The 134288-nt window shown below is 40.0% G+C and overlaps 1 protein-coding gene across 1 annotated transcript; it reads left to right on the top strand.

Annotated features, from left to right (window-relative positions):
- Positions 1-22388: 22388 nt before the first annotated feature.
- Otc (ornithine transcarbamylase) lies at positions 22389-82504 on the top strand. Its single transcript, XM_070039236.1, has 10 exons — positions 22389-22593; positions 33579-33717; positions 36534-36615; positions 47695-47782; positions 62159-62312; positions 66341-66463; positions 73366-73419; positions 73504-73653; positions 75769-75906; positions 82339-82504. Exons 1-10 carry the CDS (start codon positions 22517-22519, stop codon positions 82396-82398), a joined length of 1065 nt encoding a protein of 354 aa, XP_069895337.1. The 5' UTR covers positions 22389-22516; the 3' UTR covers positions 82399-82504.
- The last annotated feature ends 51784 nt before the right edge of the window (positions 82505-134288 follow it).

Genomic DNA, 134288 nt, shown 5'->3' with positions numbered 1-134288 from the left:
AAGCTAGATCCTCAGATCTCAGCCTCCTGGGTTGCTAGGATTACAGGTGTGAGCTACCAGTACTGGTCTTCTATGTTTTTCTTAAATGAAAGACTACTTACTCCAAGAGCAATTATGCTCAGGGATTCCTGCTCAAGAGCAGCCTGGGAAATAGTGATTGGAAACTTGAAGATGGTCATAAGTGTGGCCTTTCACTTATTTCCCAGTGTTTCTCCAACTCCTATCAGGGCTTTCTCTCCTGGGCAAGTATGGCTCTTCCAAGCAGTTGACTGCATCCTCAGTTTATTCCCATGCTCGCGTTTGTAGAAGCCACACTTGAGCTGCTGAGGAAGATTTAGGATATGCTTGGCTCACCTGTTTACTTGTGCCTGTGTAGGGGAAGGTGTTTGCTGTTACTGAGCTGGATGAAGAAAAGAGGAGAACAGGGAATTACTTTTTTTTTTTTGGTTGGTTGTGGAGGCTGAACTCTGGGCCTGGGTGCTGTCCCTCAGCTCTTCAGCTCAAGGCTAGCACTCTACCACTTGAGCCACAGCGCCACTTCCGGCTTTTTTCTTTTTGCTTATGTGGTACTGAGGAATCGAACCCAGGGCCTCATGCATGCAAGGCAAGCACTCTACCACTGAGCCACCTTCCCAGCCCCGGGAATTACTTTTTGGGGTTTTTTTTTGTTGTTGTTTTTGTTTTTTGTCAGTCATGGGCTTGAACTCAGGGCCTGGGCACTGTCCCTGAGCTCTCCCACTTAACGCTAGAGCTCTATCACTTTGAGCCATAGCTCCACTTCTGGTTTTCTGGCCCTAAGACCAGAGGTTTCCTACCCTAAAGGGACAAGACACATTCTGGGAACTGGTGGTTCATGCCTCTAATCCTGGATAGTTATGAGGCTGAGATCTGACGATCGTGATTTGAAGCCAGCCTGGGCATGAAAGTGCATGAGACACTTATCTGCAATTAATCACCAGAAAACTGGAAGTGGAGATGTGGCTCAAAGTGGTAGAGTGCTAACCTTGAGCAAAAGACCTTAAGGACAGCTTCCAGACCTTGACTTCAAACCCCATGACCCACAAAAAGCTAAAGTAAAAACAAGTTGAAGGATGGCTCAGTGGTCGAGAGCTTGCCTAGTAAGAGCAAAGCCAATTTCAAACTGTAGCAGTTCAAAAAAAAAAGATAGATATGAAACCCTGTCTTTTAAAATAATTCTAGCTGTAAGAGAATGACATTTGCCTAGTAAGGAAAAGTTAAAATAAGTTTGGAAGAAAAATATTTTAGAGGCACTTACTTCCTCTCAATTCTGAATAAATTGGCTACCCATTGATGATTGTACAAATTTTAAGCAGGAAGTAGTGTATCAGTATCCCTTCATTGCTGTACCAAATACCTTAGTGAGACCTTTAACCTACAGAAACATCTTAAATATATGTTCAGGAATTTTCAGTCTCAAAATATATTTGCAAATTATGCCTTATTATCCTTATCATTACCTCCTTATCACCAGCTCTTATCCCCAGTACCAAGCTGAACACGGTGATGAACACCTGTAATCCCAGCACTCGGGAAACTGAGGCAGAATGATGATGAATTCAAAGCCACTCAGAGCTACAGAAGGAGTGTGAGATCACTGGATTATATAGAAAAACCCTTCCTCAAACATACCTGCCTTAGGCTGGGAAGGTGGCTCAGTGGTAGAGTGCTTGCCTTGCATGCCAAAAAGATACAAAAAAGTAACTACAAATTCTATTATTTGTTTTGCCTCATCAAGACAGATTGCTGTGAATTCCCCACACATCCTAATTTAGAGAACAGGCATGGGATAGCAAGGTTGTGAATTCAAGCCTTGCCACTTATTAGTTTAATAATTTGGCAAACTGTTCACTTCCTGTCTCTTGTTTTTGTTTTATTGCTACATTTTTTGTGGTACAGGAGTTTGAACTAAAGGGCTCCTGGTGCTCTGGCCACTGGAGCCAGTCTTCTAGGCCTGCTTGTTTGCTGGTTCTGTGCTGCTATTGGGGCTCCAACTTGGGACCTTATACTATCACTCAGCTGTTTTGTTCAACTTCACCTCCAGTCTTGATGATTATTTTGGAGATGGAGTCTAGTAAACTTTTCTGCCTGGGATGGCCTCAAACCTCAGTCTTCCAGATCTCAACCTCCTGTAGCTAAGATTACAGACACAAACCACCAGTCACTGGCTCAATTCTTCATCTATTTTTTTGGGGGGTCCGGTCGTGGGCCTGAACTCTGGGCCTAGGAACTGTCCCTCAGCGATTCAGCTCAAGGCTAGCACTCTACCACTTGAGCCACAGCGCCACTTCCGGCTTTTTTCTTTTTGCTTATGTGGTGCTGAGGAACAAATCCAGGGCCTCAGGCATGCAAGGCAAGCGCTCTACCACTGAGCCACCTTCCCAGCCCCTCGATTCTTCATCTATTTCATCAGGACAGTAACTTATAATTTGCAGGATTGTTTTTTAATTAAGTAACAAGATGCAAAGAAAACCTTTTGAACCTGGCTTTTCAGTAAAGCTCTTTGCATATTACTTACTTTGCCTCATAGTTTGAATTCTCATTATTTGTGTTTCATTGGTCTTACAAGTTTCAGTACTTTGTACACACTTTAACTCTAGCCCTGCAGTTAGACTTGCTACATCTAGATGGAGCCAGATTAATAGCTTTTTCACGCTGCATTGGTCCAAACATGGTGCAGCCGTTTCTCTTTGTCAGAGAAGAAAATAGGATGACAGAGATCTAGAAGAATGTATATGCATTTTATTTTGTTCAAAGCACTATAGGAACTGGGCAGGGGTGAAAGAGGATTTAATGAATGTCAGACACTTAAAATGAATGGTTCAATTATTTAGCGATTGTATGTCTGCAAACACAAGCTCTATTATACATGATCTGTTAATCATTGTGACAGAGAGTCATGCTTAAAAACTTTTGAAATGTGTTTTGAGCCTTTTTTTATTTTTTATTTTTTGTCGATCATGAGGCTTGAATTCAGGCATTGTCCCTGAGCATTTTTACTCTATTACTTTGAGCCATAGCACCATTTCCCATTTTCTGGTGGTTAACTGGAGATAAGAGTGTCCAGGACTTTCCTTCTAGGAGCTGGCTTTGAACTGTGATCCTCAGATCTCAGCCTCCTGAGTAGCTAGGATTATAAGCATGAACTGGTGCCTGGCTTGAGCCATTTTTATTTGTACCTTTCTTAGGTGACTTTTTCCTAACAGGGTTGCCTGGATTCATTCAGTTTGTTTACTACCATTCCTTGAAATGTTCACCTTTCACTTAACTATGAGCCTCTGTTCTTTTTTGGCCTCCTTTTTTTTTTTTTTTGGTCAGTCATGGGGCTTGAACTCTGGGCTTGGGAGCTATCCCTGTGCTCTTCAGCTGAAGGCAAGCACTCTACCGCTTGATCCACAGCACCACTTCCGGTTTTCTAGGATTACAGGCGTGAGCCACCGGTGCCCAGCTTAGCCTCCTTTTAGAATGCTAAATCCATTATTTTTTATTGTTGTTGTTGTTGTTTTGCATAAAAGTAACCAGAAAGGGAATATAACTGAAGTCCTGTCAGTCAAATTTTCAACTCACAGATGATTCCTTCTCATTGGGCTGAATTGAGACATGTTCATTTGCAGTGGAACTAATTTTGAAAGAGGTTGGGACAAACATAAGGCATAGTGCAAAGACATGAGAATGGAGCTGGAGCTACTGTTCCTTGGCCCAAAGATGGGGGAAAGAGAGAGAGAGAGAGAGAGAGAGAGAGAGAGAGAGAGAGAGAGAGAGAGAGAGAGAGAGAGAGAGAGAGAGAGAGAGAGAGAGAGAGAGAGAGAGAGAGAGAGAGTATAAAGCAGACTACCTTGGAGGAACAGTGAATTATCCTCCATATAGAGAAATAACAATGAGAATAAATATTCTAACTTCACTCTATGGTATTCTCTCATTCTATTGCTGGGATTCCATTGGCCAAACCCAACTAGAAGCTGTAAGACATGACACAGCTCATTGACATAGCCCAGGCAAATTAGCTTTCATAGGTCAGTATCTAGCACTGGGGCTATTGGCTAGTCCATTGACTGTGGGAAAGCTGAGGAGAATCAGGAAAAAGAGGAAGGCCAAAGATGAAAAATGGCTGCCCTGCAGGAGACATCTTCTAAGACATTACTCACTGCTGGATACAGCAATATTTTCCCACAATTGTCACCTCATTGTCCTTTTTGGCTCTTGGTCACATTCTCAAGAGGAAAGTCTTGAGTGAAAGCATCTGATTGTTTACCTGTCCACACTGCCATGTGGAGGGGTACAGAGAAGCAGTGTTTTGGGGCTTTTACTTTCCTGGTGGGAACTGGAATGGTTGCTGTCTTCTTTCAAAACTCACACAATTGAAGATTTCTAGATATTAAGAAATAGTTCAGAAATAAGACTATGTCCCTTCTTTAAAATAAAAGTCTCAACTGGGCAAGGGTGTCTTACTATTATAATCCTAGCTATTCAGGAGGCTAAGATCTGAGGATTAAAGTTTAAAACCAGCCCAGGCAGGAAAGTCTGTGAGACTCTTTATCTCCAATTAACTACTCAGAAATAGCCAGAAGTGGTGCTCTGGCTCTAGTAGTAGAATGCTAACCTAGAGGGGGAAAAATGTCAAGGACCGTTCCCAGGCCCTGAGTTCAAGCCCCAGGATCAGAAAACAACAAGAACAACAAAAACCATACACACAAATCTCCACTAACAAATAAGCCTCCTAAATCTTTATTAATCTACAGCATTATGATTAGCAAATCAGAGTAGAGATACCTTATTTATTTTATTTCTAGTTCTCTGACTTCTCATTTCCTTTTTCCTCCATATCCTGATCTCAAGAAAGCTCTTTATTTTTCTAGATTTTTATTGGGGGGGTCCGGTCGTGGGGCCTGGGTGCTGTCCCTCAGCTCTTCAGCTCAAGGCTAGTGCTCTACCACTTGAGCCACAGCGCCACTTCCGGCTTTTTTCTTTTTTCTTATGTGGTGCTGAGGAATCGAACCCAGGGCCTCATGCATGCAAAGCAAGCGCTCTACCACTGAGCCACCTTCCCAGCCCTTAACATACATTTTTTTAAGATGACATTGAGAGTTTTCAGTTATTGTTAGGAAACTGGAGGAGAAAGGAAGGAAACAGGCCTGACTGTATACTGAGATAGAGCAGCGAGGACACAGCCTTCCTGGTGGGCTTGGAGCCTGTGTGTAGGAGCTGGGATAGGAGCTGGGTTTTTATGAGGTCTGAGCACAAGGAGGTTAATGAAAAAGCCACTAGGTTAAGGGATGTGGGGGCTTTTCAGTTGGGCCCACAATGGAATGTTTACAATCAGGTTTAGATAGATTGCCCGGCTGGAGTCAGGCAGTCTGCACTTATCTTTGGTGGGTTGCCTGGTATCTGTATGCACCTGGGAAAACAGGGTGGGCCTAGAGGCAAGTCCTTCAGTTGCTTCTTATATACTAAATATTTATATAATATTTATGGCCTTAAAAATAATGTATCATTTTTAAGAGACAGAGGAATAAAGAAGAGAGACATAAGAGACTTCTCCCTACTGTGGACCTTCTGGTGTGCATTCACAGGGACATCAATATTCTCACCCTCTGAGAAGTCCATTCACAATTTTCTTAAAACCTCAATACTACCAGGCACCGGTGCCTCATGCCTGTAATCCTAGCTACTCAAGAGGCTGAGATCTTGGCTGGGAAGGTGGCTCAGTGGTAGAGTGCTTGCCTTGCATGTATGAGGCCCTGGGTTCGATTCCTCAGCACCACATAAGCAGCAAAAAAAAGCTGGAAGTGGTGCTATGGCTCAAGTGGTAGAGCGCTAGCCTTGAGCTGAAGAGCTGAAGGACAGTGCCAATAAAAAAATAAATAAAAATAAAAGAGGCTGAGATCTGAGGATCGCAGTTCAAAGCCAGCCTAGACAGGAACGTCCATGAGACTCATCTGTAATTATCCACCAGAAAATCAGAAGTGACACTGTGGCTCAAGTGGTAGAGTGTTCGCCTTGAGCTGAAGAGCTCGAGGACAGTACCCAGGCCCAGAGTTCAAGCCCCACAACTGACAACAATAACAACAAAAACACAACAAAAAAACCCTCCATGCCTTCAATCCTTAATTTCTTTTTCTGTGTTCCTAATTATCTACCAAAACCATTAACTGCACTGCTAATGAATCAGTATAGAACAGTGCTGTATATCTTCTCTATTTTCAGAAAAAAATTCATTTACTTGCCGGGCACCAGTGACTCATGCCTGTAATTCTAGCTGCTCAGGAGGCTGAGATCTGAGGATCATGGTTTAAGGCCAACCCAGGCAGGAAAGTCCATGACACTCTTATCTACAATTAATCACCAGAAAACGAAGTGGCACTGTATCTCAAGTGGTAGAGTGCTTTCCTTGGGCTGAATAGCTCAGGGACAGGACTCAGGCCCAAAGTTCAAGTCCCACGACTGACCCCAAAAAATGCATTTACCATATTCACTCCTAGATTAGGAACAGCAGCTCATTCTACAATATCCTGAATTGGTAGAACCAGATCAAAGTTACATTGTTTTCATCCTTAAACCAAGCATATTTATATGCTATTGCATACATATTTCTTTGAATTTATCCACTATGAACTAGGAATCCAGAAGTGTTCTGGCTTTCTTGAGCTTTTGACTTTGTTAGTTCCACCTCCTTCTCAAGATGATGGGAAATCTGACACTCTCAGGAATTGATGGGAGAGGAAAGATGAAGAGATCGAGCTTCACTTGCAAGGTAGCTCCCCCAGGTAAAAAGAGCATCTTTTTACATTTTCTTTTTAAACTTTACTTCTATGTGTGTATATGCATATGTGCTTCATACATACACATCTTGAGTGGGCAAGTAAGGACTGAAATAAATCTTATTGATGCCTGGAAGTAAGCAACCATCTAAAAGAGCATCTTCAATCTGGGGAAGAAGTTTCATCAGACAAGGAAAAAGAGATTTCTTATGTTGGCAAGGGAGGTTCAATGAGAATTAAGGGTTCAGCTTTCATAGGATCCTCTAAATCCTCTCATATATTTCCATGTCAATTTTCTAGCTTTCAATCTAACCCAGATAATGCCTCAATATGCACCTCAGAAACCTGTCAGGGCTGTGGATACTACTGATATTGTAATTCATCAGCACACAGGATCAAGCCAAAGGCTGAATTTATCTTTAACCATCTCAGATCTGCTGAGGCAAATGACTTTTTTTTTTTTACACAATTGAGCTATTTATAATCAGAAGCAGCTACCTCATCAACTGTCATTGAATGAACTCCTTATCCCCTTCATACTATATTCTCTTTGGATGCTGAATGGGCATTCAGATGTTCATAGGTGATTAATAAGCTGGTTTGCTGCTGTGTTTTTAAGGGGGACTTTGCCTGTCAGTCAAAGTTCCTAGGGAAGAAAAGACTTAGTGGGAAACCTTCAGAGAATTCATAGAATGAGAAGACCATCTCAAGAGGAATTCCTAGGCAAAGATGAGAAACTAGGGAGGGGAAACAGCAGGACATTGGGTTAGAATTCTTTTTGCCAGTCCTGGGGCTTGAACCTGGACACTGTCCCTGAGCTTCTTTTGCTCAAGGCTAGCTAGCACTCTACCACTTGACCCACAGCACCACTCTGGCCTTTTCTGTTTATGTGGTACTGAGGAATTGAACTCAGGGCTTCTAAGCAAGCACTCTACCTACATTCCCAGCCCTTGGGTTAGAATATTGCTGCTATCTTCGCTTAATCCACAGCCCCTACTGACCTAGTCACCAAGTCAAGACCATGCTAGCCACAAGACATAGTCAGCACTACACGTGAATAACAGCACTGTGAATCTCATTGGCTCTTTTACTTTAGAAATTCAAGATTCAAAATTCCAGGTGGGTGCATCTGCAGAATCAGGTGCTGATAACCTGGTTTAATGGGTAGTGGAGAGACAGAGTAAGACATTACATTAAGTCGTGATGGGCTGGGTGTACTGGTCCACACCTGTAATTCCAGCTACTTAGGAAGAAGGGATCAGGAGGATTGCAGTTCCATGGCCAGCTAGGGAAAAATGTTAATAAGATCACACCTCAATCAATAAGCTAGGCATGGTAGAGTTAGCAATACCCTTGTAAAAGGTGAAAGATTTATAGAATCTGAAGAGAAACCAGAGTATAGCAAAACCCTTGTTACACAGGAAGCTATAGTAGCATGATGGCAATATGAGGCTGATCACCTACTTTCCCTAAAAAAATAACTAAAACAGAGTCTGGGGACATTGCGGAAGTGGTACAATGCTTACCTAAGAGCAGTAAACCCTGAGTTGAAACCCTAGTACTGCCAACACACACACACACACACACACACACACACACACACACACACACACACACACACACACCCTGAACTGAGTGCTGGGTAACATAAACTAACTCTCTCTCTCTCTTTTTTCTCTCTCTCTCTCTCTTTGTTTGGTCGTTGGGCTTGAACTCTGGGCCTGGGTACTCTCCCTGAGCTCTTCAGCTCAAGGCTAGTGCTCTACCACTTTGAGCCACAGCACCACTTCTGGTTTTCTGGTGGTTTATTGGAGATAAGAGTCTCAAAGACTTTCCTTTCCCGGGCTGGCTTTGAACCACAATCCTCAGATCTCAGCCTTCTGAATAGCTAGGATTACAGGCATGAGCCACCAGCATCAGGCTATAAACTCTTTTTTAATCAATAGTAAAGCACTTTCATTAGGAGTCCAGAAGCTATTTTCTATTTCTCTTAACACTTTTTTTTTTGACCTGTTTTGGAGAAAGTCACTGTATCTCTCTATTCTTCCGGGGGAAAAAGCTGGTTTAAGATATTCAGAGTCCAGGGCTGGGAAGGTGGCTCAGTGGTAGAGCGCTTGCCTTGTGTGCTTGAGGTCCTGGGTTCGATTCCTCAGTACCACATAAGCAAAAAGAAAGAAGCTGGAAGTGGCACTGTGGCTCAAGTGGTAGAGTGCTAGCCTTCAGCTGAAAAGCTGAGGGACAGCGCCCAGACCCAGAGTTCAGGCCCCATGACCGACCCCCCCCCCAAAAAAAATTAAAACAAAAGGTATTCAAAGTCCATCTATGTTTAACACTTTATGATTCCAGACCTCTCATGAATCTGGTAAGGAAGAAACTATGCTCTCAATAAGGGTTTAATAAATATATAGTCTGAAGTCTTTTACCTAATGAGTTGTTTCAATTGATAGTTTTGATCCAGTTTCTCATTGAAAATGAAGCTTCTCCCTATTTCAGATTCTACATATTTATTGAATTTCTCTATTTCATATTTGTTGTTGATTTTAATACTTCTTTTGATAACTCCTCTACCCACTCAAAATACACATAAAAATTCAAGTAAATCTTAGGGAGAACAATGACAAAGAAAACAGCTATTCCAGGAAGTCTTAGGGTCTTATCAAGATTGATGTTTTACTTTAAATCTCTTATCTATCTAATTATTTTACCACTTTGATTAAATGAAGCTAAAATTGGTATTGATGAAAAGAGAAAGCACAATCAAAGAAGCAGATAAGCAAATAATTGGATGCAAATAACTTTTAATTATACTCACTTAATAAAGTTAAGGAACAGTGTCAGGTGCCAACATTACTTTGTCAACTCCAAGGGCAGTGAAAGAATGAAAAAAAAAAAGAAGAAACTGGGGCTGGGAAGGTGGCTCAGTGGTAGAGCGCTTGCCTTGCATGAGGCCCTGGGTTCGATTCCTCAGCACCACATAAGCAAAAAGAAAAAAGCCAGAAGTGGCGCTGTGGCTCAAATGGTAGAGCACTAGCCTTGAGCTGAAGAGCTGAGGGACAGCACCCAGGCTCAGAGTTCAGGCCCCACGACCGGACCCAAAAAAAAAAAAAGAAGAAGAAGAAGAAGAAGAAGAAGAAGAAACTAGCATAGAAAATGTTGAAAAATGTAGTCAGTTTCAAAACTGTGCAATACTTTTATATGAATTTGGTTCCCAGATGGCTTTAAATCCTTGGCAGAGAATCTTTCATGCCTTCCAATAAAAACCAAATTATTCACATCCCTCCTTGTGCCATACTAAAATCCCTGGGTTTCTTCAAACTCAGAGAACAAAGTAGGCTTTCAGGTATGGCAGTTACCTCTGGCAAGTTAACTATGCTGTTCTACTTGAAATGAACTAGGAAAACTAGCAAATCTTTCACAGTAAGTTAATACAATTGTCTCTTCTAAACTAAACAATGTGCTTACCCTGTGCCCCCTTCTTAGGAAGAGGTTACCTGGTTAGGAAGAGGTTACTCTTCTGAATATCCTGCTGCTTTGATGCATGATGCATAGGAACAAATACATGACTTCAATATCTTGACACTTTATCATTATATAAATATAATGCCCCCTCTGTATGGTATTTTCATAATAAAAATTAAAAATAAATAAATATATATAATGCCTATTCACTAGAAATTGTATTTTTTAAATCATATATGACATAGTATGTGCTGCCATAGGCCAGTGTTTACTATTGCTCCATTTATACCTGATTTCATTAGTGAGTTTTTGGCCTAGTGAGATTCTCAAATAATAATTTAAATTTAGATCACAGGAAGAAGTAATCAAAATATCTGTGGTTATATCAGCACTCTATTTTGTCAAGTCCATGGGGGGGAAATGCACCTTTGTTTCTAATGATATCACTGAGGCCTTTCTCAAACTCGTTTGCTGCAATGCATGTGTGGTTCACATTTCTTTCTTTTTATGCTGTTAACATTTCTCTTGCATATATTTTTTGCCAGTCTTGGGGCTTGAACTCAGGACCTGGGCACTGTCCTTCAGCTTCTTTTTTTTCTTTTTTTTTTGGTTGGTTGTGGAGGCTGAACTCTGGGCCTGGGTGCTGTCCCTCAGCTCTTCAGCTCAAGGCTAGGGCTCTACCACTTGAGCCACAGCGCCACTTCCGGCTATTTTCTGCTTATGTGGTGTTGAGGAATCAAACCCAGGAGCTCATGCTTGCAAGGCTAGCACTCTACCATTTGAGCCATACCACCACTTCCAGCTTTTTCTGTTTATATGGTACTGAGGAATCAAACCCAGGGCTTCATGCATGCTAGGCAAACACTCTACCACTAAGCCACATTCCCAGCCCCTGCACATATTGTTAGTTGACAGGAATTCCTCAGTTTACCATTACTTACTGGATTATTTTCATGTCTTTTGATGCTTTGAATAAGCAAGCTATAAATAACTGTAAATTTTCACTCGACAAAAAGGAGTAATGGCCACAATATAAAAGAGATTTGAAGATCCATTTTCATTATACTTCTTTACACTGGAAGGCAATAATCCCTCCTGGAATTTTATAGCGTACTTTGTTGTTGAAGCACTTAACAATCATTAATTACCTTATCTAATTTCTATTGAAAACAGGATTGGTTGACTAGCCAGACAGGGTCACAGAAGGCCAGTAAAAGATTAGATAGTTGCAATGTTAGGCAGTTGATGTACCTGTGGAGAACAAAGTTCTTAGTTTTCACAGCATTGTTGGGAAATAGAGAAAGAAAGGATACATAATGAGGAAATATTAATTTTTTTCCTTTTTGATTAGCTTAGAGAACAGCAGTGTGATAGGAAATGGAATTTTCAATATAATTTGTAAGAGTAGATGAAAAACAGCCCACAGCACCTCAATACTTTTTTTTTTTTTTTTGTCATGGGGCTTGAACTCTGGGCCTGGGCGCTGTCCCTCAGCTCTTCAGCTTAAGGTGAGTGAGTGCTCTACCACTTGAGCTATAGCGCCATTTCCAGTTTTCTAGTGGTTTTATTGGAGATAGGAGTCTCACAGTCTTTCCTGCCTGGGCTGGCTTTGAATTGCGATCCTCAGATCTCAGCCTCCTGAGTAGCTAAGATTACAGGTGTGAGCCACCAGTGCCTGGCTTCAATACTTTTTTTTTTTTTTTGCCAGTCTTGGGGCCTGAACTGTGGGCTTGAGCGCTATCCCTCAGCTCTTCAGCTCAAGACTAGCGCTCTACCACTTGAGCCACAGCGCCACTTCTGGCTTTTTCTGCTTATGTGGTGCTGAGGAATCAAACTCAGGGCCTTATGCATGCAAGGCAAGCACTCTACCACTGAGCTACCTTCCCAGCCCCTTCATTACTTTTTTTTTTGGGGTCCAGTCGTGAGGACTGAACTGTGGGCCTGGGTGTTGTCCCTCAGCTCTTCAGCTCAAGGCTAGCACTCTACCACTTGAGCCACAGCACCACTTCCGGCTTTTTTTTTCTGCTTATATGGTGCTGAGGAATTGAACCCAGGGCCTCAGGCATGCAAGGCAAGCTCTCTACCACTGAGCCACCTTCCCAGCCCCCCCTTTTTTTAATAGGCCACAGAAACATTGTTAGTGGAACAATTTTAAGAGAATAGCTTAAGGTGAGGATAGAACCTTTGCTTAGCAGATGTGGCCTAATAAAATAAGAGCAGGTCAAGAGAACATCTAAGCAGAGTTTGGAGGGAAGTTTCAACAATAAAGATGATTCCAGGGGAATGTGGCTCAGTGGTAGTGTGCTTGCCTTGAGCTGAAGAGCTGACAGACAGCACCCAGGCCCAGAGTTCAGGCCCACTACTGACAAAAAAAAAAAAAAAAAAAAAAAAAAGATGATTCCAGTTTACACCAAGAGCTAGAAAGTATTTTCTTAAATTTTTTTTTGATAGTTTGGGCTCAGGGCCTCGTACTTATTAGGTAAGCTGTCTAATGATAAACATTGACTCCAGTCCTTAGTGGTAGCTACTTTTCGCCACATTTTTTTGTTGCTAGTCCTGAGGCTTGAATCAGGGCCTGGGTGCTGTCTCTGAGCCTCAAGGCAAGCACTCTACCACTTGAGCCACAGCGCCACTCCCAGCTTTTTCTGGGTAGTTTATTGGAAATAAGAGTCCCATGGACTTTCCTGCCCATGCTGGCTTTGAGCCACAATTCTCAGATCTCAACCTTCTGAGTCGCTAGGATTACAGGCCTGAGCCACCAGTGCCTGGCTTTTCTCCACATTTTTATTAGCATCAACAAATTGTACAGGTAGAGAACAATGGCTTTTGAGGACATGTGTCCTGGACTCCAAGGGAAGAATGCTGTCATGGAAATTATTGCTAGGATGGATAACATCTATAGACTAAACTCTTTTCAGCAAGAAGCAATGCCAAGGATCTTGCAGAGCCTTGATCACTGAGGCTCTGGAAGTGTCTGGTAGTTTCAGGTGAACAAGGGATCATTGTTGGGACACAAATAAACTTTGAACCTCCATGATTTCCCTGTTTGCTTTAATGCCAGATAGCCTTTGGTCTGCTAATAATCTCCCTTTTGTACAATTTCACCTCTGCATTTCCAAGGGGGAGGGATTGGAATCAGCCTATTGGAGACAAGAGGGCCCTAGGATTCAGCTTGAGAACTTAACCAATAAAAGGGTACCCTGGAAAGAGAACTCGTCCTTTGCATGTTATCTGCCTCTGATATAAGATTCCATCCTTCACTATATTTATTTATCCTTTTCCAATCATGTACATTGTTCTGTGCATTTTCTAATCTTGTCTGCTGTGCAAAAAAGAAGTTTACCTGATCACAAAATAAAACAACTAAGTATGAAAACTTGTGATTCTTTGTTTCTATCAGTGCTCTGGAAAATTCTAAGCTTTACTTAAAATCAAAAACTGCCAGAGTAAATGATTAACAAGAGATTGACTTCAATGCCAATTTGGTCTGTTTGACAAGATACTTAAATTTAATGATTAGCATTTCATAATCTGTTCAGAATTTTTACCTTGGGAGTGATGGAGCTGACTACTTTTTCAAATGTCTCAAGAAAGGGTAGGGAAGGGAGTTGAAATAATCTTTGCTGATTTCACAATTTCCCTTTTGGTCTGCCTGTTTGAACAAATACTTAGTAATGACATAGAAAGAAAACATCCCTAAATCAATATTTTCAGTCAAACTCTAAATAGATTTGCCATCTGTTAATTGAAAACTAATTATTAGATCTGTAAATTGGAAGCTCCTTGGGTGACATATATACACATGGAGAGAAAAATATAGCTAGTTCATAAGTTATTTCTTCAACTATTATAATTTGAATTTATTTCTTATTGCCAGTTCCCACGCAGTTCTAAACTACAAAACAATACATTTTTCTTTCTTTCTTTTTGTCAGTTTTTTTGTGCTTGCCTTGCATGCATGAAGCCCTGGGTTTGATTTCCTCAGCATCACATAAACAGAAAAATCCAGAAGTGGCTCTGAGCCTCAAGTAGTAGAGTGGACTAGCCTTGAGCAAAAGAAGCTCAGGGGAGTGTCACTGTGGCTCAAGTGGTAGAGCGCTAGCCCTGAGCTGAAGAGCTGAGGGACAGCATCCAGGCCCAGAGTTCAGGCCCCACGACTGGACCCCCCCCCCCCCCGCTAAAAAAAGAATCTCATGAACTTTCTTGCCTGGCCTGGCTTTTAACCATGATCCTCAGATCTTAGCATCCTGGGTAGCTAGGATTACAGGCATGGGTCACTGGTACTCAGCTATAGAGTTAAGTCACATATCTAATGAAAGATGAAGAATATCTCTGTGTGTGTGTGTGTGTGTGTGTGTGTGTGTGTGTGTGTGTGTGTGTGTGTGTGTGTGTGTGTGTGTATGTATGTGTGAATAAAAACCAAGGAAGGGGCTGGGAAGGTGGCTCAGTGGTAGAGCGCTTGCCTTGCATGCATGGAGCCCTGGGTTTGATTCCTTAGCACCACATAAGCAAAAAGAAAAAAAGCCAGAAGTGGTGCTGTGGCTCAAGTGGTAGAGCGCTAGCCTTGAGCTGAAGAGCTGAGGGATAGCGTCCAGGCCCAGAGTTCAGGCCCCATGACTGGACCCAAAAAAAACAAAACAAAAACAAAAACAAGGAAAGGAAAGTAAGTAAGAAAAGATAACAATTCAATTTTTAAAAGTAAGAAATAGCTTTAATGCATATTTCACCAGAGAAGACATATGAATGGCAAATAATCACAGCATAATTAGCCTTTAGAGAAAGGCAAATTAAAACCACAGTTTACACTGTATACCTATTAGGGATTGTGACAATGAAAAATACTGAAAATACCAAAAGCTGGCAAGGATGTAGAGCAATGAAACCTCTCACATATTAATGCTAGGCCTGCACTATGATATAGTCATTCAGGTAAACAGTATGATGGGGCCTTCAGAACTCAATCTATAAATACTAGATGATCTAGCCATTCTACTTTTAGATACCCTAGGTATATAAATCTTATGACTTTGCAAAAGTCTATGTAGAGATATTTGTAGAAGCCTCCTTTACAAGCTTCCAAAACAGGAGATAACCCAAATGTCCTTTGATACAGGAATGAGAACATAAACTGTTACATAGCTGCACAATTTTTAAAACTGGAGCTAACTAGTCGTACACACAATATGAGTATTTTTTTTTTACTTTTTAAAATTGTTATTCTAAGCCAGGTGCCGGTGGCTCACGCCTATAATCCTAGCTACTTAGGAGGCTGAGATCTAAGGATCATGGTTCAAAGCCAGCCCAGCAGGAAAGTCCATGAGACTCTTATCTCCAATAAACCACTAGAAAACTGCAATTGGCACTGAGGCTCAAGCAGTAGAGCACTCATCTTGAGCTGAAGAGCTGAGGGATGGTGCCCAGGCCCAGAGTTCAAGCCCCAGGACCAACAAAAAAAAATTGTCACCCCTTCCCTCTCTCTCCCAATTTTTCTCTTCCATCCCCACCCATAAGTTGTATAGCTCATTTTCTTTTTAAACAAATGATTTCTTTTATTGTAAAGATGCTGTAAGGAGGGGTTACAGTTACATGAGTAAGGTAATGAGTACATTTCTTGTCAAGAATTGTTACTCTCTCCTTTGTTGTTCTTCCACTATCCCTTCCCTCCCCCACCTCCCTCACTCCCTCCTCTGCCAAAGTTGTAAAGTTCATTTCCAATATAATGTCTTGTAAGTATCATTGCTGCAATGGGTAATCCTGTGTCCTTGTTTCAGCATTTTGTTATTCCCCTTCCTTTTCTCAAATTGGACAAATGTATGTACAAGGTGCAAGGTACCAAAATTAAGTACAGTGACAACAGGGGATATAGCATAGGGGAAAGAACATACAAAGGAAACAAAACAATCACATAGTACATTGAAAACAACAGCAGGAAGTAGTGCTGTGGCTCAAGTCGCAGAGTGCTTGCCTTGAGCTGAAGAGCTAAGGGACAGTGACCAGACCCAGAGTTCAAGTCCCATGACTGACAAAAACAAACAAACAAACAAACAAACAAATAAATACAACAACAAAGAAGAACCACTTGTGTCCATATCTTGGGGTTCGTTTCGCTTATCATCATCTTATATGGTCATATGTACTAACTTTTGAGCTTTTCTGCTCATCTGATAAAATTATCCTAGATGTATACTAATTATTGCAAATGAAGGAAACTATGGGGAAAAAAACAATGAGAAAAAGAATGAACTGTGCATAGTGCATTTTCAGCATAGTGTGTAGTGAGTACTACTGCTGCATTTGTTCAATTATGGGCGAATCTTTTCTTTTCTTTTTTTTTTTTTTTTTTTTGCCAGTTCTGGGGCTTGAACTCACGGCCGGGCTCTGTCTCTGAGATTCTTTTGCTCAAGTCTAGCACCCAAACCTATGGGTAAAACTTTTTTTGGTCAGTTTTGGGGCTTGAACTTTGGGCCTAGGTGCTGCCCCTGAGCTCTTCAGTTCAAAGCTAGCACTCTACCACTTGAGCCACAGCGCCACTTCTGGCTTTCTTGTGGATTATTGGAGATAAGAGTCTCATGGCCTTTCCTGCTCAGGCTGGCTTTGAACCTAGCTCCTCAGATCTCAGCCTCCTGAGTAGCTGGGGTCCCATGGGAAAGTCTTTAAAAAATTTTTTTTTTAATTTATGTATTCATTTTTATTGTGAAAATACCGTATAGAGGGCTTATAATTACATGGGCAAGATAATTATATTTCTTATCAAGCATTGTTGCCTCCTCCTTTGTTTCCCCTTCCCATCCCTTCCCATCCCTCAACCCCCCCCCCCAAATTTTTTATTTATTTTTATTTATTTATTTATTTGGGTCCGGTCGTGGGGCCTGAACTCTGGGCCTGGGCGCTGTCCCTCAGCTCTTCAGCTCAAGGCTAGCACTCTACCACTTGAGCCACAGGGCCACTTCCGGCTTTTCTTTTCTTTTTGCTTATGTGGTGCTGAGGAATCGAACCCAGGGCCTCATGCATGCAAGGCAAGCGCTCTACCACTGAGCCACCTTCCCAGCCCATTTATTTATTTTTGTTGGTCGTGGAGCTTGAACTCTGGGCTTGGGGGCTATCTCTCAGCTCTTCAGCTCAAGGGGAACACTCTACTGCTTGAGCCACAGCACCACTTCCAGTTTTCTAGTGGTTTATTCAAGATAAGAGTCTCATGGAATTTCCTGCCTGGGCTGGCTTTGAACCACGATCCTCAGATCTTAGCCTCCTGAGTAGCTAGGATTACAAGCATTAGCCACCAGCCCTCGGCTCTTTTTTTTTTTTTTTTTTGCCAATAATGGTGCTTGAAGTCAGGGCCAAGGCTCTGTCCCTGAGCGTCTTTTGTTCACTGATAGCACTCTACCATTTGAGCCACAGTGTCACTTCCAGTTTTTCTGTGTATGTGGTACTGAGGAACCAAACCCAGGGCTTCATGCATGCTAGACAAGCACTCTACCACTAAGCTACATACCCAGCCCCCATGGGTAAATCTTACAAAAACAATACGTTACAGGAGTTTTAGGCTCCAGGCCCAAACTATGGCATCGTAAGTCCGGTCTGGCCACTCACCCAGCACACCAAATAAAGAGACCAGTAATAGTGAAGGAAAGGTGGAAAAAGGAGGCTTATTATGTGGGCATGGGCATACTTGGGGGCGGGGGCATCTTCCCTGTATTAATATTTGCTATTATTTAAAAAATATTTTTTCTCAGTTGTGGGGTTTGAACTCTGGGCCTGGGCATGGTCTCTTAGCTCTTCAGCTCAAAGCTAGTGCTCTACCACTTGAGCCACTGTCCCGACCCACAGGACTTCAACGAGGGCAGTAAACCTAAGCGAGAAGGAATGAAGGGACAAGAGACACGAAGGACAGCAAGACAAGGATTCTGATCAAGCTGCCAAATTTTAGTTTTTACACAAGGGTATTTATATGCTTGGACTTAGGGCGGGGTGAAAAGGTGGTCTTTAGTAGCTGCAGGGTGTTTACTTTAGGGTGTGGTGAAAAGGTGGGATTCTGTAAACTCAGCCTCAGGTTGTTCCAGTGAGATAGTTAAGCCTATTATGTTTGAGAGACTTAACTTTTGGCTCCCAACAAGCCACAGCACCATTTCTGGCTTTTTCTGCTTATGTGGTGCTGAGGACTCGGGCCCAGGGCCTCATGCATCCAAGGCAAGCACTCTACCACTGAGCCACCTTCCCAGACCCAATATTTGCTTTTTATTTAAATAGAGGAATCAATGGGGACCAGGTTTTTAGACCCCAGGCAACCCCCCCCCCCCCGGAGTTCTAGCTACTACCTCATATGCCAAATTAAGAGACAAGATGAAGGGCAGAGAAAGGAGATTTGTTACATAGCATCCATGCAAAGACAGCACTTTGGTTTGTCTTCTGTACCTTCAGGGATATAGACATTTGCCTTAGTTTTAATAAAGAGAGGTAGGGGTAAGTGAAAAGGAATATGCAAAACAGTCCTGTGAACAGTATCTTGGTTTGAATCTCTGGAGGAATTATCACTCTCCCCATGTGAGCAGAGCAGAAACAAGCTGCCTAGTGGGTGATCGTCTGGCTTGTTCACTTTTTGTCATAAGATGATTATTGGAGCCAGGAGCTGGTGGCTCTTGCCTATAATCCTAGCTACTCAGGAGAGAGATCTGAAGATCACAGTTCAAAGCCAACCCCAGGCAGGAAAGTCCATGAGATTCTTATCTCCAACAAATCACTAGAAAATAGAAGTGCCACTGTGGCTCAAGCGGTAGAGCGCTTGCCTTGAGTTGAAGAGCGCAGGGACAGTGCCCAAGCCCAGAGTTCAAGCCCCAGGACTGACCAAAAAAAAAAAAAGATGATTATTGGTTAATCAGGACTTTCTAGGAGCCCAAGGTGATTATAAGGTGACTGTCTGAGGTAATGGCCCAGAGCACTGTAGATAATGGGAGTAGGGTTGGGTGCCCATTGTTTATTTTTAGTTGGTTTCTAGTTCCAGATAAAGCCAGTCAAGGGGCTTGAACTCCGGGCCTGGGCACTGTCCCTAAGCTTCTTTTGCTCAAGGCTAGCACTCTACCACTTTGAGCAACAGCACCACTTCTGGCATTTTCTGCTGATATGGTACTAAGGAATCAAACCCAGGACTTCATGCATGCTAGGCAAGCACTCTACCACTAAGCTACATTTCCAGCTGCAGATAAGGCTTTTTTTTTTTTTTTTTTTACAGTCCTGGTGCCTGATCTCTGGGCCTGGGCGCTGTCCCTCAGCTCATCAGCTCAAGGCTAGCACTCTACCACTTGAGCCACATCACCACTTCTGTTTTTCTGGTGGTTTATTGGAGATAAGTGTCTCTCAGACTTTCCTTCCTGGACTGGCTTTGAACTGCGATCCTTGGATCTCAGCCTTCTGCGTAGCTAGGATTACAGGTGTGAGCCACCAGTGCTCGCTTCTCTCTCTCTTTTTGTTGGTCACGAGCCTAAGTGCTGTCCCTGAGCTCTTTTGCTCAAAGGTAGAGTTCTACCTCTTTGAGCCACAGCTCCTCTTCCAGGGGCTTGAACACAGTGCCACTTCTGGCCTTTTCTGATTATGTGGTATGGAGGAATCTAACCCATGGCTTGGACATGCTAAGCAAGCACTCTACCACTTAGCCACCTTCCAAGCCCCCCCGGCATTTTTCTTTTTTCTTTTTTTTTGGGTCCGGTCGTGGGGCCTGAACTCTGGGCCTGGGCGCTGTCCCTCAGCTCTTCAGCTCAAGGCTAGTGCTCTACCTCTTGAGCCACAGCGCCACTTCCGGCTTATTTTTTTGCTTATGTGGTGCTGAGGAATCGAACCCAGGGCCTCATGCATGCAAGACAAGCACTCTACCACTAAGCCACCTTCCCAGGCCCCCAGGCATTTTTCTTAAGAGTTGTTTGTTCACAATTTACTGAAGGTAAAGGGATAAAGATAGGAGCTCTACTTAACTTGGGCTAGCCCTTTTCTTCCTCAAATTCCTTACATTCCTTTTTCTTCCTTGACCTTCAGAGAAATGTTGTTGTCAAAACAACTGGCCCAGTTTAGATTCCTCAAAGATGCTTTACTGTCTACAAAGCAACCATGTACTTGGCTTATTCACACTACCTTCTCTGTGCTTTCACAGACAGATGCTACTGCTTGGAATATTCTTTCTAGATCAGAGATTTGGCAGAAGTTTGGAAGCTTCAGTCTTCCCCTCCCTATATCCCACTTTATTCTCCATAAACAGAAGGGAACAGTGATCGATCTCCCAGCTAATATTAATTATGATATCAAAACCATCTCTATTTCTGAAATGATTTTGAACTCAGGTCCTCATGCTTGCAAGGCTGGCACTATATCATGGAGATCTGCCTCTAGCTTGTTCCTTTTTCTTTTTTCTTTTTTCAGTCCTGGGGCTTGAACTCAGGACCTGGACACTGTCCCTGACCTTCTTTTGCACTCTTCTAGCACTCTACCACTTGAGCCACAGAGCCACTTCTGGATTTTTCTGTTTATGTGGTACTGAGGACTCGAACCCAGGGCTTCATGCATGCTAGACAAGCACTCTACCACTGAGCCACATTCCCAGCTCTAGCTCTGTTTTTTCTTTTATGGTTATTTTTAAAACAGGGTTGTGCTTTCCTGCTTTAGGCTTCCTGTATTTGCTGAGATGACTACATCTAGCTTCCCTCTGCAGAGATGGAGTCTGCAGGACTTTTCTGCTCAGACTGGCTTGGAATTGTGACCCTCTAGATCTCAGCCTCTCACATACATAGCTTGAGATAATGGGCACAATTGCATCCAGCTGTTGGTTGAAAAGGAGGTCTGGTGAAATTTTCTTCCTAAGTTGGTCTTAAACTACAAGCATCTCCATCTCAGGCTTTCAAATAGCTAGGATTATGAGTATGAGCCACCCAGAACCCAGCTCATAGTTGTTTTCTAAGTAACATATGTTTACATTCTAAAATCTAGCAAATGCTTTCCTGAGTTTGCTAATTCATATGAGTCTACCAGAAGAGGCAACTCCTTCCTCTTTTCTTCCTTTTCCTCCCTACCACCCTCCTCCAACCCTCCCCATCTCCCACCCTTCCTGATTTCTCAATGATGCAGAACAGCTTTATCGAGACCTCTCTTACAGGCTTGTTTTATGGACATTTATTTACAGATTTTATCTTTCTTATTGAAATGTAGGCCCAGCAAAGATGAGATCATTTCCTTCTCTGAAATTCCAGTCTAGCTCAGTGTCAGACACAAAATAGACTTTGAAAACATTCAATTTATAGCTGTGGATAAGGGAGTGAATGTGAAGCAGCAGATGGCCCCTCCATGTTCTGGAGAGGCTGCTGGGAAGGAGCATAGAGCATCCCTTCCATATATTGCTACCAATGATGAGCTCCTGCTAGAATCAGTAGGCAAATTTAAGTGAAGCTTACTATGTGCAAGGCACAAGGAGAGCCCCTGGACTGAGCTCTTTTTTTTTTTTTTAATTCTTCTACCAGGGGCTGGGAAGGTGTCTCAGTGGTAGAGTGCTTGCCTGGCATGCCTGAGGCCCTGGGTTTGATTCCTCAGCACCACATAAGGAAAAACACCAGAAGTGGCGGGCGCTGTGGCTCAAGTGGTAGAGCGCTAGCCTTGAGCTGAGGAGCTGAGGGACAGCGCCCAGGCCTAGAGTTCAGGCCCCACGAGTGGACCCCCCAAAAAAATTCTTCTACCACTCTCTAGCTTCATGTCACCAAAAAAAAAAAAGCTCCCAGACCAACCTCTGTCTATTTGCTTTTGTGAAAAAGCTGGAAATGAGAGGTAGGGAAGTGCAATCAGTGGGAATACTCATGACTGTCACATCTACATCTGGGGTTTTGCACTGCCAAGTCACATTTTCTGAATGAGTTATTTCTATGTACTTTCACAGCAGTCAGCACTGCAGTGCCTTGCATACATTATATGCTCAATGGGAACTTGTCAACTGATTTTATACAAGCATGTGACAGCACAAATACATTATGAAAAATGAGGAGGCTAGATGCAAAAAAGAAAAGAACAACAAACACCAAAAAAACCCACAACAGTGGAGTTAGACTTAAAGTTCAAAAGCCCCAGTGCCCGGCCCTGCTAAATCTCTAATCAGGTCAGCCTGATAAGGTAGTTGAAGGATGATAAGACCTTTGCTCCTTCTCTGTAATCAAAAGCATTCTTAGCTTTTAAGGGGCCTCACTGGCTGATTTGCGGTGGAGTTTTCAAGAACAAAAGGCTCATCCTTTTCACTAGTAAGAAAAAAAAAAAAGACGATGCTGTCTAATTTGAGGATCCTGTTGAACAATGCAGCTCCTAGACATGGTCACCATTTCATGGTTCGAAATTTTCGGTAAGTGGTAATGATTTGTTTCTGATTTAGGAAGCATGATGATAAATGAATTTACTTTCTGTAGAGGAGTGTAAGCCCCCAAGAACTTTGTTCTGCAGACTATAGTGTCACGATCACCTCTTATATGAGAAAACTGTCGGTAATTCCAGGTGAGCTTTCATTTCTCAGTCCTTCTGTAATCAGATTTTACCGTGTGCACTGTGGTGGGAGAAGGTAACTAACCATGGCAGGTACAACAGACTAAATGTTCTTGACATCTTCCATTTATGTACATTTGAAACAAGTAACTTGCTGTAGGAAATTAGAGGTAGTAATTTACACAGGGCCTTCAGATTGTATTTGAGCTTGCTAGAAAACAACCTAGGGTGTCAGAATGAATCAATTCCTTAAAAAAAGACTCCAAATAGCAAATAAATATTTACAAAGCTGCTAAAAAAAAGAGCTTTTAATGTAATGAGTATAACAATTCTTTGGATAAATATGAAATGCAAATTGGAAATTAATTTCTGAAATTGTTGATGGCCTATGCAAAGGAGTCTGTCTAAAATGGCTTCAATATAAAAGTTAACTTCCTACTCTGAGGTTGAAATTGGCATGGAGTATGTCAGTGGGGAAGAGGACCAGAGGGGATGGGTGAGCTGGATAAGTGAAGTATTTAGGTGCAGACATTATCACCTGAAAACTTCAAGAGTAGTTACATGTTAAAACTTAAACTAACTTCAGTCCCATTCCCCAACATCCTAAAGGAAGATTCTAGTCTGAAAATGTCTTCCACTATTAGAATATGGATATGTGACTGTAACCCTGGGCTTCTTTTCTCTGGATCATCTGAAGCCCTAGGTTCTCTTAAATCCACCATTAATACCACTTCTTTGGTGAATGTACGCTTCTCAGAAGCCAAATAACATTGTAAATGATATTTTAATTATGCTCATAGTATTAGCCTAGAGTGAGACTTCTGAGCCATGGAATAATGCAGTAATAGGTTCTCTATTGTGTGGATAAGGGAAATCAAGCCCATGGAGTTTATAGGGCTTACCAATTTGGACCCTATAATCTAAGAATCTAGAGAAAAAAAATCAGGTTTTGAAGTCTGAAGAAGTAGATTATAGGCCTGGTATTACTACTAACTGGCCATATGACTTTGAACAAGTCACTAAACTTTTCTGCAATGTTGCTTTACTTGTAAAGTGGGAAAACAGATAATATTTGCTCTACCTACATTACCGGCTGGTTCAAAATTCACCCAACATTTTTTGAGCACTTATTTTGTGCCAGCCCCTACACAAGATGTTGGAGATTTAATAGTAAATAAGTTAAACGAATGCTTCATTCCAGCCACAGGAAGCCACAGTCTAGTGATAATGAATGAGATAATGTGATTAAAACCTGTAAAGTAACAGAATAAGGTTCATTGTTGATCTTATTTCATTCCACCAAGTTTCTACAGCTAAAAGGATGATTCCTTTGGGTGTGGGTGGCTCACGCCTGTAATCCTAGCTATTCTGGAGGTGAGATCTGAGGAGCATAGTTCAAAGCCAGCCTGGTCAGGAAAGTCTATGTGATCTTATCTCTAATTAACCACCAGAAAACTGGAATTGGCACTGTGGTTCAAGTGGTAGAGCACTCACCTTGTCCTGAAGAGCTTAGGGACAGTGCCCAGGCCCAGAGTTCAAGACCCACAACTGATCAAAAAAAAAAAAAGATGATACCATACTTTTTTTTGGGGGGGGGGGGGTTCTGGTCATGGAGCCTGAACTCTGGGCTTGGGCACTGTCCCTCAGCTCTTCAGCTCAAGGCTAGTGCTCTACCACTTGAGCCACAACACCACTTCCGGCTCATTTCTTTTTGCTTATGTGATGCTGAGGAATCAAACCCAGGGCCTCATGCATGCAAGGCAAGCGCTCTACCACTGAGCCACCTTCCCAGCCCTCTCGTTGATTTTTTTTTAATATTTTTTTTATGGGTCCGGTTGTGGGGCCTGAACTCTGGGCCTGGGCACTGTCCCTCAGCTCTTCAGCTCAAGGCTAGCGCTCTACCACTTGAGCCACAGCGCCACTTCGGGCTTTTTTTTTCTTTTTTGCTTATGTGGTGCTGAGGAATCGAACCCAGGGCCTTATGCATGCAAGGCAAGCACTCTACCACTGAGCCACCTTCCCAGCCCCTATTCCATACTTTTTTAGCAGAAAATTTGCTGAGTTGAAAAAGCTTGAAAGAATACTAACTAATCAGAGATTCAAATTTACAAAATTCTTAGAAAGTTACAGTGATGTGTGATTTTTTTTCAATTTTTGCATGTTAAAATTTGCAAGATGGGGCTGGGAAGGTGGCTCAGTGGTAGAGTGCTTGCCTTGCATGCATGAGGCCCTGGGTTTGATTCCTCAGCACCATATAAGCAGAAAAAGCCAGAAATGGTGTTGTGGCTCAAGCAGTAGAGTACTACTAGCCTCAAGCTGAAGAGCTCAGGGACAGCGTCCAGGCCCAGAGTTTAGCCCCAAGACTGACAAAAAAAAAAATTGCAAGTAACACCTCTTCCAAACAGTTAGTGTATTAATATTTTCTGGTCTATATAGATAAAGAAATATAGCCAGACGATTTCTAAAACTCCTGATTAGCTATTTCTCACAGTGAATGGAGATTGAAGCAAAATACAGTAAATTAGCGCAGACATATGCTTACTATTTGAAAATATGAAAGCCTGTAGTCACTCCTATAATAAGAAATTCAATAGTGTGTCTCTATAGAGGAATAAAGGAACATCTTCTTTGTGGACTTGATGGAATTGAAAAGGGCCTTGTTGATTAGTAAAACACACCTTTGACTGTATTTCTGAAGGTGTTTCCAGACATTAACTAAGGGGGAAGACCTCTCTGAATATGAATTCGGAGCAGCACCATATGCTGGAGATAGAATAGAATCATTCCCCCCACCCCTCTCTCTCTTTCTAACCCTCTTTATTCCTACCCCTCCTGGTTCCCCTGGTGTACTTAAAACCTGGGAAATTGTGAGCCAAGACAAGCATTTCTTCCCTTAAGTTGTTTACGTCAGGGTTTTGTCAGTGACACAAAAGTAACTAACACATTGAAATACTTTTGTCATGATGTTCTCAGGTAGTATGTGTATTTTTCTTTCCTGCTGTGTTATTTAAACACATAACCTGCCAGGTAGGCAAACTCAAAATTGCTGATCTTTAATACCACTTCAAAGACAAGGAAAAATATCCTGTCAATTTGGTGTTGCATTTTTATTCTGATTTTCAGCCTTCCCCTATGATTTCTTTTCCTTGTTTTCATCTTTTGAGGAGCATGGAAGGTCCTCATACAACATACTATGTGAGTTTACCAATAGAAAATAAAATGAAATAAATAGGGCTTGGCAGTACCCCCAAACTGAGATTGCACAGTTTGCTAGGCATGCACTCTACCACTGAGCCACCTTCCCAGCCCGAGATTGCACAGTTTGGAACTGAGCAGTCATGTTGCAATGGACATGATGAAATAACAGCTAAAGTGAGACTGAAGTCATCCATATAAGATTCCAGGATCAATCATTTTTAGTCAATTAATTTTTTTTTCTTTTATTCTTTTTCTTTTTAACAAAATCAATAGGATCAGACACCACGACTGGTGCAAACACCCAATTTTTAGACATTCTATCTCACAAACAGGGCTCTGGAGCCCATCTGTTTGGATAATAGTGTCTTATGATTTGTTGTCTATTAGGGAAACCACTTAGAGCTTTTAAAGAAGCCACTAAAAAATCATTTTCTTTATCAGCGAAGACCAATTTGTAAGTGCAGTTCAATTTCATCTCACAAATAGGAATTTCTTCAGAGAGTATTGAGCTAAGCCACCCAATTCTATGGAGGTTATGGATTGGAGCCAGAGGTGACTGGTTTTCCGGTGTTTCATTCCAGACTTCTATAAGGACTCATAGCTCATTATTTTTCCTTCTATCTTCGTTCCCCATAAGTCCATCCACACACATGGATACACAGATGAAGTGATTACAGGCCATCCATGCTTTTGCATAGAAGAAAGAAAACCGTGCTTTTTAAAACTTGTATTTTAATAATTTATTATTATTAAGGTGTTAACCAGAGGGGCTACTATTTCTTAAGCCAAGTTATGAGAGCATTTATTTTTTTGGACAATGTTACCCCTTCCTTTACTTTCCCCCAGTTTCCCCCTCCCATTCCTGCCCACAAGTTATATAGGTCGTTTTCCATGTAATGTATACATGAAATACATAGCTTGATTGCCTTTGTTCATCCTTTCTCCCTCCCTTTCTGCACCCTACCCTAATGGTACCTTTTTATTAGTCACATTTTATGTCAAAACTTAAAATGAATGCCTTTTAAAAGCATACATCGTTAACAATTTTAGAAAACCGTACTAGGCTTAGGACCAAGACTGGAATATGGACATGATGTTTCCTTTGGCTAACCCAAAATGTGTGTGTGTGTGTGTGTGTGTGTGTGTGTGTGTGTGTGTGTGTGTGTGTGTGTGTGTGTGTGTGTGCTTTAAAAGTAATTTAATGATTAACCAGAAAGAAGCCACAGATTTTCAGTCTCAGGCTTTTAAGAATAGGTCTGTACAAATTTAGCTTTCATCTGAATTCTTTAGTTTTCAGAAGAGTGGTTTCATAATTTTAGAATATTGGCAATCTAAAATATCTTAGGAAAAAATCACTCTTTCTCAGTACTAATTTATACTAAACATGGGCATGTGGCAATAGCAAGGAGGGTTACAAGAAAAAAATTTGAGATGTTATTACAGCCTGGTGGTGGTGGCTCATGCCTGTCATACTAACTAGTGATGAGGTTGAGACCTAGAGGAACACAGTTTCAAGCCAACCTGGGCAGAAAAGTCCATGACTCTATCTCTAAAATAACCAGCAATAACCTGGATTGGAAGTTTGGCTCAAGTGGTACAATAACAGCTGTGAGCTAGCAAAATACATGAGAGCCCAAGGCCCTAAGTTCAAGCCACAGTACTGTCCTGCTAATAAATAATAAAGCAAATGGAAAATACTTATGAGTTTTTCAAATAAATGAAATCAGTTAAAAGTTTTTGTGAAAATAGAGCTCTCCCTTGCATGTTTTCTAATATACCTATCTGAGAAGGAAAGCCAAGGGATGGGATTAAAGTTGCCATTGAAAATTCAGAAATCTCGTGTTTCTGAACTTCCTGAGTGCTATGAAACACAAAAACCATGGTGAATCACTGATTTCATTTACTTTTTCAATTTTTCAGATGGGAAATTGAGGCCAGTAATGGCTAATGACTTTGGCAAAGTCACAGCTTTTTCCTGTAACTGGGCTAAACTAGAATTGTAGTTCAGCTACTTAAATCATCAGATCTTTTCATTGTGCTATTTTGATTGCTTTAATCCCTCCAAATTGATCAGGTTGGCCAATCTACCCTTGTCCAATATCCATTTTAGGTATATTGAAAATGTCAATAAAGAAAAAAGTAGGAAAATGTGCCCTCTCACATTAATACAAGGCTAAAAAAACCCCATCAAAGTCTAAGTCATAAGGCCCATTGGGCCTCCTATGTACCTCCAGAAGCTAAAGTCTTTATATCAAATTCTCCACAGGAATCAGAATATCATTTAAAGCTGAATTATTTTCCTACTCCAGCAAAGTCAGTTTCTGATCACATTTTACTTGAATCAAGCCCTTTCTCACCCAACAAAATACAATTATACCAGAGAACACATCCAAATTTTCTCTGTCCCCCAATTTACCAGTTTTGGAAACAAAGACCCTAGCAATGGAAAACTTCATTCTGCAAATAGTTCATATACTTTTCTTTCTTTCTTTATTTTTTGTCAGTCATAGGGCTTGAACTCAAGACTAGAGCTTTACCACCTGAGTCACAGCACCACTTCTGGTTTTCTGGTGGTTTATTGGAGATAAGAGTCTCATGAGGAACTGGCACTGTAGCTCAAGTAGTAGAGAGCTCCTCTGGAGCTGAAGAGCTCAGGGACAGTGCCCAGGCTCAGAGCTCAAGCCCCATTACTGACAAAAAAAAGTCTCACGGACTTTCCTGCCAGGCTGGCTTTGAACCATGATCTTCAAATCTGAGCCTCCTGAGTAGCTAGGATTACAGGCGTGAACCACTGGCATGCAGTACACTCTTATTTTCTAACTGCGAATATATTTGGGTAAGGCTAAGACAAGTATCTATTATTGCCTTGGCTTAGTTTCTTAGCATTTAGTTGATTTGGGGTTAAGAAACTTCTGTAGTTCTGTTTTTGTTTTTAGGAATACAATTATTGTAAGGAACAAATCCTACCTTTTTCAAAGACTCTAATCAGACTGCAAATGACAGTTTTAATCTTTATTCTATTTTATTGATTGACACAATATTTGGATATATGAGGTAGGGCATGACATTTTCATTCATGCATATATTGGTAGTGATCAACTCAGGGTAATTAGCATATCCATCACCTTGACATTCTTGATGGAAAATCTATAGGTGATTCCCCTTGTGTCCCCAATATTATATCCTCTCTATTATGTGTGAACTCAAGAATGATAATGTGGTTTGCAAGGTGAGTTGTTTACTTCTGGTTTATTTCTTGTATGCAAGAACACAAATACTTTGTGGGAAGGATAAAGTAGTGACTTAAGCTGGGGTCTAGTGCTCATAAGCCAGAGAGAGCCATCTGCCTCCTATTGATGCATGCTTTATAACCTGCTGCTATACCTGGCTGATTTGAGTATGGGTTTATCACCCAAAAGCAAAACAGTGCTTGTTGAAAATAGGAAAATATAAAGAAGCTTGTGTCAGAGGCATTTTAGCATGGTCCAGTTGTGGGTCTCTTTTACTTCTCTCATTTTTATGTAGCTTAGAAAAGAGATGTGGCAGCTTCATTTTGTAGCCAAGGGGAGGTCTAGGAGAAGCTAATAAACAGGATAGAAATTTAAACTAGGACCATTGTGTTTGCTTTCCTTCCAGTGATAAATTTCCTTAATTAGTTCTCGATATCTATGACAATCAACTCTCCCCCCACCCCCAGTTAACATTTCCTGCTCCACCTCCTGGACAGAAATCAGAAAGGTGGTGGCTGCTCTAATTATTTTTTTTTGCGGTATAAACAGCATGATCCCCATCATCAAGAGAAGTTTATTTAAAAAATATTTTCTAGTTAATTACTCCAGCCCTCGTATACTTGTATGTCATCATGTATGGTATCTCTCTCAACATGTTTTGTTTCCAAGAATTCTGGGGACTAATTTGTCCAAGAGACTAATGGATTATTATTCCTATAATTCAGATTCATTCCTCATTGTTCTATAGTATCCCGATTTCCCAACGAGACACCCCAACACTTGGTCAATTAGGCTAGGGGATTTTATTGCTGCCCTTTACTATACCAAGACAGTGAAGAATACAATAAAGTCCAATAGAGCAGGGTATTTAAAGGCAAGATCCATGGGGGATTGGGGTACCACTCTCAGGTAGCCAGTGGTAATGTCCAAAGAAGCAAGTTACAGAAGCACAACTAGCAGTTAGTGATTACAAAATGGCGATTATAATTCCAGTCATTCCAATAACCAAGGCCCATAAGTCACAAGACAAAGTCCTTATCCCAAATCTTCCCATCAAAGAAACAAGTTAGTGAAATAGCAATTACAGTCTCTATATGCAAAGTAGTAATTACTCAAGCAAAAACCACATTCCAAATTTCACAAAATCAAACCACTTTCCAGGTTTTGTGTGTGTGTGTGTGGGGGGGCTCTTTCACTGTTATTTACTGATTTCCAGTAACCTGGTGTTTAACTCACCAATTTACTTCAAGCCTTTATCTTTGGAACTTTTCCTTTTAATGACTATCCTGGAGTTGTTCTCTACAGAGAAATCCCGCCTTTCAAGTTTGGCTCTGTTCTTACTTTGCAAATTTCAGTAAATGCCAGGCCTCAGTTTGTTCTATTCCTAGGGTCTGTACTTATGTTTCTCAGGTTACCTGGGACTTGTTTGTCCCAATTAAATTTCATTTTTTTTGGTCTAATTAATACTCTATTTAACTTGGTTCTAACAGTTCTGCAGTCACATACTGGTCTCACTTGATCGTTTTGCTGCTCTTCTAGGTTTTATTACTGGAGATATAATAGAGCCAGGGTCATTGTACTGTTATTTCCTGAATACATATTGAAGTAAGGAGGTCAGGTCTGGTAGGGGCCATATTGGCCGCATGGTTGATGATGATAGGGTGTGGCACCTTGTCTTCATTTTGGGGAAGGAAAACACCCCCCCAGGTGATGGGCGTGCCCGGAACCCTGGAGGTAGGGGTGGGCACTTGGCTGATAGGTTACTGAATCTATCAGTCCAGTGCCTGGGACTGGGAATTTCCTGCGGATCTGCCCCTGCTCGGACCCTATTTAGGCCCAGACTAGACCAGCCGCCATTTCCCCAAGCCACGTGTGTGTCCGTGTTCATCTACGGCCTCCTGTCTTCTGGCTCATCTCCGGACATCATGGCGTCCCAAGTCAGCTCTCCATCGGAGCTGAATTGGCTTTGTTGGTATTGTTTATGTTCTTTCCTTCTCTCTAGCCTGTTTCTTAGCTGTAGTTATGTGTATTTGGGGGCCACAAGCTTTTATAACAACTGGCTGCTTGCAGCCTGCTAACTGTATAATAAAGACTCCAATATTTCATATTCCAAAATATGGCTTCTGGGATGATTCACCTTACAATATTACTCATTCTTTCCAGTAGAGCAAATGCTTTACCTGAGTAGTTGGGACCTACGAAGGTTTCAGATTTAGCAAAGTAAATCAATTTAGTTTATTATTATAAAATGATGTACAGAGGAATTACAATCACATGAGTCGGGTAGTGAGTGCATTTCCTTCCATACAATGTCTTCTGTTCTCTCACTCTATCTGAGCTCCACCATCCTGTCTCCCCCCACAAATTGTATATAGTTCACTTTTGGGGGGGGGGAGATTTTAGATGCTGAGAACTAGAGTTCCCTAGCTCTGGGCAAGCACTCTACCACTGAACCACCTTCCCAGGCCTTGTACAGTTCACTTTTATCAGCGTCCAGTGAGCTCCAGTGCTGCACGTTTTCACCCTTTTTCCCTTGATTTCTGTACCCTCCCCCTAATTCTCCCAAGTCCATGACTCTTAAGCCTTGGGCTCAGTCTGGAGACTAAGCTTTTGTGGATGTCTCAACTCAAGTCTAAGCTTGAGTTCTAGTCAAAAGATAGGTCTTAGGGCTGGGAAGTGGCTTAGTGGTAGAGTGCTTGCTTAGCATGCAGGAAGCCCTGGATTTGATTCCTCAGCACCACATAAACAGGAAAAAGCTGGAATTGGCCTTGTGGCTCAAGTGTTAGAGGACTAGCCTTGAGCAAAAGAAGGTCAGGGACAGTGCCAGGCCCTGAGTTAAAGTCCCAGAGCTGGCAAAAAAAAAAAAGTCTTAAAATTAGTTCATGAATTCTTTTTCCTGTTGCAGATGGATGGATGTAAGCTCAGTGGCTGTAGTTGTGATTTCCAAATTCTTTGAAATGTAGTAAGTGGGTATTTGCAGCAAGTATTCGTCTTTTAAAGTAATTGTTGTGTTGTCAAAAGTTTATCTTCTACAATGGTACATTGCCTAGATTTTATTCCAGAAGAAAAATTCTTTTCTAAGTTATCCAATATGTAAATTGATAGAGATTACTTGAACTCAGGGCCTGGGCACTGTCGCTGAGCTTCTTTTGCTCAAGGCTGGCACTCTACCACTTGAGCCACAGTGCCACTTTCTGCTTTCTTTGTTTATGTGGTACTGAAGAATCGAACTCAGGGCTTCATGCATGCTAGTCAAGCACTGTACCACTAAGCCACATTCCCAGCCTCAAGTGTTTACTTTTCAACCATACCATTACTTGTATATTCCAAGGGTTACTCAATGTCATGAATTAATATTATTATCAGAAGCAAATACATCCCAAATTCTCATGTAAATTCAATTTTCCTACCTAAAATGTCATGTATACATTACCAAATGGGTGACTGCTATGAGTAAGATAGAGAAAATTTAAGTCTACGTAAAGAACTGCTGTAAGACATTCTCTATGATGATGGAATTTGTCAAAGGACCCCAAGTGTTTGAATTTCAAACACACTGATGTTAGATAGCTAGAAATGTTAGATAGCTAGAACAGAAGAAGACTATGTCTTGGCTCTTAACAACTCCCTTTCCTCTGGCCTCATCTTAAGGACTCCAAGGCAAGGAAACAGGAAATAGCTCATGGCTCCTTTATTTCCCATATAAGTAGCCAGCTTGAATTAAGTATGAGCTGGGAGAGTAAATGAGTCAACTTACAGTAAATATTCTTTTTAAAAAAAGAATCATTGTTTTTATTTCACATGATTTTACTGTGACTGTAAAATGAGCAGTCTTTTTAAATTTTTCTGCAAGTTGGAGAAGCTATAGGGTTCATTGTATTTTCAACAAGGAACAACAAAAGTCTTCAAGAACAGGTTTGAAGGAGAATAGAGGAAAAATTAAATGATTTTTCTGTTGTGCATTACATGTTCCACTTCTATAGTCTAGTGATTTCAATAATAGTTGCTGGAATTTATCAAAGTTATACGCCATACACTGTCTACCTCATGTGTTTTAAATATTTCATCTTTACAATGATGCTATGATTATTCATTTTCTTGGTGAGAAATTTAGATGCAGAGAGAAAGAAGTAAAGTAACTTGTCTGAAGGTTTTATGGCAACTAAGTGACAAAGCCATTCATAGGGCTACTTCAAGTGAATCAGAATTCAATTTAATTGCACAAATTGTATCTCAAACATTTCAAAATTCTGGCTATGTAAAAGGTAAATCATAACCCAGTCTGTTTCAATGTATAAACAACATAGAGACATCTGAGCCTGCTAGTGATTTGCTGTTTTCTTTCAAGAATATTGCAAAAAACCAGCATACAGTATTTGTTTCCTTATATTCCCATTTCTCTTTCATTCCCGTTTTGTAGGTGTGGGAAGGCACTACAAAATGAAGTCCAATTGAAGGGTCGTGATCTCCTCACTCTAAAGGACTTCACAGGAGAAGAAATTAAATATCTGCTATGGCTATCTGCCGATCTGAAATTTAGGATAAAACAGAAAGGAGAAGTATGTTACATTTTGTCTTTACCTTCTATTACTACCTGTCAGCCTTTTCCAGAGGCAGTATTTCCCAAGAAAAAGGAAATATATTAAAATTCCTACACAGTAGCTATGTAATGAAACCTCACAGTCAAGATAATTGATTATCGTTGAATGGACAGGCATATAAAAAAGCATAAAAATCAGTCACTGTGACAAGTCATTGCACTTCCTTCATGTGGAATGCTAAAATTCATTATTAACGAGATCAAAACCGAAGGAATCATTTGTCTGGAAAGATTTTCTTTTTATATACCCCTTTGTATATTTTCTATCAAGACAAAAAATAAGGATGATAAATTTTTTCCCAGTAAATTTTAGTTCTGGGTGCATATCAGATATAGGATCATTAGAATAATACAACAATTCACAGTGATATGGTGCTTAAAAAAACATTCAGATTAGCAAAGGAACAATAAAATGGTTGCCAATGAGGGGAAGAAATGTGATATGGTGCTTAGCTGTAAGCATTATTCTGCATTTTGAGCAATTTATGCTTGAAACAGGCTTAATTAATGCAGCAGCTTCATTTAGACCACTTAATTGTGAAAGCAGTTTTATCTTCCAAGTGTGATCAAATACTTTTCAAAGAGTGGATTCCAGTTTGAGAATATTTGACACAGCCTTGATTTCCTTATCTAGTTGGCTAGGTTCTCCAAGTTCCAAAGAACAGATGGACAGACACTGTAATCCTATTGAACAACTAAAATGAGAAAGAAGTCTCCCTAGATTACATTCTATAAGGTTAGCTGGCAGGAGAACAGAACACCTTCCATCAAGAAGTCCACCAAGGGGCTGGGAAGGTGGTCAGTGGTAGAGTACTTGCCTTGCATACATGAGGCCCTGGATTTGATTCCTTAGCACCTTGGAATTAGCGCTGTGGCTCAAGTGTGAGAGGGCTAGCCTTGAGGAACAGACACTCAGGGAATTCAGGGAGAATGCCCAGGCCCAGAATTCAGGCCCCATGACCAACCAAAAAAAAAAAAAAGTCCACCAAGAGAAAGGAGGAAGAGCCTCACCCACCCAGACTCACATGGTTTTTATATCATTTCCAGAAACAAAGCCTTTGTACTTTTTCCCATGAGAATGTACAAAGAATGTGAAGCTGTAGTACTGAGGCTTTATCATTGACTTAAGTAGGAATCTTGTCCCATGTCAACAGACAAGCATGCTTCTAGCTGAGAAAACACCTGAGCCACAGAACTTCAAACCATTGAAAATTGAATTAAGGACTTCAGTGCAGTTCAATGAGATAATGGTTCTAGTGTGAGCTATTCTGCTTTAGAATAGAATAAGTGCCCAGATTGACCCTGGAATAATTAATATTACTTACTAATTACATGTCAATAAGTTGTGAGAATTACTTTACCATTTCCATATTTATATTGAGCATGAAAAAAAATCTTTTTGGCAATTAATGGGGCTTGAACTCAGGAACTTGTGATTGCTAAGCAGGTACTCTCCCATTTGAGCCATGCCCCTATCCGTTTTTGCTTCTAGTTATTTTTCAAGTATGATCTTGTGTGTTTTTACTGGCCTGGACAAGATTTTCTTATTTATACCTTCTGCAAGGCTGGTATGACAGATGCACATCATTGTGTACACCATTTTTTGTTGAGCTGGAGGTCTCACTAATTTTTTGTCTGGACTGGCCTCAAACTGCAGTAGTCCTGATATCCTCCTTACAAGATACCAGGATTAAATTTACTTTCTTTGGCAGAACTGGCATTTGAACTTAAGTCCTCATACTTCCTATGCAGATGCTGATCCTCCAGCCCTTTGTGTTCTGGTTATTTTTGAGATAGGATCTCAGTTTCTTCCTGAATGAATGCCTGGACCATGATCCTTCTTTTCACTGTCAACTGAGATGACAGTGTCACACCATACCCAGCTTCTTCAATTGAAATAGCATCTTGTAGACTTCCTGTGCTAGCCTTCAAGGGTGGTCCTCTTGAGCCTCCCAAGTAGCTAGAATTATACGCATGAGCCACCAGTACCCAGATTTAAATTAACTTTAAAAATAATATTGTAGGGCTGGGAAGTTGGCTCAGTGGTAGAGCGCTTGCCTTGCATGCCTGAGGCCCTGGGTTTGATTCCTCAGCACCACATAAGCAAAAAGCAAAAAGCCGGAAGTGGCGCTGTGGCTCAGGTGGTAGAGCGCTAGCCTTGAGCTGAAGAGCTGAGGGACAGTGCCCAGGCCCAGAGTTCAGGCCCCACAACCGGACCCATAAAAAAAATATTAAAAAAAATCAACGAGAGGGCTGGGAAGGTGGCTCAGTGGTAGAGCGCTTGCCTTGCATGCATGAGGCCCTGGGTTCGATTCCTCAGCATCACATAAGCAAAAAGAAATGAGCCGGAAGTGGTAGAGTGCTAGCTTTGAGCTGAAGAGCTGAGAGACAGCGCTCAGGCCCAGAGTTCAGGCCCCACGACTGGACCCCCCCAAAAAATATTGTAAGCCCTTAATTCAGAAACAGTGAAGCCAGTCCCGGGGCTTTAACTCAGGGTCTGGGCACTATCTCTGAGTTTCTTTTGCTCAAAGCTAGCACTGTACCACTTGAGCTACATCACCACTTCTGGCTTTTTCTGTTAATTAGTACTGAGGAATCAAACCCAGGACTTCATGCATCTAAGGCAATCACTCTATCACTAAGCCATATTCCCAGCCCCAGAAGCAGTGATTTATTAGTGTACATTTTCTATAAAGAATGTTTTTTGAAACAGATGTTGCTATTGGATATATAGTATATTTTTCATTTTAACTTAGTTTTGTGCTTAATTTTCAGTATTTGCCTTTGTTGCAAGGAAAGTCCTTAGGCATGATTTTTGAGAAAAGAAGTACTCGAACAAGACTATCCACAGAAACAGGTGAGTAGTTTGAAGAAAGCAATAAGAAGTAAAAGAGGGGGAATTGTGAGAAAAACTTTTCTATCAAAGTATGTTGCTGAGTTCAGGCCCCACAACTGACAAAAACAAAAATAAAAAACAAAAACAAAAAACCAAAACAAAGTGTTGCCTAGCCGGGTGCCAGCTCATACTTTTTTTCTTTCTTTTTTTTTTTTTTTTTGTTGGTCGGTTGTGGGGCTTGAACTCTTGGCCTGTGTGCTGTCCCTGCACTCTTCAGCTCAAGGTGAGCGCTCTACTGCTTGAACCACAGCACTACTTCCGGTTTTCTAGTGGTTTATTGGAGATGAGAGTCTCCTGGATGTTCCTGCCCAGGCTGGCTTTGAACCTCCATCCTCAGATCTCAGCCTCCTGAGTACCTAGGATTACAGGTGTGAGCCACGGGCACGTGGCCCAGCTCTTGGCTTGTAATCCTAGCTATTCAGGAGGCTGAGATCTCAGGCTCACAGTTCAAATCCAGCCTGGGCAGAAAAGCCCCCATGAGACTCTTAGCTCCAATTAACTACTCAAACTGAAGTGGTTCAGTGACTCAAGTGGTAGAGCATTAACCTCATGCACAAAAGCTCAGGGACAGCACCCAGGACCTGAGTTTTAGCCTGGCTGGTCCTAAAAATATAGGTGAGTCCACTGTCAGACTCACTCGAAGCAGGGTGAGGATTTAGAAGTTTACAGTGGTGGGGAGATTGTTGAACAACCACAGAGTAAATACTTTCACTGGAAGCAGTAGTGTAAGCTCTTTACAATTCTCATAAAAGCTACACACAAGGGGTAGGGCACTAGTGACTCAGATCTATACTCCTAGCTGCTCAGTAGGCTGAGTTCTGAGGATTGCAGTTCAAAGCCAGCTGGTACAGGAAAGTTCATGAAAACTCTTGTCTCCAGTTAGCCACCAAAAAGCCAATAGTGGCACAGTGGCTCAAGTGGTAGAGTGCAAAAGCTCAGGGACAGCATCCACGCCCAAGGAATTCAAACCCTACAACCAGTGCAAAATGAAAAAAAAAGCTATAAGCAAGATGATTAGCTTTATCTATGGAAATCCCCTGAAGACTTGAATAGAAGCCCCACATAGCTCTTCATGATAGAAGCAAACTATAAGTGAACACAAAATCTCAGGCCTCTAACTCTTGTAAGAAATTTGTCATGGTACTGTGGCTTAAGTGGTAGAGTGCTGGCCTTGAGCTGAAGAGCTCAGGGACAGTGCACAGGCCAAGAGTTCAAGTTCGTGACTGACAAAAAAAATTATTTATTTATTGCTAGGAGCTGGTGACTCATGCCTGTAATCCTAGGTACTCCAGAGGCTGAGATCTGAGGATCTAGGTTCAAAGCCAGCTAGGGGAGGAAAGTCTGAGACTCTTACCTCCAATAAACTACCAGAAAACTGGAAAGTGGTGCTGTGGCTCAAGTGGGAGCATGTGCACCTTGAATTGAAGAGCTCAGCGACAAGTGGCCAGGCCCAGAGTTCAAGCCCCATGATCAACCAAAAAAAAAGTGTGTCTTGTATAACCCATGAACTTTTTCTTGTGCTTCCCAATTCTGCTGGAGAGTGGAAACTTAATATTTGACACACCAGAGACAATTCTAAGTTGTTTTAGAGTTCACTTTGTCAGGGTTAGGTCTCCTTTTTCTGATAGTCATGGTTAAAATCTTGGAGAATATCTGACTGTATAGCTATCTAAAGGTCAGATATATAGTCCTTGAATATTATTAGGACATCATCATCAAATGTCCACTTTGGATTCTGCTTGGATTTCTGTATTTCCATTGGATCTTAAAATTTTTTTTATTTTGATCACAAGACCTGAGACATCTCGTGGTTTAGTTTTCCCTCAACCTTTTCATAGCTCTCCATTCCACATTGGGTACAGAAATACTGCAAAGCCATTTTTACTGTGCCTTCAAGTGGAATGACAAGGAACTCTAGAACATTTGTTCCTTTCTAGAACTCTGTCTTAAGTGGTAAGAAATTGATGCTCTCCATTCTAGGATTCCTCAGAGGAACGCCATGAGGTTTTTCTCATGCTCCCCACCCTTTGGAAGTTGGTCTAGAACACACAACAGGTTTATTTATTTTTTATTTTTGGTCAGTTGTGGGGCCTGAACTCTGGGCCTGGGCGCTGTCCCTCAGCTCTTTAAAGGCTAGCACTCTACCACTTGAGCCACAGCGCCATTTCCAGGTTTTTCTGCTTATGTGGTGCTGAGGAATCGAACCCAGGGCCTCATGCATGCAAGGCAAGCACTTTACCACTGAGCCACCTTTCCAGCCCAACACAAAGCTCCTTCAGTTTTATTTCTTTGGTTTCTTCCCTCCCGCTCTCCTTGCTTCCCTTCTATCTAGATCATAGTATTAGAATGCAGGTGATTAAAACAGGAGAAAAAATGGACTCATATGTTCTTCCAAACCTATTGTCTAGAATACTAGACAGCTGAAACTCAAATTTTCTTACTTTTCTCAAGCTATTATCACTGAAATGAGTTTCAAAAAGTCTATTTTGACACTTATAAGCCACAAATTGCTTTTCTTCTTTCTCTCTGTTTCTGCTCTATCAGATCCCCCTTGAATCAATAATATAACTTCCCCAAAGGACAAATCATACAAACCTGTGAAGGAAGTACCACAAACAAAAATATATTGGGTTATTCAAATTGTCCTGCCTTCCAACTCTCAATTTTCTAGGTCTTAGAAGCAAACAAGTACTGTATTGCAAGCAATTATTGCCCTGTAATAATCAATAGTGAAATTGATCAAGTAGATAGCAAAAATGAAGTTTAGGGAATTAAACAAATTACTGATTTCACTCAATTGACACAAATGGCGCTGAGATTCAGATTTCAAGTTCACTATTCATATTAATGCATTCCCTTTACTCCTTGAAAGAAGGAGGCAGGAACAGTGGAAATAGTGTTGCCTAATCATAAACGTCTTAGGAAGAGGACAAATAAGTACATTTGCTCTTTGAAGATGGCTTATATAAGTGATCATTTTTGTCATCTGACCTACAGAAAAATAAAAAATAAAGCATTCAGAAGTCCTTAAATTTTGCTCCTTTGCAACACTGCATGTATATGAGCTGGGTTATATATATATATATATATATATATATATATATATATATATATATATATATATATATATACCTGTGCCAAATGCTCTTCATTAATTTTTTTTTTTGGGTCCAGTTGTGGGGCCTGAACTCTGGGCTTGGGCGCTGTCCCTCAGCTCTTCAGCTCAAGGCTAGCGCTCTACCACTTGAGCCACAGTGCCACTTCCGGCTTTTTTCTTTTTGCTTATGTGGTACTGAGGAATTGAACCCAGGGCCTCAGGCATGCAAGGCAAGCGCTCTACCACTGAGCCACCTTCCCAGCCCCGCTCTTCATTAATTTTACGCATTTTCTCCCTTAAAGCTCATGAACACTGAGAAAAAGATCTAAGTAGATTCAAGAAATGGCCCACAAACACATAGCTAGTATATGGCAGTCTCAGGATTGCAATCTATTAAGTGTATTCTTAATACTTAATTTAAAGCATGTAATGGTCACATTTTATTTGAGTGAAATTGCTTCTACTCATGGTATTAAGCATTTTGTCAAATGATGATTTTTCTCTAAGTGTTCTGAAACCTGCACAAAATTGCAAACCATAACAAGTCATGAAGAAAGGAATCTTTGGCTCTTTAAATCTTACAGTTCGCAGAGTATTTGCTATTATCCTGTATGAGCACCTGTGGATCTAATGGCATAAGGCATGCTAATAAAGTCAGTAGCTGGAGAATTAGAGCAAGAAGCTGCCTTAAATGCTTACAGAAGGTCCACCCTCATCAGAATCATGGCAGAACATTTCTTTGTATATATGTGAATCTTAATAGTTGTTCTTTGGTATAATTTCACCAGAGGTATAATCTTCATTGTTTAGAATTAAAATAGTGTAATCAACTGTCTTTCTGTCCCAGAATAATACCAACCCCTGAGATAAGAGTGATCTCTTTTAAGATTCTATCCACAGATTGAGATTCAGAGTTCTAGCACTATTTCTCATGATCACAGGAAATAATGCAAAATGCAAATTCTCCACCCATATACATTGTTTATGTAACATCTTTATTTAGATTTTCCGTGCTTACTAGCAATGGAACTTGAGGCCTCTCACCTGAGCTATATCCCATTCTTTTTGTTTTGTTTTGTTTCTAAGTTTGTTTTTGAGATAGAGTCCTATCTTTTACTTGAGCTGACCTTGCACTGATTCTTCTTTCTAACCTCCTGAGTAGCTGTAAATACAGAAATCATGCCCAGCTATAACACATTTAGTCATGTGTAACACAGTTTCAGAAAACTGCACAAATCACTAAATGTATATTAGCTCAATGAATTCTCATATTAACCATTGCATTTTTAATTAACACCCAGATAGTGAAAAGAATGTTAGCAGCACCTAGAAGCCCTCTTCAACCTTGTTTTCTTTTTTATCTTTTTTTTTTTTTGGTCGGTCATGGGACTTGAACTCTGCTTGGGTGCTGTCCCTCAAGGTGAGCACTCTACCACTTGAGCCACAGTGCCACAAATGGTTTTTCTAGTGGTTTATTGGAGATAAGAGTCTCATGGACTTTCGTGCCAGGGCTGGCTTTGAACTGTGATCCTTAGATCTTAGCCTCCTGAGTAGCTAGGATTACAGGCATGAGCCATCTGTGCCTGGCTTCTAACCTTGTTTTCTCCTTCCAGTTGCTACTTGCTACTTCTCTCATCCAAGGGTAACCATTATCTGGGCTTCTAACACAAGATTGCTTTCCAAACTTCATATAAATAGAATCATTCAGCATGTGCTATTTTGTGGCTGGCTTCTTTTGCTCAGCATTATATTTCTAAGAGGTATTCATGTCACTGTGCGTAGGTCATTAATTCCTCATCCATGCTTTGTATGTCTTCCTGCAAAACCATGCAATTTTTCTGTGTCTACTAGTGAATATATTCTTTTTTTGTGTGTGTGATTATATTCTTTTATTGCAAGTTAATTGAACTGATAGATGGGTACATTTGTTAATCTCAGTAAATGCAGTAGCCGATAGGAAATTACACAGGGCATTCCAAGAGAGGATTCTCTTCATTATTTAACAGTGGTATTTCAAGGTGAAATTACAGTGAGTACTTTAGCAGGTGTTTCAAATTCATTATCTTTACAAAAATGTCAATATAAAAATTGTGATTGTATTTTGCAACTACGAAAGCCAAATACAGGGATGTTAATGACTATCTTACTTCTACCAGCAAGAGCCCTCAGATGTCTCACATTTAAAGTGAATGAATCATTTGAACCCTTTTTTCCAAAGCCAGAAGGAATCTGTGAGAAAAGGAAAAAACAAAATGGTATTTGCTTTTATTGCCTCAAACAGAAGTGGAGAAGTTAACATAAATCTATCAGTCAAAAGTAAATGGTGTGGGATGGGAATGTGGCTTAGTGGTAGAGTGCTTGCCTAGCCTAAATGAAGCCCTGGGTTCAATTCCTAAATACCACATAAACAGAATAAAAAGCCAGAAGTGGCGCTGTGGCTGATGTGATAGAGTGCTAGCCTTGAGCAAAAGAAGCTCAGAGACAGTGCCCAGGCCCTGAGTAGTTCAAGCCCCAGGATTGTCAAACAAACAAACAAACAAACAGATTACTCCTGAGGAAGGATGGAAAGTGGAGACCTGTCATTCTGTCTTCTCTTCAGCCATGGCAGCTCTTGATGGTTTTACAGAACCTCCAAACCCCCACAAAGCATCTTATTACTCAAGACTTGGGCTTGAACTTAGGGCCTGGATGTTATCCTGAACTTTTTCACTCAAGGCTTGTGCTCTACCACTTAAGCCACAGCTTTGCTTCTAGCTTTTTTTTGTTGTTTAGTTGAAGATGAGAGTCTCAGGGACTTTGCGTACTTGGACTCACTTCAAAGCATGATCCTCTGATTTCAGCCCCCTGAGTAGCTAGGATTTACAGGAATGTACCACCAGTGCCCGGCTTGAACTATGCTTTTGAACTGGGGTGTGATGCTTCTTTTTTGAGTAGCAATTTCTTCTCAGAAGCAATATCCTCCATTTACTTTTTTTTGTTGTTGTCAGTTGTGGGGTCTGAACTCTGGGCCTGGGCACTGTCCCTCAGCTCTTCAGCTCAAGGCTAGTGCTCTACCACTTGAGCCACAGCGCCACTTCTGGCTTTTTTTCTGCTTATGTGGTGCTGAGGAATCGAACCCAGGGCCTCATGCATGCAAGGCAATCACTCTACCACTGAGCTACCTTCCCATCGCCCATTTACTTATTTTTGTGAGTTGCTGAAGTCTCTGACTCCTACATGTAAATGTTTTTTGTGACTCTTCCTACCTCCATTTCATCCTAGTTCAATGTCAATCTATAGCACATGGAAGGAATGAAAGTGATTGAAAAACTAGCAGATGAGCAAAATAAGGGAGTCAAGTGATGTCAACAGATCAGAACAGGCTTTAATCAGTACTGCAGAGGGATTCCAAGTACCACTGAGGAGCATGGGGGTTTTAGGGTTTAACTATAGTCTGAGTTTTGGATTTGTAGTGTCCTTGTAGTTGTAGCAAAAGGTCTTACTTTGGGTTTGTGATGTCCTTGCAGTTGAGGCAGTGGGTCCTATACCTTTAGGTAAGGCTAGGGCTGAGGTCTTGATGAGTATAGCTCAAAGATAGGGATTCTGATTCTCGAGAGATTCCTGAGAGGAGTTTGCCAGGGAGGGTAATAGTGGGCATTAGGAGCAATATCACGTTATGAGAACAAAGCAGATTCACATCAGTAAGTGTAATGGACAAATCCTGAGTTAAGATAGCAAAAAGACTGGTCCTCAAAGTACCAATGAGATTTGGATCATACCTGCCTGGAACTCCTATATTCTGTTTGTGATCTTTCTCCATACGCTCAACTCTGAAATGATACTCATCCTTGTACTAGGCACATGGGAGGTCACAATAAATTCTATTATGGGCATATATCAGTTGTACATATTGAAGGATTTTATTATGACACCTTTATACATGCTTAGAATATAATTTGATCACATCAACTTGCCCGTTTTTGTCCCTTGTCCCCCTTTTCCATCCCCCTTTTTGTACTTCCACCCCTCTAGTATTACCCCTCTGATTTTCAGGAAATATATGGCATTTGTGTTTGAAAGACTTGTCTTATTTCACTTGACTTGATGATGATCTCCAGTTCCTTTCATTTTCCAGCAAGTGACATAATTTATTCTTACGTTTTGGTGCTGATATTAGGGGTTTGACTTTAGGATTTGTACTTGCTATGTAGATGCTCTACCACATGCACCACATACCCCAGCACTTTTAGCTTTAGGTATTTTAGGTATTTTGATTTTATACCCAGGCTGGCCTGGACCATGTTCCTCCTATGTACATCTTCTTGAATAGCTGGGATGACAGGAATATATCACCGACAGTTTGATGGGTTCTTCGAAAATTTTTACCCAGCTGGCCTTAAACCAGGATCCTCCTAGTTTCCTCTAAGTAACTAAGACCACCAGGGTGCATCATCCCACCCTGCCTACTTTCATTCTCCTTAATGACTTAGTAAAATTCTGTTGTGTATACATGGGACATTTCCTTTTTCTATTTGTCCCTTGATTATCTGGAGACATTAGAAGTGAAAGAGCACTTGGCTTAGTAGGCAAGACAGACAATTTGTAGTCCTCCCATTTTCTTTTTTTTCTTTCTTTTGGTCTTGGGACTTGAATTTAGGGCCTGGGCGCTGTCCCTGAGGAATTTTTCTCAAGGCTAGCACTCTACCACTTTGAGCCACAGTTCCACTGCAATTGGCGATGAGTTGCTTGGGCTTTCCTAACCAGGCTGGCTTCAAACCTCAATCAGATCTCAGCCTGTTGAGTAGCTACAATTAAGGGTGTGAGTCACTGGCCCCCAGCAATACTCCCATTTTCATCCTCTTCAATTAGCTAGGGTTACAGGTATGAGCCATGAGCATCCAGTTTATAAAATTTTGGTAATATCTACTTTGCCATTTGTCATAATGAGAGATTCAATGAAAGAAGTGACAGCACATGATTTAGCATTGTGAATAGTCATTGCAAGATTTAAGACTTTATGGCCTAAGTCTAGAAAGCTTTTGCTTTGGGTAAATTAAGGGAACCCTTTTAAGTATGAAACAGGTAGAATATAATTGTTTAAATACAATAATATAAATGAAGACTCCTTTCACTTTGTGAATTTTTTGCAAATAAACAAAAGTAGATTATCAAAAGAAATATACCAATTTCTCTTGTTAGTCTAATAATTGTTACTATATTGCCTTCTTTAATTGTCTTTTTGTTGATGATTTTTTTTTTTTTTGTCATTTGTGGGGGTTGAACACTGGGCCTGGGTGCTGTTCCTCAGCTGCTCAGCTCCTCAGCTAAAAGGCTACCGCTATACCATCTGAGCCACAGCGCCACTTCCAGTTTTCTGAGTCTCATGGACTTTCCTGCCTGGGCTGGCTTTGAACCACGATCCTCATATCTCAGCCTCCTGTGTATAGCTAGGATTGCAGGCATGAGCCACCAGCGCCCGAGTTGCTGAAGTAGTATTAAGTGAATTAAAACTGACATTTACAGCTTAAAAATGAAGATTATGGGGCTGGGAAGGTGGCTTAGTGGTAGAGCGCTTGCCTTGCATGCAGGAGGCCCTGGGTTCAATTTCTCAGCACCACATAGGCAGAAAAAACCGGAAGTGGCGCTCTGGTTCAGGTAGTATAGTACTAGCCTTGAGCTGAAGAGCTGAGGGACAGTGCCCAGGCCCAGAATTCAGGCACCATGACCTGCAAAAAAAGAAAAAGAAAAAAAGCTAAGCTTAGGTGACTCATGCCTGTAATCCTATCTACTCAGGAGGTGAGATCTGAGGATCATGGTTCAGAGACAGCCAGGGCAGGAACATCTGTGAGACTCTTATCTCCAATAAACCACTAGAAAACAGGACATGGCTCTATGGCTAAGCAGTTGAGCTGAAGAGCGTGGGGGACAGTACCCAAGCCCCACGACTGACAAAAAAAAGATTGTTTCAATATAGTTATGTTTTCACATTAACCAAAATTAATATCATTTAATACCAACACATTGAAATTACTTTATTCAAATGGTTTAAGGCATCACTGAAGAATTTGAGACCTTGAGTCAAATTCTCACTTGTGGGTCTAAAATTCCTCACTATCCAATTCACCCAGCAATTAATGATTTCCTTCTTACAGAGGAAATCCCTTAAACAGATGGGATTAGCTAATTGTGACAGTTAGATGTTTCCCCAAAGATAAATTAAGCACATTACAATATGGAGGCAAAAGTAATCTTTGCAAAATACCCCACACATGTCTCTATCTTGTAATTATGCTTATTTGCTTTTAATTACATGCTGGAGAAAGTCTGCCCATTGCATCTGTGCCATATGAGATAGTATAGTTCTGTCTGGAGGTCACAGTCTCCCATAATTTTGCACTAGCCCATTATGACACAACTCCTTTCTGTGTGGACAGAGTTTTAACTCTGGCTCTGAGTAGTGAGGTTTGGTCTAAATCTCTCACAATACAACAATAATAGTTTTAAAATATTAAGGGTAATATGCTAGTGTAGTTAGCTTTGTGCTTGTTGGAAGATCCAGAAAACAGTTGACAATAATAGAGTAATCCTTGCCGGGCGCTGGTGGCTCATGCCTGTAATCCTAGCTACTCTGGAGGCTGAGATTTGAGGATCGCGGTTCAAAGCTAGCCCGGGCAGGAGAGACTCCTATCTCCAATAAATCACCAGAAAACCGGAAGTGGCACTGTGGCTCAAGTGGTAGAGCGCTCGCCTTGAGCTGAAGAGCTGAGGGACAGTGCCCAGGCCCAGAGTTCAAGCCCCATGACCGACAAAAAAAAAAAAGAGTAATCCTTTATCTTTAGTGACTCATCAGTGCTTATTTTATTTTTAAGTTTTTAAAAAGGTATAGGGCTGGGAAGGTGGCTCAGTGGTAGAGAGCTTGCCTTACATGCATGAGGCTCTGGGTTCAATTCCTCAGCACCACATAAGCAGAAAAACCCAGAAGTGGTGCTGTGGCTCCAGTGGTAGAGTGCTAGCTTTGAGCTGAAGAGCTGAGGGACAGCACTCAGGCCCAGAGTTCTGGCCCTATGACAGAAAAAAGTATAATTTATATGTAGTAAATTGGACAGTTAAGCTTATAGTACTATCAGTGTTGACAAGCATATGCCTGTGGAACCCAGAAGCTCAATGAAGATAGAAGACATTTCTATTGTGTCAGAAAATTCTCCGTTCTTTGCTAGTCAATCACCGTCTCTAGAAGCAATCACTATTTTAATTTCTGACACTCTAGGTTAGTTTAGCCTAGACTAGAACTTAATATAAATGGAATTATGTAGTATTTACTCTTTTGGCTCTAGCTTTCATTCAGCACAATATTCATTGCAGCTCATTCCTTTTAATTATTGAATTCGATTCCTTTACAATCCATAATATCTCATATAGCTACAATGTATTTTTTTAAAGCTCCTATATGGACATTTTTCTATATCTTGGAGAATCAAAATGAGGCTCCAGGGGCTGGGAAGGTGGCTCAGTGGTAGAGCTCTTGCCTTGCATGCATGAGGCCCTGGGTTCGATTCCTCAGCACTACATAAGCAAAAAAAAAAAAAAAGCCGGAAGTGGCACTGTTGCTCAAGTGGTGGAGTGCTAGCCTTGAGCTGAAGAGCTGAGGGACAGCGCCCAGGCCCAGAGTTCAGGCCCCATGACCTGACCCAAAAATGAGGCTCCAAATGGGAGGAGTGGCCCATTATTCTCAGGTGGAGGAATGGGCATATATCTGAAGGAAAGTTAAGTCTTGGTGAACAAAATTTTATCTACGTCCCTTCTTTATTTTATTTTATTTTTTTTTTGGTCTGGATATTTCCTATCAGAAGTTGCAGAGCTTTAAAGACCATAACTTTTCATTTGTGATGGGGCAATTTCCTCCTAATGTTGTTTCACAATTGAGTTCTTTTTTTCCAAAACGCTTTCTGTTTATTTTATTGTAGGCTTTGCACTGCTGGGAGGCCACCCTTGTTTCCTTACCACTCAAGACATTCATTTGGGTGTGAATGAAAGTCTCAAGGACACTGCCCGGTTTGTGAGCTTTTCTTCTATTCAGAGCTTATTTAAAACTATGGTGGTTTCAGAAAGAAAAGATATGTCTTTTTGAATACTGGCTTTTACTCTCATATTCCTCTTCTCCCTTTCTTGTCCCTCTTGCTCTATTTACCTGATGTTTGAGATGTTTCCCCTTATCCTCTGGCCAATTTCCATGGTTGGGATAAAAATTCTAACATCTTAAATTTAATAAAACTCAAAAATTATCAAGGAAATGGAAATAGGGAAATTGATATGTTCAGTTGTCAGTATCAGAGTAGGTGATACTATGAATGGCTAACGTTTATAATATTGTGAGTATTGTTCTAATTCATTTGTCGCTGCCCCTGAGCTTATTTTGCTCAAGTTTAGTGCTCAACCACTTGAGCCATACATCCACTTCTGGCTCATTTTTGGTAATTTAGTGAAGGCAGGGGTTTCAGACTTTCCTGCCTGGGTTGGCTTTGACGCCAAGTTCAAAATCCCATTACATTAAAAAAAATTTTGCACTTCAGAGAGATGAATAATTTTTTTTTCTATTAAAGCAACTACCCGTGTGTGTGTGTGTGTGTGTGTGTGTGTGTGTGTGTGTGTGTGTGTGTGCGCGTGCGCGTGCGTGCGCGTGCGCGCACATGCACATAAAAGAATTTACCACTGGGAGCAGATGGCTTACACCTATAATTCTAGCTACTCAGGAGGCGAGATTTGAGGTTCACAGTTCAAAGCCAGCATGGACAGGAATGTCTGTGAGACTCTTACCCATGTAACCACTAGAAAACTGGAAGTGGGGCCGGGGCTCAAGTGGTAGAGTGCTCGCCCGGGTTCTAGTCCCATGACCAAAAAAAATTTTTTTTTACTTTATTTGACTTGCTAAATTTCTAATGACTCATTTTCAAATCTTTTAGTTATGTTATTTTTTCATGAGACAATGACGATATTAAAGTGTTGCTATCTTTTGCATGCTGGGACAAAAATAATACATGGTCATGAATGAGTTTTTTTTTTTAATGGTATTATGGTTTTAAGTCAGGACTTCACCCTTACCATCACTCAACACTTAAAGTCAGGTTTCCAGCCCCCTGTTTTATACTGGTTAATTTCTGGATAGGAACTCCCTGCCTAGCTACTTGCCTGAGTTGTAATCCATTTATTTCAGCTTCCCATTGTTGCTGAGGCCCAAGCCATATCTGTGGATATGGAATCTTGAGTTTTCTATCCAAACTGGACTGGAACCATGATCCTCCCAATCTCAGCCTTCCACATAGGTTAAGATGACAGGCCCTTACCACTGCACCAAAGTATGGGTTGACAAAGGGTCATAAAAATGTTTCTTCTGGTGACATCTTCAAACCACAATCCTTCAATCTCAGCCTTCCAAGTAAATTGGATGACAGATGTCAGCCACTGGTGGCTGGCATTAAATGAGTTTTCTTCTAAATATGCTATCACCGACTGGGGTTATATTTGTCTAATGTCTTACTCTTTCCAAAAAGCAGAAACATAATTACTTCCCAAATCTATTTAGAAGCTCAGAGCTCGGTGACTCACACCTGTAATCTTAGCTACTCAGAGGCTGAGATCTGAGGATTGTGCTTTGAAGCCACCCTGGGCAGGAAATTCAATGCGACTCTTAAATCCAACTAATCACAGAAAAAGCCAGAAGGAACACTTTGGCTTAGTGGTAGAACTGTAACCTTGAGCAAAAGAACCTCAGGGGCAGTGCCCAAGCCCAGAGTTCAAGCTCTAGGATCAGGGGTGGGGAAGGAATAAAGCCAGAGGTACATTAAGGTGAAAAAATTTCAGTAAGGGTTGTCAGTAAACACCATATGAACCATGGTTAAAAAAAAATATTGAAGAGGGGGCTGGGAAAGTGGCTCAGTGGTAGAGTGTTTGCCTTGCATGCATAAGGCCCTTGGTTCGATTCCTCAGTACCACATAAGCAGAAAAAGCCAGAAGTGTCACTGTGGCTCAAGTGGTAGAGCACTAGCCTAGAGCTGAAGAGCTCAGGGACAGTGCCCAGGCTCAGAGTTCTGACCCCATGACTTGCAAAACAAAAAAAAATGAAGAGTTGAAAAGTCAGCTGAATATCCACGAAAGTATGGATTGGCAGCCAAGAAGAGGGGTTTCACACAGAGATCACTGGAGTCGATAGAATTCCAAAAACATGAGACAATAGCAATAGTTAAACATGGGCTATAAATGGGACAATGAGTATAAACATGCTCTTTTTTTACACCTGCTCTCTACACAGTTCCTACTGTGGGTCCTTAATAAGAGTAGCTCTACATAGATCCTGAGAAAAACAATTCATTTACAAGTATCAACATGATTATGACCTTTGGAGCCCATATAATTATTTCATTGGCTATTTGGCTACATAGACACATAAGATGGAACTGTATAATTCTGATCATTTCACTATGTCTAAAATATCTGAGGGGCTGGGAAGGTGGCTCAGTGGTAGAGTGCTTGCCTTGATGCATGAGGCCCTGGGTTCAATTCCTCAGCACCACATAAGCAGAAAAAAAAGCTGGAAGTGGCACTGTGGCTCAAGTGGTAGAGCGCTAGCCTTGAGCTGACGAGCTGAAGGAAAACACCCAGGCCCAGAGTTCAGGCCCCACAACCGGACCGAAAAAAAAAGTCCGAATAATAATAGTAATTATCTTTTTCTAATTTTCACTATCAACCTCTGTGGTATTCTCTAAATGTTTTTTTTTTGTGTGTTTTTTTTTTTTTTTGGTCCTGCAGCTTGAACTAAGGCTCTGTTCCTGAGCCTCTTTGTACTCAAGGCTAGCTCGCTACCTCTTGAGCCATAGTACCACTTCTGTCATTTTCTATTTATGTGATACTGAGGAATTGAACCCAAGGTTTCATGTATGCTAGGCAAACACTACCTCTGAGCTCCATTTCCAGCCCTCTCCCCGTTTTTGAGATGAGGAGATGATATTTCAGAGAAGTAATGGAGCTTAGAAATTAAAAGGGATTTATGTCATGCTGTTTTGTTTAAGGCCATGAGGTTTTGATCACTCATTGGTACTTCTATTCAGTCCATAAGAGAGAATATGAAATAAATCATGGAAAGTATTGGGTTGTGTAATCAGAGGTTCTCAAGACCGTCCTGAGGCTTGATGATTCACTAACTAGTAGGCCTCCCACACAGTCATACTCATGGTTATGAATCATTGCAGCAAAAAGTTACCAAGTGCAATCAGCAAAGGAAAAGATACACATTATATAGTGGGGTTCTGGTGGTTCACACCTATAATCCTATCTACTCAGGAGGCTGAGATCTGAGGATCACCATATTAAGCCAGAACAGGCAGAAAAGTCACTGTGAGACTCTTATCTTCATTAACCACCAGAAAACCAGAAGTGGCACTGTGGCTCAAATGGTGTAAAGTTCTAGCCTTGAGCACAAAGAGGCTCAGGGACAGTGCCCAGGCCCTGAGTTCAAGCCCCACAACTGACAAGAAAGATGCACATGATAAATAAACTCCAGGTTAAACTAGGTATGATCTCAATCTTATAGTGAAGCTGTACAAGAGATACTTTATTCCCTTAATAATAATGATTTGTGACCACATATGTGAAATGTTGCCAACAGATGAAGCTCTTTAGAGACTTAGCACCCAGGGTTTTTACTGGAGGGAGACCGTTCACTTTGGTGTCCTTCCAACCTTAGCTTGGAAATTAGGTTAGGAACTCAGTAAAATACATAAGTCTCTGTCCCACACTCAGAAATTGAGTTTCAGGTCTGGGAATATGGCTTGGTAGTTGTTGCCTAGCATGCATGAAGCCCCAGATTTGATTCCTCAGTACCATGTACACAGAAAAAGCCAGAAGTGGGCGTGGCTCAAGCAGTAGAGCACTACCCTTGAGCTCAAAGAGTCTCAAGAACAATGCCTAGGGCCTGAGTGAGTTTAAGCCCCAGAACTGGCAAAAAAAAATTGAATTTCAGACTCTGTGGAAATATATATAAACAAATACACTAGGTGTTTCTGACATGCAATTGTTACGTACCCAGATTCCAGACCCCCAAAGGAAAACAAGTGTTTGCCTATATGCTATATTGTTTGTTAAAATCATTTTAGGTGTGGAGAACCATTCTTAACAGTGCTTGGATTAGTGGAAAGTCATACAAGACCAGCCTTTCAAGCAGATTTTTTTAAGGGATAGCAGTCAGGCAGGCCTGCTGTGATAATGCTTTACAAAAAAACATAGAAATTAGGATACTTGACATCCAATCCTATATCTGCCACATCCCTACTCTGTGACCTTCATTGGTAAATATATCTCTGTATCTTTGTCTCCTTTAGAATAAAGCAGTTCTAATTTATAACCCCAAATGCTCGGTAATGCTTTAGATGAAAAGTGATAGTCCTTCAACAGAGGTGCGTCCCAAATGTCAAATATGTGCATATAGATTTAGAGTAATTTGGATCAGGGTAGAGATGGAAAAATAGTTATTCTGGGGATTCAAACACTTAGCTTGGGAATTATGTTAGGGAATTGTTAAAATGTGTAACTCTGGACCTTATACTTAGAGAAATTGAGTTTCAGACAGTTTGTGGGAATCTACATTTTTAAAAGTGTGTTAGATGTTTTTAGACAAGAGTATGACTAGCTTTGTCATACTTCAAGAGATCTGAATTTGGGATGTAATGTAAGAAACCTGGGCCATTGTACTATGAACCTTGGCTAGTGAAGTTGTCGTGGATCAGTGGGAATGAGAGGTGGTTTCATGATAATTGATTGTGAAGCGGGAATAGCTAATGAAGTAAAAATGATTCCAAATTTATTATTCTGAAAGTGTGTGTGTGTGTGTGTGTGTGTGTGTGTGTGTGTGTGTGTGTGTGTGTGTAAGCAAGAAAGTAAAAGAATTTTTTCTGCTTTGGGGAGAAAGAATAGACTAGAAAGAATATTGTACTGAAGGCTAACCGTCTGTGCATATATATATATACAAGCTTTTGGAGAGAAGGATCATGGGTGACATTTATAGCTGGAGAAGTGTGTGTAAGCTTAGTACTAAAAATATGAGTTTCAATTTCATCATGGGAGGATTGCTGAAATTTGTACCTTGAGGGCAGAGGCAATTAGAGTAAAAAGAGAATAAAGATAATATAATATTAGGAGAATCTGGGATAGGGAGGTGAGCGTGTCAGAAAAGGGGTAGAGTTGCTACTGTAGAAATTTCACTTTGTTCTGTGTACCCCACTGCTACTTAATCTGCCAAAATATCTGATGAATGAGATATGGTGAAACTCAGAAATTCAATAAACCTTAATTGAGGAAGACAAGAGAAATCCACTGCCTTTCACAGAAGCAATTGAATGGGAGAAGAAGTGAATCTTAATGACATCTACCTTGCAATATACAGAGAACAAACCTTAGCAATTGCCTCCTTAAGTTTTTTGTAGAAGCTTAACTTTTTTTTTTTTAAAGATGCAAAAGGATTGTGTGCGGTTTAAATGACAGTGCTTGGCCTTTCAAATCAAGAAGATAGTGCACACCTGACACTGATTGATGGCATTGATTCTCCAGTCTCCCTGTCTGGCTGCTTTGGGGACCTGGTAGAATAAAGTGCCTGCATGTGGGTGAAAGAATTCAGTGAATGCAGCAAGAAAAAAAAGAGGGAAGAGAAAAACCAAGCCTGTGACAGTCTCTTGAAAACTGTTAGACGCAATTTCCAAAATGTCACTTATTTTTCAAATGATTTAATTATTCATCTACTTAAAATAGCTGGTGAATATCTAGTTTTCCTTCCAGATACTTTTTTAGCAGTGAGAATAAAATGCTGACCAAGTAAAAGAAGATCCTTATTAGAATGGAAAGGCATTCTAGACTGAGTAAAATTTTACCAAACAAATAAAGCAAATAGAGGGGCAGTTTGAATAAGTATGAGGATGAAGCTAATGCAGGATGTTCTGTCAGTGGAGTGGATGCTACCTTACTTAGCTTGGGTGGACAAGGAAGGACTGACTGAGAAGGTGAAAGTTTAGTTGAGAACTCAGTGAAAAGACAGCCTCACATGCAATGCACTTTTGATTCCCTTCTGAACCACTAGTGCGGAGATCAGATCATGTTCAAAGCCAATACAGGCAGAAAAGTCTGAGAGACTCCATTTCCAAAATCACCAGCAAAAGAGGCTGGTGGTGTGGCTCAAGCTGTTGAAAACCTGCTAGTAGCAAGACATCTAAGCAATCTTGGGGCCTTGATTTGATGCCTGGTACTAGCAAAATAGCCTCCCCCGCTGTGTCTGTCTCTCTGCGTCTCTTTCTCTGTCTCTGTGTCTTTCTGTGTCTCTGTGTGTCTGTCTCCCTGGGGCCTGGACACTGTTTCATAGGTTTTTCACTCTGGGCTAGAGCTCTACCACTTCACTTATGGCTCTACTTTTGGCTTTTTTTTTTTTTTTTAATGGAATTCTTTTTTTTTTTTTTTTGTCGGTCGTGGGGCTTGAACTCTGGGCCTGGGCGCTGTCCCTCAGCTCTTCAGCTCAAGGCTAGCACTCTACCACTTGTGCCACAGTGCCACTTCTGGCTTTTTTCTTTTTGCACTTTAGCACTCTACCACTCTACTTTTGGCTTTTTATGGCTCTACTTTTGGCTTTTTTCGTGGTTAAGTAGAGGTAAGAGTCTCATGTACTTTTCTGCTGGCTTTGAATTACAATCCTCAGATCTCAGCCTCCTGAGTAGCTAAGATTACAGGCATGAGCCACTGGCACCCGGCCTATGCAAAGATTTATTATAACTAAATGTTCCAAATCAAAATCACAAAGGAAACCTGCAGCTCAGAATTAACAGTGCTTCGCTAGCATGTACAAAGCTTCACTCTCCATTCTCAGTACTACAAAAGTATCATAAAGGGATATGGAATAAAGTCTCAGAATCCAGGCACAAGTTTCCAAGTCTATTTACAAGAGTCATAAAGGATGCACTAACTTTCTTAGGAAATCAGTCCTCAAGGCTTTTATTTGAGATGGATCACACAAACATCCTCAGACTAACACAAACCCAAATTTCAGACTCCCAGAAAGATGAGGTTCGACAGAAATCAGTTTTTTTGGGGGGTGGTCTGGTCGTGGGACCTGAACTCTGGGCCTGGGCACTGTCCCTCAGCTCTTCAGCTCAAGGCTAGCACTCTACCACTTGTGCCACAGTGCCACTTCTGGCTTTTTTCTTTTTGCTTTTGTGGTGCTGAGGAATCGAACCCAGGGCCTCAGGCATGCAAGGCAAGCGCTCTACCACTGAGCCACCTTCCCAGCCCCCAAAAATCACTTCTGAGAATGGTGGAAACCCTACTAAAGTCTTAAGTTCCAGAGATGTCAGGCAACAGCCACCCTTGTAAACAGACTTTCCAAGGATAGCATATAGGACTGCTATATTAACTGTTCGGCATAACCAAGCTTTCATCTCACTACTGGATTTTTGCTAATTTTCTTGTATCTACCTGTATTCTAACTGGTAAGGGACTATATCCTATACTGGTAGGATACTTGTTTCCTCAATTCAATTCCATGTGGATTCCTGAAGGCCCAGGTTCCTATCAAATAGAATCAACTCCACTGCTCACTTCTGCCTCTTGAGGAGTCTCTCCTAGAAGCTGTTTCCACTCTTAACAGAAAATACACACACACACACACACACACACACACACACACACACACACACACACACACACACACACACACACACACACACACACACACACACACACACACACACACACACACACACACTCTCAAATACATTTACTTCAAATTTGAGAGATCAAATTTGCAGATTTTTGTCATTTCCCTAGTGCTCTACTGGGGTTAAAAGTTGGATATTCTATTTTTTTCTTTGCTCTGGGCTCATACTTTTAAATGTCACACCAGAAGTGACACCTTAGTGTGACTCAGATCACTGATTCTTTGGAAGTGTAAAATCAGACAGAACTCAGCAACAGCAGTGAGACATTATCTCTCCAGTTTCAAGGCTTTGTGTTTGTTCCATAATGATAGCTGTTCATGCCTAATGCTCTGAGTGCACTATTGAAAGGTGAATAATAGCTTCACAGTCATTTTCAATTTAGTACAGTACTTAGTCATATGGTTTCTGGAACCATGTACATGAAAGGTTCTATTTAAAACCAAACACTGAAATATTATTCTACTCCAATTACTTTTCCTTATACATGTAATTTACTTATGGTCATAATGGATAAAGTTTTTCTCCTAATATAAAACTAAGGAAGAAAAATCAGCATGAACCACTGTATTAGCTTCCTAGAGCTGCCATTATAAGTTATCACAACTTCATGCTTAAAACAATAGAAATTTATTCTCTTAAAATTCTGGAAGATAGGAACTCCGGATCCATGTGTGAGCTACATCATGATTCACTTCTTGGATTATAGCTGCATCATTCCAAAATCTGCCTTCATCACCTAGGTTGTTTTTCTTATCTAGGTATTTTCTATTTGCTTAATTATGTCACTGTCTCTGAGATTCTTTTTCTTTCTTCTTTATTTGCCAGTTCTGAGGCTTGAACTCAGCACCTGGGCACTCTTCCTGAGCTTCTTTTTGCTCAAGGCTAGTGTTCTACCACTTGAGCCACAGTGCCACTTCTGGCGTTTGCTGTTTATGTAGTACTGAGAAATCGAATCCCAGAGCTTCATGCATGCTAGGTAAGCACTCTACCCTAAGCCACATTCCCAGCCCCTGAGATTTTTTTTTTTGTTGGTCGTGGGTCTTGAACTCTGGGCCTGGGTGCTGTCCCTGTGCTCTTCAGCTCAAGGTGAGCACTCTACCACTTGAGCTACTGCGCCACTCTAGTTTCCTAGTGGTTTTATTGGAGATAAGAATCTCATGGACTTTCCTGCCCAGGCTGGTTTTGAATTGCGATCCTCAGATCTGTCTCCTGAGTAGCTAGGATTGCAGGTGTGAGCCACCAGTGCCCAGTGAGATTTTTTTTCTCAAGGCTAGAGCTCTACCACTTGAGCCACTGGGCCATGTCTGGCCTTTTCTGAGTAGTTTACTGGAGTCTTAGAGACTTTCCTCCCCAGGCTGGCTTCAATCCACAATCCTCAGATCTCAACCTCCTGACTAGCTAGGATTACAGGCTGGGGGCCATCAACTTCTAGCTCCTCTCTTCTTTATAAGAACATCAGTCACTGGATTTGGCACCTACTCTTTTCCAGTATGAGTTCATCTTACCAAATCACATCTTTCAAGACCCTCCTTTCAGATAAGGTCAATTCTGAGTTTTTATTTATACATGAGCATTTTGAGGGGATATCATTCAATGAACTACAATCAAATATATGTCTGACTTTGCAGCAACATGGAAGAGTTTGCAAACTTTATCATTATGATTTCTTTTTTCTTTTTGTCTGTCATGGGGCCTGAATTCCAGGCTTGGGCCTAGCCCCTCATCTTAAATGGAAGAAGTTATGGAGGGATCCATACATTAGAAATAGTCAAGAGATGGTGTGAATCATTGTTATGCTGAAAGGAATACTTTAAAAAGGATGGAATAATGTTGAGTACCAGAAGCTTACACCTGTAATCCTAGCTACTCAAAGAGGCTAAGAGATCACAATTGAAAGGCAGACCATCCAGGAAAGTCTGAGAATTTCTTGTTTCCAATTAACCTCGAAAAAGCTGGAAATGGTGCTGTGGCTTAAAGTGGTAGAATACTAGCCTTGAATACAAAAGCTCTGGAACAGTGCCTAATTCATGAGTTCAAGCCCCAGGACCAGTAAAAATAAGATATTGTTGTTTGTAGAGATATCAGAGGGCTTGAATATTTTTCCTCCTGGAGGGAGATTTAATCAGAAACTCTGAGTTAGAAAGGATTTACTTAGATCCACCATACTTTTCATGCCTCTTCTATACTGTTCATTCAAAGTGGTCATTGAGCCCCAGGTGAAAACATCCAGACTTAGAGCCCTCTTTACAAAATGTCTTTCTTCATTATTTGAGTTTGACTATTCTTATGAGTTCCCACAATTTGAAAGTGCATTTTCAAATTATGTTGAAATTGGTCTTGTTATGACTTTCCTCAATGTTCTTGTATGTTTTTTGAAACTTTGTGAGCTTGTGCATTTTATTATATTTTAAAATTTCAATTTGTCGCAGCTTTTATACTTGTTGCATAAATTGTCCTACATTTTTAGGCAATGTGATCTGTGTTCAAGTTGGGTCATTTTGACCAGAATCCCATTCATCTTTGGTAACTCCTTCACTTTTTCATGCTATGAGATATTCCAGGCTCATCTTGTATATTTCTTTACCAAGTCTAAGATTTAGCCATTGCTCCAAGAAGCCCTATTTTACTTTCAATCAATTTCAAAGCCCTTTCTGAGGAAATTTTCCTGTTTTAACTGTTATACTTTTTTTTTACATATTAACAAAAGTACTCCATTTGATAGAAAATACTAAATGAGAATATATTAATAGAGATAGAACATATATATTAATATTGCTATCATCCAGAAAGTCTTATTAACATTTTACCACATTTTATCTCTTTGGAATTGTCTTTCCATTTAAAGTCCCATGCCAGACTTCCTATTTTACTAAGCAGTTAGAAAAGAGATGATGGGGAAAACTGCTATATAGTATTTAGGTAAATAAATTGAATAAGAATTTCTAGTTGTTAATCATCTTTGAAAAGTACTAATATTGGCTATGAAGCATATAAGGAAAGAGGGTTTGTGAGGAAAACACAATTTCAGTAACGGACTTTATAAACACCATGTTTGTGAAAATTGTTGGCAGATGCTTAAGATTGTTAAGTTGCAGGAATCTACTGGAAGGTAAGCGTATCTCCGTATATTGAATTGAAATAAGGCCCAAAGTAAAGTCTTTTTTGTTTGTTTGTTTTTGGGTCTGGTTGTGGGGCTTGAACTCTGGGCCTGGGCCCTGTCCCTCAGCTCTTCAGCTCAAGGCTAGCACTCTACTACTTGAGCCACAGCGCCACTTCCGGCTTTTTTCTTTTTGCTTATGTGGTGCTGGGGAATCGTACCCAGGGCCTCATGCATGCAAGGCAAGCGCTCTACCACTGAGCCACCATCCCCAAAAGTCTTTATAGAGCCAGACTATTTTAAACTTGTTAACCTTTCATTTGTAGCATGTAGAATAAAAAAGTTTAAGAGTGGGGTCTTGAATTTCTGGAAAGCTGTATAAACCTATATTGTTAATTTTCATATAGCTTGGTCCCAGTTACAGGGTTGTCATTCTTTCCTGTAAAAAGGTTTGTTTTCATTTTTAAAAGATCTTTCTTTAATAGGCAGGAAAAATAAAGAATGGGGGTTTCTCCATGTTCATGGAAACTTTAAACATTAAAAACACATGTCATTGATAAAATAATGTGAATTATCTGAAGTGTCCTTAATATCTCCCCACCACACACACACACACACACTCATAACAGCCCTTATCTCCTTGAATTTCACTTTACCAGTAGATTCTGTGACTGAAAGCTCACCAAGCTTCATTTACTACCACGTTCTGTCATTCTCCCTTTTCCTTTCTAGGTGTTTGAATATCAAAGTGATTTCTTTGTGTGCCTAGTAGTAATAGTCTTTACTCTCTGTCCTTTATTTCCAGCCCAGTTATAAAACTTAGGAATTTATCAATCATTTAGCATAAAACATAAAGCCGTGAACATATCTCTAAAATGGCTGATTCTCAAAGTGTGGTCAGCAAAGCAGCAACATAACAGCCCTTGGGAGCTTGTTAGGAATGCAAACCTCAGACCTGCTGGATTAGAAATAGCAGACAGTGTGTTAGCATGCATTCCCAATGATTCTGGTTCATGTTCAAACTTTCAGGCCTTATCTAAATTTACATAGGAGGGCTGGGGTTGTAACTAGTTTGTAGAGCACTTGTCTGGTATGCATAAGGTTGTGTCTTTGATCCCTAGCACCATTAAAGGAAAGCAATTACAAGCTACTCATGCAACCAATAAATCAAATACATAGTAAGTGCACAAAAGAAGTCAACTTAACCATTTAAACATTGATTACAAGTTTAATCAAGAGCTTTTAAACATTTAATCAGAAGCCCAGCCTTTCAGATTTTCCTGAATGCTCTAAATATTTATTTACCAAGGAAACAATATCACATTGATTACAGAGTTGATTAATATTTTGATAATAAATGGTACATGCTATCAATATCATAGACGCTATTTTTTACCTGTCACTGGGCTCAAACTCTGGTCTTGGGTAGGCACTGTCCTTGATCCTTTTTGTTCAAGGCTAGCACTTTACCACTTAAGCCACAGTACCATTTCCGTGATTAATTGGAGATAAAAAAAACCTCATGAATTTACATGTCTGGATTAGCTTTGAACTGTGATCCTCACATCTCAGTCTCTGAGTAGCTAAGATTACAGGCATGAGCCACCAGCATTTGGCTATTTGATGATGTAGTTTTCACTTTTTTAATAGGAGCCATATTGGTTTCCTATATTGCTCTTACCAATTACTACAAATATCATGATTTTGAACAGTTCAAACAGTTTTGTAAGTCAATATTCAATACCAGTACATAGTGCTGTGTACTTTTTGGAGGCTCCAGAGATTTGATTTCTTGAGCATTCCAGCTTCCAGAGGTTATCTACATCCTTTGGCTTCTGACCCTTTCATTCATCTTCAAACTCAACATCATAGTATCTTTCCTTTCGGACCTCTGCTTCTCTGTTGTAAACTCTTGAGATTATATTGGGCTAGAATATAATCACTCCAGCAGAATCTTTTCATCTCAAAAATTCGTTTTAATTAAAATTCATTTTTGCCAAGTAAATATGAACACTAGTTCTGGATATTGGGACATGGAAATCTTTGAGGATCATTATTCTACCATAGGATCCTATCTTTTTTTTTTTTTTTTTTTGGTAGATTCTGACAGTATCCCTTTTTAAAAAAATATATATATATAATGTTCTTAAAACTGGTTTTGTTTCTAAATTCAAAAACATGCTTTTCTCCTATTCCATCCTGTAATGTTTTCAGAGTGTCTGCTTTGAGTTCAAGGTCTTTGATCCATTTGGAGTTGATTCTGGTGCAGGGTGATATATAAGGATCTAGCTTTAGTTTTCTACATGTAGTTAACCAATTTTGCCAGCACCATTTACTGAAGAGGCTGTCTTTCTTCCATTCTATTGTTTTAGCTTCCTTATCGAAGATTAGATGGCTATAGGTCTGTAGGTTCATTTCTGGGTTTTCAATTCTATTCCATTGGTCCTGAGGTCTGTTCTTATGCCAATACCAAGTTGTTTTGATTACTATGGCTTTATAGTAGAGTTTGAAATTTGGTATTGATATTCCTCCAGCAGTGTTCTTTCCATTGAGGAGTGTTTTTGCTATTCGGGGTCTTTTATTGTTCCATATGAATTTTTGGATTGCCTCTTCTATTTCCTTGAAGAATGAGGGTGGAATTTTGATAGGTATCGTGTTGAATTTGTAGATAGCCTTGGGAAGTATTGCCATTTTCACGATGTTAATCTTGCCAATCCAGGAGCATGGGAGGTTTTGCCATTTTTTAAGTTCTGTGTTGATTTCCTTTTTCAAGATTTTAAAGTTTTCATCATAGAGGTCCTTCACTTCTTTGGTTAAGTTAATTCCTAGGTATTTTATTTTTTGTGGGGCTATTACAAATGGAGTTGCTTTCCTAATTTCAGCCACACTTTTCTCATGGTTGGCATATAGAAAAGCCATTGATTTTGGGGGGTTAATTTTATAACCTGCTACTTTTGAGATATCACCTCACTCCAGTTAGAACAGCAAAAATCAAGAACTCTAACAACAACAGATGCTGGAGGGGATGTGGACAGAAAGGAACCTTACTTCATTGTTGGTGGGAATGTAAACTTGTTCAACCACTTTGGAAAGCAGTATGGAGGTTCCTCAAAAGACTTCACATAGATCTCCCCTATGATCCAGCAATCCCACTTTTGGGCATTTACCCAAATGTTTACAAACAAGACCACACTAAAGCTACCAGCACAACTATGTTTATTGCAGCATTATTTACCATAGCTAAGATATGGAACCAACCCAGATGCCCCTCAGTAGATGAATGGATCAAGAAAATGTGGTATATATACACAATGGAATTCTATGCCTCCATCAGAAAGAATGACATTTCCCCATTTGTTAGGAAATGGAAAGGTTTGGAAAAAATTATATTAAGTGAAGTAAGCCAGGCCCAAAGAAGCATAGGTCCCATGGTTTCCCTTATTTGCAATATCTAGTATAGGTATGAGTCAAGCGGAAAAGGTCAGATAATGTGATGTTAGGAAAATGAACCCTTAAATATGTATTTTAATGTTTTCGTTTCTTTCATGCATGTGTTTCTAACGCATTTATAAGATTATTTTTCTGTAGTGTGTTGTCTGGCATGACAGATGCAGTATTGGCTCGAGTGTATAAGCAATCAGATCTGGACACTCTGGCTAAAGAAGCATCCATTCCAATTATCAATGGACTGTCAGACCTGTATCATCCTATCCAGATCCTGGCTGATTACCTTACACTCCAGGTTAGTATATTTCTTGCTTTACAGAAGAACAAAATTCATAATTCCTAACATTTAATCAGGAACAAATTAGTGAAACCATTTAAATAAATAATGGTATTTAATCATCATTACAATTTATCTCCATCCACCTTTAAAAAATTATAGTATATAAGTGCATACTATATGTGCATCTAAGGGAAACAAGGCACTTTTAAAAAACTAACTTTAGGGCTGGGAAGGTGGCTCAGTGGTAGAGTACTAGCCTCCAATGCATAAGGCCCTGGGTTCGATTCCTCAGCACCACATAAACAGAAAAAGCTGGAAATGGTACTGTGGCCTAAATGATAGAGTGCTAGCCTTGAGCTGAAGAGCTGAGGGACAGCACCCACTTAACCACCAGAAAACCAGAAGTGGCGCTGTGGCTCAAGTGATAGAGTACTCCCCTTGACCTGAAGAGCTGATGGACAGTGCCCAGGCCCAGAATTCAAGCCCCAGAACCAACCCCCCCCAAAAAAAAGTGGATAAAGGAATAAATTAAAAAAAGAGAAAAAGCTAACTTTAAGATGCTTCTGTTCTCAACCCTGTTTCCAAACCACTTGGCACCTCTTATATCTTCTGTTCTTTCAATCACTGCTTTTTTTTTTTTTTTTGGTTTTTTTCGGTCGTGGGGCTTGGACTCTGGGCACTGTCCCTGAACTTTTCTGCTCAAGGTGAGCGCTCTACCACTTGACCCACAGCACCAATTCTCAATTACTGCTTTTTTTGGTGGGGGGGTCCGGTCGTGGGGCCTGAACTCGGGGCCTGGGTGCTGTCCCTCAGCTCTTCAGCTCAAGGCTAGCACTCTACCACTTGAGCCACAGTGCCACTTCTGGCTTTATTTTTTTGCTTATGTGGTGCTGAGGAATCGAACCCAGGGCCTCAAGCATGCATGATGAGAGCTCTACCACTGAGCCACCTTCCTAGCCCTTTTGGTGCCATTTTTAACACAACATATCAACAGGGAATGCTAGAGCATATAGCATAGAAAGAGATGTGTGATCCTACATACATCAAAAGTCTATAGTTGGGAATGAAAACCAGTAGATTTTGTTTTGAATATTCAAAATGACCAATTACTATTTAAGAATTGAAAGAGGGGTCACTTTCTATCATTTCATAAACTGGATTTTTTTTTCAGTTGTATGATTTTATTTTCTCCCTTGAACCATAATAATATGGTATCCAAATTTTGTCTTAACTCGTGGGTCCGTAAATATAGTCTTATCCATCCCACTCACAGGCAAGGCAAACGCTGCTTCTTGAAAGGGTCCCACCATGGACCCTCTGCTCATCCAGCCCAAGTCGCCCTTGCCTGGCTTTATCTTCACTGTACTGGGTGGCTACTTCATTGAATCTCATTCCAGACCTTCCTTAACTTTTCCATGGCTTCCATGAGTTTGCCATGCTTTTCACACAAAATGTGTCTGACCTTTACTGCATTGCCACCACCTTTGGGGCTCTGAGCTTTTTTATCAGCACTGTCACTTCCAGAAGTTGCACCCTCTTTCCCCCCTTTTCCAGAGCCACTTTTTCCTTTAGGCGGCATCTTCTAAACTCGCTGTTGAACTCCCCCATAAACTGGATTTTTAAAAAATAGTGTTAAGCCGGTGTGCTAGTATCTCAGAATATAAGATTTGAGAATCAAGTTTTGAAAACAGCTGGCAGGAATAGCTGAGATTCTCATCTCCAATTAACCAGAAAATGAAGTAGAGGTGTGTCTAAAGTGGTAGAGTGACAGCTTTAAGTAAAAAATCTAATGGAGAACACCCTGGCCCTGAATTCAAGCTCTACTATTAACATACATATAAAAAAAATAGTTCTGGGGCTGGGAAGGTGGATTAGTGGAAAGTTAGTTCTTGCTTCACATGCATGAGGTCCTCAGTTCAATTCCTCACCACCACATAAACAGAAAAATCTGTGTCACTAGCTCAAGTGGTACAGCACTAACCTTGAGCTGAAGAGTTGAGGGGCAGTTACCAGGCCCAGGGTTCCACTCCCATGACTGACCAAAAAAAATAGTGTTAAGGCATGCTGAATATACAGAGTTAAGACTCTCATTTATCGGTGTCTTCCCAACTGATGAACTTGGTAGCTTTGAAAAATTATTTGGCTTGGTGTACCACAGCTAATCTACATGGTTTGGGCACTTGACATGATAATCATGATTTGTGTGCCAGTAGATGATTCTGAGGAGACAGGGCTGAGGAGGCCCATTTTCTTCCCCATTGGAGTATGCTACACACATTTAAATGTGAAATGAACTCAAAATGAAGCTGTTCAGAGATAAGGACAGGATCCATGCAGAAAAGATGAAACAACAGTGTGAGATACAAAGTTCCTTTCTGTGTCTCTACATAGACACCAAACATTTTATTCTTTCTGTCTGGTGCAATGAACTGTTCATAGAGTTCCCTGCAGGATCTTATGAAATGCCTTTATAAAAGAGATACAAATAATAAGATTTCAGTGAATAAATAGCAGCTAATTAAAGGCATATCATATGCTGGATACCTGTGGCTCACACCTATAATACTATGTTATTAGCTGGCTGAGATCTTTGTTCAAAACCATTCTGGGGAGTCTAAGACTCTTATTTCCAATTAACTACCAAAAAAGTTAGATGTGGAGCTGTGGTTCAAGTTGTAGAGCACTAGCCTTGAACAAAAAAACTGAGGGACAGTGCCCTGGCTCTGAGTTCAAGCCCCACGGCTAGCAAGCACCAGATGAACCCAGATTTAAATCCTAGCTTAGTCATCTAGTAATTCTGTGATCTGCAAATTGCATAGCATTGCTTTTTAAAATTTTAAATAAATAGATACAGAAATAAATATGGGTATCCATGTGCCTAGTACACAGTTTTATCAAATCCATTTTGGGATTGTGTAATGTTAGGATTGGAACCCAAGACCTCAAGAGTGCTAAGTGAGCTCTCGTGCCACATGAAATCCTAATAACCATGGTTTGAATTATACCTTGGCTAATTTTGTCACATTTTAACATGATGGATAATTACTTCAGAATTATTTATTGCTTGAAAATAAGATGTTACTAATAGAAGTAAAATTCACTGGCTAATGTCACCTGATCCCATTTACTTCCAACACTACAAAGAAGTTTTCCTGATATTTGCCACTGTAATTCTGAGGCAGGTGCTTATCCTTTATATACCGTATTATTGGGCATATTTCTCAGCCTTTGATAAATGAGAGGATGCTCAGAGACAATGCACTGTTCCAGGTGCATTATATTTCCCATATTTTTTTGTTTTTCTTAGGTGGGGATGACATTAAAGAATGACCTTATTTTTATTTACTTTTTGTCGGTCATTGGGCTTGAACTCTGGACCTGGGTGCTGTTCCTGAGCTCTTTAGCTGAGGGCGAGCACTCTACACATGAGCCACAGTGCCACTTCCATATTTCCCATATTTTATAGCAAAGGAAGAAACCTCTAGAATAGCAGTAAATTTTGTCTCCTTTGTTCTTTGTTATCTAAGGTTAAGGACCATGTGTGAACATTGAAGGTTTTTGTTTGTTGAGTAAATAGAATAGAGATTCAGATTTGAAATGAGTGAAAATCTGAGTCTGCACATAATTATATAATGTATTTGTTTAATTCATTAGGACTTTTTACTATTGTAATTGTATAAGACAATGTTAAATTGTTATTAAATTTAGTAACATGTTATTGAATTGTCCTGAACAATGCAAAAAATAGTACTTTGTTGATTCCAACCACTTATTTTTTGCCGGTCATGGGGCTTGAACTTGGGACATAGGCATTGTCCCTGAGATTCTATTGCCCAAGGAGCACGCTACTGGAACCAGAGTACCACTTCCAGCCTTTTCTGTTTATGTGTTACTGGGGAATCAAATCCAGGGCTTCATTCATGCTAGGCAAGCACTCTACCACCAAGCCACATTACCAGCCCCAAAGAAGACCGTTTTCCGAAAAAAAAAAAAAAAAGTGGATTTCATCCTCAATTTAATCTTCTTTATCTCTTACCTTTTAGGAACACTACGGCTTTCTCAAAGGTCTTACCCTCAGCTGGATAGGGGATGGAAACAACATCCTTCACTCCATCATGATGAGTGCAGCAAAATTTGGGATGCACCTTCACGCAGCTACTCCTAAGGTAGGGGAACTTTCTGCCTTGAAAAAAGCCCCACTTAAATCACATGCAATTACCCAGTGAAAACAAAGCTCAATTCCAGTCAATGGCAATATAGGTGAGGCCCCAAGACTGAGATTATATTACCAGCCCTACAATTCAATAGCTATGTGGCCTCTTAAGAGCCCAATTTCCTTACTCTACAATAAGAACTAGTCTTGGCTGAAGCCTTTCATTCTGTGAGTCGGTTAAAAAAGCTTGTCTGAATCATCCCTTTGAATGTCCTGTTATGAGCCATTATGATGACTGGCATCCTTGTGCATTACCAGTACACAGGCTGAAGAAAGCAGTGAAATCTAGACTACATAAAACTCATCAATGCAAGAGAATGATGGTATCATTTTTTTCTTATACTGTAATTTGGTAGAATGTCAATCCAATAAGAAGTTCATAGTGATGGCATCTATACCAGCTCAGGGTTTCAAACCTCATCTCTAGAAGCACTTTGCTTTTAAAAGGAAAAAATGTATTTTTAAAAGAGATTTGAGCTGGGTGCCAGTGGCTTAGGCCTTTAACCCTAGCTACTCAGGAGGCTGAGATCTTAGGATCCTGGTTCAAAGCCAGCCCAGGCAGGAAAGTCATTGATACTTATCGCAATAAACCACTAGAAAACCAGAAGTGGTACTGTGCCTCAAAGTAGAGTGCTAGCCTTGAGCTGAAGAGTGCAGGGAGAGCTTCCAAGGCCAAGTTTCAGCCCTATGTCCCACAAAAGAGAGGGGTGGGGGGAAGAGATCTGATATTTAGCACTTACAAGCTATTGTTAGTTAAATTTTCAATGATGATTAAAAATCTTTTGTAAATTAGAATTGTCAATGCTTAAATGATTTCTTAGAAAAAGTGGTTTTAGACATTAGCTTTTGCACAGTTTTGAGCACTTATCTGGAAAGTATTTTAAACAACCAATGGATTACTGAACATTCTAATATTAACTCAAGTACATCTTGTGTTTATTTTATTTTGATTTTGTCAGTCATGGGGCTTGAACTCCAGGCCTGGGTGCTGTCCCTGTGCTCTTTAGCTCAAGGCTAGCACTCCAACACTTGAGCCACAGCATCACTTCAAGTACATCTTTTGATTCAGAAAATAAATCCTATTCTTCAAAGTAAGAAAAAAAAGTAAAAATTAACCCCACAACAGACTTAAACACAAACCAGTCCAAAAGAGCCCCATAAAATATCTAAGTACCCCATTACTACTGAATTCTGTTCTCCATTATTTCACACTTGGCTAAGGTTCAAAAGTCTTTTGAAAGGAAAAACAAACACAGTAAAAACCAATTCAATCTAGCATAGTAGTTCATGCCTGTAATCCTAGCTACTCAGGAGGCTGAGTTCTGAGCATCATAGTTTCAAGCCAACTTGAGTAGGAAAGTCCCTGTGAGACCCTTACCTCCAATAAGCTATTCAAAAAAAGTGCCAGAAGTGGTGCTGTGGCTCAAGTGGTAGAGTGCTAGCCTTGAGCACAGAGAGGCTCAGGGACAGTGCCCAGGACCTGAGTTCAAGCCCCAGGACTGGCAAAAAAAAATAGTAAAAAATAAAAGCCATTTCAGAAACAAAGTCTTGGTTTATGACAAAAATAGTTTTGGTATTTGTATTGTATTAAGAGAAAGCTTTTCACAATGAGACATTGTACAAGGACTGGCAAAAAAAATAGTAAAAAATAAAAGATATTTCAGAAACAACGTCTTGGTTTATGACAAAAATAGTTTTGGTATTTGTATTGTATTAAGAGAAAGCTTTTCACAATGAGACATTGTACACCAACGTCTCTGACTGAGCATGTTTACCATTATCTTGATAGATAGCTGTCCCTGTTCGGGCTCTGAGAAGTTAAAGCATCCTAAACTGAATATGAGGGATCTACAAGTCTTTCCCTGCTTCTGCTCCTTCTGCTTTAACTACCAAGAGCATAGATTGCACAATGTGGGTTAATATCTGAATTTCTCCAGTAAGAACACTCAAATCCTTGAATTTATCATACATTTTTCAACCCTTTTCAACCTTTGCTGGTATCTTAGACCAGCTTCCCCACAAGCAGACGCCCTAATGGGAATTTGTGTACAGGTGAATTTTCTTCTGAAGTAACCAATGGGTGACTAGTGAGGAATAGTGAGCGGTTCCATGCTCCATTTACAGTGACTTTTCCCTAGAACTGGGAGATTTCTGGGGACAAGAATTCCTTTTTCAGTGCGAAAATTATGTGTCCTGAGAGATTTGGTGAGATTTAGTCACCCTTGTTTTATATATATATATATATATATATATATATATATATATATATATATATATCAGGTCCAGTCCCACCAAAAGTAGCTTTGGCTACTCACCCCTGAATGAGCTATTGAGTGTAAGTTAGGCCTCAAAGGTGTTCTAACCTAGGAGGAATGGTGAACTTTTATCCTTATGAACCAGTCTCTAGGGAAGGGCAGCAGGAAAAGTGGGTTGTGAAGTTCCCTGTGTCTTTCTACTAGAAAATCAGTCTGGTAGCCAGAGGCAGGCGCCTTCTGAAAAAAAGCTGAAAGTGTTAAGTATCAAAAACACACTGGCCAGGCACTGGTGACATGCACCTGTAATCTTAGCTCCTCAGGAGGCTGAGATCTGAGGATCAAAGTTGAAAGCCAGTCTGGGCAGGAAAGTCCATGAGGCTCTTATTATCTCCAATTATTAACCACAAAAAAGCTAGAAGTAGAGCTGTGGCTCAAAAGGTAGAGCACTAGCCTTGAGCACAGAGAGGCTCCAGGACAGTGCCCAGGCCCTGAATTCAAGCCCCAGGCTTGGCAAAACAAACTAAAAATCCCCACAAATTAGGGAAAGGCAAAGAAGCCATTGAAAGTATCCTCTGAAGGAATCCTGATAGCAATCTGTATCATTGCTTTCTTTTGCCAGGAAAAAATGAAGCAATACAATATGCTTTTCTCTAGAGTTATTCCTGATTCGGTTTTGGCCAATGTATTTTGCTTTTATGGTTTCCTAGGGTAGCAATAACAAATTTTACAAACCAAATTGCTTAAAACAACAGCAATGTACTTTATCATCATTCTGAGAACAAAAATCTGACATCAAGGTGTTGCCACAGCTCCATTCCATTCGTGACTTCCCTTGTGGCTGCATCATTCCAATCTCTACCTTCATTATCTTCCTTCTCTGGCCATGTGTGTCTCTTCATGTCTTCATGTATAAACATTCCTCTCTTTATTTATTTATTTATTTATTTTTATTTTTTGGGTCCAGTCGTGGGGCCTGAACTCTGGGCCTGGGCGCTGTCCCTCAGCTCTTCAGCTCAAGGCTAGCACTCTTACCACTTGAGCCACAGTACCACTTCTGGCTTTTTTTCCTCTTTTGCTTATGTGGTGCTGAGGAATCGAACCCAGGGCCTCATGCATGCAAGGCAAGCTCTCTACCACTGAGCTACCTTCCCAGCCCCTCCTCTCTTTATTTATAAAGACTAACATATTACATTTAGTCCCACCCTAATTCGTTTTAGCTAACTATATCTGCAAAGTAAGGTCACATTCAGAGGTTGTGAGTTGGCATACATTTTTTGTTTTGCTTTGTAGTAGCCACACCCTAGCTCAAGGTTGTGAATTTTTTTTTTAGCACAGTGCTCAACCCAGAGTACCTGCCATAGAAGAACTGGCAGGCATATGCAGAACCACACTGGAAACCCTCTTATTACATTCAATTTTGGTGACATGACTCTTTCAGCAGAGAATTCTCTTTCATCTAGCATGTACTGAAATGAAGGGTCAGATGTGACATCTGCTGATGGTAGCTTTTAGTCACTTAATGAGAAGGATGAACACACTTGCTACAAATGTAATCTGAAGAAAGGCTTGTTTTAAGGCAAACTATGATTGCATTTTGGATTGTACAGATAAAGCATACATTAACAATTGTTCTCTGCTATAAGGTGTTTTTGGAAAAGCTTTATTCTGTTGAAGAAATACATGCTTTAAACATTTTATTGCATGTCAAAGATGTTTTATTAACACCAAAGGGAAAATTTCCAATATTACAGAGTAATTTCAGTATTGTTCTTATGCAGAGACTCATTTAAATGATAAAGAATATAAAACCCAGTTAAGGATAAGAGTAGGAGTTTTTTGAAACCTGTTGGAAAGTCTGATAGTGCAGATGTCAGTCCATCAATTTGTAAGTCTTCAGTTGTAATAGAACTGTTTCCTTTCAAGATAAAGGTAGGAGATTTATTGTAAGTTTATGAAATGCTGAAAGGTTCCAAATCTATAGCCAATCCATTTTCCCATTCTTCAATGAAAAATAACTTACGTGTTTAAAAACTAATTATTTTGCCACGATAGTAAAATTGTTCATAAACTATCGATAATAATGATTTTAACATTGTTTTAATTGAATATTCAGACAGAGTTCAGTTTGTTAGTGACCTCCTTCATCCCGTCTTTAAATTTATGTAAAGACCAGTGAATGAATTAGTATTGAAAGATGAGATATGAGTAAAGAATTCCTCTCTGTAATCTAAGTCATGGCGCAGTGTGTGCAAGGTTGGGTGATTTTTCTAATTTCCAAACATCTTTCTTGGTTCTCTAAGTAATTATTGATTCCTTCTCTAAGAATGATTATACTGAGAGAGTAAAGAACCTGCTCTCTTAAAGGGAACTCTGAAGTTCTAGGGCCGTAGGCTCCTGATGTTCACAACATGAGTTACCAAGTTAGCTAGCCTTTCTTAATTACTTTCTGTAAGCCCCTCTATATAAGACTCCAAAATTCATGGCAATTTGAGCATTGTGAATGTGCTTAAAATGTCTGTAGCCATCATCACCACTATCTTAGTAGTTGGTTTCAAAAAATTTGCAGTGGGAACAAACCTCATGTGCATTTATACATAAGCTTAATTTCAAATGAAGAAACCTGGATATATATTTTGGGTCCGGTCATGGGGTCTGAACTCTGGGCCTGGGCGCTGTCCCTCAGCTCTTCAGCTCAAGGCTAGCACTCTACCACTTGAGCCACTTCTGGCTTTTTTCTTTTTGCTTATGTGGTGGTGAGGAATCGAACCCAGGGCCTCAGGCATGCAAGGCAAGCACTCTATCACTGAGCCACCTTCCCAGCCCAACCTGGATATTCTTGTTGGGAAACAGAATCTTCGGTTTTAGTGTGCACAAGGTGCAAGAACTCTTTCAAAGAGAGTGTGACCTTCAAATCAACATGGAAAGAAAGAGAAGGAAGCAATAGTGAGCAGAGGGAGAAAGGGAACTATTACAGCAATCTATTGAAGCAGTCCTAATACCAGTCTTGGTCAACTTATGGTGTACTCTGGATCTTCTATCACCATTTGGAGCTGTCTGGAATTGAGTCAAATGAATCAAGTTTTTATACCCCTATCCTCATGAATCACTCACTAAATATGGGACCCTGGAAAGGTATGTGACCTTGGGAGAGGTGGCTCTCTGCAGTTGAAGCTGTACCCCAAGGCGGCTGACAGTTGAAGGCCATCATCTAGCACTCCAGCAACTGAGAGGAAATATATCTTTTATTCGTGATTATTCATGAAGTAGAGCTGGTATGCAAATCACAACACTTCCTATGATTCCCCACTGAAAAGTCTTAAAAAATCAACTCATACTAAATGCTAAGAATTCCAGAAAAGGAGAAGGATTGAGGAAGATGAGCATGAAAAGGGTGTTTGACCTGACATGACTTTCATATGAAGGGTTTGAAAGTGAGACTAGCTAAAAAATGAGGTGTCATGTTCTGATGAAAATACCCAGGAGAGGGGCTGGGAAGGTGGCTTAGTGGTAGAGCGCTTGCCTTGAGCTGAAGTGCTGAGGGACAGTGCTCAGGCCCAGAGTTCAGGCCCCACGACCGGACTCCCCAAAAAAGAAAATACCCAGGAGAGGACAAAGGCAGTGGTAGGTGTTCAGGAGTAGAAAACTGTGATGGCAGAAAAGAACAAGATGTGTACAGGGACAGCAGAATTGCCTTCAGCAAGCTATTGAGAATTAGAAGAAACAGATGCCAGGAATGTGGGCAGAGAATCTTGATGCTCTTAATCAGCTTTGACTGAAGAAACAAGTTGCAAACATGGAAGGCTTAGAAGAAAACAATTCTTGCTGTTGTGTACAGATTAGCTTGGGGGGGGGGGGGCTAAAGAGATGCTATCTGTGGGGTTTGGACTGTGGTGCCCTCCAGAATGTCCCTTCACCTAGAGCCGGGACATGGGAGACACTAAGGAAAGAAAATAATCCTAACAATGAATGTCTCCTGTGTGCTCTATGTTACCTCACTTTGCCTTACAAATATATACTTTTTAGGAAAATACAATGTACTTGTGTAAAATTTGGAGCAAGCCCCCTAGAAAAGAATAAAGAAGTGTGTATGTGGGGGTCTGCTAGTATTTAGCTCAAGAGATCACAGAGGGCTTTTCTGAGGAGGCCATGTTTAAATAGCCCTGAAAAATGTTATCCATGTGGAATGGATGAGGAAAAGCATTTCAGATTTAAAAAGAACAGCATGTGGAAAGTCTCAGGCAAAAAACACATTACACTTTACAATTATGTATATAATCCTCTTAAGCTATTAGGGGAATAAAACGAGGGCCTGCCAAGAGCTAGAAAGCACCATATTCTATGTTTGTCTTTATGACTGAAGAGGCCAGGCATAATCAAGGAAAGACGGGAGCAATTAGCTGCCTCTTCAAATTCTGAAAGGCACTGTGACAATCTGAAATTCTAGTTATTAAAAAAAGATTCCATTCAACTGAACATGGTTGGGCTACATCTTTAAAAAAGGGAAGAAGAGATAAACTATTCTTGAATACAGAATAATGCAGTATAAGAAAACATACGGAATTCAATTTCCTCAATAACAGTTAAATTCTTCTTCCTGCAGGGTTATGAGCCGGATCCTAATATAACCAAGCTGGCAGAGCAGTACGCCAAGGAGGTATGTATGTTCCCTGTGTGGAAAGCTAGGCTTGTCTTTCTCTGTCTCATGAAACTGTTTAACCAGCATGCTTCTATATGCTAGAATGGTACCAAACTGTTGATGACAAATGATCCATTGGAAGCAGCGAATGGAGCCAATGTACTAATTACAGACACTTGGATAAGCATGGGACAAGAAGAAGAGAAGAAAAAGCGGCTCGAGGCTTTCCAAGGTTACCAGGTTACAATGAAGGTACAAATTGATACCTCTCTGAAGGTTCATTAATTCCATTTATAATGGCTAGAACCATCTAATCACTTATTCACTTTTAGGAAGGGCAGGCTGTCCTTTCATAGTTTCAAAAGGACTCACTGTGTCTGTCCTCCAGGGATTTCTCTCTTCTCAAAGATATAGCTGTGTCCTTTTGGAAAGACACTTCTTGTGCTAGACAATGGAATCTGAAACCTAGGCTGCAGAGTTTTCCCCCTCTCTCCACTGTAGAGGTATCAGAATGCTTTATTCTATGTATGCTTCAAGATATTAGCTTAGTTTTGTTCTATTTTTTGTTTTTTTGATAAGTGCAGTTTCTTTTACTTCACTGGGATAAATCCTATCAGACTAGTTCTTGCTTCTTCTGTTTCTTAAAGATTCCTCAGTGCAGGTGGTTTTGGCAACTACCTCCAGGACTTTTTTCCAGGGGACTCTCCAGCCCAGGCAGGAAACTCCGTGAGACTCTTTATCTCCAATAAACCAATAGAAAACTGGAAGTGCCACTGTGCTCAAGCAATAAAGCACTTGCCTTGAGCTGCAGAGTGCACAGACAGTGCCCAAGCCCAGAGTTTAAGCTCCATGACAGACAAAAAAAAGTGTGACATGAAGTACTTAAGAAAAAAATATTACAAAATAAACAGGAAAAATTCCAAGTTTAAAAATTTCTGACTTAAAATAATAAAATTTACATTTCCTTCATTACTGATGAAGTTAAGCATCTTTTCATGCTTTCTGGTTATTTCTATTTCTTTTGCTTTGAACTCGGCATCATATTTTCCCATTTTGTTTTTTACCCTTTTTTATTATTGGCTTGAAGTGCTCCTTATACATTATGGATAATTCTTTGTTATATACATTGCAAGTAGTTTCATAGAGATTTTAAATTGCTTATGGTTTATTTCATGCATACTTTGGGTGATTTTCTAGTGCTGAGTGAGTAGGCTTGAGAAACAGTCATTTTACTGATGCATGACAGGTACCAATGTTACTCCTTTTTCATGTCATTTTGCTGGTATTTTAGAAACTATTGTTCTGAACGTGGAACAAGGGTAGAAGTAAAACAAAATTTAAGTTCAAAGGCAGTAATTTTGAGGTAGGCAAGTATAAAGAATTTAGCTTTGAATCTGTAAGTATATAGTGGAAATGGACAGGAAAATGTAACTTACAGGAATTAGATTTGCATTAAGAATGAAATATCCAGGGCATTGTGCTCATAATTCTATTGAATGTATTTCTTTCATTCCTCTGTGCTTTTTTTCAAAATTGTTTTTATTTGTGACACAGTATGCTTCAAGTGCCAAAAATGATCACTTGGAGAGAAGTTTAGATAATACTATTGTATTAAAGCAATTTTAAAATGTGTTTTGAGGTATGATTGGTTACTTGCTTTCAACCACATGTTACAGGATTGTAGTGTACTATCTAACTAGGCAGAATATCAGAAAACTGAGCTAGTAGTTTAATTTGAAATGATGGTTTCCTTATGTTAAAAAGTAACTGGTTAGTGACTCATGCCTATAATCCTAGCTACTCAAGGAACCTGATATCTGACAATCATCCTTTAAAGCCTGCCTGGACAGAAAAATCTAGGAGATTCATCTCAAATTAACCAGAAAAAAAACCATAACTACAGGTGTGGTTCAAGCACTAGTGAGAACTAGCTCATTTTCTGCCAACCAGTATAGGTTGTATACAATTGTTTTCTAATCATTTTGAAAATATAAAAGCTCCTAATTCAGTGCCCAGTATAAAAATAGGCATTTAGAAAACCATCTTATTCTTTTTCTCCTCTCTTTCCTCCTTTCATTCCTTTCTTAATGACTTGTCAAGCTAAAAGGGAAATGGCTGAGCACTAGTCCAAGGCTATGAGTTCAAGTTCCAGTACTGCCACAATAGATTTTTTAAAGTGACTTTGGAATTCCCCAAGTTGAAAGAACTGTATACATTTACCTTAGGTATCTTGAACTTTACTCTGCCTCTTTATTCTTTGTTTGTATTGATCTGTGAATTATGGACATGTGTGTTTTGACATACTGGCTGAAGAAGATACATGACTGTTGCAGACAATTATCAAACACATGATTTTACCCTCTTTAGACTGCTAAAGTTGCTGCCCCTGACTGGACATTTTTACACTGCTTGCCCAGAAAGCCAGAAGAAGTAGATGACGAGGTGTTTTATTCTCCACGATCATTAGTGTTCCCAGAAGCAGAAAACAGAAAATGGACAATCATGGTAAGCAAGCAATGAGGGATAGAAAGATAAAGAATTTTCTATGTGGTTCTGACTTAGCCATGATTGCTTCTTGTTAAATAATAAGCAACCAAGATTATCTAGCTATATTACTTATTTACGTGACATCTATTTTTGTCCAGAAAGTTTATAATAGATCATTATTTCTCATTAGCATTTATAGTGTATTTTAATGGAATAAAATTGATCCCCTTCCAAATGCACAAACTTTAATCAAAATTCTTAATGCCCTTGATTGGCCTAAGAACTTGCTGCTATTTTCTGCTAGGTTATATGACTCTTATTTTCTAATCTGTTTGAAATTATAGAAGCTCCTAGTTCAGTGACCACAAAAATAGGCATTCAAAAATCCTAGTCCTTTCTTTTTTTCCCTCTTTTCATTCTCTTTTTATGATTTGACCAGATAATTGTTTTAGCTCTATATTCAAATTTGGCAAGAAAAATCCATTTTGTTTTAGGTATAAAATATTTTGAAAATTCATGAAATGTTTTATATTCAAAAGTTATTAGTCCCTTTCGGATAAATCCACTAGTCATCTTTATCACTGCTATTCTGGTTTTAAAGTAATTTTTTAAGATTAAGTGATTACATAAATTTTACAGTATTGTGTGATAGTGATACTCTAAAGTCACAAACACATTTTAACCTTCACAAAGCAAAGTTTCATTATCATGGTCTATAATGTTTGTGACTTTTACAGGTTTTGACAATGGAACTATTTCTTTCACACTAGGAGATATGTACATATCTAGGAAATACTTTTCTTAATTCTGTTTTATACTATTCCTCTGGAAGACTGAAAAATCACATGTCATAAATTAGCTCCATTGTTTTTCAGATTTAAGTGATTTATCAAATCTCAGTTGACATACTAGCAAGCACCCTGCTTGCAAACAACAGCATCCATTCTACATGGATTGATTAATGGATAGAAATTTATTAAAATACATTTATGAGTTCCCAGAGCTTTCAAGAAAAGGGGGTGGGTTTGTAAATCATTCTTAGACACTACACAGCCCTGCACAATATAGGCAGGAAGACGGCTCCAAACTATGATATGTTGTTTATAGCCAGAAAACCACTGACATTTGCCACTCCCAGCTTGGTTTCTAAGGCCTTTGAAACCAGATGCTTAATTATAACTACCATGTTTGTAACAGGATACTTCTACCTGCATATAGAGCAAGATATCTAGGGTCCCAGAGAATGGTTTCCACTGCATGCTCTCGTCATATATATCCATGTCTCATATGTATCACAGCTGAAATGTTTTCTTGGAAATAAAGTTTTAGATCTTTTTTTTTTTTTTTTTTTGCCAGTCCTGTGGCTTGAACTCAAGGGCTCTACCACCTGAGCCACAGTGCCACTTCTGGCTTTTGTGAGTAGTTTATTGTAGTTTCATGTACTTTACTACTTGTGCTCCAGGTCTCAGCCTACTCAGTAGCTAGAAGTATTTAGCTTTTAAACTCTGGAAAGGACTGCTAGCTAATTACTATTCAATCTATAAGTAAAGATGTTATTGTGTGGAGCTGGGAAGGTCGCTCAGTGGTAGAGTGTGTGAGGCCCTCGGTTCAATTCCTCAGCACCACATAAGCAGAAAAAGCTAGAAGTGGGGCTGAGGCTCAAGTGGTAGAGTGCTGGTCTACAGCTAAAGAGCTGGGGGACAGCGCCCAGGCCCAGAGTTCAGGCTGCACAACCTACCAAAAAAGTTATTGTGGACATTAAGTAATAAATGTAAATACTTTAGTACAGTGCCTAATACATTATAAATGGTATCATAATTATCATAAGTAGTTTCTTCATTGTTGATCTGATACTATGAACTGCAAATGTTCAAACACCATTGTATCTCCTGGAAAGCAAGTCACTACTGTCTTTTGTAGTATCATGCCTCAGTTTGTCAAAGGGAGGATTTTTTTTTGGCTGGTCCTAGGGCTTAAACTCAAGGCCTGGGCACTGCCCCTGAGCCTCTCTGCTCAAGGGTAGTGCTCTACCACATGAGCCACTGCACCACTTCCGGCCTTTCCTGTTTATGTGGTACTGAGAACTCCAACCCAAGGCTTTACACATGCTAGACAAGCACTCTAACACCAAGCCACATTTCCAGCTCAAGGATTTTTATTTTGGTTGGTCATGGGAATTGAGCTTTGAGCATGGGCGCTCTCCCTGAACTCTTCAGCGCAAGGCTAGTACTCTATCACTTGAGCCACACCACCACTTCTAGTTTTCTGGTTATTAATTGGAGATAACAGTTTCTTGGACTTCCCTGCCCAGGCTAGCTTTGAACTGTGATCCTCAGATCTCAGACTCCTGCATAGTTAGGATTACAGGTGTGAGCCACCACCAGCCCAGTGATTTTTTTTTTTAACTGCATCTTTGGCCACTTCTATACACTAACTGACTAAAGTAGCAATTGTCCTGTCACTTAGACCATGCTTCTGAAGCCTCAGAGTGCATTTAAATCGCATAGGTAAGTATGTCCGTGCAAATTCAGATTTAATAGACATAAGATGAGGTGCAAGATTCACTATTTCTAATAAGCATTCAGGTAATTCAGTGTCCTGTGGACCACATTTTGAATAACAAAAGCCTAGATGACAGAAATGAATATAGTATTTTCTTCCATCTCGAGAAGCTACACTTGTCATCAGAAGGCAATATATGGTGCAAAGATAAATCAACCTAACCTGTTAAAATAGATTGTAGAAATTCAGGGGAAGTTTTTTCCTTACAATCTCAGTTATGGAGATTCTTTACACTGCCAAATTTTTAGAGCTTGTTACACATCTTTACTTAAAAATTTAGACACCTAATACATAAACATGATTGAAATGTTTAACAGGACATACCCATTTTCATCCACTTCTCTATTCCCTGTTCTTCTTTGATGCCCACCATTATTCCAAAAAATTTTTTTTAGAAAAGCCAGGCACCTGCTCTTGCCTGTAATCCTAGAAACCCAAGAAGCTAAGATCTGAGAATCTCAGTTTGAAGCCATCCTTGGCTGGAAAATCTGTGAGACTCTTATCTCCAATGAACCACCCAGAACTGGAATTGGCTCTGTTGCTCAAAGTGGTAAGAGTGCTAGCCTTGAGCCAAAGAAGCTCAGAGACAGTGCCCAAGCCCTGAGTTCTAGCCCCAGAACACACAAAAAAAATTAGAGATATCAAGAAACAGAACCATGTTAAAATATTAAAGTAGAAAGTATGCTTGAAGTGAGATTGAAGAGAACTTCTATATTGGCTTAATACTAGTGTTGTCATGGATAAACATTATCTCTGTAAATCCCAGTTTCCTCTACCATAAAGTAAGTAGATCTGTTCCAAGACTTTTAATCTTAGGTCCATAATCTTATCAGCAGGCTACTTGGAAAAGGATGTGTTTCTACGTGTGTTAGGAGATGGAGTGCTGTAATTATTAGTTGGCATGACATGCTGCTGCAAAGATGACAATACATATGTTATACTCTTGTCCAGCAGCTGGGTAGTTTGGTAATTTGCAGCAGCCATACTATACTAGCATCTACTCAGTTCAAGGTCTTTTATGCATTATACATCTTTAAAAAGCAGAAATAATAATTTTTAAATAAGTTTTTTTATTGTGAAACTACTGTACAGAGGGGTTACAGTTACATGAGCAAGATAATGAGTACATCTCTTATCAAGCATTGTTGCCTCCTCCTTTTGTTTTTCCGCTACCATCACTTCCCTCCCATCTACACAACTGCACTCCTCCCCACTGAAATAATAATTGTATGCAATCTCGCCATACTATGCAATCCAGAATTGCATAAAATTTTCAAGCAGGATGAAATCTTAAGATTATCTAGACTGAATTTTTCTTCTGTAGGCAAAGCTTATTTAGAATGGCTTTTAGGCTCAATTCTGCTGTGGCAGATTTTTCTGTTCAGGGATAATTCTTATTTACCTTTATGACTACTCTCTCAAACACAAAGCTGCTAGGCATATGGATATTTCAATTTAAATTCAATACAACCCAGTCAATTCCTAAGTCATATAACCACACAATCCATATTAATTGCTCAATACTAGTGGCTACTATAATAGACAGCAGAGAGAGAACATTTTCTTCACTGTATATAGTTCAATTAGAAACACTACAATTAGATAATGACTTTCCCCCCACACTCATCATTGAAAATTGGGATGGAAGAAGAAAGGAAAAATACAATCTGACCTCCATTTCTGAGATACCTACAAAAAGTATAGAACAACTTGAAAGCCAAAGTTTATAATTTCAGTAACCAGAGTAATTTTGTTAAGGTCTCCATGCCGACTAATTTCCCAATGCTCTGTTTGAGCACTCTATTGATCACATCATTCTGTCAGCAACACAGGCCTTTGGATTCCTTTGTGTAAAAGTAAAAACAAAACCCTCTTTGCTCTCCACAAAGCTTGAAATTTTTGTTTTTCACTAGCAGGTTTCTTCTACAGCCTGTTCAGTGTTACTGTGAAATGAATGTGTCCCAAGGGCATTCAGGAACTATAATAACACCTCAAAATACTGCTATCTGGGTGACCATTGATTGCATATCACAGCTGTGAATGCAACTCATAGTTGCATAATATTTTACTTTTCTCTAAGCTAAGGTTTCCAGATGAAATACAGGATATCCAATTAAATTCAGTAAACAAGGAATACATTTTAGTATAAGCATGTCAGATACAGTGCTTAAAACACATTTGCAGTTAAAAAATGTGTTTATCTGGAATCCCTGCCAATGTGTATTTATTTTTTAATTTAGTCTGACAATTCTGCCTACTTCTATTTTTTTTTACTTGAAAGCTGAACAGCAAACCAAAACCTAAGATGTGCTCCCAAGAATCCATGAAAAAGCTTAAAAATTTTTGCCTAAACCGGACACCGGTGACTTAAGCCTGTAATCCTAGCTACTCAGGAGGCTGAGATCTAAGGATCCCGGTTCAAAGCCAGACTGAGCAGGAATATCTCTGAGACTCTTATCTCCAATTAAGCAGGAGAAATGGGAAAGTGCTACTGAGATCTGAGGTTCAAAGCCAGCCCAGGTAGGAAAGTTTGTGAGACTCTTATCTCTAATAAACCACCAGAAAACCAGAAGTGGCACTGTGGCTGAAGTGGTAGAGCAATAGCCATGAGCTCAGGGACATTGCTCAGGCCCAGAGTTCAAGCCTCATGGCCGACAAAAAAGCCTGGAGGTTGGAGGGAGCAAAAGTAAAAGTTGTTATTGGTGGGTGGCCTAGAGGAACTATGGTTTTAGCTATAGAGTTAATTAATACCCTTTTTAAGAGGACAAATACTCAGCAAAAATTCTGATTAGTACCAGTAGTTTCTTCTTATTACTTTGCATAGGATTTATCCTGAGCATTTTTAGGTTGCAAAGTGACTAAACCACAGTATAAACATGAGGAACTGGAAGAGAAGGGATTATATTTCTCTTAAGAACAGCCAATACTTGGGTCCCAAATTATAACTATAGAAACTCCAAGCACAGCAATTACTATAATATCACATGGTATCAACTCCCTGACCTGGAATGAGGCCTAAGTAAGCATGATGTTTGCCTGTATATTTAGACCAGCATACTCCCTCAGGCTCTTTTTTTGTCTGTCATGAGGCTTGAACTCTGGGTCTGGGCAATGTCCCTTATCTCTTCAGCTCATGGCTATTGCTCTACCACTTTAAAGAAAAGGAAAGAGCCTGAGCCAGGCACATGCCTGTAATCCTAGCTACTCAGGAGGCTGAGATTTGTAAAGCATTTTAGAGCAGACAAACTGGGAAGACATGGCTAAGGAGTGACAATTATGGCAAGGTCTGACCGACAAGAAGGGTCTCAGAAGGCCAAACTCTTTGTTTTTTGTTTTTTTTTGTTTTTGTCTGGTCGTGGGGCCTGAACTCTGGGCCTGGGGGCACTGTCCCTCAACTCTTGAGCTCAAGGAGAGCGCTCTACCACTTGAGCCACAGCACCACTTCCAGATTTTTTCTTTTTGCTTATGTGGTGCTGAGAAATCGAACCCAGGGACTTATGCATGCAAGGCAAGTGCTCTACCACTGAGCCACCTTCCCAACCCCTTAGAAAGCCAAACTCTTAAGATTAAAAACATTTACCAAGCAAAGTTTTTGTTGTTGTTCTGTTTTGTTTGTCAGTCATGGGGCTTGAACTGTGGGCCTGAGTGCTGTCCCTCAGCTCTTCAGCTCAAGGCAAGTGCTTTCCCACTTGAGCCTCTGCCTCCTGCGTAGCTAGGATTACAGGCATGTGCCTGGCTCAGGCTCTTTCCTGTTAGGACTGCCCCTCATCTTTTCCTTGAGAAAACACATTTTAACTAAAACCTAGCCTTCTCCTTCCTTAAATCCCAATGATGATTAAATGCTAATACTTCTTTGTTTCTTTCTCTTTCTTTGGTGTGTCATCTCAGGCTGTCATGGTGTCTCTGCTGACAGATTACTCACCCACGATCCAGAAGCCAAAGTTTTGATGATATGATGTTCATCGAGAGAAAACACTGTTCTTCAGTATCACAATGAATCAAATTTATGGGAAAAAGAGAATTTCCTCTATGAATAAATCTCTAATATATTCTATGGGTTGCTGTGTGCTATTGATTTGTCATTATCAGACCTTGACACCTACTGAAGAGCCGAAGGGCCATAAGAGACTGACTAGTTTTAAACACTCTAATTCACAATTTCAAAGTGACATTTGTTTATCATATGCATTTGCTTCAGCTATACATATAATATTGTGTGCATAATGTAGAGGTCATTAAATTAAGCTATACTTTTTGCCTTAAAATTGATCACCCATGCTGATTTATATGTAAACATTTACCAAGTAGTCAACTGTTGGTAAATCTGTGTATGGTCTCTGTTCGTATCCCCATGGGACCAACAAGGAAACCAAATTTTAATCCTGAAGATGTGCTGCAGTTTTCCGGTCAATGAAGGAAGATGGTTACTAATAGAGACTTCTCATGAAATTCTTAGAAGAAAATAGCTCTCAGTGTACCCAGGCTGGTTTTTTTCCCCAATTATTTCTGGAAAACCAGGAGTTGTTCATGAGCATGCATCTCTTCTCTGTAGTGAATAATACTTAATTCTTTTAAGCAAAAAGAAGTCCACCAGCAAGTGGTAAAGCCCCTCCTACCAGGATAAGACTCATAGGAGTGACACCTTAGCTTTGGATCTTTCCAGCTGCAACTATTTATTTACATCTGTGGTTTAGCATGTATCTGCTAATACTATGCATTGAATATTTCCGTAAAGCTACTACTTGCCAAATGTAAGCCAGTCATTTTCTACAGTTTTCCTTCAGATTAATCAAAATATACATTGTTGAATTTTAATGTAATTAATAGCAGATTCCTCTTGTAGATGATCACAATTTTTACTGTTCAAGTTATTATAAGTTGAAATGTTTTACTAAGTGTTAAATAAAATTCATGGAACTTTTTTTAGACAGAGTCTTAAGTACATAGCCCAACCTTGACCTAGAACTTACGAATTCATGCCTCCTGAGTACTGTATTTCAAGTATTTACAACATCTATGCTAGAAATTTGTAAAAATATATTCTACAGAGAGCAAGCTAATGCAGTTTCCATTATGTTCCACTTCTGCTATTAGAAGAATGTTTCTAGGCAAGTTGACTGAAATCTTCAGTATATTACTGACTTCATTAAGGATATAAATTACAAATTATATTTGTAATAAACATACAATAAAACAGTTTGTGAGGGGGGCAGCTTATAAACTCCCAGTATGCCTAGCTATTCAGGAAGCTGATGTCTGAGAACCATGGTCCAAAGTGAGTCATCTTGGCAGGACAGTCCATGAGAGTTTTAGTAATGATTGGCTCATAGTGAGCAAAAGAGCTCAGGGACAGCATTCAGGCTTAAACCCCATGGCCTACAAAGAAAGAGAGGAGACTAGGAATGTGGCTTAGTGGTATAGTTTTCCTAGCTCAGTTCAAGCCCTAGGACTGGTAACTAAAGGAAGGAAAGAAGAGTGGAATTTGGTGAATCACGATTTCTTTCGGTGGGGTGGGCGGGGGCGGGGGGGGAAAACTGTTGGTTGTGGGGGTTGAACTCTGGGCCTGGGCACTGTCCCTGAACTCTTCAGATCAAGGCTAGTGCTCTTCCTCTTGAGCCACAGTGCCACTTCCTGCCTTTTCTATTGATGTGGTTCTGATGAATTGAACCCAGGGGCTCATGCATTGAACCCAGGGACTTAAGCACTCTACCGCTAAGCCACCTTCCCAGCCCTCTGAAACAGCTCCTTTTAGCAAAGAATATGAGAAAAATTTATTCAGAAAATATAATGGATGCTCACCTTCAAACTACACATGGAGAAATGAGTATCCTTCAATATACTAAATGGTTTCCAATGGCAACAGGTACTTTTTCTGGTTGGTCTTTGGGCAAAATGTGTGGTCTAAGTTTCTTAATCAAAGAATTTCCAACCATTTTCTTTACAAAATTTTCATTTTTTTCCTTAAAAATCTTTAAGCTTTAATTAATATATATATAAAACACACACACATACAATTTTATGTCCTTTTAAAATAAAACTGGTAGGAATTGATTCACTTTTAAAACCTTTGTAGAACTCAGGGCCTTGTTTTTGATAGGCAGTAGCTGAGCCAGCCCTTTTTTGAGCTGGTTATTGTTTTTTTCTTTATTTTTGTCGGTCGTGCAGCTTGAACTCTGGGCTTGGGCACTGTCCCTCAGTTCTTCAGCTCAAGGCGAGCACTCTACTGCTTGAGCCACAGCACCACTTCTGGTTTTCTAGTGGTTTATTGGAGATAAGAGTCTTGCGGACTTTTCCTGCCCACCCTGGGTTTGAACTGTGATCCTCAGATCTGAGCCTCCAGAGTAGCTAGGATTATAGGTGGGAATCACCGGCGCTCGGCCAGAGCTGGTTATTTTTAAGGTAAGGCCTAGCTTCATGACTAGGCACATGTATAGACTACAGTCTACCTAACTTAGGCTTCCCATCATGGATAGGATGTGATAGGGGTACATCTTCATGCCTGAGTTGAAGAGCTCTTATCAAATGTATGCTTGGTCTAGCCTTGAAGTGTGATCTTTACAAGTAACTAGGATTACAGGCATAAGCAACCAAGACCTTGCCCTTACTCCTTTTTCTTTGTAATTACTGCAACTCCAAATATGAACAAAAACCCTAGCAATAAGTGGGATATTTTATATTGCTATATTTTATAATAATAGATATTTTGCTAATGATTTGACTATTAAGTACCTGGGTGAAAAGATCTGCAAGGAATTTATAAGATTATCTCTTTGTTGCTTTGTATGTCGCTCCCCCACAGTATAACCCCTGCTTTCACTATATTTGATGTCAGTATAACTTGTGGAGGAGATGGGGAAAAACCAGTTGTTTAAGGATACAGTTGGACCTGTTGCAACAATGAGAAGTACAAGTTGTCATGTCCAAAACGAGCTTTACAATGTCGGTGCAGGGGGGGGGGGAGGAAGGGGGGGAAGGAGAAGGATTGGGATTGGGGAGGAGGGGGGAGGCTGGGAAGGGATGTGAAGGGTAAACAAAGGAGGAGGCTGCAATGCTTGGTGAGAAATGTACGCATTATCCTGCCCATGTAATTGTAACTCCTCTGTACAGTATGTTCACAAATAAAATAAAAAAATTAAAAAAAAAAGATCTGCAAGGAAGATGAGAAAGGCAATGCCACATTTAACTTTCAACCCACCTCTTGAACCTTACTTAAAATGGCAGAGCTCTCTTAGTCCAATGCCAAACTTCCAGAGGAAGTCTCATGTAATAAAAATGAGTGACAAATAAAGTGGTAAAAAAAAAATGCATGTGGAGAGGGTATTCCGAAGGTATTCAGAATAAATTCCTTTGAGGTCTTTTTATCTTGGAAGCTCTCATTGATGAATTAAATGAAGATGGTTTAGCCACATCTTAACCATCTGAGCCATGATGCCACTGAACAGACTCAGGACTGGTGTTTTTTTTTTTTTTTTTTTTTTGACAAATATAAAGGGTCAGACTGAGTAATAGAAGATTGGTTAAGTCATTATGATCAACCTCCTACAACAGGGAATACCATATACTGCCAGATAAGTTGAGCCCAATGCAAAGGGAACAGGTGAGAGAGGTGAGTAAAGGTGAAATCTGGTTTGAACTTTGGTTACCAGCCCTTGTGTCTCCTTCCAGCCAGGAGAAAAGAGTACATTTTTGTAAGTTGACTACTCAGAGGAACACCTTCACTATTTCATAAGCCTGGATAAATGCTTTGTTTTAAATCACACAAAAGGTAGTATTGGGTAGATAGCCTTGCGTTCATCAATTTACATGAGATTTTTTGTACTTGAGGACAATAAAATAATTAATGCAGTCACAGTTTTGTTTGCTCCGTTGTTTAAGCCTAAATAGAAGTTATCATGGCTATCCATCTCTGTGTGCTTGGTATATGACACAGATCATTGAAACAGATTGGAGAATAAACTCTGCAATTATGTAATATTTTAAAGAAATTCATACGTTTATGTAATATATACACTTATCTATTGTCCGTTGTGAGGCTTGAACTCTGGGTCTGGGCACTGTCCCTCAGCTCTTCAGCTCTTCAGCTCAAGGCTAGTGTTCACCACTTGAGCCACAGCGCCGCTTCTGGTTTTCTGTGTGTTATTGGAGATAAGAGCCTCATGGACTTTCTTGTCTGGGTTGGCTTTAAACTGATTCTCAGATCTCAGCCTCTTGAGTAGCTAGGATTACAGGCGTGTGCCACCAGTGCCCAGCTTTTAAAAGTATTTTACAAATAATATCATGGTCACATTATATAGAAGTGAATTCTCTGACATGGGCTAAAACAGTCTTATTGATTACTTATGTTTCTAATCAATGCCTTTGTGAAGCTCATCTTAGAGAAAGTTAAGCACAATTGTCTTCTAGAATAAAATCATTAGGCAAATGGATTTTTAAAACTGGAATGAGGTTTAAAAATAATCCATTCTATTCCTTCATTGTACAAAAGTAATAACTAGGAAATAGCAGTGTTCCAAAGATAGAAATATATCCAATAGAGAGAATTCATGAGTTTAACATCCCATTGAAAACTATTTGGGATATTACAAATATAGACACTTAATTTGACTTGCCTATAGTTGCAGAAGAGAATTGGAAGCTAGCTGATGCAGGACTATGGTTCTGTGATGGCAGATAGAGGTTTTACATCTGAGCCAGAAGTATGAACACAGACCAAAGTAATTCATGTCGATATTTAGAGGTGTTGCATCCAGATCCCTTTTACTTGGATTCATCCAATGGCTCACAGCAGCCTTTCTCTGAAGTGTTTCTTTCAGCTACCAGAAACCAGTTTTACCCTGGGAGATCAGACACCTATCACACCCTGCTACTGACAGCCTGCAATCAATAGATGACCAATATGGGGATACCATATCTTAGCTTTCTTAATTCTGTGGTGATATTTATGCTCCAAAGTTCTTTGTGGGTGGTACCAAGCTGAACCTAGTACCCTTGCTTAGCTCTGACCTGCTTCTCTGACCTGCTTTACTTCTGAGATCAGTTCTTCCATAAATCACTTGCACATGAATCTTCATTTCAGGCTCTGCTTCTACAGAATCTGATCTGAAATAACCCATAAATGAGATTTGGGAGGGTGGAGGTGTCTATTATCTTTTTCTTATGCCATTAGTGGGGCTTGAACTTGGGGTCTGGGTGCTGTCCCTGAACTCTTTAGCTCAAGGCTAGTGTTCTATTACTTGGAGCCACAGTACCACTTCTGGTTTTCTGGTGGTTAGAGATAAGAGTCTCCAGCTTGGGCTGGCTTTGAACTGCGATCCTCAGATCTCAGCCTCCTGAGTAGCTATGATTAGAAATGTGAGCTACCTGCACCCAGCTACTATCTTTTAGACACCAAAGAAAGAGAAAAGTGGGTGGCTGAGAAGGTGGCTCAGTGGTAGAGTGCTTGCCTTGCATGCATGAGGCCCTGGATTTGATTCCTCAGCACCACATAAGCAAAAAGAAAAAAGCCGGAAGTGGCGCTGTGGCTCAAGTGGTAGAGCGCTAGCCTTGAGCTGAATAGCTGAGGGACAGCGCCCAGGTCCAGAGTTCAGGCCCCACGACTGGACCCCCCCCAAAAAAAAAGAAAGAGAAAAGTAAAGGAGGTCATTAGACAGATATTGAAGAGCTTTTGCTTAGTAATAAACATTTTTCTGGTTACCAGGACCAGAATTTTTTATTCCAATTTTTAAAAATAACAAAGTTACAAATTCCTTCCTCTTACATGTTCAGATTCATAGCAAAAAAAAATTTTTTTTAAATTTTTTTTTTAAATTTAATTTTATTTTATTTGTGAACATACTGTACAGAAGAGTTACAATTACATGGGCAGGATAATGCGTACATTTCTTACCAAGCATTGCAGCCTCCTCCTTTGTTTATCCTTCACATCCCTTCCCAGCCTCCCCCCTCCCCCCCAATCTCAATCCCAATCCTTCCCCTTTCCCCCCTTTCCCCCCCCCCCCCCCGCACCGACGTTGTAAAGCTCGTTTTGGACATGACAACTTGTACTTCTCATTGTTGCAACAGGTCCACCCAAAAAAAAAAATTATTAACAACAGGACTGACAATACTTCTGATTTGTTTTCTTTTATTTTATTTTTCTGGTACTGGGCCATGAATTTAGAGTCTCATGCCCTTGCTTGGCTACTTCACTTGGCTGGCACTCTATCACTTGAGCCATATCTCCACTTCAGGCTTTTATTGGAGATGAGTCTCTCAGAGTTGTCTGCTCTTGCTGGCTTTGAAACACAATGATCAGATCTCAGCCTTCTGAGAAGCTAGGATTATAGATGTGAGCCTTGAGTATCTGGATTTGACTTGTTTCTGATAGGCTAGCGTCCTTATATATTGGCAGCCCCTGCAGTACTTTAGTTGGTCTTTCCTTTACACTAGCTTCCTAAAGTAATGCTGGCTTATGATGCTGGTTCTGTGCCCTGATGGTACAGGAGAATCCACCAGAGAGGCTAACACACACATTGCTGAGTCCCATCTCTACACTTATGATAATGTCAGGTCTGGAGGGAGGCCTAAGATTCCCTATTTCTAACAAGCTCCCAGGGATGCTAAAACTGCTGGTCCAGGAACCACACTTTCAGAATCATTTGTCTATAGCATCAGTCTTCACCAGTCTGAAGACTGATATAAGGTGTTTTCATCTCCACATCTATAAACTATCAATATTAAGTATTCAACAAACTCACATTGTTTTTTGTTCTGTCTTTGGAGTTGCAGAAACCTGGGTTTTGTCTCTGCTTTGCTATTTAACAGCTATCTAACACTGTAAAATGGAAATAATGTCCATTCCATGGGGTTGTTGGGAGGTTTAAATGAAGTAGACAAATCATAGGCAGTAAGCAATTTCTGGACTTGCAGTTGAGCTGATAAAAAGAGGAAAGGGGGCTGCGAAGATGGCTCAGTGGTAGAGTGCTTGCCTCCCATGCATGAGGCCCTGGGTTCGATTCTCCAGCACCACATAAGTGAAAAAAGCCAGAAGTAGCACTGTGACTCAAGTGGTAGAGCGCTAGCCTTGAGCTGAAGAGCTGAGGGACAGCACCCAGGCCCAGAGTTCAGGCCCCATGACTAACAACAACAACAACCAAAAAAAAAAAAAAAAAAAACCTCCCCAAAAAACCATTAAATAAAAAGAAGAAAATTAAAAAAAAAAAAAAAAAAAGAGGAAAGGCCCAGTGTCTGTGGTTCATACCTATAATCCTAGCTACTCTGAAGGCTACTTCCTGGAGGACTGAGGTTTAAAGTCAGCAGAGATAGAAAAGTTTGAGAATTCATCTCCAATTAACCATCAAAAAGCCTGGCTAGGTGCATGGTCAAGTGGTAGAGCACCAGCCCTGAATAAGTAAGCTGAGAGCAAACTTGAGGTCTTGAATTCAAACCCTCATATCACCATATAAATACAATAAAAGGTAGAGGGAAACTATTAGGAAGAGTTGATCATTTGGGTCATCTCTGAAGAAAAAAACCATTTAAGGGAAGAAGTTTTCAAATTATTCTTTTTTTTCCCCTGTTGATTGTGGGGCTTGAACTCTGGGCCTGGGTATTGTCACTGAGTTCTTCAGCTCAAGGCTAGTGCTCTACCAGTTGAGCCACAGAGCCACTTCTGGTTTTCTGGTGGTTTATTGAAGATAAGGGTCTTATGGACTTCCCTGCCTGGGCTGGCTTTGAACTGCAATCCTCAGATATCAGCCTCCTGAGTAGCTAGGATTACAGGCGTGTGCTACCGGCGCCTGGCTCAAATTGTTCTTAGGTAGCTGTTCTTAAATGTATGGTCTTAGGAACTCTTTACACTTATAAATTATGAAGCCCTTAAATGCTTTTTTTATGTAAAATATATCTGTTGGTATATATCACAATTGAAAGCAAAGCAACAGGTCAGAAATACTGATTAACTCATTCAAAATAACAATAATGGGCCTATTAAAGGTTAACAAAATATCTTTTTATGAACATATCTTTATCAAAATAAAATGAAGGTAATGGAATGGTGATCATGTTTTATATGATTTCATATCTTCGATATCTATCCTCTTATAGGATATGAATTTTCATATTGTCCAACAATATTTCATATTGTTCATATTTCAATTGTCATATTGTCCATCTGTAGTCCCTGTGTTGATATGAAGTATGGGAAGGCTATCTGGTCTAACACAGATAAATGAAAGTGGAAGAATATTTTATTATCCTTTTCAGTCAGTTATGGATATTCCTTGATGCTAAATGACAACTCTGCGATTAGTTGCAATGTTTAGTCTAAAACCAGATCAGGGAACATTTCTGAACCTTAAATAAATAGGCTGGACCATAGCTAAAGTGGTAGAGTGCTTGCCTAGTAAGCAAGAGGCCCTGAGTTCAATTCCCTGTACCACTAAAAAAAATCATGACTATATTCCATCTGAACGAATTGTGTGTGTGTGTGTGTGTGTGTATGTGTGTGTGTGTGTGTGTCTATGCTCATGTATACACACAAATGTGCATGTGTGCATGTATTGGAGTTTTAACTCTTGCATGACTTTTCCTGCTGAAGGCTGGCGCTCTACCACTAGAACCATAACTTCACTTCCAGCTATTTGGTGGTTAACTGCAGATAAGAATCACAAAGACTTTTCTGTTTAGGTTAGTTTTAAGCTATGATCCTCAGATCTCAGCCTTATGAGTAGCTAGGATTACAGCAGGCATGAGCCACTGAATGGACTGGCTCTGAATGGACTGTTTTTTTTTTTTTTTCCTGATTACATGTTCGTTATTTGAAAGAAAATAGTTTCAGTAAGTTATACAGATCTTCCAAATATGGGTACACTTTATTTTATTTTATTCTATTGTCGGTCATGGGGCTTGAACTCTGGGCCTGGGCGCTGTCCCTGTGCTCTTCAGCAAGTGTTCAAGGCGAGAGCTCTACCATTTGTGGCACTGAGTCACTTCTGGTTTTCTGGTGGTTAATTGGAGATAAGAGTCTCACGGACTTACCTGCCCGGGCTGGCTTTGAACTGTGATCCTCAGATCTCAGCCTCCTGAGTAGTGATTACAGGCGTGAGCCTGTAAAACGAACATTTGTTAACATCACCACTGATCTTATTTAAAAAATCTTTAAGTATTTAGGAGCTAATACATATTTTATACAACTCATTTTATCTTTGGCAATAATATCACTTGGTTTTCTTGAAATGTCAGCTTTACCTCATTCATTTTTAAGATGTGTAGGAGATGTTTAAGTCTGAGTCATCACAGTTCAGCAATCATTTTTTCCAAGTAAAACTGGTGTCCTATGAAAATAGTGTTTTATTCAGTATACAACTCAAAGAATTGCCTAAGTGCATTTCTTCAATATAGCCATCACACTTCATTTTCCAGCAAGAAAGATTTACTGCTCACTTCCTATTTCAACACAGAGAATATTAAAAAGATGTGTGCTCCAAAACAGAAGTTTCAGCTGAGCACTGGTGGCTCATGTCTGTAATTCTAGATATTCAGGAGGCTGAGATCTGAGGAGCATGGTTCAAAACCAGCCTGGGCAGGAAAGTCCATGAAACTCATATCTCCAATTAACCATGAAAACGCCTAAAGAAGAGCTGTGGCACAAATGGTAGTGTCAGCCTTTATCAGATAAAGCTCAAGGACAGCGTCGAGGCCCTGAGTTCAAGCCCTGACAAGCACACACACACACACACACAAAATGAAGCTTTAAACTAATACTTTACTGCTTCATCAAAGATACTAAATTTTCATTTTTATATTTTTATTATCTCTTTTATTTATTTATTTTTGTTGGTCATGGGGCTTGAACTCATGGCCTGGGTTCTGTCCCTGAGCTTTTTTTGCTCAGGCTAGTGTTCTACCACTTTGATCCACAGCTCCACTTCCAGCTTTTATGGTGGTTATTTGGAGATAAGAGTCACACGCAGACTTTCTTTCGTGGCCTGGCTTTGAACTGCAGTACTCAGATCTCAGCCTCCTGAGTTGTTAGGATTATAGGCATGAACCACCAGTGCCTAGTATTTCTCTCTCTCTCTCTCTCTCTCTCTCTCTCTCTCTCTCTCTCTCTCTCTCTCTCTCTCTCTCTCTCTCTCTCTCTCTCTCTCTCCTCTCTCCTCTCTCTCTCTCTTTGCTGGTCACGGAGCCTTGAACTCTGGGCTTGGGCACTGTCCTTCAACTCTTCAGTTCAAGGCTAGCACTCTACCACTTGGGCCATAGTGCCACTTCCAGTTTTGTTTTCTGCTTATGTGCTGTTGAGGAATCAAACCCAGGGCTTCATGCATGCAAGGCAAGCCCTCTACCACTGAGCCATCCTCCCAGCCCTTATTTTTATATCTTTAAGTAGCTTGAAGTAGTTGTAGAAAGGAGTAACTACTCGACACAAAAAGGGATTCTTAACTGAATTTTTAAAAATGCTTCTGGGGTAGGCATGGTGGCTCATGTCTGTAATCCCAGGTACCTAGAAAGTGAGATAAGAGAATGAAACTCTGATTCTGGCTAGAGGGAAAAAAAATCTACCTCCTCAAAAGAGAAAAAAAGTCTAAAGTGTATGCTGAAATATTAGAACACTTGCCTACCAAGCATGAGGCCCTCAGTTCAATCCACAGTACTGCAAATTCCTCTACACGCTAGTGAGGAATATAGTAATGTGTGGTTCTACAGCTCTAATTTGTGGACTATAGCCTCCTTATAGCAAGGATAGCTGTATGATATACACTCAGGGCAGTCTCACAGAATTCCATATTTAGAGAGTGAATAAAAAGTTGGAGTTTAATGTTTTTATTTGCTCTATTAAAATTATTTATTTGTTTTTGTCAGTCATGGGGCTTGAATTCAGGACAGGGCACTGTCCTTGAGCTTTTTTCACCCAAGGCTAGCAGTCTACCACTGAGCCACAGTGCCACTTCCAGTTTTCTAGTGGTTAATTGGAGATTAGTCTCACAGACTCGTCTGCTCCGGCTGGCTTTGAACCACAATCTTCAGATCTCAGCCTCCTGAGTAGCTAGGATTACAGGTGTGAGCCACTGGTACCTGGCTATATTAAGGTTATTAATAAATATATCTTCAAATGTATGTTCTATAAATACAGTCCAATGAGAGAATGAAGCATAAATGGTGGGCTTGATATCCTTGTTGTGAGGTCTTCTCTGATACCTCCTAATGCTATGACCATAGATTCTGATAGAAATTAAAACTTATGATTCACTGTTAGAAGGCAAGCCTTACTAACCCATCTATTTTTGGAGTTCCAACTATGAGTTAAACCCTGTGACAGGCTCTAAAAAGACACAATTCCTGTCCTCAAGGTGCTTATCAATCTAGTAAGAGAAGACTGACGACCACATAGGTTGTGATAAGAGCTGGGTGGAAACAAAATAGGATGCTATCACTGAAAATTAAGGGACAAAGGGAAGGGTACATATTTGGATTAGTAGTTCACAAATTTCAATGGGTATCAATATCACCTAGAGAGACAAAGAAGAATACAGAAGCCCTGACTTGTGGATGTAGAGCCTGGGCCTTTTTGTTTTTATTAAATAGTTTCCAATATTTGAGCTGTGTTACTGGAAATACAGTGCCCAGAGCAAGCCTCTGGAAAGTGACCTTAAAACTGAGTTTTGGGGCTGGGAAGGTGGCTCAGTGGTAGAGTGCTTGCCTTGCATGCATGAGGTTCTGGGTTCAATAAACAGAAAAAGTAGGAAGTGGTACTGTGACTCAAGTGGTAGAGTGCTAGCCTTGAGCTGAAGAGCCGAGGGACAGTGTCCAGGCCCAAGCAAACAAACAAAACAAGCAAACAAACAAAAAACAAAAAACTAAGTTTTAAGGAATATGGTTTAGTGGTAGAGTACTTGCTTAGCATGTATGAAGCCCTGGATTCGATTCCTCTACCACATACACAGAAAAAGCCAGAAGTGGTGCTGTGGCTCAAGTGGTATAGAGCTAGCCCTGAGCACAGAGAGGCTCAGGGACAGGGCCCAGTCACCGAGTTGAGACCCCAGGACTGGCCAAAAAAACAAAACAAAACAAGATAGAACAAAAAGAATAGCAACAACAAAACCCCTGAGTTCCAACTATTAAGAATAATGGGGGGAAACAGGATTTCCTTTGGTTGAGGTGATGTCAAGGTTCTTCAGCTACAATTTCACCTGAAATGTCAGAAAATTCATTGACTGTTTTAGTGAGCACATTCCATTTCTTATTATAAAAGGTTTTACCATAAGTCATTTATGAGTACTAGAAGTTCCTTTAACAATTTTCTTTTTTTTTTGGTTAGTTATGGGGCTTGAATTCTGGGCCTCGGCACTGTTCCTCAGCTCTTCAGCTTAGTGCGAGCTCTCTACAGCTTGAGCCATAGACTACTTCCAGTTTTCAAGTGGTTTATTGGAGATAAGGGACTTACCTGCCCAGGCTGGCTTTGAGCCATGATCCTCAGATCTCAGCCTCCTGAGTAGGTAGGATTACAGGCGTGAGCCACCGGTGCCTGGCTAACAAATATGTTTTATGAGCGGAAGTGATCCCACCAGAAATTTTGTATTTACAAATTTGTCATGGGACATTACTTGGCAAGTTTATCCCCAAAGCAAGCACCTGATCATATACCTTTCAAAATACTCATACTCACTGGTTGTTTTGCTAACTTTCATTTTACATGACCACTAGAATATAAATAGTTTCTGAAATTCACTTTATTGTCTTGCTAAGAAGATAACAACCAGCATGACACTTTGAATTACTTTTCAAAGTACTTACGCTAATTATATTGCTTCCCCTTAAGGCTTTTCATTAAATATAATTGCAAAAGTTACATTTCTTTAAGGTCAGTAACAAGAAATTGAGGTATTTAATTTTTGATTCTCATATAATTAAATGAAGAATCGAAGAAAGAGAATTTCAGCTGGACAAGTGTGTATATGTTGGTGCCTGTCTTCTTCAAGGAGCTATAAAGACAATGTAGCTGGAGTATAGTTAAATAGAGAGAGAAAAAGAGAGAGGAGGGGAGGGAGGAAGAGAGGGAGAGAGAGAACCAGTCACAGCAATGATTAGTTCTTTCAGGTCAAGATAAAACTTGGTTTCCATTCTGTGTTCAATGAGAAGGCAAAGATTGTGTCTATCAGTGCTCTGTGAAGACAATTTTAGTCTAGGGTATTGTTAAATTCAGTCATCACCCATTACTATACCATATCATGACTTAAGCATTGATTTCTTACATATTCAGTTGGTATGAATTAGTCTTGGAAGTATACTCTTAAAGAGCCACCAGACACTGCCAGCTCGGGCAGGAAAGTCCATGAGACTCTTATCTCCAATTAACCATCAGAGAACCGGAAGTGACACTGTAGCTCAAGTGGTAGAGAGCTTACCCTGAGCTGAAGAGCTGAAGGACAGTGCCCAGTTCTAGAGTTCAAGCCCCACAACCAACAACATCAACAAAATGTACTCTGGAGGACAGTTAATGATGACAAAACTAGCTGTGAAATCCTGAGCTTTAGTTCACTCCCTTGTATTCCCTTTCCTTGTTTTTTTCCTTTTCCTTTATCTCTTCCTGTCCTCTTCATCCTCCTCCTCATCTTTCTCCTTCTCCTCCTCCTCCTGCTCTTCCTACTGCTACTTTTTCTTCTCTTCCTCCTCCTCTTCTTTTTGGTGCCTGTAGTAGGCTTGAACTCAGAGACTCATGCTCTCACTTGATGTTTTTGCTTATTGATGGTGCTCTACCACTTGAGCTATACGCCAAGCTCTTCATTGATTTACTTATTTTCCAGGTAGGATTTATACTCAGGAACATGCCTCATTTATGTTCCTCTTACCTCTGCCTGGCATAGCTGGCATGACAGGTGGTGGTATCGCCACACCCAACTAATTGATGGATTCAGAGCCTCATTTTTTTTTTTTGGTCGGTCGTGGGGCTTGAACTCTGGGCTTGGGTGCTGTCCCTCAGCTCTTCAGCTCAAGGTGAGTGCTCTACCACTTGAGCTACAGCGCCACTTCCGGTTTTCTGGTGGTTTATTGGAGATAGGAGTTTCACGGTCTCTCTTGCCCGGGCTGGCTTTGAACCGCGATCCTCAGATCTCAGCCTCCCGAGTAGCTAGGATTACAGGCATGAGCCACCAGCGCTGGGCTCAGAGCCTCATTTACTTTTCATATGGGCTAGCTTCAAACCACAGTCCTTCTGATCTCCACCTCCCCAGTACCTGGGATTATAGGTGTGACTCACTGATCCAAGCCCTTAGTCTGCCTTAGTTCTCAAATGTTAATTCTCATCTGTCTTTATTTCTCTAGATTCACTTGCCCATTAGTTACTCTGTATCCTTCCAATCTTTCTAATATCTTCTTAAGGTATTTGGAACTTGATATCCAGTCTTAAGTACAGGGCAGCCTAAAAGATAAAAGCAGGCTATTCAAATCCCACCTCTCCTCTTATTAGCTGGATCATCATGGCTGTCTTATAAGCTCATACTCCTCATCTGTAAATAGTGGATAGTAATAGTGCCTACTCAGAAACAATGTGCAAGTTTAGAGGAAATACTTAGTGCATGTCTTGCTATATAGAACATGCTAAAATTTTAGTATTGTACCTTTAATTTTCTATTTAAAATGTTCATTTTAACTTAATTTTTAATTTATATTTTAAGCTCATTCAACTCAAGAATTATATTGTCTACTGTGTCATTTTCCATTCTATGCCACTATAAATATTTGCTATCTTCATGGTTTAACTTGAAAATATCATTGACTTGGAGCTGGGAAGGTGGCTCAGTGGTAGAGTGCTTGCCTTGCATGCATGAGGCCCTGGGTTCGATTCCTCAGCACCACATAAGCAGAAAAAGCCGGAAGTGGCACTGTGGCTCAAGTGGTAGAGTGCTAGCCTTGAGCTGAAGAGCTGAGGGACAGCACCTAGGCCCAGAGTTCAGGCCCCATGACTGACAAAAAAAATATCATTGACTTAAGAGCAGGAAAACTAACACTGATAGGACTGAGAAGAAAACCTTTCAAGTCAGTAAATGAGTGTAGCTCAGTCACTAGAAAACTGGCAGTCCTTGGTTAGGTAAAGAAATGACCATGCAAGTTGGCAGGAATGTGAACAAGTATGTAAAATGAGGATACATGGATTGTGTAATGATCAGCATGTATTCTATAACATTTTGAGAGACCAAAAATAAGTTTAGCAGTATTTCAGACAAAACTAAAACATTTGTCATCTGTTACTGGAAAATAAGTGTTAGATCCTGCACCAAGTCAAGATAACAGTAAGAATTATTAAGGGATCAGTCTGCCCTGACGAGTCCAGGAATTTGGGCAGTCTCTCCTCCCAACTCTGCCGAGAAAACATTTAGGACAAGACATAATTCAGCATTCCTGTGGTTAGCCCCACTTATCCAACCAATGATGTATGATTTAACCTATCCTGTAACCAGTAAGCTAGAAAGTCCCTGCCCTTACTGGAAATGATCATACCCCTAACCAATGAGCTTGAGACATCCTTCCCTCTGCTACATACTCAATAAAAACCCTGCTGGACGAGGGATCGGGGCTCACAACTCTGACCTGCTGCGTCAGTGACGATTGTGAGTCCAAGCTTGAGCTTGCAAATAAACGACTCTTTTGCTGTTTGCATTGGTCGTGGTCTCTGGGGGTCACTCAGGGGTCTCGAGTTCGAGTCTAACAATTCATCTGTGAAGGTACTTAGGAAATATGTTAGCATAAAACTAAGGAGAACTTGGGGGTGGATAAAAAAAACTAAGGAGAACTTTTATCAATAAGCTACTAAGATTGGAAATTTTTGTTATTGTTCATGAGGCTTGAACGCAGGGCCTGGGCACTGTCCATGAGCTTTTCTGCTCAAGGCTAGTGCTCTACCACTTTAAGCCACAGCTCTACTTTTGGTTTTCTGGTGATTAATTGGAGATAAGAGTCTCACAAAGGGCTGGGAAGGTGGCTCAGTGGTAGAGTGCTTGCCTTGTATGCCTGAGGCCCTGGGTTCGATTCCTCAGCACCACATAAGCAAAAAGCAAAAAGCCGGAAGTGGCGCTGTGGCTCAAGTGGTAGAGTGCTAACCTTGAGCTGAAGAGCTGAGGGACAGCGCCTAGGCCCAGAGTTCAGGCCCCACAACCGGACCCCCCCCCAGAAAAAAAAAAAACAACAAAAAGAGTCTCACAAACATTCCTGTCCAGTCTGGCTTCAAATCAAAATCCTCTGATCTCAACTTCTTTTTTTTTTTTTTTGGTCCAGTCGTGGGGCCTGAACTCTGGGCCTGGGCGCTCTCCCTCAGCTCTTCAGCTCAAGGCTAGTGCTCTACCACTTGAGCCACAGCGCCACTTCCAGCTTTTTCTTTTTGCTTATGTGGTGCTGAGGAATCGAACCCAGGGCCTCATGCATACAAGGCAAGCACTCTACCACTGAGCCACCTTCCCAGCCCAGATCTCAACTTCTTGAGTAGCTAGGGATATAGACACGAGCCACCAGCACCCAGCTGAGTTTGGAGTTTTTCCTGCAGACTTTGAGGAATCATTGAGCATTCTGACCTAAGAGATATACAGAATCTAAGTAATGTCTCAAGATTGATCTAGTGATAACATGTGGATTTATTCAGGAAACCAGTTGATGGTCACTTTCTTCATTGAACTATGACATCAGTCAAGGGAAGGGAAGATTTTTTTTTTGGTTGGTTGTGGGGCTTGAACTCTGGGCCTGGGCACTGTTCCTGAGCTCTTTAGCTCAAGGTGAGCACTCTGTCACTTGAGCCACAGCGCCACTTCCAGCTTTCTGGTGGTTAATTGGAAATAAGAGTCATGGACTTTCCTGCCCAGGCTGGCTTTGAACTGTGATCCTCAGATCTCAGCCTCTTGAGTAGCTAGGATTACAGGTGTGAGCCACCAGCACCCTGCTGGGAGTGGAAGATTTAAGTCAAGAGAAAATTTCCAGGACTTGGCAGTTTATTCTAAAAGTCAGAAAAATGCTTTGAACTTCAAATTATTATGAGGTAAGTAAAAGCAGGTCACGTCTCTCACTTTACCTTTTTGCCTCCATAGAGCACAGTAACCTTGTAGCTTCATAGGAATTTGAAGAACGTAAACAAGAGGCATAATGTGACATATAATTTTGATAACAGATGGAAAAACTTTTAACTAATTAGCACCAGAAAAGCAATTAATAAATGTTGTTTGTATTAGATTATTTTTGTACCTTTAGAAATAGAACTTCATAGGCAATTTGTTCAAGTGAGAATAGCAACAGGAAAAGATTAAAGAAGATACTGGATCATTTTTATATGTCCTGTCTTTGAATTTGATTTATAGGTTAGTAGACCAAACAAAGCTATTGCCTGCTCTTGAGCTTAGCAGTAGAACACAGAAAGGAAATTATTTAGTTGTAATTATGAACATCTCCTTCCCTTTTATCAGTAAAAGCTCAAGAACAGCAGAACTTTATACATAAACATCTGTTTCACTAACCAAACAAAATCCAACATCTAATCCTGTAAGTACCATGTAGAAGAAGTTGCACATCTTTAAGCAAGAATGGATAGTTGTTCTATAATGAATACATGACCATTACTTCCTCTATATCTGGCCACCTCTCTGACTCCTAAAGTAGTTGTTTCCTTTCTTGCACCACTCAAGTTTTGGCCATAGCTTCAACGTTCTCGTTCCAAAAATCCAGTCCAGTGATGTTTCCCTCTCACTTCTCAATGATAAGACCCTTTCTTTTTTTAACTTTCCTAAGTCCTCTTCTGAAGGACTGAAATGTCTTCATACATACTAGTAAAATAAATACTCATTGCAATTCTGATTTATCATGCAGGATCAAACCATCCCAAAAAGCTCTCAGAGCACTGACTTCCTTTGTTCTGACTGATAGTAACTCAGTTTTACCTAAAAGTAGGAAATTCCCACCAAAATGGCTAACATTTTGAGGAATTGAAACGTTGCAGAACTATTTGGCAATATTTGACAATGCTAAAATATCTAAGTCCTGTGCTTGGCAATTTCATTTGATCCAGTTGGCAGTTATATGTTAAATAATCGTAAGTTTTTCCTTAATCATGCATTGGGAAGTAAATCTTATCCCAGTAAAGGTTATAAAACATGACTATAAACTTATAGACATTAATTAAAGTTAGGAAATCCAAAGCATAGGACCTAAGAAGGTTAAAAATTGTCCTTAGTTTTGTTTTGGAAATGTATTCCACTGCACAGATTCAACTGAACTGCTCATCAAAGAAGCATTACATATTTATTTATTTGTTTAGCCAGTCCTGGAGCTTGAACTCAAAGCCTGGGCACTGTACCTAAGCTTCCGTTGCTCAAACCTAGCAGTCTACCACTTGAGCCACAGTGCTACTTCTGGCTTTTTCTGTTTATGTGGTAATGAGGAATCAAACCCAGGGCTTCATGCATGCTAGATAAGTGCTGTACCACTAAGCCATATTCCCAGCCCCAAAATTACATTTTAAAATCATCATATTTGATGAAAAAATAGGTGGGCTGGGGTGATAGCACACACCTATAATCTAGTACTTGGGGAGCCAGGGTAGAAGGATCATGCGTTCAAGTCCAGCCAAGGTCTATATAGAAAACTTGTCTAATAAATGTTAAAAAGAAATTGGATATGTTTATTCGAATGAAAGCCTGAACTGCTGCCATTGATCTTTCACCAATTTTTCACCAAAATTCAGACGACAATACAACAATGAGGTAAGACTGAAAAGCTTCTGCTGCTTTACTGCTTCCTGTTTCTACTGGTTAAATTGCTAAAGTGAGACTGTTCATGCTGTGATCCTTGCTTAATGTCTAGTAAACACATTCAGATTATCCACAATGTATCTCTACATTATGACATACTTATAATTATACTTTTTGGTGGTATTGAGTGTTGAACTCAGGGCCTCATCCTTGCTAGACAAGAACTCTACCATCTGAGTCCCACACTTAGTCCTTTTAGTTTTAGTTTGTTTTTCAGAATGAATCTCACATTTTTGCCTAGACTGGCCTTGGACTATAATCTTTCTACCTCCATCTCTTAGATACCTGGAAATTTAGGCATGAACCACAACAATCTGTCTTGCTTTGAAGGCTAGGCCTCAGATTTTTTTTTAATTTGTCAGTTGTGGGGCTTGAGCTCAGCTCAAGACAAACGCTCTACCACTTGAGCCACAGCACCACTTCTGGTTTTCTGGTGGTTAATTGCAGATAAGAACTCCCCCATGACCCAGCAATCCCACTTTTGGGCATTTACCCAAATGTTTACAAACAAGACCACACTAAAGCTACCAGCACAACTATGTTTATTGCAGCATTATTTACCATAGCTAAGATATGGAACCAACCCAGATGCCCCTCAGTAGATGAATGAATCAAGAAAATGTGGTATATATACACAATGGAATTCTATGCCTCCATCAGAAAGAATGACATTGCCCCATTTGTTAGGAAATGGAAAAACTTGGAAAAAATTATATTAAATGAAGTAAGCCAGGCCCAAAGAAACATAGGTCCCATGGTTTCCCTTATTTGTAATATCTAGTATATGTATGAGTCAAGCGGAAAAGTTCAGATAATGTGATGTCAGAAAAATGAACCCTTAGATATGTATTTTAATGTTTTTTTCTTTCATGCATGTGTTTCTAACGCATTTATAAGATTATCTCTTTGTTGCTTTGTATGTCCCTCCCCCACAGTATAACCCCTGCTTTCACTATATTTGATGTCAGTATAACTTGTGGAGGAGATGGGGAAAAACCAGTTGTTTAAGGATACAGGTGGACCTGTTGCAACAATGAGAAGTACAAGTTGTCATGTCCAAAACGAGCTTTACAACGTCGTTGCGGGGGGGGGGGGAAGGGGGGAGAAGGAGAAGGATTGGGATTGGGGGGAGGGGGGAGGCTGGGAAGGGATGTGAAGGGTAAACAAAGGAGGAGGCTGCAATGCTTGGTAAGAAATGTATGCATTATCCTGCCCATGTAATTGTAACTCCTCTGTACAGTATGTTCACAAATAAAATAAAATTAAATTAAAAAAAAAAAGAGTCGCACACATTTTACTGCCTGGATTGGCTTTGAACTATGATCCTCAGAGCTCAGCCTCCTGAGTAGCTAGGATTACAGTCATGAGGCACTGGTGCCAGATTTAGGCCTCAGAATTTTATCCTCCTCTCTCTGACTCTCGTGTGTGTCCAAGCTCAGCTTTAGTTTATCTTTTCAGTGACAAGGCTGCAAGCACTGATAAAGATTTGTCTTTGTCCATCCCGTGGCTGTAGCAAAATACTACAGACTCAATCACTTAGAAATGTATGTCTCGTGGTTCTGGAATCTAAGAGTCCAAGATCAAGGCAGCAGTATACTGCTTGTTCACTGCTTCAAAGGTGGCATCTTGTTTCGGTAGCCACACATGACAGAGACAGAAAGATTGATGCGGTGTAAAACCTCTATTATAAGAGCATTGATGAAGGAGGGGAGCTCAGCACCTCCTCTCTTCCTAAAGTCTCCATATTATAATACTATCACCTTGAGATTTAAGTTCCAACACATGGGTTTTCAATAGACACATATATTCAAACCATAGCAGAAATTTACACAACAATTAAAAAATGTATAGCTTTCAGCTAAAATATCACAGAAGTTTATTCTTGCTAAAGGAGATCAGTAATAAACTCTGGAAACAGGTATTGTTAACCTCCCCTCAGGGTCATGAATGACAATCTATGGACTCCATGAAATTATGTATATAGTTATTATTTCTGTGAAGGAAATCAAAGCTTTTTTTGTAGCCATGGAAACACACTTCTTAGATCTACTGTGAGGACAGTATTGACTGGTTGCCTTAGCACTCTGAAATCCATCACTATGCTGGTGCCAAGGCCATGATGCAGTATTTGACTTATGACAACTTGGGCTCAAGAACTTCCTGCTAGCCTTGATGAGTTCTTTCAGAACTAGACTTCAATCTAGGATGACTCCTTCCATTCAACCTTCCTCCTTTTTCTTTCTTTCATCCAGGGTAAGATTTACTTTGAGGTCACCAGTTTCCCCTAGTTCCCTTCCAATTTCCCACATAAGCACTACAAATGGTACCATGAGTAGTCTGAGAATGTGGACAGTAATTAGTGGACTAGGGTCTTAGTCCTTACTGTCCAATAGGCAAAGAGGACGTTGTCCTAGTTCATAGATGGGACATAATCAGTCCCTCATACAAACTCATGGCTCAACTGCTAAAAATTTCACTTATGGAGGAGTCAGAGGATTGAGGTATTCTAGGCTACTCTCTCCAGTGGTACTGTATCTCACAATCTCTATCATAGAAAAGGAAGTATTGCATCTCATAGGCTTCTTTGCATCCTGCAGACAATATGATCACTTCTAGGGTACTCAGCCAATATACTAGATGAAATGGAACGTTGTCAGTTTTGAGTACGCTGCAGAGCAAGAAAGGGTTCAGAAGCAGATCCAAGTTATGATGCAAACTTGGATCATGCAATCTAGTGTACAATATGGTGTTACAGGCATAGGGAGTAGAAGAAAATACAGTATGGAGCAAAATACAGTATGGAGAGTAAAACAGTATAAGTCCTAGGAGACTGTAGCAAGAGCCTTCCATCCACAACAATAAATGATATGTCTTTTAGGAAATAATTTTGGCATGTAACTGGGCAGAGACAGACTGTTTGTCCATTGGCACCAAATAGCATTGTAGCTGGAGCTACTCATTATGAGTTGAATAGCTACGTCTAGCCTGCTAAGTCATAAAGTCAAATGGGCCTAGCATTAGCCTATTATACCATGAAAATAGAATATCCAGGGTGGGTGCCTGAGCAAGAGCTGAAGGTACACATAGGTTACATGAGCAGGTAGCCCTGATTCCTGTGTCACCCATGAGCTAAACTGGTGCTGCTTCCAGGTTTTCACCTATAGTCATATGAGGAAGAGTTCCCAGATAAATAAAGCTGAAGAAGAATAAAGCTCTTATTTGGTTCATAAATGGGTCTGCATATAGCATATATTTGGATGTATGCATATACATCCATATGTACATATATGTATATGTATATATATATATATGGAAAGTCTTCCCAATAGGTCAGACTGAACAGGTACATTTGGTCATCCACTTTGTATGGCAGGGGAAATGGCTTGAGGTGAGAATATTTACAGATTAATGGGAAGATCACTAGGTTCTGGCCATGAGGTGAGGAGTAGGAAGGGAAAACTAGATTAAAGACAAGGGGTTCTGTGGTAAAGACCTATGGCTATGAGGGCAAACTGAAGATCTTTGCATCACACATAAATATTCAACACAGTAGAGGAAGCAAATAACCAAGGAAATATAATAACATGGCCATAACCAAGGAGATATAATGACTTGGCCAGTTATCATTATCCAGCTGTTTTCATAGTGGAGATATGTACAGAATAGTCGACACCAGGGATATAATCCAGAAATATGGATTCACATTTACCAAGGCTGATGTTGCTAATGCTGCATCTTAATATCAAACATAGTAACAGATACTCACACTCAGTCCCTAGACATGGCATGTGACACTATCTCCTGGCCACCTGCTTTTAAGTTAACAACACTGGACCCTTAACACCCTGAAAGGATCAGCAATTTGTTCTCACAGTGATGTATACATGTTTCAAGCAGAGGTTTGCCTTGTTCTTGCCTACAGAGTGACAGGCAGAACCACTATCCAGGATTGGAGAGCCTCATTTATAAGCAAGAAATTCCATGCCATGTAATACATGAATGGGTGTTATGGTTTGGGTGTGGCTTAAGGATTCCCCAGGGGTAGCTTCTGGAGAGGTAATGGAATCTTTGAGAGGTGTGGTCTATGGGACCCCTTGGTAATTCTCTTATGATTCTTTGATTTCTCTTGAGAGGATTATTATAGAGGAACAGGCTTGCACCCATCATTTTTACTTTTATTTTAAAAAATATTTTGGCCGGTTGTGGGGCCTGAACTCTGGGCCTGGGTGCTGTCCCTCAGCTCTTCAGCTCAAGGCTAGCGCTCTACCACTTGATCCACAGCGCCACTTCCAGTTTTTTTTGTTTATGTGGTACTGAAGAATGGAACCCAGGGCCTCCTGCATGCAAGTCAAGCACTCTACCACTGAGCCACCTTCCCAGGCCCTGTACCTGTCTTTTTTGTTGTTGTTGGTCATAGGGCCTGAACTCTGGGCCTGGGCACTGTCCCTCAGTTCTTCAGCTCCAGGATAGCGCTCTACCACTTGATCCACAGTGCCACTTCCAGATTTTTCTGCTTATATGGTGCTCAGGAATTGAACCCAGGGCCTCATGCATGCAAGGCAAGCACTCTACCACTGAGCCACCTTTCCAGCCCTGTACCCGTCATTTTTATCTCTCTCTCTCTCTCTGTTTCTGTTTGAGATGTGATAGCTTGGTTCTACATACATACATTCTTGTCATGATATCCATCCACTTCATGTTCCTTCCATCCACTGCCAAATCACTGGGCCCCTAATCTAATCTTGGACTCTCAATCTCCCATACTCTGTTTACCTTTTCTGTTTATAAGTTAGTGGGATCTGATATTTCAGTGTAGCAATGCAAAGATGACTAATGCAACAGGTGATCCATTTTTTTTGCATGGAGGAGATAAGAATGATCCCATGACCATGGGATCATCCACTGGTTGTGTCAGATACCATACTACCCAGAGGCAGCCACCCTCAAAGAATGCTGAAATGGCCATTGAAAGGACTAACTGATGCCAGTTTTAAAGTAATGCCCTGAAAGAATGGTTATACTATCCAGAACATAGTTTATGTATTAAATCAGATATTTCTATCTAGGTCACCATCCCTATTATGAAGAACACATGGCTCAAGAGAACAAAGACTGGAAACATGAGTAGTTCCACTTACAATATTGAAAGACTTTGGGTTTCCATTCCCATCAATTGTGGATTCTGTAGTGTTAGAAGTCTTGGTCTTCAAATATGATGAACTCTAGTAGGAAGGAGCTATTGAACTATAGACTATGACTATCACCATGATACTTTGAATTCCTTGTGCTCAGAAACTAATAAGCAAGAAGGGGAGGGGTTACAGCTGTGGCAGCAGTATTTGATGGTAATGATCAAGAGAAATCGGGCTGCTTTTATACAATAACAGCAGGAAGGAATGTGTGCTTTTGGCATTTAGCGTGCTCTGACTGAAGCTATCTTGAGTTGTGACCATGATGATTGTATCTGAGTAGCCCTCATCTGTTTTCTTCACATTTTTCCAGCATACTACAAATAAACAAAGCCATTCCAGTGATGCATGGAGGTTTATAACCAGACCCTGCTGCTGTCAATACTAGGAAAGTGTCTGTTTTCCTTGATGTTAGCTTGAGATAAACCAGGAACATTTTGGCTCAGATGAAAGTCATTTTTATTCTAGCCACTATAATATCCTTTCCTCTAGCCTAAATTTCAAGGATCCACTGGTTTTTCTGCCACATTCTACCACACTTCAATAAGGAAGCCCCTGATAGATGGAACTCTGTGCGATCTTAGAGTATTTCCTCTTTCTCTGGTCTTGAAGCACTACTTGGCCTGAAAATCATAATTCTAATGCTTCATTTTCCTGAGTGCTGGGATTAAAGGAAGCAGGTACCATGTCTGGCTCTCCACAAGCCTTTCTCTAAATAAATTTGTTGTACAGATAACCCAACCACAGAGAACCTGGATCAACACATAATTCATCAGATAGAAAGATTATGAGTCAGTTTCTGCATGCCAAATTTACAATTCTGTTTTGGAAGAACCAAAAACAAAATATGAGTTTTTGACCCAAATCAAATATTTTTTTTTTTTTTTGTCGGTCTTGGGGCTTGAACTCTGGGCTTGGGCGCTATCCCTGTGCTCTTCAGCTCAAGGCTAGCACTCTACTGCTTGAGTCACAGCACCACTTCCTCAAAGATTCATTTTTATCACATCCTTCATCAAGGTAAGTTTACACAGAAATATCTGGGAATATGAGTCAATGTAGGGAATAAGATAAGCCAAAAGATAACTTATCTTCCCTCTGGCCAGGTAGGTGACCATTCCAACCGAGTCAGCCTTATTATATTAACTATAAGGACTCAGTGGGATATCCCAAAAGCAATCAAGCTAGAGCAATAGTGTGCCTTAAATTTACTTATTAAAATAATACATTAAAGGGACTAAAAATTCTCCTGAATCACCTGAGATTGCAGGACTATCAGTCACATCAAGAACTTGAAAATATACCAACACATAAAGCTATGGGCTTTCTCCAGCCTGAAAAAGGCAGTGATAAGGCAAGATGATTACAAAGCATTTCTGGAGAAAATTAAATACATACATTTCAGGTTTTAGACAGTTAGACTCTTTCATATATAAAATGCACACTCTTTCACCGGCCTTGAGCTCTTTCTATGACATTAACTATGTTGTGCTGGTAGAAAAAGGGACTAAATCTGTTTAATAGATTTGTTACCCACAGGAAAGTAAGAGGATGGCAACTCCTTTCTCTTTTATTAGTGAGTGATAGGACTATTTCAGAATGTTCATCCAGGACCCATTTCTTTCATGGCTATGTCATTAAAAGTAACCTGTACTTTCCTAATTCACAGTCTAATAAAATAAATAAATAAATCCGACTTGGCCACAGTGGATAATACCTATAATTTTATCTACTTAGGAGGCTGAGATCTGAGGATCATAGTTCAAAGGCAACCCAGGCAGGAAAAGTCTAAGAAAAGAGTCTTATTTTCATGTAAGCACCAAAAAGCCAGAAATGGAACAGTGGTTCAAGTGGTAGAGTTAGCCTTTAACAAAAGAGCTCAGGGATAGTTTAAGCCCCAATACCAGATCTAAAAAGAGTAATAATAATCCAAATAAATTTATTCTGTATTTTTTATCCTATTCTTGTCCTGGTAACGTTTCTTGGATCTTTACCCCTCAAAACAGCTATAAAAAATCTCATTTGATAAGTTTCAGTGTTCCAAACCCTTGCAAGGATGAGCCCAATCTAAAGTACCTGATAGTATGGCATGATAGTAAGGTTATGTGTAGGCAGAAAGGCTGAAGCTGGGATCTGGGATGTAGGGGTGTCTGAAGTCTTCTCCAAAACCCATGAAGAGGCAAGTGATCTTTCATTGAGACTAAGCTGGGCACCAGAGGCTCACACCACAATCCTAACTACTTAAGAAGCTGAGATTTGGAGGATTTGAAGTCAGCTTGGGCAGAAAAGTCTTCAATGCTCCATTTTCAGAATAACCAACAGAAGGAAAAGTGCTTCAAGTGGTAGAGTGCCAGTTGAACAAGCAAACCTAATTAGCATGAGACCCTGAGTACAAAGTTCAATGCCTAGAACCAGGAAAAACAGAACAACAACAACAACAACAAACCAGAAGAAACAGTAGTATCTCTGTGGACCATCTTGCTGTTCATGGAAATATATTAAGTTGAAGAGGTTTCTAGAATATCAGTAGATCGACTGGAACTTTTAGGGACCTTGGACTCAGTGTCCTGGTGCAGTCTCTGAGGTTTTTTTGCTCAAGGGTAGCACTCTACTACTTTGAGCCATAGTGTCACTTCTGGTTTTCTACTGGTTAAATGGAGATAAGAGTCTCACAGACTTTCCTAACCTGGCTGGCTTTGAAGCACTGTCCTCAGACGTCAGCCTTCTGAGTAGCTAAGATTACAGGAGTGAGTCACTGGTGACCAGCTAGATTGGAACTTTTTCTCATCCTTAAGTCCACAACAGTTTTACTTGTCAAAACTATCTGGTCATTCTCTTTGGGACAAAAAAATACTGACAGTCCATGCCAGCACTTCAACTGAATCAAATAAGAGACCGAAATTCTCTAAGCAACCCTACAGCAAGCATTTAATTTCCTACATCTAAATGTATTCATTTGCAAAATGATATTATATTGCTTATCTTTTCCTTTTTCATAGGTTTTTATGAAGGAAAAAGATGTACCAGTTTCAAGTGAGTCAATGTTATGATGGCTAAAAATAAAGTCTCAAATCTATGAGTCATAAAATCTTTGAACACTATCCATGATGCTTTTGCATTTATCCAAAGAAAATGGATGAATTTTGAAGATACAGCTTTGAACAGGAAGAACAAGGTCAAATGTTACTGATGTATGTTTCTAGTTTAAGGGAGGTAAAACATTAATGATAATAAAACCATTCATCACATAGAATTAGTCTTCAGAAGAACACATTTGATAACCAAAGTAAATTTGAAATAGGCTAATTTTTTCTTGTAGTACCAAGGTTTCAACTCAAGACCTCTGTGTGTTGGGCTAGTGCTCTACCACTTGAGTCAAGCATCCAACCCTGACTTTTTATGATTATTTTAGAGACGCAGTCTAGCTAGCTTTTCTGCTCTGGCTGGCCTTGAACTGCAACCTTCCAGATCTCCGCCTCCCAAGTAGCTAGGATTACAGGTGTGAGTCACTGGCACTAGGCAACCAGGTTGCTTTTGAACTTATATTTCAGTGACTTCATGAAAGTAATCATATAGTCCTCCACTACAATCCTTAAATTTCCATTTCTCACTGATACAAAGCCATTACACAGCACAGGTGAATTTCCTTTGATGCTCTTGCCAAGAACAACTTGACATTCATAATCTATGATTACATAAAGTTATTGTCCACATCTAGCGATTCACAGTTCCATGAAGCTCTTGTCTATACATTCTACTTCACCATTTTCTTCTGATTCTCCAGCACAGAAGCTCTCAAAGCAATCTGCCATCAGAAGCTCCTCTTTAGAAGGTAGTCAAAGGAACATACATGTAAATAGTCCATAAGCAGAACAATGGCTAGAAAATCTCATTTGTTGATCTGGCTCTTATCCATCATATTACATATTTTGAAGTCTAAAAATAGTTTATAAATGTGTTTTGCCACTAGCATACAGAGAGTAATGGTTCTCATTGAAAACAGAGGTAAGTCATTTGACCTGGAAGTAGCAATAGTTTCTGTCTGTAAGTGGCCAACCAGAGCTCCATCAGTACTTGGGTTGGATGTTTCACAAGTCTTCATTCATGAAAGGCAGTTCATGATGTCAATGAAAATACTTTTTCCTTTTAACTTCCACAGAACATCTTTCAAACTATAAGAAGATGAACTGGGTGCTGGTGGCTTATGCCTGTAATCCTAGCTACTCAGGAGGTTGAACTCTGAGAATCATGGTCTGAAGAAAAACCATGCATGAAAAGTCCATGAGACTCTTGTCTCCAAGTAACAAGCAAAAAGACAGAAATGGAGCTGTGGCTCAAGTGGTAGAGTGCTAGCCTTGAGAACAAAGCTCAGAGATAGAGCTTAGGCCCTGAACTCATACCTCAGGACCAGTACACACATAAACACATATACACAAAATCAGAATATCTACTTAAAGATATATTTTTTCTGTGTGATCCTGGGATTTAAATTCAGAGGTTCACACTTGGTAGCCATGGGTTCTACAGCATGAGAAATGCCTCTAGCTCTTTGTTTGCTCTGCTTATTTTTGAGGTAGGGTCTTGCTTTTGCCTACTATTACTTGGACCACAATCTTACTTTTTATACATCTTACTATAGCTAGAATGACAAGTATACAGCACTGTGTCCAGCTATTGGTTGAGATGGAATCTTGGAAACTTTTTGTCTGGGCTGGCCTATGAACCTCTCAATCTTTGCTTTCCAAGTAAATAGGATTATAGGCATAAGCCACTGGTTTGTAGCTATCTTTTATAATCAAATAAAAGGTGTTTGTAATGAGCTGGGTGTTGGTGGCTCACACCGGTAATCTAGCTACTCAGGAGGTTGCTATCTGAGGACAGTGTTTCAAAGTTAGCCAAGACAGGAAAGTCTGTGAGACTCTTATCTCCAATAAACTACTCAGAAAAAGCTGGAAGTGGAGCTGTGGCTCAAGTGGTAGAGTGCTAGCCTTGAGCCCAGGCCCTGAGTTCAAGCTCCAGGACTGGCAAAAAAAGGTGTTTGTAATGGCTGATATATATTAAATAATTTTTTTGACATTATGAATGGCATATGCCTTTCAAGATAGGTCATTAAGGAATAGGGGAATAAATGCTCATGTGCTCTGAACTAGGTTTTATATTCGTGCATTTATAGAATTCTGTGTATCATCTAGAATAGTGCTACATAAATTGTGCATTATGGATGGGAGCTGATCCTAAAATAGTTACCAGTCTGCAACAAGGTAAGTACACAAACAGAATATGTATTTAAAATATTTCCTAGAAATTTAGCCAGGTATAAGTGGCTCACACTTGTGATCCTAACTACTGAGGACTGGGGCTGACATCTAGAGGATCCTGGTTTGAGGTCAGACTGGGCAGAAAAGTCCACAAGACTCCATCTCCAAAATAACCATTTAAAAGCAGGCCTAGACTTGTAGCTCAATTGCTAGAGCACCAGCCCAGTAAGTGTGAAGCTCTGAGTTCAAACTTTGTACCAGTAAAAATTAATAATACTTAATAACTGGATAATTAGTGTTTATTCATCTTGTTGAATGAGGCATAGGGCAAGCTAAATATTGTTGAACTTGCTAGGATAAGATGCATGTAGCATTAGCTACATATTTGTCCTGGGCACTGGCACCATGTATTGGTCTAGCTTGTAATTAATTAGGAAAAAACAAACAACAAAAATTTAAAAAAACTGGTGCTTTATCACAGATAGTTTGTGGAGAACTGATACAAATTAAGAGTTGGCAAACTATGGCAAATGTGTCACATCCTGCTGACCTGTTGTATATAGAAATTTATTGGAATGCAGCCATGCTCATTCATTTATTATTCATGATGCTTTTAACCCCACTGAGGCATAGTTGAGTAGTTGCAACAGAGACTTTGTGAATTTCATAGCCTACCATATTTACTGTGAGGTCCTTTTGAGAAAAGATTGGCGAATCCTTACTTTAAAAAGCAACATTTTCAAAGTTTTACAGCAGTAGATAGTAAGAAAAGCATTTTACTTTGTAGATAAGTAGACACACACATCTTTCTATTGAAAACAGATGTTTTATACTATTTACTTATATAAATATTTCTATTCTGCTTTGTTCAGTTTTGTTTAAAAAACAATATATTTTTCATATTATAGTTTGTTACAGATTTTTCTCCATAATTGAAAAATCACTGCTCTACACAGGGCCTGGTACATAGTGATCACCTAGGAGAAATCTACTGGATTGTTCATAGATAAACAGATCATGGGAGTTATTTGTCCTGTGTGCCACACAAGGCTTGGTAATATTCAGTTATCTCTCTCCCTTCTAAGTTCTCCCTGGTACCTCAAGGACTGAAAGCTTAGAAATTATATTCCCACATCTTCTTGCCAATGGAATAACAATTATAGTTTGTTATGAGAGAAATTGCAGGAGGAATAAATGAGCCATTATTTCATGATGACAGGCACATGGGTACCCTGGAGAAGAAGCAACGGGCATGGGGTTTTGCCAGGCATCCTTCTCCAGTGCCACAGGCCACGAAGAAAATGGACAGCAGCTTCTTCACGTTTCCAGTACTTTAATAACATTAATGGGATCTAAACCATCTATCACATTAGGTTAAAGTTAAGTTTGAGGTGATCGGGGCTTCCTAATCCATTCCACTAGAAAAGTATTTACAAATGAATTAGCCAGGGCCAGGGGGCCCAGAAATGGCAAACAAATGTAGCAGTGATACTCACCGGACACTATGAACTATGCAACTTGTGGGAAAGGGGCAGTCAGGAGGGAAAACTGGGAGAAAAGGAGGGAAGAAGTAACACTGTTCAAAAAGAAATATACTCATTACCTGATGTATAAAACTGTAACCCCTCTGTACATCACCTTTACAATAACAATAAAATGTTTAAAAAAAAAAGAATTAACCTTAGCTGGGTGCTGGTGACTCACACCTCTAACCCTAGATACTCAGGAGACTGAGATCTGAGGATCATGGTTCAAAGCCAGCCTCGAAAGGAAAGTCCATGAGACTCTTGTTTTTCTTTGGTCAGTGGTGGGGCTTGAACTCTAGATCTGGGCGATGTCCCTGAGCTCTTCAGCTCAAGGCTAGCCCTCTACTACTTGAGCCACAGCGCCACTTCCGACCTTTTCTATCTATGTGGTGCTGAGGAATCAAACCCAGGGCCTCATGCATGAGAGGCAAGCACTTTACGGCTGAGTCACCTTCCCAGCCCCTCCATGAGACTCTTATCGTCAACTAATCACAGAAAAAGCTGGAAATAGCACTGTGGCTCAGTACTAGAGCATTAGCCTTGAGCAAAAGGAGCCCAGGGACAGCTTGTATGCTGTCAAACCTCACCACCGGCAAAAAAACAAAAAACAAAAACAAAAACAAAGAATTAACCAGAGATAGAAGTTAATTGCGATTTATAGGAAAAGTGCAGAATAATCAGTGGTCTGTGGAAAGATCTCCCAACTGGTAAGCATTTGGTGTGGTATAAGTTTAACAACTGGCTCCCCCAAGGATAAAAGGAATCAGATTTGTAAAGACTCCAACAAAGGGCAAGTTCACCCCTGAGTTGATGTGGCATCAATCAAACTAGAGTTAGAAAGAGACAGACATAATCTTTCAAAGTTGGTTGGAGCTCACAGTGACACATTAGTTACATTTTAAAATAAATAAAAAAGAAAAGAAAAAGTCAAATAAGAAAAAATAAAATCAAACTTTGTAAGTGGGATATCTAGAACAGTCCCAGTTAGGACCTTATTTTAGGCAGACCTTTTGTTGCTATGACAAGGAATATTAGCTTGTGTTGGTCTCCTAGGAAAGCTATGTGCGGTGCACTTCAGTATTGTCTCCAGCAGTGGCAAGAAGTCTTTATTTTCTTTACTGTCAGACACTAATTGTTTAAAGGGCTACTTGTCACCCATAAGACAGATTCTCTGGCACTTCTGTATCTCAAGGTAAACAAGGCCCTAGTAGCCCAAGGATAGCTGTTCAACTAAGAGTCATATATGTGTATGTGTTGCCTGTTGGGAAGGCAAATGTACAGGGAGTCAAGAAGCACCAACCTTGTAATTGGAGAGGTTGTAAGCAGAATCTTGGTGGCATCTGCTTCTGTGGTTGTTTCCCTATCCCACATTGATGGACTGTCAGCCTTGTACAAAAGGGACATTATTGAGAATGATTTCAAAATCAACACTTACGTTCTGAATAAATGAGAAATCAGCACTGGTATTTTTATTTACTAGATTGGACTCCAGAACTATTTGCTAATCACGCTTTAGAAGAAAATTACAGTGTATCATGTACACCCAGTTTTCCCTAGTCACACAGCAGTTGAGTCAGATGGCTCCTAGGAGGCTGCCTTTGAAATTTCACATACGCCCAAGGTAATTCCTTTGTGTGAAATCAACACCCAGACCTGTGTTGGAATTAAACCAAGCGTCCCATGACACTAACAAGAGGAATAAACAGAGCTTTGTTTTCCCAGCTAATGAGAGCAAACAGCTCCATCCCTGGTGGCCTTCCTCAGAGATTTTGTAAGTATATGCTGATCACAGGCAGGCTAGAGGTACAACAATCCTGGATGAGAAACCAAGAAAAGAATAGAACAAAGTGCCTGGCTGAGACTGTCATACAATTGATGGCAAGAAGTTTTCTGACAAAACAAACAGATTTTTACCAATCAACTAGGCCTTCGCCCTGCTATCTATCAATGTTTTGATTTATATGAGGACCTAAAGAGCTATAGAAGACACATCACAGAGAGCAAAAGGCTGTTCTTCATTTCATTTCTTTTTTTAATACTTCAAATTAAGACAGAAGGAGGAGAAATAACATAAATAAGAACTAACCCAGAGTCTAATTTTCCCACTTTAGATTCTCTCTGGGCCTGTTGCTTTCTTTCTTTCTTTTTGGCAATCGAAAATAATTTTATCACACAAAAATGAAATACTTTAGATTTGTATGAATTTTCATTAGAAGAAATCAATGGATGCTATAATTATCACCTTTGGCTCACATATCACTCTTGAGTAACAGACAGATGGGGGATTTTTATTAATCTCCTTAAATTAAAGGGAAATTTTTGGAAAGATATTAATATTTTAGATCGTAGGAAAAAATCTAGATCTAAAACTAGGAACACAATATAGATTTTCAAAGTCCTTCTTGTGCCCTTACTCTGAAAAAGTTTTTGTGTGGAGGGGTGGACTATGCAGGTAAGGTTCTTCATTCCCACTTCAGTGCTTTCTTCTCACTTCAAGCCAAGCAGCTGGTATTTACCCACTTTTATATATGGAGTTTCTTTTCTTTTTTTGGTGGGGAGGTCCGGTCGTGGGGCCTGAACGCTGGGCCTGGGCGCTGTCCCTCAGCTCTTCAGCTCAAGGCTAGCACTCTATCGCTTGAGCCACAGCGCCACTTCCGACCTTTTCTATCTATGTGGTGCTGAGGAATCAAACCCAGGGCTTCATGCATGCAAGGCAAGCACTCTACCACTGAGCCACCTTCCCAGCCCTATATATGGAGTTTCTATGTATGATTTAATTTGCTAAAATGATTCTCTGCTGAAGAAAAATATTGAAAACCCATTGAACCAAATCATCCCAGGAAAATGAGGATTCTGTTTTACAATGCAAATTTCAGTGATGTAAGAGTGCCTTCTCTTTATAGGGCATTTTCTCCTTCCTTAAATAGTCTGCACAGACATTTCATTTAGCAAGAAGAACAGAAATGATCAATAAAGTTAATTAATTAAGACTATGCATTCACAATATCTTAAGTCCTTTTAACATTTAATTATCTTTGTTAATGGGAAATGGATCCAGTTTGTCTGTAACACACACACACACACACACACACACACACACACACACACACACACACACACACACACACACACACAAACTATAAACTTAATTAGAGCAAATAGTTTCTAGCTTCTGTTTTATTAAACTTTGGCTGGAAGGCCTAAGCAGTATCCAATAGTGGTTAAACTTTTTTAAAACTAGAAGCAGGGCACCAGTGGCTTATAACTGTAATCCTAGCTATTTGAGAGGCTGAGACCTGAGGATTGTGGTTCAAAGCCAGCCCAAGCAAGAAAGTCTGTGAGACTGTTATCTCCAATTAACCACCAAAAAGCTGAAAGGGAAGTTGTGGCTCAAATGGTAGAGTGCTAGACTTGAGCTGAAAAAGCTCAGGGACAGCACCCAAGCCCCGAGTTCAAACCCAGGACTGGCAAAAAAGAAAAGTAATATGCATGGGTTTCATTTCTTTTCTATCTTTTTAGTAAAAGAACTGTGGTGAAGTAAAATCATATTGAAAAAGTATTTATTTAAAATCCCAAAGGATAACTTTCTAAAAATGATTGCCAAAATTTAATATGGCAATATACACTTTTAAAAAGTGACTTGAAAAATCTCCTAACAGAGAACTATGAAACCATTAACAACAGCGTGGCTCAACTTGGGGTTATTATTGAGACCAAGAAGAAAGGCATTCCACAGCTACATGCAATGTGACAATGAGTCCCATGTTTCCTGGATAGTTACCGTTGCACACTGTGTCCTGGTATAATTGCTAAGAGCTCCCTCTCCCACTTGCAGAAGTGCCCTGATTTTGACAATAAAGTATATGGCCATTCTAACTATAAAGAAAAAAAACACTAAAGCACAAAAGACATAGATTTATTCACTCTTTTTCCCATTTCTCCTTCCCCAAAGTTTGAGCTTTTGCTCAAACTGACATCTTGCATGTTCAGTGACTTGAAACTGTGCTTGTTCATTAGAATTACTGAGAAGCATAGAAATGCCCAAAAAGCATCTTGGAACAATTAAATCACTGTCTCTAAAGGTGAAGCCTTGTCATTGATAGCATTTAAAAGCTTCCCAGAAAATTCTAATGTACAACCAAGGTTAAGAACTATTGATTCTGAAGGTCATCAAGTAATTATTTCTGTTAAAAGGTACCTGATATTGTGAAAGATGTATGAAATTAAGATCTCCTTGTCAAAAAAAAAAAAAAAAAAAGAGACAACACTGCCCCGCACCCTTAATCAAGGACTGTGGCATATTCCTCTTAGCTGTATCCTCTGTAAGCCCAAAGTTATTTTTATCTTGTGCCCACACAAAGAGAAATCATGGTAATTTTTCTTCTGAAATCTTCATTGCTTACAAGGATAACATAACAAAGTTTAATAGGCCAGATGAAAAGTTCTTTTGCACTGAGATAAAGGCATTTGAAATAATGACTGATAAAGGTATTTGAAGGGACCTTCAACTTGGTCATTTATTTTATGATGGAAGTGGTGACATCTTGAAAGCATAGACAACTGAAGCTAGATGGCAGTCCTGTTTAGCAATTAAAGGAAGTATTGTTTAAAAACAACTATAATGAAGATCTATATAAACAAAAACCCAAATAAACTTACCATTAACACTAGCATCAGCTCAACAAGGCAAACCTAACTTGTTAGCATTAAGGTGTTAAACAGTCTTCCTTTCTTTCTTTCATTCCTGCTCCCCCCTCCCCCCTCCCTAGATCTGGGGCTTGAACTCAGGGTCTGGGCACAGTCCCTGAGTTTTTTGCTCAAGGCTAGCACTCTACCACTTGAGCCACAGTACCAGTTCTGGCTTTTTCTGTGTATGTGGTACTGAGGAATCAAACCCAGGGCTTCATACGTGCTAGGAAAGCACTCTACCCCTAAACCACCTTCCCAGCTCCAGTGTTCCTTTCAAAGTGAGAGAATTTCTCTAAAATTATATGCAACTCTGAATTTCAGATGTTTCTCAATAGGTTCCATAACCTATTTTTGTTCTATACTGAAAGATAATTCCTCTTACATGAGTAAGAGGCTAATAACTTATCTTTCATAAAATCAAAGTATGTGAAGAATTTATGGTGAATATTGGAAAGCATCTGCAATAGTCATGTATGGAATACTCAAAACTGTGATAAACTATGATTCTTTTAAAAGAACATGACACATTATTCTATAAAGATGCTTATCAATATATAAATAGTGTCCATGTCTAGGTCAGACTGTTCATTGAGATGTTTACGTTTTTTTCATACAGTCTTAGCTTGTTTTACAATAAGCATATGTACCATTTTCTTGAAAAAGTTCACTGGTTTTAGTAGAGTTGTAATGTCCTTCAACTCGTAAGGTCCATTAGTGATTAGATAATTAGTGGATCATGACTGTTTTCTGTCATGCCTAGTCTCAGCCCAAGGTCTGCTTTACTGTAATTGATGGCTCCCCTAATTAAAGTTGTTAATGGATGATGCCAGTGTGCGTTCATCCCAGACAATCAATATCTTGTGCTGTAATCGCTCTAATTTAGAAAGCTTGCCAGAAGGGTATGTTTTTATTTGTCTGCTGTCATTTGGGGGAATACAAAACGAGGTAAAGGTGTAAAGAGTTGCAGATCTTACAAATCCCAAAGTATCTTGTTTCATGGATGTAATTTTAGAAATTATAACATATATTGTTATATCAGAATAAAGAGCAAGAAGGTTTAGTGAATCTTCTAACCTTCATTATTTGAGTTAAGAACAGTACATTGAAGAGTAGAGTTGGAATACCACAGACGGTAATAGCTAATGATCTCAATAACTAAGCAAACTGACACAAAACTAAATATATTGGGTACCTGACCTGGTGACACATGCCTATAATATCAGCTATGTGGGAGGTGAAGGTAGGTGGATCATGATCCAAGACAAAAACTTGAGACCTTATTTAAAAACAAACTAAAGCAAAAAGAGCATGGGTTATGTGTAGAGTGCTTGCCTAGAAACCACTAGGCTTTAAGTTCAAAACTCTACCCTTCCAACAACAAGATCATAATAATGTTTTCATGTGTAATTAGATATTGAAGGAGGAGTTACTATTTTCCTGGAATTAATGCCTAAAGATGATGACAGAGACTAATGAATACACCAAATCTAAGTTAAAAAAGACCAGCCACTTCACTGCAAGAAATATGAATTGGAGATTTAGAAAAAAAACAGACTCTACCCTACCCATCACCTAGTCAATGCAATAAAAGTTGCGCTGGAGAGCCCTGGATTCTGTAGTATCTGTAAAGTGAGATGTTTTCACCCTTCGCAACTACTACTATAATCATTTCTCTGATTGGAAAAGAGAGTGATTCCCTTTTTCAAATTCAAGATGGAGACTTTAAGAGAATCATCGATAAAGTTACAGGGTTTACTAGAAAAGACTAAAATTCACTTTTTCACTATAGATCTCATTAGCCAGATAACTTGTTGAACTGTCCCTTTTCTATTGGAAGGGGAAACAAGAATTGGGAGCAAATAGTAAATGGTGCAGGTACTGAGCAGAGAGGGGGCCAGGAACAAAGTCCACTGAAATTCATGTTTCTTGAGAGGGACTTGGGATGGATACCACATGAACAGAGGAGAGTACATTTGGGAGCTAGGTTCTTTAGCTACTGCAGTGTAGAAAGGAATGAGCTAACAAAGGAAGCAGAAACTGAGAGAGCTAAAGAAACTTAGAATGGCATTCACACAGAGTGAGACCAAAGGAGGATATTCTTTTTTTTTTTTTTTGGATCTGGTCGTGGGCCTGAACTCTGGGCCTGGGAGCTGTCCCTCAGCTCTTCATCTCAAGGCTAGCACTCTACCACTTGAGCCACAGCACTACTTTCGGCTTTTTTTTTCTGCTTATGTGGTGCTGAGGAATCGAACCCAGGGCCTCATGCATGCAAGGCAAGCGCTCTACCACTGAGCCACCTTCCCAGCCCCAAAAGGAGGATATTCTTAAGAGAGGATCACAAAAGCACAATAGCTATGTGCATCTAATCATATAAAATATTTATCAAAATGAACTCCAGGAAATGGAAACAAGAGGCTTTTTTCTTTGTTGCTGTTTTGGTTTTCTTTTCTTTTTGTCTTGTTTGTTTGTTTATCTGTCTTTGAGATGGTAAGGTGGGACAAAGAATGAACATATACAGTAGGGATATGCACTAGACACTATGTTGAAAATGAACTATACAACGGTGGGTGGGTATTAGAGGGAAAACTGGGAGCAAGGGAAGGGGTGACATTGTCCAAGAAGAAATGTACTCTTTATCCGACTATGTAACTGTAACCCCTCTGTACAACACCTTTACAATAGCAATAAAAAAGAAACCTAGAATGTAACCCAGGGAGAGAAATAAAACCTACAAAAGAAAGATGAAAATACATGAAGGAGAAGCTAGGGGCACAGCTCAGTGGTGAAGGGGTTGTTTGCTGGTACATCATTTTGGGAGCTTGACATCCTAGCAAAGATTTCTGAAGAGTCTATATTTCTGGCTGTTATTATTATCGTTTAGGGGCCAAAATAAATCAATGTGGCAAAAGAAATTAGAGCTAGGAACCAATAAAGAGGCTTCACTGGTGATGATGATAGAAACAACACAAACAGGAAGGATAGTGCCCCTATTGAGGAGAGCCAAGTGAATGCTGAAAACGCAATTTCCAGAATCCCAGCCCCAGCATCTCCTATTGGAATATAAAAAGGCGGCTTTAAGTTGAGCTGTTTGAACTGGTGGCTTATCCCTATAATCCTAGCTACTCAGGAGGATGAGCTCAAAGTTCAAGGTGAGCCCAGGCAGAAAAGAGACTCCATCTCCAAAACAGCCACCAAAAAGCCCAATTGGTAGCATAGCTCAAATGGTAGAGCATCAGTCAAACAAGCTATCTGAGCAAGTGTGAGGCACTGAGTTAAAAATCCCAGTACTAGCAGAAGGAAGGAAGGAAGAAAGGAAGGAAGGAAGGAAGGAAGGAAGGAAGGAAGGAAGGAAGGAAGGAAGGAAGGAAGGAATAGAGAGAAAAAGATAGACAAAAGAGAAAGAGAAAGAAAGAGAAGGAAGGAAGGAAGGAAGGAAGGAAGGAAGGAAAGAAAAAAAGAAAGAAAAAGAAAGAAAGAAAGAAAGAAAGAAAGAAAGAAAGAAAGAAAGAAAGAAAGAAAAAGAAAGAAAGAAAGAAAGAAAGAAAATAGTATTTGGAGCTGAGAGATTAATAATTGACATGTTCATTTGGGACCTGTTTTTCCCAACTATACCACTTCAGTTGGTACAGTCAAGACTTCTTTTATTTCTACAATGCTTTTGTGATTCATTTATTTATTTATTGGTTGGAGGGGTGTGAATTCAGGGCCTGGCATTGTCCCTGAACTCTTTTGCTCAAAGCTAATTCTCTACCACATTTTTGTTTTTGTTGGTTGTGTGGCTTGGACTCTGGACCTGGGCACTGTATCTAAGCTCTTCAGTTCAAGGTGAGCACTCTACCACTTGAGCCACAGCACCACTTGCGGTTTTCTGGTGGTTAATTGGAGATAAGAGAGTCACATTCTTTCCAGCCCAGATTGGCTTTTATTCTCCATCCTCAGATCTCAGCCTCCAGAATAGCTAGGATTAGTGTGAGCTACCAGTACCCAGCTTTCTTTTGTGATTTATGTCTGCAAGATTCTTCTTTTTCTTTGCTCTTGTTGTTTTAGATTTTTTTCAATGTCACCTATAGATTGGTGAAAAAACATTTCAGTTTTTTGAGCATAGTATATATAAACCTAGTGGCAGGACAGTGGCTCCACATTGTAGGAAGCAAGTCTCTGCTTTTGTAGCTCTCTACCACCACCTGTAACCCATTATGAGCCAGTACAATTGCCATGGCCACTTTCTGCACAAGGCCAGGGTTAGTTGGGTCTAAGAACCTCAATTTCATACGTGTAAGCCAGGCTGATAATCTGGGCAAATAACTAGTGATGTCACAAACATGGCTTTCCTTTCTTCATACCCAGGCTCATCTTATGACCTCATATCCCTTCCGGTATCTGAGAAAAGAACTCCAAATAACAAAGACAACAGAAACATATTGAAATGAGAATAACAGGATGACTGATTTTAAGATTCATTCATTTCAGGTTCTATTTAGAACATTTGACTAAAAAAAATGCTGCCAAATCTTTACCTTTAAAGGTAACAAAACATGACTGGGGAGATGAAATCCAATTGCGGAAGCCAACAATTCAGCCTGTAATTGCATTTTTGGGGGGGATCGTTGCTCCTTTCCGTACTGATGAATGTGTGGGTGGATTTGTGAGCTCTCACTGCTAGTCAGCATTTGCTTTTCTTCATCCTGAGATAGTCATATTCTGCATATTCCTTTCTCAAATGTCAAGCTTCAAGTGAAATCAGGCACTTTCAGTACTATAGATACAAGTTGAGCCACAATTCGACAGTTTCTGAGCTCATGGGGAAAGGGGGGGGGGGCTGAAAATAATATAACTACAGGAAGATGTCATGCATGGGTTTCCTTAGTTGCCTAAAGTCTAAAAGGGGAGGAGGAATCAAGATACCCTCAGCTTCATTCTCTTCTGGTGATACTTTATATTTGGCTCTTCCAGTTTATACTTTCTGCTTCTCCTGTTTTATCAGCTCTTCGTTTTGTTTACATTTTAGGTCCATCTTGTGTTAAAAACTACTTTGCTCCAGCCTCCCACAAACTGCCCAACTAACTGCAATTATACTTCATGAAATAAATTTTAATAATCGATTCAGTATTTCCTCCTAAAAAATGTGGATTTTTGTTGTTGTTGTTGGTGGTGGTCGTGGGGCTTGAACTCTGGGCTTGGGCACTGTCCCTGAGCTTTTCAGCTGAGGGCACTTGAGCTACTGCACCACTTCCGGTTTTCTGGTGGTTCATTGGAGATAAGAGTCTCACAGACACTCCTGCCAGGGCTGGCTTTGGACCCTGATCTTCAGATCTCAGCCTCCTGAGCAGCTAGGATTACAAGCGTGAGCCACTGCGCCTGGCATGGATTTCATTTCTGTCACCCTACTAAAACTACTCATCTGCTAATAGTCAATTCCATTACTTTTCTCTGTCTCTCCATCTTTCTTTGTCTCTCTGCTTTTAACAGCTTTTTTAAAATTAGGATGTATTAATTGTAGGGAAGGTTCACTGTGGTATTTCAATATATGCATAAAATGTATAATGTACTTTGGTCAAATTCATCCTCTCTATAACTCTCCCCTCCACCACTTCTTTTGATTTTTTTTTTTAATATCGGTTGTGGGGCTTCAACTCTGGGCTTGGGTGCTGTCCCTTAGCTCTTCAGCTCAAGGCTAGCACTCTTCCACTTGAGCCACAGTGCCACTTCTGGCTTTCTGTGTTTATGTGGTGCCGAGGAATCAAACCCAGGGCCTCATGCATGCTAGGCAAGCACTCTACCACTGAGCCACCTTCCGAGCCCCTCCACCACTTCTTAAAGCTATCAATGGGTTTCATTGTTTTATTTTCATATATCAAATTACCTCTACCATATTCACTGTCCTCCACCCTCTCCACTCACCCACCCTCCTACCACTGGTACCCACCCACAAACAGAATTTGTTTTACATTCTTGTCATTCATTTTTTGTGTATTAATTGTATAAAGTTAGAAAAAATGAGAATCATATACAAAGTGCAAAGGGGTTGCACTGTGGTATTTCATATATGTATATATTATATTTTAATGAAATCAACCTATTGCTCTCTCTCTTTTTTCCTCATCTTTTAATCCCCTATAATTCATAGATTTCAGTCATTTTCCTTATGCCATCTTCATATGTAGGTAAAAAAATGTATTTCAATATTATTCACCTTCCCTCATCCTCTTTCCCTTTCCCTCCCCCCCAAAGAGCATTATGTTTCCAATAATGTATGAATATTTGTGTATATATCTATGTATATGTGCATTTTTAGGTCTAGATTCTACCTATGAAAGAAAATATGCAATAATTGTCCCTCTAAACCCGGCTTACTAACCTTGATAATATCTTCTCTACTCCTGACTTTAATAACAATGTAGCCTCTTTGTTCTAATTCTGTATAGTACTCTGACTCCTATCCTGATTTTCTGCCTCTTCTTTGTCCTAAAGGTTTTCCAGGAGTCTGACTGTATTCATGGTTATGTTTTTGCTCTTGAGCCTTGGTGAGTTCATCAATGCCCATGGCTACATCTCTTAAGTCAGCTATATCCTCAAGCTGTATTCATATGTTCGCAATTTCCTAATGGATATCACTCATGGATAGTTCAATAAAATCTCACCTTTAAAAGGTCCAAACTCAACATGTCCTCTCACAAATTATCTCCTTTCTTAAAGCTCAAAGCCTGTCCTTGCTCCTCTCAATAGCTAACCAATTGTCTCACACTTGTAATCCTAGCTGCTCAAGAAGCTGAGATCTGAAGATTGTGGTTCAAAACCAGCTCAGTCAGGAAAGGTCTTGAGATGTCTATCTCCAATTAACCACTTAAAAAACAGAAGTGGAGCTGAGCCTCAAAGTGATAGAGCACTACCATTGGACAAAAAAGCTCACTGACAGTGCCCAGGCCCTGATTTCAAGCCCTTTGGCCAGCAAACAAACAAACAAACAAAACCCTAACAACTGTAAGCACTCTGCCTTCTCCTGATCTTTACATGCCTCCTGTATTCCATCCTTACTACTGCTGGCCTGTTCCCAATTCTCACATGAATTCATACTGCTTTTTAAAACATTTACTACTTTGGACTGTGTTGGAGTAATATATTTCACTACAACGTCATGATGGTTGCAACATTACCAGGCAAGGACTTTTCAACTCCCTTATAATGTTAGGGAACCATGATCTTTTTCTTTCTTTATTTTCTTTTTCTTTTTTGTCAGTCATGGGGCTTGAACTCTGAGCCTGGGCACTGTCCCTCAGCTCTTCAGCTCATGGTGAGTATGCTACCACTTGAGCCACAGCACCACTTTCAGTTTTCTGAGTGGTTTATTGGAGAAAAGAGTCTCACGAGTTTCCTGCCTAGGCTGGCTTTGAACCACGATCCTTAGATCTCAGCCTCCTGAGTAGCTAGTATTACAGGCGTGAGCCACTGGCACCCAGCTACCATAATCTTATATGTAGTTCATCATTGACCAGAACATCAGGATGGGGTATATGGCTATATATTTATCACATGGTCTAGGTGTACAGCAGGCTATACAATCTCGCTATGACATTCCTCTCTAATGACAAAATCAACTAGACTCATTTGCAGAATATATCCTTATTGTTAAGCTATGCATGGGTGTATATTCAATGATGTCAGAACTAAGGAGGCTTTAGATTCTGTTTTAAATTTTTATTCTTTTTTCTTGTGAGCCTACAGTTTGAATTCAAACTTGCCAAGCAAGCACTATACTACTTGAGCCATGTCCCCCAGTCCTTTTGACTTTTAGTACAAGGACTTCCACTTTGGCAGGGCCACCTCAAACCACAGTCCTCCTACTTCTGCCTCACCCACTGCTATGATTATAGGAATGCTTCACTGTTTTATTCTTTTTTACCCTCCCTCTACCAATTTTAGTGTTCTTTTAATTGCTAGGTCAGAATCCTTAGTAAACGCTTCTTAATAAGGCTGCCCTCAGGCTACTGGATCTTTGCCCAGCAGTCAGAGAGATTAGTGCTGGGAGTTTCAGTTCTCCCACTCCACCCAAAGGTGGCTGTCAGCCAGTAGCTGTGTGGGAGTATAAAAGATCAGATGTCTGACCTAAAGATGATATAGCTTAGAGATCTCATTCAGAATGCAGAGTTCTCGTGTGGAATCATGCTGGTTACTCATTGTGAGAGTTATGCCAAGTTCCTGTTCTTGTTCTACTTCCCTGATCTCTAATTCATCTGCCCATCTCTTAGCGTCTGTTGCTGGACTGCTATGCTTGCCCTGTGCCAGATAGCATGGTAAATGATTATATAAATAATTTCATCTAATTTATCCCCCACAAGCATTATGAGAGCTAAGTACCATTATTACACTCATTGAACAGATGAGGAAAATGGAGCTTAAGGATGCTAAGATTTTTCAAAGCTATATAGTTAATAGGTGGCAGTGTTCATGAGCTACATCCCTAGCCCACGGTTTCTTGAGATATCATCTGGTTATATAACTCTTTCTGGCCCAGAACTTGCTGTGTAGCCCCAGTTAGACTTGAACGTGTGATTACAGGTATGTACCATAGCTCCTGGCTCATAAATCCCATTTCTTCAACTAAGAAGAGATAGATCTTACTAATCTTATTAGCATGAAATATTAGAAATGAAATGTGGAGATGAAGATAGGAACACATGAGTTTGGAAGACACGAATCAGTTAAAGATATGGCCTGGGCTGGGAAGGTGGCTCAGTGGTAGAGTGCTTGCCTTGCATGCATGAGGCCCTGGGTTTGATTCCTCAGCACCACATAAGCAAAAAGAAAAAAGCTGGAAGTGGCGCTGTGGCTCAAGCAATAGAGTGCTAGCCTTGAGCTGAAGAGCTGAAGGACAGTGCCCAGGCCCAGAGTTCAGGCCCCAGGACCGGAACCAAAAAAACAATTCTTTAAATGGGCTGGGAAGGTGGCTCAGTGGTAGAGCACTTGCCTTGCATGCCTGTGGACCTGGGTTCGATTCCTCAGCACCACATAAGCAAAAGAAAAAAGCCGGAAGTGGCGCTGTGGCTCAAGTGGTAGAGCGCTAGCCTTGAGCTGAAGAGCTGAGGGACAGCGCCCAGGCTCAGAGCTCAGCCCCAAGACCGGACACAGAAAAAAAAATATGGCCTGGGAGTATATTTAAATTTGCTGGTACATTATCAATTGATGAAATCACTTCACTGAACACAAAGGCACAAATTAATTATGTTGACAGTGCAGTCTTTAACCCTGGAGATCTGAGCTTCACAAGTTTCAACTTCTCTAGCTAAGAAATGCCTTGGAAGTAAGGGAATGTAAACTCCTACTTTCTAGATAGCATTCAGGAAGTTCAAGTTTGCATGGTGATGCCTATTGCAGCTCATCGGCTTGGGGAGATGTTAATAAGTGTTATATAACAAAAGGGTACTTGGGTCACTGAACTTTAAGGAATATCAGGGCCAAAAACAAACACTGAACAGGTTTCTTGACTGTAGGAATTTTCTAGCATTTTATATATTCACAATCAGTGCCTCTCACTCAAGTACATACATTAGAATCATCTGTAATTTCAAAATATACAGATGAGTAGGCCCCACTCAAAGTTAGAGAATAAGAATCATTGCTAGGCCAGGCATGATGTTTCAGTCCTGTAAATCTACTACTCAGCTACTTGGAAAGCTACTATTAAACGATTACTAATCTAATCTCAGATACTTGGGGAAACTGAGATAAATCAGAATATTGTGTGTAAAGCCAGCCAAGGCAAAAAGTTAACAAGACACCCCCCACACCTCTGCATCTCAACAAATAAGTCCAACATGGTAGTATAGGCTTCTCATCACAGCTAAGCACATGGCCTAAGGTAAAAGGCTCATAGTCTGAAGCTACTCTGGGAAAAACCTAGAGATCCTATCTGAAAAGTCGCTAAAGCAAAAAAAGGCCTGGGTTTGTAGTCCAGTAGTAGAAAATTGATACCTTAGTGGTAATGACTCAGAATATTGTGTTAAATAAAAACTAGGGAGACCAGTACTTTGGACTAAGGAGACCAGTACTTTGGGCCCCGAGAGACCAGACTACAGAACAATATGAAGTCACTTACACTATACAGTTTTGCATTATCAAATGAAAACTATATTGCTATTTGGCCTTTGGAGAAGTCAGAATGACAATGAAATTCCCTGTGTTTAATCCATACATCCTTTAATCTTTTAATTCTTATAAAAAAAGAGCCTGAAATAATCTAATGTGAACCAATCAGTTATTTTTCTATTATTGTCTCCATAACTCTATCTTACAATGGAAGGTTTACTTTTTAAATTTAAATTAAATTTTATTTTTATTATTTTTGTCAGTCATGGGGCTTGAACTTTTGGCCTAAGTGCTGTTCCTCAGTTCTTCAGCTCAAGGCAAGCACTCTACCACTTGAGCCACGGCACCACTTCCAGTTTTCTGACAGTTAATTGTAGATAAGAGTCTCACAGACTTTCCTGCCAGTACTGGCTTGAACCATGATCCTCAGATCTCAGCCTCCTGAGTAGCTAGGCTTACAGGAGTGAGCCACTGGCACCTGGAACAATGGAAGGTTTATATTTCTGTTTTCTCTAGCCTCTCTGCCTATAAAAGGAGCCTTTGGTGATCAGAATACTTATTCTATTTTATGCAAGAAGTATTGCCCTAGTTTAGATAGAAATTAAAGCAGATTGAAATTTTTAAAGTAAATTGCTGTAATTTGGTTTTGACATTGTATGCATTTTTATTTATCCATGTATATTTTTGTGCATTCCAGAAGTATGTTTTCATTTCTCTCATACAGGTTTTGGACATTTTAGAAATAAGTTTTTACCTATGTATTTTATTTTATTCTTTGCTATCTTTCTTGAAACAGGTTCCTTGCTTGCATTATATTTTTCTTTCTTTCTTTCTTTCTTTTTTGGTTGGTCGTGGGGCCTGAACTCTGGGCCTGGGTGCTGTCCCTCAGCTCTTCAGGTCAATGCTAGTGCCCTACTACTTGAGCCATAGCGCCACTTCTGGCTTTTTCTGCTAATGTGGTGCTGAGGAACCAAACCCAGGGCCTCATGCATGGGAGGCAAGCACTCTACCACTGAGCCATCTTTCCAGCCCCTCATTATATTTTTCTAATTGTTATTATTTGTATATATGAAGTTTATTTATTTTAATCAGTTTTATTTAGGTAGAATTTACATAAACATTATCTAGGTTTCAGTATGTAGCTCATACTTATATTATATATCTTTGATAAAAGTGTAAACATATACACTTAACCACTACACCCATTATTGATTTTTATGTTGATTTTTGTTAAATATTTAATCTTTACTTTTAAATACATGCTGTTAATTATTACTAGATTTAGCTAATCATTAAAAGTATATCATATTTAAATCTCTTTTTTGTTTGTTTTACTTATCACTTCTCTTACCATGATAAAAAGATTTTTCTAGTCATTGTTGTAATAAGAATAGACTCAATGTCAAATACTTGCTGCTCCTGAAGATTTAAATTGTCATTACAAGCATACAGAAACATGATCCTCTTTGCAACAGGTGGCAGACTAAGTACAAGTTTACTGATGTAAGCAGCTAATAATAATTGGAATGTGAGCTGACTCAAGAATAGACATCCGGCCCATTAATATTTGCTTCAGAGAAATAGGCTCAAGTGTTTTTCTCTAGTCTCATTGAGTACATGACCCAGATAGTTAGAAAAATAAAATTGTAGCTGGACTCAGTGTTAACACTGTCATTACTCAGAAATCTGTAAGTTATCACTGGCTGGAAAAATATATTTACTTAACCCTGTTGTACTGACATTTAGGAAGCTATAGTGACTGGCAATGGTCTTTGTGCCACTGAAATGTGAAAAAGTTGAAAGGCAGCCATCTTACCTAGCTGATTCTAAACTAAAAAGCTGAAACTTTCTTTAGGAGTAGGGGCTTTCCTGATTGAGTAACTCTTACCTCAGGACAAGGTAATGAGTAATGTATGGGACAAAGGTTGTAAGAAAAGAGGGGTAGGGCATGCTGCTGGCTAGAGGGCAAAAGGAAAAAGAATGAGTTCTTTGGGAAGCTCTTAGACCTTATAGAGACCATTATAAATAATTTATTACTTGATTATGCTAGGGAGTTGTCCATTGCTATCACAAAATACCTGACATAATCAACTTATAAAAAGAAAAGATTCCTTTTGCTTTATTGTTTCAGAAGTTGCTTGGTCCCCAGCACTTTGAGTTGCAGCTAGACAGAGTATCATGGCAGGAATTGATATTGCAGTGCAGCAAAGCTTCTCACATGATGGCTGTCAAGAAACAAAGAAAGAGGGGAGAAGGAGCCAAGGTCCTAATGTACCCTTCAAGGGCATTCTCCCAATAACCTCCTTCCTCCAAATAGGCCCCATCCCTGATGTTTCCATTACATCCCAATAGCCCTATCAGCTGTGAGGCAAGCCTTTAATACATGAACTTTTGGGGAGTACTAAAAAACCAAACCATAACATTCCACTTCAGACCCAAAAGGCTCATGGCCAACTCACAATGCAAAATACATCAAATCCATCTTCATGAGTCCTCCTAATCTTAACAATTCTAGCATTACTTACAACTTCAAGTCCAAAGTCTCCTGTGAGATGCAAGGTAAACTTGTAGCATCAATAAACTAAAAAAATGCTAATATTTATTCCTCATTGGTTTAAGGTCACTTACTAGGGAAGGGGTGAAATGTAATACATAAAATTTCTGACCTACCCTGCTTGCAAACCAAGGATGCTACTGTGTGGGAAATATTTACAGGCAATTTCTAAAGTAGACTAAGGGAGTATGAGAGCATTCGTTCTATATTGCTTATATTGCTATCTGCTTGTTTCCTATATATGAGTTTTATATAACCAAAAGGAATATAAACTCCAAGTCCATGGGCCACACTTTATATTTGTATTACTTCTCTGATCCTATAATTTCTGGTGGCTTCCTTGCTAATACAAGATTACTTCCACTATCCCCCATCCCTGTATTTGAAGGACCCTGGTTTCCTTTCCAGACTTCTCATTCTGGTCTATGTTCTAATTTCAAGCATTTTAGTCATTGTCAATGGCTTTCTCAAGTGACTCCACTCTGTCTAGAATATCCCTTGCTCCCTTAAGTAATAGGTAAACAGTGATCACTTTCTAAGACTAAGTAACTATTCTTCCATGCAGTGTTCTAAATTCCACCTTGGGATACTTCTTTCTACTATGCAGATTACCATATTCATCCGAAGTTTCTTTTTTGTGTGTGTAATGCCAGGGATAGAAGCCAGGACTTCATATTCATTTGCCAAGCATGTGTTCCCTATTCAGATACAACTCTCACTCTTAAGTTTTAGGTCCAAATAGTGACTTGAAAAACATTACAATATTCACCCAATATTAATAATTCTTACTAAATATCATAATTATTATTACTATTATTATTTTGATTAATAATATTAGTGACTATCACTAAGCCATGCTTCCAGCCCTTTTATTGTCCTAGATAGGGTTCTTGCTTTTGCCAAGGCCTACACCTGAATTGTAAGCTGGAATGACAGCTTCTTCCATTGAGAGTCTTGTGGACTTTTATACCTGGGCTAGCTGGAACCTTGATCCTCCTGTTCTTAACCTCCCAAGTAAGTAGGATTACAGATGTGAGCCATTGGCACCTGGCTCAACAAGCAATTTTTGAGCATTTAGTATAAGTTGTATACTGTACTAGATACAGAAGTTACTAAAACAACTAAAAAAATCATTGTCTTTGAATTGCTCATGAATTGCTCAAACAATCACCAAGTTGAAAACAGAAACTCTATCACTTTTTGACAGAATTTCCACCCCTAGTAATGAGAAATGACATAGCAGTTGTCCCATACACATAGAGCATTAGCACTGGGTTAGAGCAAGTCTAAATTATCTGAGAGTTGCCTTTGGGGGTAAGGTTTATTTAGATACAGTTTCAAATTTACAAAAAGTTACAATAATAGGACAATAACTCCCATTTTATCCTATCTCCAGATTCGTGAATTGTTTTTCTTTTTCTTTTTGTAGGTCATAGGGTATGAACTTTGGGCCTTGGCGCTGTCCCTGAGCTCTTCAGCTCAAGGTGTGCACTCTACCACTTGAGCCATCGCGCCACTTCCGGTTTTCTGGTCGTTTATTGGAGATAAGAGTCTCACGGACTTTCCTGCCTGGGCTGTCTTTGAACCGCAATCCTCACATCTCAGCCTCCTGAGTAGCGTGAGCTGCAGGTGCCCGGTTTATGATTTTTCTTTTTGTCGGTGGTGGGGCCTGGACTCTGGACATGGGTGCTGTCCCTCAGCTCTTCAGCTCAAGGCTAGTGCTCTACCACTTGAGCAACAGCGCCACTTCTGGATTTTTCTGTTTATGTGGTGCTGAGGAATCGAACCCAGGGCCTCATGCATGCAAGGCAAGCGCTCTACCACTGAGTCACATTCCCAGCCCTGAATTGTTTTTCTTAATCATTTGCAAGTTGGAAACCTTTTGCCAGCCAACTAGCCTTAAATATTTCAATGTGTATTTTCTAAGAGCAATAACACTTTCCTATTTAACCACCATGTCAATACCTAATTCAAGAAGAACATGAATGGTGCAATATTATTATCCTGTTTCTGGTCTTGGTGCAAATTTCATCAAGGGTTGAAATGTTTCTTATGGGATTCATCACCACCCCCACCTCACTTATAGTACTGGGATTTGAACTCAGGTCTTCAGCTTTCCAGGCAGATACTCTACCACTTTCAGTATCCTTGGCGCTGACACTTTTGCTTACTGCCATCTAGTTATTTTGTAGAATGTTTCTTACATGGATCCATGTGATATTTTTTAATGATAAGATTGGAGGTGATAATTTTTGGCAAGAATAAGTAGTTGATATTAAATCCAGAATAGCTGTTTCTAACCATGGTTTCTCCCAACTTTGGATTAGCATTGTGCACACTTTGTAGAGCATTTGAGGTTTTCTTCCAAAATCTAGATCTTTTTCCTGTTTCCTTTTGTGAGTCTTAATTTCGTTATAAAAGTTTCTAGCATCCTAAGGTGAGTGTCTACTTTATATGCTCACTTTAGTGTGTGTTTCATTATTATTGTAATGAATGAATTATTCATCAAGATAGATAAATGGCAGCGATAAATAACATAAAATGAATGTAGTAAAGACATTTCTGTTCTCTCTTTTCATTTCTTTCATTCATTGCCTATTGTTCTAAATTGTTGCATTTGTAACCCTATATCTAAGACTATATTACTTTCTACACAGAGAAAGTTAACTACATAGAACTTTACAGAAGACACAGTGCACAGGTGTTCATAGGCCTCAGCGGTATCTACAGTTTTGACAGTGACTCTTCAGTGCTTCTCCCTCAAGCTGATACAGCCAAGGTTCCCCCAAAGTGCAAGGAGAAGGGCATGTGGGAGAAAAAGAGTGGGTGGAAAGACTTCCAAGAATTGGCAACTATATGAAAAGAGTAGCAGCCAACAGCTAATTAGTTTCAGCTCTGAAATGACCCCTTTGTGCTGCTTGTCTTTCCCAAGAGAGGTTAAAATGCTGTCATGCATGCTTTCAGCAGTGTGTTAATTAAAACAATGAATCCTAAGTCCTAAATAATGTGGTTTGATTTACTTGAGCTTTCAAATGAAGGCTTTACTCTCCTACTTAATGAACATCACATCTAAAAAAAAAAAGATCAGATTCCTGTATTTTACTTCCATATATATAGAGAGTCTATGTAGAGGGAAAAACATGACCAAAAAAAGGTGATTGATTTTCACAAAGCAGAGAAGTTTATTTGAGGTATTACTAGTTCAGATAAAAATATAGCTGTCTTAAACATTTTTGAGCAGTTAGCATGTACTGGGCCACAACTTATCTCATGTAATGGTCACTACAATCTATAATTTGGGTATTTTATTATTACTATTATTATTATAATCAAATCCAGTTTTTCAGATGAAGAATCTGGAACTGGGAAAAATAAAGAAACTAGGCCAAGATGAGTTAAGAGTAGAGACAGACTTCAAAGGCAGGCAGTGTGGTCCAGGGCCCATTGCTCAATCACTGTGCTATAATTCTGCCAGTACTGCATTTGCATATAGTCTAGAGGGTACTATATGACAACTAACAGAAGAATCCATGCCAGATAACTGGCTTGGTGTATATGTTAGTTTATTTTTCTCTTTAATGTGATAGAATACCTGACAAAAACAAGTTAAAAAAAGGAAAGGTTTATTTTGCTTACAGATCCAAATAGTTCTCTGTATCATACAAAGAGGATATGATGACAAAGCAGCTTACCTCATGGTGGACAGGAAGTGGAGAAAGGGAATTCAGAAAGGGTCTGGGGCAAGATATAATCCCCAAGGAAATGTCTCTAATGATTAT

Source organism: Dipodomys merriami, unplaced genomic scaffold (assembly GCF_024711535.1).
Source record: "Dipodomys merriami isolate MVZ:Mamm:240054 unplaced genomic scaffold, mDipMer1.0.p SCAF_3, whole genome shotgun sequence".
Classification (NCBI taxonomy): Eukaryota; Metazoa; Chordata; class Mammalia; order Rodentia; family Heteromyidae; genus Dipodomys; species Dipodomys merriami.
This window is presented reverse-complemented; position numbering and strand designations above follow the sequence as displayed.

Bases quoted from the DNA above. Each gene is read 5' to 3' on its own strand.
- Otc (XM_070039236.1), top strand. From the start codon at position 22,517: ATGCTGTCTAATTTGAGGATCCTGTTGAACAATGCAGCTCCTAGACAT. The intron at 47,783-62,158 runs GTTTGTGAGCTT...ATTTTTCTGTAG, and splicing joins AGTCTCAAGGACACTGCCCG to TGTGTTGTCTGGCATGACAG. The intron at 73,654-75,768 runs GTACAAATTGAT...TACCCTCTTTAG, and splicing joins GTTACCAGGTTACAATGAAG to ACTGCTAAAGTTGCTGCCCC.